Source organism: Numenius arquata, chromosome 12 (genome assembly GCF_964106895.1).
Source record: "Numenius arquata chromosome 12, bNumArq3.hap1.1, whole genome shotgun sequence".
Classification (NCBI taxonomy): Eukaryota; Metazoa; Chordata; class Aves; order Charadriiformes; family Scolopacidae; genus Numenius; species Numenius arquata.
The window spans coordinates 1,009,993-1,117,441 of NC_133587.1; the positions used below are offsets into that span (position 1 = coordinate 1,009,993).

At 43.7% G+C, this 107,449-nt stretch overlaps 1 protein-coding gene across 1 annotated transcript; it reads left to right on the top strand.

The window, feature by feature from the left end:
• The first annotated feature begins 2,921 nt into the window (after nucleotides 1-2,921).
• On the top strand, nucleotides 2,922-104,976 carry PHACTR3 (phosphatase and actin regulator 3). The gene is made up of 13 exons (XM_074157144.1): nucleotides 2,922-3,030; nucleotides 56,567-56,728; nucleotides 57,609-57,686; nucleotides 61,476-61,658; nucleotides 66,029-66,232; nucleotides 70,094-70,358; nucleotides 71,343-71,590; nucleotides 77,190-77,343; nucleotides 97,230-97,285; nucleotides 101,469-101,530; nucleotides 102,375-102,515; nucleotides 102,751-102,827; nucleotides 104,388-104,976. Exons 1-13 carry the CDS (start codon nucleotides 2,922-2,924, stop codon nucleotides 104,401-104,403), a joined length of 1,755 nt encoding a protein of 584 aa, XP_074013245.1. The 3' UTR covers nucleotides 104,404-104,976.
• Nucleotides 104,977-107,449: the final 2,473 nt, after the last annotated feature.

A 107,449-nucleotide genomic window follows, 5' to 3' on the forward strand; every position in this document is an offset into this window, starting at 1 on the left:
TCGCTCTGAGAACGAGCAGTTTTCTCCACAACACGCCGTTAATTGCAGAGAGTTAGAAGAGGCCTGGCTAAGATGTAAAATTACAGAACGGAAAATTGGTTCTGTTTATACTTCATAGATTGGTCCAGGCTGGAAGGGACCTCCAAAAGTCATCTAGTCCGACCTTCCCACAGTCAGCAGGGACACCCCCAACTAGATGAGGTTGCCCAGGGCCTTGTCGAGCTTCACCTTGAATATCTCAAGGGAAGGGGCTTCAACCACCTCCCTGGGCAACCTGTTCCAGTGTTCCACCACCCTCAGAGTAAAGAACTTTTTCCTAATAGCCAATCTAAAACTCCCCTTCTCCAATTTCAAACCGGGACATCCTCTTACTCACCAGGTAACTCAAGAGACCAAACCTGAGGGCACACGTAGCCCAAAGGTGGTGACTCCCAACCGCGACGTGTGCACGGGGCTCAACTCTGAAACTCCTGCTTCAAGAACAAAGGCAAATGCACTTCTCCGCGTGACAGATGTGACGAAACTGTGGCTTCCCCATCCCTGGAGGGGTTCAAGGCCAGGCTGGATGGGGCTTGGAGCAACCTGGTCTGGTGGGAGGTGTCCCTGCCCAGGGAAGAGGGGTTGGAACTCCATGACCTTTAAGGTCCCTTCCAACTCTAACCCTTGTGATTCTATGAATTTTGGGTTAACTCCCCCCGACCACCACAATGACCCAAGAACTGCTCCACCTGGCCCCACTCTGGGACGCAGCCAGAGCACACTTTGCTTTGGCGAAGACGCGCAGAACGCTTTCCATCTATTTCTGACCAAACAAAGGGCCAAGAAGCCACGTCAAACGCCCTGCTCCCCAACTCCGCCGTCCCCAGCCTGTTCCCTGCCTGCACTGGCAGAGCCGGCACCGCGCGTCCCTGCCGAGCCTCTCCCCGCAGCCCCAGGCTCGCCTTTCACAGAATCACAGAATCTTCTTGGTTGGAAGGGACCTTTGAGATCATAGAGTCCAAACACACCAAAAAAAAAAAACCAAACCAAAAAACCAAAAAAATCCCCCACACCACCAAAACCAAAGCAAAACAAACACCCACAACCCCACCCCACACCCACCCACAAACAGATGCAAATCAACAATCTCGGGCACTAGAGCATGCCCTCAAGTGCCACGTCTACACGTTTCTTAAATGCCTCCAGGGATGGCGACTCCACCACCTCCCTGGGCAGGCTGTTCCAGGGCCTGACCACTCTCTCAGTAAAGTCATTCTTCCTAATATCTAATCTAAACCTCCCCTGCCCCAACTTCAGACCATTTCCTCTGGTCCTGTCATTATTCCCTTGGGAGAAGAGGCCAACACCCACCTCTCTACACCCTCCTTTCAGGGAGTTGTAGAGGGCAATGAGGTCTCCCCTCAGCCTCCTCTTCTCCAAACTAAACATGCCCAGTTCCCTCAGCCTCTCCTCGTATGACTTGTTCTCTAGACCCCTCACCAGCTTGGTGGCTCTCCTCTGGACACGCTCCAGCAGCTCAATGTCCTTCCTGTAGTGAGGGGCCCAGAACTGAACACAGCACTCGAGGTGAGGCCTCACCAGTGCCCAGTACAGAGACACCATCACTGCCCTGCTCCTGCTGGCCACGCTGTTCCTGATACAGGCCAGGATGCCGTTGGCCTTCTTGGCCACCTGGGCACACTGCTGGCTCATGTTCAGCCGGCTGTCCGCCAACACCCCCAGGTCCTTTTCTGCCGGGCAGCTTTCCAGCCACTCTGCCCCCAGCCTGTAGTGTTGCCTGGGGTTGTTGTGACCGAAATGCAGGACCCGGCACTTGGCCTTATTAAACCTCATCCCATTGGCCTTGGCCCATTGATCCAACCTGTCCAGGTCCCTCTGTAGAGCCTTCCGACCCTCAAGCGGATCAACACTCCCACCTAGCTTGGTGTCATCTGCGAACTTACTGAGGGTGCACTCAATCCCCTCCTCCAGATCATCAATAAAGATATTAAACAAGACTGGCCCCAAAACTGAGCCCTGAGGGACACCACTGGTGACCGGCCGCCAACTGGATTTCACCCCCTTTCCTTGCGGGAAAACCCCAGGAACCCAGGGATTCCCCTTAAACACGCTCCCACGTCGTTACTTGGGCACAGCCGAGGTGCCCGGTGTCCCCGGGGCCGCCTTCTCGGCCACCAGCCGAACCCAGCCCGGCCCCGACGGGGACCCGCCGCCTCCGCGGAAGCTCCCTCCGAGCTGCGGGCCGGCCAATTCCCTCTCCCTTTCCCCCCCCGGGACCCCTCCGCCAGCGCCGGCGGCGGACACGGATCCCCCCGCGGCGGGCGTCCTGCCGCTCCGGGAGGGGCGGTTGGCCACGCCCCACGGCGGGGGGGGCGGGGCGTCCCCAGTCACGTGCTTCCCCCCCGCCCGGGGCGGAGCCTCGACGCCGCGCGCACCTGCGGCGTCCCCCGCCTTTGTGCGGGGCAGGTGCAAGGGCCCGCCCCCGGCCGTGACGTCACGGGCCGCTCGCGGGGCAGGATGGGAGAATCCCGCCGCTCCCCGGCGGATGCGCTCGGCAGCGCGGCGGCTTGAGGCGGCTCCGGCGGCGACGTGCGGGGCGGGGGGGGGCGGCCCGGGAGGGGGCGGCGGGGGGCCGGGCCGGCGGCCCGCGCCCCGGCTCTTCCCCACCCCGCAGGCGGCATGGCCCACCCCGCTGAGGCGCCCGCAGCCGCCCCCTGAACGCCCGGCGCCGGCGGAGCGCCCCGCCGCAGCCTGCCCACGGCGCCGGGGAAGATGCTGCCGCGGCTGGTCCTGCCCGGCTGACGCCCCCCCGCCGCCGCCGCCGCCGCCACCCACCCCGTCCCCATTGTCCCCCTCGGCCGCCCCCGGCTCCATGAGCGCCTCCTCCGCCCCCCGCCTCTGAGCTTCCCGCCCTCCGCCTCATGGCTGCATCGGACGAAGGGACCGGCTGCTTTCTCCCGCGAGGCAGGTCGCAGAGTGACCCCAGCATCCTCACCGACCCCGCGGGCCCCGCCGCCGGCCAGCACCCAGGTAACGGCCCCGCTCGGCCGCGCCGGGACCGCCCGCCCGTCCCCGGCACCCCGTCCGCCGGGCGGGGGGGGCACCGGCACGGCATTGTCCGCGCTCGGCGCTCAGACGGCGCCGCGGCCGCGCTCCGACAGGCGGGGGGCGAACGGGGGGGCTGCCCCGGCCCCGGGTGGGCGCTCCGGCCCCGCGGCGGAGGCTCGCACCGAGCGCGGTGGTGACTTTGGCGGGGCGGGGGGGAATGAGGTCTAATAAAGCAGGCTGTTTGCACGGGATCACCATGGAGACGGGGGGAAGCAGAGGCATAATTAAACGCTTTCTCCCCGCGTGAAGGTAATTTTCACTTCCCAGGGAGAAGAGTAATCTTCTTACGAAGCGCAGGCACAGAGGGTGCTGCTGGGGGGACACGGCCGCAGGGCTAGGATAGAAATACAACATTGCCATTAGGGTTGGTTTTTTTCTCTTTAACAATGGTTAATGATGTTTTCAGCTTAACCTCGCTTTGAGGAATAATTCTAAGCGTCCGTTGGTGGTGACTCAGTAATTTCAAATTGTCACAATCTAAGCAATGATGACCCCTTTAGAGAAAAAAAATAACTAACTACATCACTGCTGCGATGTGATTGCAAGGAAAGGCACACCACCAGGCTGGACGCAAAGGCTGAGAGCCAGCTTCCTCTCGGTCCGTCTGAATAGATGGTCATGCAAGAGCTGGAAGGTTCCTTTATGAGAAAAGGAGTAATCGAAACAGTGCAAGACAATGAACGGGGTGTTGATCATCACTGAGTTCCAGCCCTAGAGATGGGCTTGGGTTTTGGGTCAGGCACCGTCAGCCTGGGAGAGACAGTCCCTGAATGCAATTTTGGATTGAACTTTCGTTCCAGCCTTTTTCAGATTACTGAGTAAATAAAATATTCCAGGCTCTTGTCATACACCTGCTATACTGCTTCCTCCCGAGCCAACAAGGATATTAATATTTGTAACTATTTTAAGTTCTTCTATTTATTTGTCTTATCGAGCAATTCTGAGCACCTTGCTCTGGAGTGAAATACAAATTAAATTAAGGCAAACAGTCGATGATTTATCTCTGATGCCCAAGTGCTCCGATACCCTAAGTGAAGGGAACAAAGGACTCTTCTGACATGAACTGCTCGACTCGCTCCCAAAGGGGCAATCTTGGCTGAAAGAGGAATGTATGTTTCTGCCATTTCATCTCTGGAAGCAGAAGTGACTAATGAAAGGAAGGCATATGCAACCCGAGGTTTAATTCCTCTATAGTATTTTCTGCTAATCAATTATTCTGACCCTTGTGAAATACACAACAAAGAAAGTACACAACATGTCTGACACACAGCCGGATACAAACGTGGCTATGCTTTTTGTAAGGAGAAACATCAATACCAAGTAGCATTTTCTCCTCCCTTTTCTCCCCCCTAAGTCAGACTTCATTAGATAAGACAGTGTCCCGTTGCGTGGCAGGAGCTATACCAATACGCAGCAGAGATGTCTCTTACGGTTTTGTGTTGTACATACAATACGGGGAGAGAAACAAAAGGTGATAAATACCTTATGGTTTTTGTCCAGGTAGCTATAAATAGTTAGTAGTAGTTAGCATGCCTGGTAAGCTCTTCAGGTTTAAAATTTGTTTATCAAATAGTACAGAACATCTGTATATTTCAAAACGATAATAAAATGAACATAAATGACTTAATTTAAGTAATATTTTACCCTACAGTGTTGTAAGTAATCACTTACTATGAGCAATTTCATACAACTGGCAACTCAAAAAACTGAAATATAGTTTATGCTATTGTAAGAATTATGTGTGCTAGATGACAATTTTAATTTATCTTATTATTCTGGAAAATAATTTTATCATTATAATACCAACGTAACCATCTATGGACTCATATCATACCAACATAACCATTATAATACCATCGTAATCATCTCTGACTCTAAGTCAAAAGAAAGTCTTAGGAGCACCATATGATACATATGGAGTTTGTGTTTACATCCCAACCCTGCTCGCAGACAAACCAGGTAGAGAAGTGAATTTGAAAGGTAGGATTCTTTGTTCATTTAAAAACTAAATTAATTTTCATTAACATTTAAGTCATGCATTTAAATTATACAGACAAATAAGCCAATAAAAAAATATGGATGTAACTGAAGGATCACTGCAGAAACACTCCTACTTTTATATGGCACTTGAAGACACCGTGTTCCTACTGGAGACACACTCCGGTTTTGCAACATTTTCTTGAATGCATGACACGGTCAAGGGTTATTCTGCACCAATTCATTTGGCTGTGTCTACTGTAGGAAAGTATCCCAAGGTAGAAAATGTGGTAATAGATGAAGACAGCCTACATTGTAAAGATTTTTCTGGTGTTCAAGTGGGTTTGATCAAAGACATAATTTATATTCCTCTTCTTGACCTATACAATTACAATATTTTTTTTGCAGCCCAGCTTTATGCAGGAAATTTTGGTGACATAGTTGAAAAAGCAGTGGTGGCAGCATGTAGCTTTTCATGTATTTACCTAAGAAAGTTCTCTGATGCAACGCTTCATTTCCCTTTCCCTCTTAAAACGCCAGCGTTTGGCTGTACACGGCGTGGTGACCACTCGCGGGCTGTCCCACGCAAGTCCAGAATCTGCTGTCACTGGACCATACCATCTCTTTTTAGCTGATACTGAGCAATGTAAACATCAGACTGAAGGGACCGGGGATGAACAGGCTGCAGACGCAAGCGTCAGTTCACCTCCCTGTTGCTTTCATTCGTAATTTTTTTGATGAACTAGGTCAAATCTCAGAGGAGCTTCTCATGTGAGAACAAAGCTGAAGTTTGGTTTGTGGGGTTTGGTTTGTTTGTTTGTGCGGTTTTTGTTTGGGTTTTGGTTTGTTTGTTGTTTTTTTTTTAAAGAGGACTCCCTCCTCTTCCAGCAAGAGCAGGGAATAACTAAGTGGCTGGTTCAAGTAGCCTTAGATGTTGATTTTTGAGGAGTTCTGGACACTGGCAATCCTGATTGATGCCAGCAGAAGCTGCAATTACTCCAAGCCTTGAACAATCAGGGCTTCACGATAAAGCTTCTTATCTCGTGTGCTTTTCTTCTCAAAGCATTCACTACAGAAATGAAAAGCTATTTTATAATCCTAATTTACTAGAACAGATGCAGTCTTTACAGGCTACCGTGAATTTTATCACATGTAAAAAAACTTTAAAACTTAACACATGCTACTATGGTCTTATTAAATGTTCCTGTAGTAAATAAGATAAATAAGGTATTCAGTAAACTAGACTAGAGGCAGTTAATAGCTACTTATTTTAAAACCGAGATATAAATTCACTGATTTAGATCCTTCACATGCAACTCTAATTAAACAGCAGCTCCTCACAGTGACAATTAACATGTCACAGCCATGGCCTGAGAAGGAAATATGGAGTTCAATTATCTGTGCAGGTCTATTGACAAATAGCGGATTTCCTCTGGCATTTAAATGGTGCATATAGTTCCTATTCCTGGTGTAGGGAATACTGGGAACAGTATGAGAAAGATAAGAAGGAATGAATGTTTCTTTGTTTTAATTGAAACAGTTATTTTCTCCTTTAAGAGAAAATAATGCATTTCAGCCTGTGATTTTGTGGCCACCGAGCAGTATTTTATGAGAATTGGTATACTACAGCGAACGCTGGACTTCGTATGTCACACTGAGTGAGCAAGCCTTGAAAAGGAGCATGTCCTGAATATGAGAAGCACACATCAGAATACTCACGCCTTGCTTAACTAGAGACTGGCTCTAGCCTGTGCTGTCATTGAAAAGTGAATTTCATTTTTCTTATTGTGCCATGACTTAACGCCAGATTCACAGGAGAAGAAACACAATTAACCCAACTTTCATTGGGAAATCCTCAGGGGTAAGAGTTCTAAAACCAGTAGCATCGTTCCCCGCTGCCGTTAAGGCGGCTCTTCAAAGTCCTGTTGTTTTCACTGAGTTTGGGAGAATGCCAGAATATCCAGTTGTATCAGATTTTGTGTATAAAGTCACAATCTCTTGATTGTAGACCTGGGGTTAGCTCTGAGCTGAAAAACTACTCCAAAAAATATCACATCCTGCCATAACATCAAGGGGAATTTTTCGAGGCAGTTAAGAAAGTTTAAAAATGATAAAATACTAGTTAAATTCTAATTAAAAAAATTAAAAGGTGGTGGAAGTTGACTTAGATGGCAAAAGATGACAATCACTCAAGAAAACATAATGCAAAGAGGGATTTCATTAGTTCCAGAGATCATAGTTTTTTCCTTTCCCCTTCCTCATTCCCCTCCTCCATCTTCCCAGGTATGGATCGAGAAAGGAGAGTCTAGAGGGGGCAGGGATATGAAATTCAGAACAGATTTCACTATCACTATCTGAGAGGCAGTTGCAGGAAACCGAAATACTGCTCTTGTGATTCCTTCCAGCAGTCACAGGACATAGAAAAGACTGACAATCTGGTTTGATTTGTAGCCATGAAAGACAGGGCTCCACAGAGTGGGGAAGCGCACACCATGTCAAAACTCTGTGCTGCTTGAGGAGATATAGACAACCATGACAATGTGTGAAAGTGTGACACCCCCCCCTCAATTATGGGATAATCCATTTTAATTTGTATAAGTACACATTGGTGCCATCCCGTTTTGCTCTCTCTGCTGCTGCTTTTCCTCCCTGGCACCAGGCAATTAGAGAATGCTTTTTGAGGACTGGCACTCCTGAGCTCTTCAGCGGAGCGTGCCAGTGGTCCACCACGTCCTCCGCCTCCTCCAGGGCAGCACCTGTACCAAGGCCAGGAGCTGGGGTAGTGCAAGCAGCAGTCAGATGTTGTTAGCAGCATTATCAGCATCACTTCTTAGCGTTCCCATTGGAGAAGACTGATGAAGGGATCTTCTCAGCCTCTGCACTCTTGGGTGCGCTTCAAGATCTGACAAGCCAGAGCTACTTCACAATAGCTGTTCCAGAGATGTCCAGCTACGTCGCTGCCAGACACTAATTCCCTTTTTGTTTCTATTGATACCGTGTGGAATCAGCAGCACTGTGCACTGAATCCACTCAGGGAGGGAACAACTGCTTAAAACTTAAAGCTCCATCATCACTGTTTCTATTTATCATAATTCAAAAGTTTTGTAGCAGGAAATGTTCTTGTTAACTATTCTTCTAGGATGCTAAGAAGGGAACTGACGTGCTGTGCTCCTTTTGCATCGGCTGTCTCCGGGCTGAAGGATGAGCTGTAACCCAGCAGGGCCTCACAGGCAAGGCAGGGACACTGGGCTCCCAAGTAATGACTGGGAAAAGTCATAACACAACAAAACATCAAGTGTAGAATGCTCTATACTAGGGTGTTTGGGGTTTTTTTTCTTCTTTTTTAAAGCTGTAACCAGCCTGAATACACTGTGCCACTCCCTTCATACCACGGATTTCTCAAAACTTTTTAGGGCTGATTTATGCTGCTGTGGATTTTAATTAACACTTGTTGCTGACATATTTGTTCCTTCAGCAAGTTTGCTGAGCGTGAGCCTTGTGCATAGTGTAAGGGCTTGTTAGCCCTTGGCGAGCAATGCTTTTCCCCGTAGCCATCAGGACACTGCGCTGGTAAACTGGGTGACGTTGGAAGCTACTGGCATGGGAGGTTTGAAAACTCAAAAGCATATTAGAAGTGAAGCGCAGTAGGTTTGTGCTGCAGATGTGTGTAAGGAACAAAGGGGAGGCAAAGAGGGGTACGGTTGGAGTGCGGATAGATTGGTGCCAGCTTTCTGAATCTGCTCTAGTCATTTTTGCTGCAAATTATTCATTCCAGGCCCATAATTCAGAAAATCTTGTAGCCGTGTGCTTAACTTAAAACACGTGCTGAAGACGCAAGGCAATCAATAGCAGCGTGAGCACCAGGACAGCAAGAGATGCTGTTGCTGCCCTGCCTGTTTGGCTGGTGCTCCCATCCTTCTCCAGGCACTTAGATCACTGCAACTTGAATCAGGGACTTAGAGGCTTATCTGTGATGTCTTTAGTTGTTGCATACGTTTTCAACTTTGATACTAACAGCTCGAGCCAGGCCACCTATTTTATGGGGGCTTTTCACCAGAAAGATTTTGGTTTCCATTTCATTTTCCTCTATCAAGTCTGTTCTGTTCACAGCGTTTGTTTGCCCTGCTTTGTATTTCCTCTGAAACAAGAAGTGTACCGGGTCTCCTATATCCTTTCCCAACACTATTACTTCATGACCAACATTAAATAAGCTAAGTCACTGCTTTTGCTCCGTTTTATGACTTAGCCTTATTTTTCATATATAGGAAGCTTTGTGATATTTTAAGTTCTCTCACTCAAAGTCAGAAGGTTTCTGTTCTCACCCAGCCAAAGGGCTCCCAGCAGAAACTTGCTGTTCCCTGCGTGGTGCCATGGGGAGTACATGCAGGAATATTCAGTAGAGACTAGAAACATGCAGGGTATTAATTCACATTCCAACTTAATATCCCATTTCCTTTTATAGTGAAATTCAGATCTCAGCCCTATAAGGCTCCCCAAAACAGTTATTATTTGTGGGAAGTTTTTTATCACATAGCACCAGAAAAATCAACGCCGTATTACCAAGTACTGCAACACTCGTTATCCTTTAACAAATGGCCCATTGTGCTTTTGGGAAGGTCGTCTTCTTTCTCATCAAATCCCCAGTCCCTTGCTGGTCTGATCTAACTGGGCTCCAAGCCCCTGTGATGCAGAGGGACTCCACACTTCACACAGGCTGCGTCCTGCTGCTTCCCTGGGTATCGGCCTTTCTGAAACGAACTACTTAGTTTATTTTTTGGGGTTCAGGAGAGAGCCTGGTGAAGGTATGCTTTAATGCTACTTCTGCAGCAGTTAATGAGATGAGTTAATAAGTATGCTATTCATGGTGAGGGTTGTTTTTAGGCTTTTCCAAGGTTTGACTGTTCCCAGTGTTTGGAGACTTGTGTTTAGCCAAATACTAGAGTTGTGTAAATGAAATAGAGACCTTTAAGGGGGGGCCGGGGAGGAAGTGTTTTACAGTTCTCTTTTCTCCTAAACCCCAAGTTGGCAGGTAGTTTGAATGTTGCTGAAAAGATACTTAAACCATTTAAACCTCTTTATCCAAGAAGTGGAAATACTGATTATACGCAATCAGAACCCAGCCTGGATTTAGGAGAGTGAAGTCATCGTATCGGAAATACCTGGTGCTGCTTTATGGGCTTTTTTTGCATCTATAGTTACTTCTGCATCCTTGAGCGATACCTGAGGGTCCCAGGTTCCTCCTGGGTTTACAATCATTGTCTTCTGAGCAGAAAGACTGATCCTAATCTCGGTTTGCGATGCAGGAGCCCGAGGGACCGTCCCACGCTGGGAACGTGCTCTCTGCTCCCACACCGGAGCCCCAGTGCGCTGCTGGGCTGGACTCCAGCCCTCGCTGGTTCTTGTTCTCAGCGCTACCAGCAAAACCCCTGGGACACGTAAAGGAGTGGGTCTGAACTGGAGTATCAGAGTTAGAGCAGGGAGTCTACCACGTCAGTGAAAAGCTTTTTCTCTAGTTACCTGATCTAACAGTTTCTATTATCCCTTGTTGAATCAGAATTAATTTATTAGTTCTAATATGTCTTAAATATTCTGTCTCCCCTAGTTCCTGGGGATGGTTTCTCATGCGCCAGAAGGAACCTACTTATGTGTTTGATATTACTAATAATGGAGAGAACAGTTCAGGCAAGTACATCTAGGAAAAAAAAAATTCTGAACCTCTGCTTTTTGCATAATGTCACACTGGGACAGTTTATTTAAAATCACAAGTGAGTCTGGTCTCTCACCTGGAGATTTAGGACAAGAATTTTAATTTGTTAAAAGTCTTCAGAGATTCAGTCATTGTGCTGAATATTGTTTCACCAATAGGAAAAAAAGGGAAACCATGGGCTTTTTGATGAAAGATGGACAGGGATTTCTAATTACTTTTTAGTACTTATATTAAATTACCTTCTAGTGATCTTTTTTGATATTTTGATATATTTTCGATAAGTAGAGGTAGTTGCGTACTTGACAGAGAAAAGTTAAATCAGAAAATATGTATTTATCCATGTTTTCCTGCCCAGCTTTGGGCAGGTGTATGTACACCAGTTTCAGTAAGGACAGAATTTAAAGAAAAAAAGAAAAAAAGAGATGAGTAAACAAGCATCCCTCTCCTGAGCCTGGCAGAGCAGGCACTTGAACAGAGTGGAAATGGTTCAGTCCATCAGCTGGTCTAGGGAGCACTGAATCTTATCTCTCCTTAATGTCACAGGCTTTATTTTAAAACAGAGGTAAACTCCAAATTTATTGTATACGTTAAGTACAAGTACTCAGGCTTGATTTGCACACCTAATAATTTGTGCGCACAATTACTTCCTTCTCTGTGCAAATAAAATAAACTCATGTCTGTCAAATAATAAAGAACCTTCACACTTCAGGTCTGAATGAAGATGGTTTAAGATCAGTCAATTAATGGTTGCACCGCACTGGAAATGGGCTGGGTTATGCAATGCTTGGAGTCGTGTTTATCTGGAAACGTAACTGTTTATTTTAGTGAGCACTTAAGGAACAGCATTAATCATGCACAGTTTTTAGTTTTGGAACTCTGTTTCCAGACTGCCCGATTCACGCTGTAATGAGTGGGCTCCACCATTTATTTATTTATAACATTATGGCATTTTTTAACCAAGTTTGTGGGTTTGTATTTTTAAAATTTAATACGTAGAATTAATTACGCTGGCTTCTCTAAGCACATCAGATCTATAAATACAAAAGAGTAAGTAAAGCTAAATATGATACCTTCATTTTGCTTCTGAATGTAGGTAGAGTTTGTGTACTAATACAAGGGATTCTGTGTGCCCATTAAATCCCATGCTTTTGTTTGAAATTCAAGTTCATTTATGGTCTAAGGTATACACAATTTATACATGGCCTAGAGAGCACATCATAGAACTACTTGATGCAGGTCGATGGCTCCATGCTCGAGTCTGCATAAATATTTCAGTGAGATGATCTTAATCAAAGGCCGTCGTACGGTGCTCTCGGTAGTACAGCGATATCCTGTAATCACACACGGCTCACGCCTGCGCCCTGTAATTGGAACTGGAGAAAGCCATGTCCTTATGCATAAGGCACTTTGCGATTGTCGCATATGGTGACGAGACAGTTCATGTGTTAACTTCCTTATTCTTTTATTTTTTTTTTTTTTAACATCCCCAAACCGTTCTGTTGCTGCATAACCAGCAACTGGACACAGACCACTGCGTTCCATCAAACCAGCAAAGCCTTCAACCTTTGTTGCGGGCGGCTGCATCCCTCGGGCCACGCAGCCTCCCCTCCCCTTGCCCGCATTGATCTGTGGTGAATGCCTGTCGCGTTGCATTCGCTCGCTCCCAGAGGTCCGCCCCGTACCTCTCCGCTGAGCAGCCCGCACCAAGGTTTGGGGCTTTATCCTTACGAGAACGTAAGAAGTGCTCTGCTGGGTCAGAGCTGGTCCCTCCGGTCTGGGAGAGTGCTCTTGGCAGGGGCAGCAGCAGGAGTTCAGGGAGAGCACGCCTGCCTGGCCTTGAGAAGGCTGGAGCAAAGCAAAGGCTGGTTGACTGAACACGCGTGAACACGTGGGACCGACCACACATCAACACCAACTGAACCACTCAGGGGCAGCTTTCTGTGTCTGGCTCCGAATTACATACCCGAGTGCGGATGCTTTGGGCAAGTTTGCTCTGCATCTAGAACATAACAGAGTTCCTGAAGAACATTCTGTAAACTCCTGGTACTAATCCAGAATTGAATGGCGCGATACAAAAAATTACACGCTCACTAGAACCATGACTCTGTGAGATCTGGAAAAGGAGCAAATATCAGCCGTTGCCTGAGGCTATTTTACTTGAACCCTCACAGTAGTGGTTAACTTAACAGATGACATGATCGGATGTGTATTTTCTTAAGGCAAACATAGGGTATGTGAACAACAGCTGTCAAGACAGATAGCAAATAGACTTCTTCGTGTTATGGTGTACATTTCCTGTAATTCAACCAGAAGAATAAACTGAAAGGAAGCCAGTAAAAGAGATCATTTTAACAAGTAAAACTACGAAGAAGCATCCTTCAAAAATCTGGAATATTGTGCGCGAATGAAAATGTGTTAAGAAGGGGCCCTAACTCGTAATAGAAATGTATCCTCTCTCTCTCTCTTCTTGAGGCCAAGAACGTCTCTTTGAAGACAAGACAGGCTGATCCAGAAATCTGCCATTCCTCCTCTCCCTGAGCTGGTGCTTCCCTACAGGCTCTTGTTCCCTTCAGAAGGAGTAGAGCTTGTTGCAACTTTTTTTTTTTACTTTTCAGTCTGTTTTCTCTACAGTTTTTCACTCCTCTGCCACCCAGTCTGAGCTCGTTCTGGTAACTAGCATTTTCTTCTGCCTTAGCAAATGCAGGGGCCCGTGCTCCGGCTGCCTTTCTCCCCAGTTTTTCTTCTGGGAACAGAATGGGCGTTACTGCTGTAACAACAGAGAAGCCAACAAAGCCTGCTTTCCTGTAGCTTCAGCATTTTCAGTCCTCAATTTGATCTTAAACTGTCAAAAATCTCCTCTATGAGCTATGACTTCAGATTGGATCCTCTGTTGTCCGGTGCAGTGTCGGTGGGAGTGAAAGCTCTGCCCTCAGCGCCCGGGAGCGTCCCTCCTGTGTGGATGCTTTGGTGCGTACCCAAAGCTGACCTCACGCCGAGGGCTCTCCTGCAGGTAATGCTCAACAGGGTCACTGCTGGCTTTTTTCATTGACTACATCCTTTGATGAAAGTTGCCAGTAAGCTCCAAAGTTATTGTGGGTGGCATGAGATAAAAAGTGATTAAATAACCCTTGTTTCTGAAAGAACAACCTGGGAGCAAAAAATAGAAGCAGCTGTTTTCAGTAGCTTGCTGTTCCATTTATATTTTTCTCGCTCTTGCTCTCATAACACTACTTCTAGGATGTGTTTAGGCTTTATTCCAACACATCAAAGGTCTCTAGATCTACCCACCATTCTACCAACCTCTTCAAAGGAACCTGCGCTGTGACCTGGGGCATTGCTCATCTCTCTTACTTGGGAGATGATGGTTTCTATCATCAGCTCTCGTGTCTTGCACCTGCAGAAGGCTCATTCCACTTCCCATCCTAGAATTTAATGTTTCTCCATTCCTCTGTTTCTTTGCCTGGTGAGCATTTTAGACATATTTTGCAGTAACTTATTAAAAAACCCAACAGCAACAAAAAGCCCAACACCACCCCCTCGCCCCCTCAACCCAAACAGAAACCACACTGCCAAGAGCCCATGCATTTTGAGATTGTGGTTTGTTTGGCTGCTCTAATGAAGTGATTTTAAAAGAGTGAAGTGATGGAATATGCTCTTAGCAGTTTAGACATCATGAAAATATCAGCAGAGAAATACACCCTAAATTTTTGGATAGGTACGTATGGGATGGTGTTTTCATTTCTATCCAAAAGGACTGATCTCCCAGGAGTATACACCTTTATACTTTTTTTTTTTTTCCTTTTCTGATCTCATCCTATTTAAAGAAATGGGAGGCTACTTCTGGTGGGCTTAATTAATTAGTTTTTCATTCAAATTCCCCTCTCACCCTCCCTCAAGAAATTCCCCTGCAATTTGCCATCTCGGCATTGCAGAAATCTTTTTTAGATCTTGATAGCTGATGTAAAGTTGTCTGAGAACAAAAACTACTTTTGAACAGATTAATTTATATATACCTATCCAGGTAGAAAAAAAGCGGAAGTAGATACCCTAGATCTTCAAAATTAACTTTCATTTTAAGTAGTTTCTCAAAGAAAGAGGAGAACCTCAGTATTACATCATGTCTTTTCAGAAATACTAATTTTTAAACACCAGAAAACTTTTTTTTTTCCCTGCTTTATGTTAATGGTCTGATTTTTAGCCTAATAGTGTCTGTTAAAATGAAATCATACAGACTTATAAATATCTTTTCTGACAGAAAGAGACAAGTCTGAGCATATCAGAGCCAACAGGAACGCATGCAGTTCCGGGATTTTGTTGTTGTTGTAGATCATAATATTCTCATAATACAAGAGCGATTACGGAAATATGGCATAGTCTTATTTTGTCTGACATTGTGAAGAAAGAAAGACTTAAAGGATTAGTCTTGGTAACTTAGCTGTTCCTTTGCAATGTATTGTGATATAACAGAAAATAATGCGGTGCATATCCTGAACATGAAAGAGAGCCTCTGGTCAGAATCTCGTTAATGCCAGAAATGATTTAAAGCCAGCTAACAGTCCCAGTTTTCTGTCCCAGAAATGACAACACAAGATGTGCCACCTCTTATTCTAATGCTACATAAGAGCTTATCATGCATATGATTAAGATATCATTCAACACGACTAATTCCTCAAGATTCACTTTTCTTCATTGTTAGAAACCTGAGGACAGCACAAGAAAGCAGGATTATGTTTTAGATGGAAGCTGCTACTTTGTCAGGGAATGGAACTATCGAGCCACTTTCTTTTCCACTCTCTGTTGGGAGGGATGGGTAAGGGGGCAAAGTGGACTGGTTTTCACCCAAGTAAGCTAAGCAATTAATTTACACATTCATCGGACATAAAGCTTCCCCCACTGTGCTAACAAATCACCGTAATGAAGCGTTTGCACACCCACACACAGCTATACACACGCTATTGCTCAGCTTGCACCTGCGATGATGGTGAATAGCTGTGTAATTGCATATATAAGTTGTTGAAAGAACAGCCACTAGGCAAGGTCTATATAGCTAGAGCAAGTGCTGGTTTTTTCTCCACATCGCTGTGGTTGGCAACTTTTCCAAAGCTGTTTTCCCACAGAAAATCCTGCCCTTCCATGATACAACTCTCAAAGGAGGAGCCTGTGTCAGCTCTGCGGGTGTTGGTGTTGAGTCAGGCACATGTTGGGTGACTGCTCCTTGGCTGTCTCTCCTGCGGTCGGAGCTGTGTCCCCCCGCTCCTGGCGCTGAGGAGCTCAGAGCAAGGGCAAGCGCTGGAGGGACGAAGTTCAAGTCTGTTCAGATCTTACAGCTAAGGAAGTTGTGTAAAAGACGTCAAAAACTGGTACTAGAAGATTCCCCCAAGATTAACAAATACTACATGCTGAATTCTGCAAAATTTGTCTGATATGTGCTGCTCACGGCAGTGCTGGATTTCCTGGCTTACGGCTTCCACGTCAGATCTGATGGTCATCTGGTACCAGAAATCAGTCATCCCAGCTTCAGAGGGGCCTCTGAAGCGCTGAAGTCATACCGCTTCATTAAACATCCACGTCACATCCCAAACTTTAACATCATGACTATGTTGGTGTGAAATTTTTACTTATACCGTCTCAAAATCGATTTTTTGTTCCCTCAGTTTTCATATAACATACATCTGTGCACAGAACCAAACCACTGGTAACTCGGATGATTTGTATCCTCCAGAACCAGCACGGAGGTTCCTTTGTAGGCATTTTAGCATTGCACCAAGTGTGACCCAGTGCTCCTGCTCTCATCTCGCCATTTGGGGACCTTTCAGAAGGTATGACTTCAAAGCGGCTGTTCCAAAATAGCATGTCTGGAGTGGGTTTAAGTATTATTTCTTTGTTACTCTGCCCGTAACACACTCTGCCTTCTGAGATGTGAAGAAGGCTTCGTCTATTCCACTGCCATCCAAGTCTACTTGAGGTGACAACCTTGTTATTTAGGATTTCTCATGACAGAAGGGTTTTTTACAGCAATTGTTTCCCAAAGATGTACACAGCATCATTTTCATAAATGGTCGGCAGCTCTGGGATCACAAGTACCACAGTGAATTTGTTTAGTCTTATCTATTTGTTTGCAGTTCAGCAAATTCAAAGCGGCTCCAACATCAGATTCCAATAACAGTGATGTTTGAATAGTAATTATATTCTTCTTCTTAGAGATCTGTCTGAAATTTAACAGTTCTAACTATACATTTTTAATGAGCATTTTGTGTCTGTTGATACCACTGTCCATCAGTGTGTTTGACGGCAGGTAGCGGGACTCATGGTTGCACACCTAACCCAGTGCGTCACTGCACAACTATTTGCACTATTTAAATGCACGGACACTAATCTGTGATTCTCTCTCAGGTCTTGTGCTATCACATAAACCATCTCCATTGAAAATTGATTTGATATGCATAATCACTGTTTAATTGTAGTATCTCCTAAGAAGGCTATTTTATATAAGTGAATATAATAGCATAGGACAAGTATATGGTTTTCTCTAATAAGCAAGCTATTCTGATTACCCAGTGCTAATAGCATAATTGCATTCTCTATGGCCTCTCCTCAGAAAGAACCCTGGAATTACAGGATCTGTGTGGTCCTTTCCTGATGGGAAAGGAAAGGAAGGGGCTTGGGCTTGGGGTTTTGTTGTTGTTGATGTTGTTGCTTGAATCTGAATTTTAAAAGCATGTAGGTAGATTTTTCTGCGCTGCAGCGATGGCCGAGCTCTCAGGTGAGCTCTAGGATCGCTATCAGGTTTTATTCATATTTCAGTTTTTACCATTGTTGCTGAAAAAAGGTGGGAAAAGGAGAGTTAAGAAGGGAATGGGAGCTGTCATCTGTTAACCTCTGTATCTCGGGGTGTATTCCTGTTGATGTATTAGGTGAAAAGCACAACCCAAAGAGCAGCCTGGATTTCCCCCAATTCCTTCCTTCATGGCTCATGTCACCATTCACCCATTGAGCCTGTGGCCACATCCCCAAACTAGCTCTGAGCGAGCTTGGGAGAGACCGACTGAGAGCACCACTTTGGCCTTAATATCCATCATTAAGAGGTGGCGCAAGCTTCGGCTGTATTTAGGTCTGAATTTCAGCTGATGAAGTACTGCTGTAAGAGCTGCTTCTCTGAAACAGTTCAGAATGCAGAGCCAGGGATGAAGCCATTTGGCCGTCATAAGAGAAGAGAACAAAGCTTGTAGGTTCAAGAGGATTTGACTGTGCAACAGCCTTGTAGAAGTGCTGTGCAAATCTAGTCTGATAGTCCTTAAGAAATATTTCATAACCACCCTCCTTCTTTCCACCAAAAATTACATTTACACTTGTAACACCCGTTCTATTTCCAGAAGAGTCTTATCTTCCCCTCCCTGAAAAACACTCCAGAAACCCCAACCCTAACCAAAGTTTGGCCCCTCAAAAAAGAGAAGAGCCAGGCAATTACGTCTACAAGTAACTATTATTGCTAATGGTTTTACACAGAAAGCACTCAAGACAGACAGCATTAAAAAAATATGTACCAGCCCTAACAGAATGCCCAGGGTTTGAAGGGGCCCAAGTAACCCATCCTGATGATGTGACTGAGACCCGACGGGAAGGACTGGAAGGACAATTGCACTGCTATTGCATGTGGGATACTCGTTCTGTAAGCAACAGAACCTCAGTTCTTCTGGGAATACCGCACTCGCTTCCGCAAAAATACAGTTTGCTATTTGTTAGTTCATGATATGCACATCGTTTACTGTACAATAAGAGATTTAATGAAATAGCTTGGGGACTGAAACGGAATTTTTCAGCTATCCATAATTTTGTAGCTGATTTAACCATTCACCTAGAACTGTGATGCAGAGCAAGTAATTGCACATGTTAGTGGCAATTACAGTAACTAACGGGCATAATTAAGTGGTTTGCATATGCACTCATGGGATTTTTGTGCATACAAATGATTTGTATATTTTGGCATCTGATTTGACAAATTTTTGTCATTGTATGTAAAAGAACTCTGCTTTATATGTTGTTGCCATGCCTATTTCATTTTATACAATATATTACTCTAAATGTTCAAAGCATTTAAGCACAATTACCACTGATACAGATTTCAACCGAACGATTTTAATTCACTGACCGCTTAACCAGATTGGATGAATAATGCTCTTTTTTTAATCAAAGACCGATTCTTGTGTGTTTGTCTAGTTCTCTGGTAGATCCAGGACTGTCTTATTTACTAGAAATACATTTTAGAAACATAGTTTTGTAACTGAACTTTGAAAAATCCCTTTGTGTGTATTTGGGGCCTTTCTCGAGAATATACCTGTGGAAGAACCTACTGACTGACGAGCTGATAGTTCAGGGGCCGGCATTTGCCAGGCTGCTTTTCCTTGGTTTTGTTTCATTACTTGAATGGTCCTTTTTTATTTTAAATTTTTTTAAGATTTAATAGGACATGCTACTAAATTATTACCCCATCCCTGCTCTTTAAGTTCTGCTTTCGGTTTCTCAACAGTTGCTCTATTTAATCTTGTCACAGTGGTTTTAAATGCGGCAAACACACTGGTTCTGGATTGGTAAAGAGAGGTTACTGTGTGCTGGCTGAGACAGGGAGTGCTGGTTCTGGAGCTGCGTATCTCGAGGGTGTGATCGTCTCAGGAGCAGAAGAAAACAAAGTCTTCTCATTCCCATTTAGAAAGGGCCAAATTTTAGTTTGAGTGGCACCCAGGTTGTCTGAATGCCAGCAGAAACACAGGAGCTGTCATTAAGCTTATCCGCTTTCACCTACTCCTGGTTTCTCCCACCAAAGACGTGCCAGTTCCTTTCCAGAGTAAGGTGGAGTCCTCCAGGAGCCCACAGCTGATATGACTGTTTGGCAGGGTAAGGATTTTTCTCTTTATATCTTCACTTTTGGAAAATTCTGCTGAGATCAGCCTTGAGGTATCTGCATAACCCATTTCACCGTGAAATGGAAAAAAAGAAAAGGGAAAGCACCCCCTCACCTCCGAGAAGCAGCATACGCGGGAGCACTCTCCAGGAAGCTGTAGCTGCACCACTTGTATGGTTTGGCAGTTTTATAATGCAGCTCGGCGTTTTTCAGGGAGCAGAATGACTCACTGCAGAAGAGACAGAGCTAATGATGGCTGAAGAGTTCTAATGATGCCTTTTGTGTACAAACAAAGTACAAATCCATTATATTCTGCTTTCATTTTATTAATTAGTCATTCATTACCCAATGCACTATCAATTAAGCCTCTCTGAGGAAATTCTTAGTATCCTCCTGTCTCTGATTAAATGCCTGAATCGTTGGAACAGGTTTAATCTCCCTCTACAGCACGGACAGACCCACCGTGTGCATCCTCAGTGGCCTCGTCCAAACCCGTAATGGTTAGGGCTCAACCTAAAACCAATCTGCAGGAGCATCTCAATATGCTCATGTCTGAGAACACTGAGTCAGCCTGTGCTGGAATGAAGCATGTAGAACCCAAGAACAATCCATGTTTATTAAAATCACAAATTCTTATTTCAGACTATTTGCAAATAGATAAAGTATTTAAATTCTGACAAGCACATACCAAGTGGCCATGTTACTCTGAGAAGAACGCATTGAAATGGTTTGATCTGTTCTAATTTGGCTAATTTCTCCTAGAAGTTCTAGTGGTCTCTCCCATTTAACAAAATTAGGCAACATCTGTACAAAGCAAGGTTTAGATAACCAAGCGTATGTTTTGCACACATGCAAATAAACTTAATTAAGACTTGCTCTCAGTCATAGAGTGAACTGACATAAGGTACTGGACTAGAACTGAGCAATGCTGCTCGTATGCGGGTGCTGAGCTCAGCCAACACGCGTTTGGAGCGCTGCAGAAATGACCTCGCAAGTGCAAGTCGGTGATAGCGTTGGGAAAACTGTAATGCAACCACAGGGAATATGCAGATAGAAAGTAAGAGGGTGCAAATATATTACTCATCAGGAATTATTTGCTTAGCTATAGTGGATATCACTGCATCTAACTAAAACAGTAAGGGCTGTAAAACCACATTTGGGTCACTTGATAACCTTAATTAGTAACAACTAATCTTCCTAAACTTATTGCTTCTCTACCAGTCAAAAACCCCCAGACTTTTGCCTCCAGTTCCCCAGATGACCTGTAATTGCATTTTATTTAACTGATGCTGACTTGAAACATGAACAAATTTTATCCTTCTCAAAAAGTACAGAAATAGGTAGAAATGAGTATTAGAGAGAAAGCCCTCCTTCTTTTTATAGTCACAGTTTGAATTTCATGCATGGCAGTAGCTCTAAGGCACTGAAGCTATTAGATCATTTTTAGTTCTACCTATTATGTGAGCTGTTTTAGAAGAGAGAAGAACCTACTCAAATATATTTAAAGATAAAAGCGAAACATGAAACACAGCATTTTGAATGTATGCCAGCGTCTGCATCAATGACATTCATGAGCCAACTGCACTCTGAAACAATCACACAGAGCCTGAATTCACAGCCTGACCCACCTCAGCAAAACCCGCCAGATTCAATGGCTGCAGTTGTTTAATCTCCACTCTAGTACCGAGAGACGGCAATCGTACACCCCGGCCACGGCGCTTCCTTCTGTCAGTGGCTGACACCAGTTTTTACCAGTCACAGCAGCAAAGGGTGGGTTTATATTCAAATGGGGGAAGGTCATGGTACGGGGAAGCCACTGGGTTACCTGCATTGTCACTGGTGCCAAACGTGCTTGGCCACCTCTGGGTCTCTAAGGGGCTGGGTTTTCAGCTGGTGGCAAATGGCTGTGTTGAGTGGAATCGGGATAGTTAACTCAAGCTGGAACTAGTGTGTTCTCTTATCTTTCACTTTCTCCCACATACACCCCCATTATCTTTCAAATGTTTTAATTGCTTCTGCTGGGCAGAGGAGGAGAAGAGACGCAAGGTAGCTTCTTGTCAGAGTAACTGCCTTAGTCTCTGTTCCAGCTGAGATGAGAAGCCTGTGTACCCACACGCTTAGGAAAGCAATCTTGAACTGCTGTTGAAGAACCAGCCTGGAAAAGTCACACAAATATGTATAATGAAACATGAACTGGATGGGGGGCATTAACCCCTCTAGTCTATTGCCTTTGCAGGGGGCCGTTAATGCTTAGAAGGCAGTCCTGAATGTTGTGTCCACCCGAGTGGGCAGCGTTGCAATGCCCGCGGCGTCTCCTCTGGAGTCAGTTCCTAGTTGTCAGTCACAGCTCCTGGGCAGGGGCAACACCCACAGCAAATGACAGAGTTGTCTCCCTGCTTACTCTCTTCCCATACGCTAGAGGCAAATGTTTACCTAATGAAGAGCTAAAGAGACGGCCTGGTTTGGGTCTGTTTTCTCCCCTGAAGTCTCTAACAGTATTTCAGCCAGTTGTTCACATTTTTCTATTGTGTTTGTGCTTCCATTTATTTCACAATCATTTGGGGGTGCTTAGTGCTTTGCAGTGTTTCAAAACCAGAGGAATGTGGAATTCAGGCTTTGGTACCCATTCCTGCACGGTCCTGTGAAACTCAATGGAAGATGGTCTTAAAAATAACCACTACATAGTAACATTCTACTAGAAGGACTGCTCGTGATCCAATATGCCATTTAATTTTTTCTTATGCTTTCATAACCTGTGGATATATGGGTTGTACATATTTTATATACACTGACTACTATTTTTAGCCAATGGTATTTTTGCTTCAAGAAGCTCCCATTGCATCTGATTGGCCTTTTCCTCTGATCTGTTTCAACCTCTGGGTTGACTGAGAGCACTAATGATGTCTTCCTGAGGTACTTCCTTTACTCAGTTCACCCATTTATGAAACAAGAGACTGAAATGTACAGGGGCTCTAGTGAAGATCAACAGAATCCGTATCTTAAATGTCATCTTTCATTACTGCTGTGCAGGTGACAATAGAAAAATATTTTTGCCTGTCCTCTATATCACAGGATTTTAGACACAAAGACCTTCATCCTGTAGATGTAGTAGAAAGACGCTAAAACAGGTTTCTTGTTAAAAACTACCATTCACTCTATTTGTCTAATGCAAGAACATCTGTGTTTTCATGAACAGAAGTCACATGTTGCTAAAGTAAAAGCTGAAAAGATCTTTTAGTTTCCATTGAAGAAAACAGTTGAACTTCCATCTACTTCAAAGAATCTCTATATGTACTCCTGGCCATTTTAGTGGTTTTCTCTAGTAAATCTGAAGGCAAGAAGATCGGTTGTCATGGGAACTGGCAACAGATGACTCAAGAAAACAAAATTAAATGTTGGCTTGATGTCAACAGCTAATCTAGTGCCCTGCCAGCTGAAATCACAGTTAACACGAACCATGCCTAACAAGCTGTGATTTGAACAGAGTTGCAGCCAAAGATAGAGTTTCTCACCCCATGAACAGGAGAACATTTTAAAATTTGAAACTAATGAGGGGAACTAAAAAGTTTGGGAACAGTGAAGCTTCAAAAAACAGTGTTTATAATTGATGAGTTAGACCCTTAACAGCTATAAATCAGGGTTCCTTCTTCGACATCAAAATCATGATATCAAATTAATTACCATTTCAAGATCTATCTTAGCGTTTTCAGAATCCATAAGATTGATTTGTGCTGGGACACAGTCCAAAAATTGTTTCAAATTGTGGTTGTGGCCCATCTGTTACCTAGAAAATCCAATTCTTATGCTATAAGCTATTTTGCAAAGGAACAGCTTTAACCACATCATTTTTAGACTTGGAATTTAAATAAATACTCTTTTTTGTAAAGAATCATATCTAGCTTCTTTTATTCATCATTGGTAGACTTTAGGGCCTAAAGGGCTACATTAAGGACTTTAATTCAGAGAATATATAATAAAATTGTCTTGTATATACAGTAATGGAAAATACAGTCTCAGTTAAGAACAGTCTGCTAATACTTGGCTCCTCCTAGTGACTGTTAAATTAGCCCATATGGAGCGTAATAGAACAGTCTTGAAATAACATAAGAGTGTGTTTACATATACACGGACTATGAAAATCCACGCAGTTTAATTTATGAAAGTACAGTGGATTAATTAACTATTAAAATCTATGTGGACACTCATGTAGAGAATTAAAGTGAGCTCAATTTAATTTAGCTTCATTCTTTTCCAAAGTAAATGAACCTAAATTGAATTAAGATTACTTTAATTCTAAGAGAGAGTATTCATGCAAATTTAGCGTGGTCTAATTAAGCCACTCCAAGCACACACAGATAATTTGGATTAGATTTTGTAAGCACTGCCATGTAAAAAAGCCCTTAGATGCCCTATATAGGCCTTCTGAGTTAGCATTTCACATGCATCTAGATAATTTTAAAGTCAGGAATAGATTCATCTCGATCTACCCAGTGCATCTCCAAGTTTGGAGATTCAGCTCAATCTCCAGTGCATGTTTCAAGTCCATACGCAAAGGAAATATAAGTCAGCTAAACCTACACAAGAAGAATCTCTAGGTTTGTGAAAGACTATATAAATCTGTTTAAGGGAGTGAAAATGTCCGTCTGTCTCAGTCTGCACAGAAGGGGCATACACGTTACCTATGACATCTTTCTTCCCTGAAGGATGAAGCCGAGGAGTAGACAAGGGGAAGTGGAAAGAGAAATAGACTTTTGCTGTAGCAATGCAGTGCCTGGTTATTGTGTGCATCTGAGACACTGCAGATGTGCTGTAGACAGCTTCTGCAGAAGTTAATTTGTGGCTGGCCTATCATGAAGCAAAGAGGGAGTTGTGCTACAATATCATGTCTTCTGAGATTGTGCAGTTTATGATCTTTGTTCAAGACTCTGTGCCTAAAGGCACGATTTAGCCCATATTTTGTACACAGGCAATTCAAAGAGAAATAGATGCAAGTGCAGTGCACAATTCATCTGGCTTTTCTTCCACCACACATACAGGTAGCTGCATTGTGCGTGACTAAGAGTAAATAATGTTACAAACCGTATCTCGCATCTAAGCATTTCATTGTATTCCGCATAGAATGTTCTATAAAGAATGTAGTTAATGAATAAAATTTAAGGTGTAGATGTTTTTTATAAAATCTTCTCTACCAAGATGGCTTATTTCCAACAAGTGTTTTACTAATTCAAGATCGCTCTGTATTTTTGATGGGCTTTTTGACTTTTTCATGGACGAGGGTCCCTGGGTTGAGGGTGTGTGAGTCCTGAGCTGACCGTGGTGCTGAACACGGAGCAGTCTCTGCAGCGCGCTGGTGTCACTGGGACCCCCAGTGCTAGAGACGGACGGGTGTTTAGGCAGGTATCTATCACGGTGGTGTATCTTACTCTTATTAGCTGATTGGTGTAGAGCCAGTCTCAAACTCTTACAGCAATTTTTGAGGGAGGCTGATGAAGAGAGGCTGAAACCAGCAGTCCACAAAAGCATTATTAGACAAAAATTCAGCTGATTTGGATCTATGTATAGATCATAGAATCATGATTCTCCTTTTTTTTTTTTTCCTAAATGAAAAGGCAAGAGAGACTGTGAAGTAAGGCTCATCTAATGTGAGAGGAGACAGGAGAAAATCTTAAAGGGAATACAGTTCAGTGTTACTGCTTTTTGACATTACTCTTTTCACTTTCTTTTCTGTTGGCTGGTGAAAAAATGGTCATCCCTGTTTCAAGTGATATGGTCTGTGGTGATGAGCATTAGACGTTACAAGGATCTTACTTCAACAGGTGAGAAGAGAAATAAGTATTGTGTGTGATACTAGGTAATATCTGTAAAGCTTCCCTCAAAATTGTATTTGGAGCTCAAAATAGCAAGTTCAATTCCAAATACAAAAATTGATCTCAAGAAGTTAAACGATACCAGCTGCTCGTTATCAACAATTGTTGCACTTCTGCTGGTTGTCTTTTTTGTATTCAGCCAAAATGAACCTGACTTACTATTCTTGCTTTACAAAAGTTACTCTAGTGGCCTAGAATAGTGGATAATTGATAGGTTTCTAAGCTTTTTTAACTTTGGTCAAGTGGAATTTTCTATTGTGCTTCAGAGTTTCTGCCTGAAAGTCAAAAACATACATTTGGGACATCTGTAAAAATACAGGTAAATAATTGATGGATGGGGACATGGTTTTTCTTTGTAAGGGTTACATAAACCAGTCATAGGATCATAGGGTGATTCAGGTTGGAAGGCATCGCAGAAGATCATCTAGTCCAGTACACAGGTTCTTTACAAGGAAGAATTTCTAGTTTCTCAGAGGATGCTATGTTTGGAAAATACACTGGATTATGAAGTTATATCTTGTGATTGCAGGAACAAGTGTATAGCATGATTACGTTTCTTTATTCTGTCAAATACTGTAAGATGAGCTCTTATTCCTGTGGAAATCAGTACCAGTGAAATAAAAAAATGCAGTGTTAGATCTTTCACTTCTTTTGGAGTAGCACTTATGTATAATCAGTTTAGAGTCAAATTATCCAGCTTTCATTCATCGAGAAATGCTTTGCTGTGCAGATAATCACAACAGTGGTCAACAGAAATATGTGTGATTTAGTGACGTGAGTGAGTCATACTGGCAGAATCTGCCCTTTGCAGCCCGATCCTCACACTCGGAATAGCTGTATATGCTGTCATGGTAGCTAACAAGCTGTGTCAATGACAGCTTTACCAACTGATAGTATTTCCCATCCACTGGATTCATTTACAGGATTATAATGAGTATTGATAGAAAGCCCTTGAGTTCTGACACTAGTGCGGTTGGAATACTGCATTTATCATTCTTCACCTACGCTGTTAAGACCAGGCTTAATGATTTTAATAATAGCTCAGTGTTACACTGAGTGGCTTCTGTTTGAAAAACTAACCATGAAACGGAGCTAGCACTGGTATACTCTTGAAATAATCATTTCAGACGTACATAAAACAGATGTGGTACTACATATCCCCATTGGCTAAATTATGACTCCAGAGCATTGACTGTGCTGGGAATAGGCGGCAGTATCTGCTCCTGACCTCTCAACATGAGGTACCTCATCTTCTCTTCCCTCTTACACTCACAGGGTAACAAAATCACATGTAAAAGATATAAATACAAAGAAAAAACATATTTACATTTTCAGCCCTTCATCATTTTTCTGTTTTCCCCTTACAGTAATTTCTGGGCTTGGACAGGATTTTATACAATTCAGTTGCGTAACAACCTTTCAGTGAACCATTAAATTGCTTACACATACAACAAATTTTTATGACAGATGGTAAAAATAAAAAATGACAAAAGGCCTTATTGAGAAAACAAAAGGAACTTCTTGCCACATTTAAAAAACAAAAATATCCTAATTAAGGCTGATCAAGAGACACAGGGATAGTGGTATATGAATTCTGTAGCTTTTGAAAAGACTTTTTAGGACATTTTAAAGATACTTCCAGGAACACACTGGAATATCTGGTCTCTCTTTTTCTACTAACTACAACATTAATTCCAAATCAGAAAAGGTTACAAGTGTTAATTATTGAAGTAGTAACAAAGTTCTGCAAGCATGTTAAGTGTATTCAAATGAAAAAGACTGTAAAACATGAGGAATTCCTTCAGGTTTGTGACAATAGGAGAACAAATGTTTCATTCTACAGGCCTTCTAAACCTACTCTCAAAGGTTCTGGTTTAAAGAATAGTTGTTTCCAGTTTTTATGAATATGCCTCTTCTATAGGTATTCATTAAATCTGATAGAAGAAGGTCTCAAAATTCAGTCCAAACACTATTTATGTGTATTTAGGAAATATTGAATAAGTTATAGTCCTAATTTCACCTAATTTAAAACCTGTTCAAGAGGGATTCCTCAAATGCCAGTTTTTCTTCAGTGTGAGTGTTTCAGAGTCTACCGATTCTATTTGAAGAGTTCTAAAATTAGCACTCAGCATTCTGATACACAGACAGATTTTCACATGATCATTTTTTTCTTGAAAAATGGGAATCGGAAGCAAAACACCTTGCATTTTCAAGGTCACCTAGCCAGTGTGCCCCCACCCACCCCTTCCTCAATGGGGAAACAAGCTTTTCCCAGTAACCATCTGGGGGTTTTTATGCCACGTCTGTGCTACGTCAATTACTCAAGTCATTACCTGGTAATTTTGACAACTTAATCTCTTCTCATGGACAGACTTTTAAACAAACTGCACAATAAAACACTATCAGATGGAATGTTGCCCAGCTTTAATGAAAGGGCTCACCATTTGGTACCAGCGAAGAATATCTTACATTTTAGCTGTAATCCAAAGATGATCTACGATCTTATAAATAAATGAATGTCTTCTAGTCAGTCTTTTGGGGCCAGTCTTTTTTCAGTGGTGCCCAGTGATAGGACAAGAGGAAATGGGCACAAACTTGTACGTAAGAAGTTCCATCTAAACATGAGGAGGAACTTCTTCACTTTGAGGGTGGCAGAGCCCTGGAACAGGCTGCCCAGAGAGGTGGTGGAGTCTCCTCCTCTGGAGACATTCAAAACCCGCCTGGACAAGTTCCTGTGGGACCTGCTCTGGGTGGACCTGCTCTGGCAGGGGGTTGGACTGGATGATCTCCAGAGGTCCCTTCCAACCCCATATCATTCTGTGATTCTACACAGAAATACACTGACAGCTGAAATGTAGAATATTATAGCCAAAACTATTACCACATGCATATGATTTTACATGAAACATTTTGGATGCTTTACAACATTCACATACTTAAAGTATGTTTGCTACGAAAAAGCTTAACAGAAAACTTAGTTCTCCAGTATATGGAGAACATGGAAGTGTATGAAGGGAGTTCAGATTCTTAAAGAGATATTTTAAAAAAAGCATGAATTCATTGTAGAGTTTATTTATCCCTGCAGTGGAAGTTGCCGGAGGTGCTTCATATATAGAAGTGTAAAAATGAGAGTTCTGAGTCTCATGCAAAAAGGCACGATCAAAGTCTGGGTTCTGTTAAGGATGAAAAGTTCTATTTTATTTATGGCAATGGAAAATCTGAATCTGAAATTAAGCCATTCCAAGCTTTTGGGGAATTTTGCCCATCAGCAAGAGTACAAAACATCAACTTTCTCAATATGTTCATTCATTTGTTAGCTCAGTCCTGTATCAAGTCTCGACTTGCCGTGGCGTCCTCCAGTGCAACCTGAGCGGCCGCCACACAACTCCCCCATGGGATAACAGCCTGTTCTGATGGCCTAAAGACTTCTGAACAAGAAAAGATCTTTTATATTTTTCAGCAAACTATTTAAGAAGCTTTTGCCAGTTTTTTAAACTTGTGTGCCTAAATTTCAAGTATTTAGGAGCTTAGCAAATGTGGTTTTAAAACTCAAAGAAGCATGTTTGCGCATAAGGCATCTCACTGACAGATGAATCCTATTAACCTTGTTAAGACTACGTACTTAAATTTAAGCACGTTTGGGAACTTTGCTGGGTCAGAGTCTTTAATTTTTAATAGAGATTTTGTTTAATATTTTTTATTTACATTTGAAAGTTAGGCCTTTGGTTGTCATAGCTTTTTCAGAACTTCAGTAAGAAGAGGGGATGACTTCTGTACACAGAATGGTGAGACAGTCATTGTCTTTTTTTAAAAATCAACTAAGGACTTCAGTACAAGCAGGGAAGCATGCTTTTAGATACAAGGATGTTTGTTCTTTTCCTTGTTCAACTTTATCTTACACTTTTCCCTGTTTTACCCAGCTGTCCATATTCTGATCAGAGTGTTATTTACCTGCCCAATCTTAGCATTCCTCCATTGAGGAGTGATTAAGAAAAGGCTAGTCCTGCCAGCAACCAGGGGAAGAGACTTACAAGATGACTCAACACCCTTGTCTCTCTTCCGATACAGCACAGGAAGATCATTAGACTTCGCAGCACACGCCTGAGAGATTATGAAAGGAAGAATTTACTGAGTACCAACTAGATTAATGGCCAGATACTGATGGGTCAGGATAATGCTCATTAGCAAACGAAATACTACAAGTAAAATTGGGAATTTTTTTTTCAACTTGCCATTGTATTTGATTCTCCAAGATATCCAATCTCTTGTCATATTACAGACATAATTACATAAAAACAATCAGGAAACACAGATTTATCAAAAGGCAAAGTTCCCAAACTTCTGGGCTGGCTCCCCCTCTTGAGAGAATAAGGTATTTCTGAAACACTAGAAAATTTCTCAGAAAATGTAAGGAAGTACTTAGCTATTTTTTATATATATATATACACATTATATATATGTAAAACAAAATATTTGACCTAAGTTATGCCATTGACATTAGTTAAAAGACTCCCAGTGATGTTAATAGTCATTGAAACAGTACTTCATTTGGCTTGTTCCTTAAAGCATCCCTCGGGCAATAAGTAGCAGGGTGTCCACTGAAGTCCTGGTTTTGACAGAAAGTCTCTGCCTCTCTTTTACGTATGTTCATTGAGTTAAAATAAATCAATCTTATATTATGCATATAGTCAGTGCACCTTTTTCAGAACAAGCATTTTACCTCAGATGCAACGGATCATTCAGTCACTGACTAAACTATTCTGGCAAATAAATGTGGGAGGGTGTAGAAGATGCATGAGAAGACTCAGTAAGAGAAAAAACTATTAATACATATTTCAGGGGGAAAAAAAAAAGACTGATGTAGTTTAAATTTGTAAGATTTTTTTTTAAATTATTTAGGTTTTCTCCCTGGATTTTGGAAGTTCACTAGCCATTTTAAGAGCAAGAGGTATGCTCAGTGCTCCGAAGCGGAACTGTTTGCCAGAACACTATTTCAAGAATTACATGACCTAAGATCTACAGAAGCAGACAGTGCCCAGTTTATTTTAAAAGTATGTTCCTTTAGAACTGAAAAATTGTAACTTTGGAACACAGGTTTAATGTCCAGCATTTCAATCTACTAACAGATGTAAAATGATACTGCTCGATTGTAGGGACAAGGCATTTCTGAGCAGTCAACAAGGAGCTGAAGCAGCTGCAGGATGAGATTTCCACAAAGAACTGGGAATAGTGATGATATTGGAAAGCGCAGAGGAATTCCCGTACCCGTGGGTTTGGCCAGTTCTGCGCAGACGCCTTGCAAGGAACTGTCTTCTCAGGCAAGAGCTGGTTTTCACTTTGATATTTTCTGCATCATCGGCACAGAGTGCTTGAACAGAACGGTCACTGCGGGTTTAAGTCTGCTTTTGCCTTCATGCAGGAAAGCCAGTGTTTTTAAATTTAGATTGTAATAATATGTTCCCAGTGACAAAATAATGTACAAAACTGTCCTGAGATACGGCTCGCTTGAAGTTGAGAGCAATGCAGCTGTTCCCTGAGAGTCCTCTCCTGTGTCTTTTAAATCTGGAGCATCTGCCTTTCCAAAACGCTTCAGTGTTAAGTCTCCCTAATGAAGGCATTTAGGATTGCAGGAAGGAAAGACTGTTTTCCTGCCTTCTGGGAAGTATGGTTAAGACTGGGTGGGGAATCATATGAAATTTAAATATTCTAGAAAAAAATAGTAAGGGAAAAGCCCAGAACGGGCGTTCAGTACTGTAATTTAAGCTGGACTCTTTTCAAACAGTGCTGAAGCGGTTTGCTGACAGTGCTGTAAGACAGAATTGCCTTGGGAGAAGGGAACGGCAGGTTTGATGTGGCTGACCCAAAGTTCCAGTGGGGCTGGAGACACTTTAACGACCAAAACATCTCCAATGTGTTTGTTTCTGGTGTTAAACCAAGTCCAGAGGTCTCCTCTAGCATTTCCAAGGAAAAATCCATACTGGCTAAACAGTGACTTCCAGCTTATACAGCAGAGAAAAAGAGAAACTTTTGCAACAAAGAGAAGTTGATTTGCAGATTTTCATCTGGTTCTTCATTTAGAAAACTGAGCCCAATTCTGAGCGTTACGTGGGTTTTCACAGTTGCATACAGTGTGCTATTAATGATCCGGGCGCCTGTCAGTGAAGACATGATTTTCATGGTTAAAATAGGAAATGCATTCAGCTGTTTTACATAATATCAACAGACCTGGAGAGAGCCCAGAGGGTCCAGCCCTGTATTCCTGTGCGACTCGGAAAAGAGAAAGTGGAGGAGTTTCAAGGGAGAACAGTAACAGAGGGTGAAAGGAAAGAACCGGTTTCTTCCTGGGCTTGAGCTGCTGCATTCCGTGTGCTCCGAGCAGCAGCAGCACCCCGAGGTAAGGAGCAAGGAACAGAAGAAATGAATAGAAAAATGGAAAAATACTTAATTCCTGCTACTCATGCCTTATTTTGTTAAACGGCTCTATCGCCTTTACTTGGAGTTTTAACTGAGGTGAGTGGGCATTATGTACCCTAAAGCTTTGGGCATCTTTAAAATATTTCTGAGCGTCTGTATTGAGGGCATGCAGGTAGCTTTTAATATTAAGGAATTAGGATATTTTGCTTGTGATACAATATGTAAGAATGTGTTGTCTCTGTGATCATGAGGAATATAGAAAAAATATTCCCTGGCTGTCTTTTAGCTGAAAAAGTAGGATTGTTCTTTCATACTTTGTGCTCCGAAAATCATACATTTCATAACCATGAATGTATTTCTCCAAAACGAGGAAGCAGTGACGGTGCTGGCAGATCAATTGCATAACTGTCTGTTACACGTGCTTCATTGCAATACTGCTATATGCTCCTTTTCCATAGGAAGAGGGATTTATGCCTACAGTTCTGTTGCAGAGAAGCTGGGAGGGCAGGGAATGGGGAATTTTTCCCACAGCAAGCGTCACGATGCTTTTTTGTTGAGTTGTGTATTGGATTGTGATCTCTTTCCTCCTAGCTCTGATGAGAAAAAGTCTCCCTAAAAAATCCAATGGTGTAAGAAAGTTTATTTCTGTGAAACCTTTAAATCTGGTCAGGGAATCTAACAGTTGTCCAGCATGATTATGATTGCATTTTGCTGCGTAGCTTGAAGATGCAGAATGTTTTTATGCTACCTAGTACTTAAGACATTGATGTATATTCATTTTCAACCTACAACTGAAAAAAATCAGTTGAAAAGAAATGTAGTATTTTGTAAAATCTGAACTTTTTCAAAATGTATAGAACAAACTATTGAGGCATTCAGAAGGAGATCCTTTTTTATATAAATTTGGATATGCATTATAATTAAAATAAAGTGCCTGGTGAAATTAAATTCATATAGTTAAAAAAAAAAGTCACCAATTCCCTTCCTCTCTCACTCTTCCTACACATTATTCATCTGGTATGTAAAAAGCTGTTCTGTGGCTTCCACACAAAAGCAAAGTGAAAAGAAAGCCAAAGATGTTTTAGTTAAATAACAATTATTCTTCAGGATCCTTTTAAAGCACAAAACAAAATGTTCTCCAGATACTGAGAAAACATCACATATGTAATTTCAGGTAATTACATGTTATATACCGGAAAGCCACTATATTAAGAGCACATTATTAAGATTTTAAAGGCAAGCACTACAAACTTAGGAAATGCAGAATTATGGTTGCCTATGCAACCTTCATTCTGTTCCCTCTGCATATGCATTATGATGCAGTCTTTAAGTGCGTGATCGCACGTGTTTTTCTCCAGTAATCTACGAAGGCAGAAGTATTCATATATTCAGCAGCTTTTTTTCAGTGCCTGTCCCTACAGTACCTGCTCCACAAAAGCCCTAAGTAGTGTGGGGCTGGCGTGTGCACCATACATCGTTGAGGAGTGTGCAGAGCATCGGAGAGAGCTTTAAAAATACTAATTTTGACTGCCTCACTTGAGACGTGTAGACTATGATTTTCCAGAACCACTAGATAAGGCAGCATTCTATATACTTGGAGAATAATGTCTACTAAATTCTCTTGTGGATTCTTACCTACCTGAAGATTTGCATGGCAGCTGTAGTTTCAGGATGAGCACCCTGTTTAAATGACTTACTCCTTCCCCCCCGAGCAGGCTGGCAGGGGTAGGAGAGAGAAGACAGTTCTCCAAGGCCTTCTCCATCTACCTCTTCCCACAGTTCCCCGACCCATTCACAACTTTTGCAGCAAAGCCATCACACAATTTCTCAGTGAGTGACTCTAGAATAGCGCATTAAGGTTATGTGGCCAACAGCATGCATGTATGAGTTCTAGTAAAGACTTCAGAATAGGTGTTAAACCAGCCCCAGACCTTCTGCCACGCAGACTGACATCCCTGTTTCATCAGCAGTATTTCAGCCAGCAGATGTGCTGCAGAGAAGAGCAGGGTAACGGAACTGAAGAGCAGACAGGAATGAAGATGAACCCTTTACCAGCACCTGTCAGGTATTTTCCAATAGAGAAACACTGGTCTGAAACCTTGGATTCCATTTGAGGCTCTGGTGACACTGTGCTTTGAGTTTAACTTTTTGCTTTCCCCTTAAATCTCTCCAGCTGAGTTTTGTCTGTATTGACATTTTGGCTCCAAGTCTTTCTCTCTTTCGTATTTCTAGTCCTACAATTCACCATTCCCAGGCATCATTTCTCTTCTCTTAAATCTAAGCCTGGGACAGAGTTTTAGGACGTGCTTTGAAGGCAAAGCCAATTAAGAAGTTGTTCTGCCTTTAGTTGTTTGTTTCCATTCCCAAATGGAGCTCATCATCCTGCACTCAGCTGCTTGTCCTTCATTTTTGCCCAGAGTGGTTTCTGAGGCAATGTTGTGAAGTGTAGCACTGAAACAACCCGGGTTAAGAGCATCCTTTAAAAGAGACATTAAATTATACACATTAAAGGGTTAAGGAGCCTTTCAGTGGCTCTTGGGTGTAACATCTTTTTTAAGTAAACCTAGATAAAAGTATTTTAATCTCCCTTTAAATGAACAATATGGCTTTTGCCATTGGATTTAGAGTGTTAGTCAATAGACTGAATCTCTAACAGGTGATTCCTAGTAGCACCAATCCTCATGCCTGTAATCATCTATGGTGGGTATGCTGTAAGCACTAAATGTTATTCACAAGAACATGCCATGAATGCTATATTATTATTGATATTATGAATTGATAAATTATACTTGATTAATTTATGGATCTCAAATATGTGGAAATACTTTGTCCATCACCAACCCCTTGTTTCTGCTGGAAATCTGGCACTATTTTGCAATTATAAAGCAACCCTAAGTGAACACAGTGTGATTTATGTAGTTTTGGGAGGGTTGAAAAGGGAGTTATTTGCAGTAGACCTCACATGTGCAGCATCATGGTATTTTCTTCAGCATGGTCTTGTCACAGTGTCATCTGCCCAATCAATACAACTTCAGACTTTTTTCCTCACTCTCCTTGTGGTCTTAGAGGTAAGCAAATCTAACTGAGAGGGGGTAAAAGCGTTCCAGTTTTGCGTTAGTATTTTGCTGCTCTGTGGTTTCGACCTGAACACTTAACAGGCTCTTGTGGTAAAGAGAGAGTGGAGTACAAAGCTGTTCCGAGGAAGAAATCTGCTAACCTGGGGAAATAGAAATGTTTTCCTTAATGAATGGACATCATCTGAAATCAGATTAAGCACATAAGGTATGAAATCCCAAAGGCCTGTGTGGTGAAGCGAATTAGATTGCTCTTTGATTTGTAGCAGTCACTTTACCTTATTATTGCTGTTTGCTTTTTCCATTTCTAATCTCTGAAAGCCGTGTCTGAGAGAGGTAACTTTGCAATGGTAGGACATTTTCCATCCTTTTTTGCATGTCAGAATAAAGACCCATTTTCCACTAAAGCAGCTGCTTTAGGAAGCTAGTAGTGAAATTGCTTTAACTGGATTAACTGAATGACTGATCTGATTTAGACAACAGTTCCTACTGTGACATGGGAAAACTTTCTCATTGTTTCCAAGAATTTTTAAAAAAAGGTTCTATTTTAACATAAAAACTTTTAAAATTGTGGAATTTTTCATGGCACAAGTAATTCTGTTACTATCCTTTTCTTTCATTTGAGGTACATTTTTTTACTTCCTTAATCTGCCCTTGAAAAATTGTTTTTGAAAGTGTTTAGTTCTCTGTGGTAGGAAAAAATGTTGTGGTTAGAATACTGGACTAAGGAAAGGATCTGTTCTATATCCAGTTCTTCCAAACTTTGGAAAAATCATTAAAATCTGTGCCTCAATCTGTCTTGTAAAGTTTGACTAACCCTTTTTTTTTTTTAATATTTAAATTGCAATCTCAGAAAGACATTCTTGTTTATCAATTATTTTCTTGGTTGGTTTTACAGCTTATGTCTTGGAGTTATTGTATGGCTCCAAAAAAACCGCCTACCCTGCAAGTTTTACAACACTAATTTTTGAATTCTAGGAGGCAAGTTGCAACCCCCCCCTTATTTGCGGTGACTGTAGAGCCCATCGCTGTGGATAAGCCTGAGCCGTACACAAACAGGGGCTGCTTTGCTGCGAGAAGCGATCACACAATAATCCTGTTATGACAGAGATCTAAAACAAGAATGAAGATGTCAGAGCTACCTAGCAGCAAATGTAAATTTAAGATAAAAGCATATCAAATATACCCAAGTGGCTTATTGCCAGAGATGCTAATTAGAAAAAACTGCATTATGCACACAGCCATTTGTTCCAAATGGCTCTTCAGGGACCAGGTTAAGGAGGCGTTTCTGCTGTGTGGTTTGTTCTTGTTTACAGAGGTTGTTAATATTTGCATAACCATCTCAGGGAAAAAATATGTCGAGTGAATAAAATAGACTTAAATGTGACTCTCGAAATTTCAGTTTTCAATAAAAAAAAACTTCAGGAGCTGAAATTTTAAGGAAAAGCTGTAAATTACAGACAAGCATCAATAGCAGAAGATTTCAACTCCCCTGATATCGCCTGGGTCACTGCCTCTTCAGGAGAAGCCATGGGGATAGATAATTTTGGACACAGTAAATGACTGCTTCATCAAACAGCCCGCATCACAGATTTGTCTCCCCCAAGGTCTCTGGCTTGCACCACCGCCGGGGGCTAGCCACGCTGCCGGGGGAAGGGAAGGTTCACCACAGCCATTCCCCTGCCTGACTAGCCATTGCCCCACGCCGACAGGGGAGCTGAGCTGCCGGCACTTCCAAGGATGAGGAATCGCTGAAAGGTCAGAGACAGTTTTAGCACATCCTTCCCGCCTCTTCTACCCACGATCTCTGAGACAGGGAATCCAGTACCTCCTGCCACAGCAGATCCTGAAACACCCCTTTGCTTTTTTCCTGGGCTCTTGCCTTCTGCTCGCTGTCACCCAGCTCCTATTGGGGCCAGAGCAGAGGAATTCTTGGTGGCCATTCTGCAATGTAGGTGCACGGGATTCTTTATTACACCTCTCCAGGCTCTCTGTAACGTACTTGCTCCTCTATATCCAGCACCAGCTTTACAGAGGAGCTGTGCGAGCGGGTGCCTCAGTCCAGTTTCTACATTCAGCTGTGAACCTGCCCCACGGGCACAGTTAGGACAATTATGCATGCAAGCTGGATAATGAAAAAACAAAACCATCTATTTAAACATGAATTTGCTATTATGCAGCAAGTAGAGGTGTATAAGTTTATAAATCGTGTACATAGATCTCCCTTGCTGGATGACACAGGATTGCTGTGTGGAATTTTTGCAAACCTTTGAAATCCTTGCAAAAGGAGGCGGCATCACCAGGGGAGTCTGGAAGGAGCTGACGAGGAGGGGCCTGAGCAGAGACGGTTGTGACAGAAAGGCTGGCCTTAGCCACAGAAAGCGGAATTGGAACCTGCAGGTACAGAGGAGCTGCAGAGGTGATCGTCCATTATTTAAATAAATTGTACCACAGTCCCTTCTCCAGGCACACTGCCTTCAAAGATCTTTCAGTTTTAATAGATTATCTGACATTTTAAAATACAAGTGTGGAGAGAGTTGCTAATATATTTAGACTGAGGAGCTCCAGTTTGGTCATCTCTGCCTCTGCTTCCTCTTAAAACATTTAATAGCAGCTTCATTCCTCTTGGCTTCTATGAAGTGGGGATTTTAATTTATTTATGCTGATGAGGAACTTTTCAATATCCTCTTCCCCTCTTGTCGCCGTTTCAGAGAAGAGGGCAATGATTTTTCAAGGAAACTGTTTTTTATCTAGAACATGCAAAATTAAAAAGATACTGGAAAATGCGGCATAATTCAGGCTCACGGAACTCTAGAGACCTAGTTAAAGAATACCTGTTAATGGAATTAATTTTTCACGCTCCACATATGCAGAGGAATGTATTTCAGGGAATATATAGGCCTACAATATAAAATCAGACTCAATTTCGAAAGTAATGTAATGAAATGGTAGGAACGTGCCCTGGTGAAAGTACCCATTTGTTTCAATATCCAGTGACTCGTTAACTGTACAGCAAACGCTGCGCTTCACCCGCGGCACCGTGGCTGAAGAGGAAAATGCCACGTGTGACTAATCTGACAGTGACTTGTAATATTGAATGCAGCCAGCCCCCTCTCAACCCTCTGCTTCTGGTTAATCTATTTATTTATTTATAACTTTGCTGCCAAGCACTACTTTAAAACTAAACCAAAGGAGAGGGTCCGAAGGGGAAGCACGGGTCACTGCCATCCCATCTGCTCCTCAGGCTGCTCGTGCCAGGTTTCTCCACATTTTGTGCACCAAAGTCCTCAGATTTACTGCCCCAGCCCCTCCCCGAACTTTAGTTCTTTCTACAGAAAGATCACTTCCCTCGGCAGAGTATCTTGAGATTTTCTTACAAGTCATGTAACTTAAATTAAACCATGGGTTATTGAGCCTTTATGACTCACTCTACTGAGCTCTTCTGAATAACCAAGTGGGCCAGAAAATTAATTAATTTCTATTGTCTATTTGCAAAATCTATTAATGTTCTTAGAGAAGAAATGAGCTCTGTCACTCACAGAAAACTGAACTATCAGACCCTAATGTTATTTTTGCAGCACTCTTTTTCTCTAAAAGTAGATCTCAGTCTATTGCAGATTAGCCAGGCGTGATCACCACGCACCATACTACCGAGGCGGCGCTTTGCGAGATGAACAAATACATTAAAGTATCAGAAACTTCAAGAATCCAAATTTCTGATTTTCACTTTTGGAGAATAAGCTTTGAAACTTTGATCCACATGCAACCTGATGGTTCTAAACCAGACAGCCAAGGACATCCCTGAATTTTCCCTTTCCCTTGCCCCTCTCCCACTGGAAAAAAAAGGGAGGGGAGGAGGGGGAATGCAATTTTCAAGACCATTTTAAAATTTTGACACCAAGCAATAACAATAATAATATTCTCCCTATGTCAGCCAGCCAAAAGTCTTCTCCCTCATTTTTTAGTGCCAGAGAAATAGAACTTCTTCCACTTGAAGGAAATGTTCAGCATTTCATACTTTGATGAACTGAAGGAAGTTGAAACAAATAGTTTCATAACACAAATATTAATCTGAGGTTTTTTGGCAGTAGAGGGTAAGGATACCCTTCAATTCAAACGTGTCACTGAAAAATTTTAGCCAGAGTATTTTCTCTAGCTCTAGCTTTTGCTGTCTCCAGTGGACCGATGGCATAGGTAAAAAGCCTTTGGATCTGCAGAGCTGTCAACTAGTTTGATTTTATAGTGAGATCACATTTGGAACTTGGGATTATAAAATTCTGGAATCAGGAAGTTGCAAAGAATCTTCAGTTTTCATGTAAAATGCTGAACCTGGCTGCAGACAAGAAATGAGGAGGCAGCCAGAAGAGAGTCCTTGAAGACAAAATAAAATCCACAGTCAATCCATTGGTCAAGCAATCTTGTGATTCCGAATCTCTGACTGGTGATTTTAAATAGTTTGAGGCGAAGAAACTGGCTTTGGCCTTCCTTAGTACAGATGTTTATTTGGATATGCACCTCTGTGATTATTTAGCAATTTATAGAATCACAGAATGGTTTAGGTTGGAAGGGACCTTAAAGCCCATCCACTCCCCCCCTGCCCTGGGCAGGGACACCTCCCACCAGAGCAGGTTGCTCCAAGCCCCGTCCAACCTGGCCTTGAACCCCTCCAGGGATGGGGCAGCCACAGCTTCTCTGGGCAACCTGGGCCAGGCTCTCACCACCCTCACAGTTATGCCAGAAGACACACCTTGTTATTCTGAGCACACAACAGCACGGAATTTATCAAATGCCATCCCAAATGCCAGTTACTGTTACTTGCACATTTATCAATATGCAAACATATATCTGTCATTCCATAACTACTAAAACACAGTTTGATACTTTTCCCACTGGGCTACTTTTTTGGTAGTAGTTCATTATTCAGAATTCATAATAGAAGGCAACACATCCCTGAATAACATTTAGATTTTAGGGCCCATCTGTAAATGAGGGGCTAATACGTAAATTACCCACAGAGCGACTGTATTCTGGAGTGCAGAGCTCCCACTTGTCTCTCAGCCAGGGATGGAGCTGGAGCCATAACCAAACCCAGAAACAACCCTTCCCCCTGCCCTGAAAGAGCCCTGCTTGAGAGGGGGGCAAATCCCAGGAAATTTGCATTGCTCGTCAGTACACGAACATTGCTGAAGCTTCCAAATAGTGTTTGGGAGATGCTTGTGAAGTTCTTTGAATGAAATATTGAACAGGGGTCTAAAGATGAACTCTGGTTATTCAAAGAAAACAGCGTAGAAAGAAAATGAGTATTATTGTAGAGGAGAAAGGAACTGTTCACTTTCCATGTTTCTGCTCATTAAAAGTGTGATGAAATTGGAGAAGGCGAGATGAGATAGACCATGTGTCATGTATTTCCACTGAAGACAGCCAGGCAGCATCATATTTGACTTGAAAATAAATTCCCCTGTAACCGTGCATCCTAGCAGGGCTTGATTTTATTAAATGTCGTGCTAGAAACTATTACTTTGCTGTGTTTGCATGAAGTAGCTACTGGTGCCGTCCCATCTGTGCCTCAACCCTCATTAGCCTCTGCTCTCATTTTCTACAAAGATTAATCTATTTTGAGAAAAATCATGGCAAGAAATTATGCTCGTATAGCAAGGTCTCATTCTGCAAATTGTGAGAACTGTGAAGTTGTCCTTCTGTTTGCACTGAATCTGAGGCCACAATGTCAAAGAGAGATGATTAAATGAGTCTGCAAAAAGGCATATAATTGGCAACCCTTGGTTTTGCTTGTGTAACCGCGTGGTTACGTGTACGCAGTCAGAACCGGGCAAGAATACAGCCATTACATGATTCATACCTACAGCTGTGGCAACTATATATCAAATTAGGTCTAAATGCGCACATACTTCATGTACAGCTGCACACTACAGTCATTGACAATATCCTGTGACTGTCAGTGCACACATTCTACAAACCAGTCAGCTCTGTTTTAAAAAAACCCCACACCAGGTACATGATCCATTTGTGCAGGTTCAGGCTGCACCCACCCCGGACAGCACGGGCTCACGCCCTGGGAAAGCACTCCCTGCGGCTCGTGGAGCTGCTGTTGGGAGCGGAGGTCACTGAGCAGAAGCGATCTGTACAGAGCTAGTGCCACCATGGGATGTCTCCTTTTGCTTCTTGCCCCCCAGGTCTCTGTGCTGGGGCAGAGACGTGCCATTAGTTTGACATGGCTTTCTGGCCCCACAGGCCCAGCCGTTACAGGAGAGGCTGATGTTAACACCAGATCTGCAGACGGTTGTCTTTAACAGCTGTACCGGTTTCATCCACATCAGGGATGGGCAAACGATCACATTTCTGTCCAATCAGCCAGAGCTGTGATACAGAGTTTATGCCAGCTCCGTGCTTTTATGCCAGATCGGTGCCAACTGTGGGAAGACAGACAATGCTTGATAGGGCATAAAGTGCAAGTGGCGCAGACAAATGATACCTGGCTCCGCAAAAAACTTGCAGGTTGACTGATCAGCACGTTTCAACATTTGAGATGGCAGAAGGAATTCCTACCACATCTGCACTTTGTATCATTGGGACCGTGGTAGTTTTGATCTGATACTAAATGCCCTAAAACTCCATTTATTGGGTACCGGCCCAAGACTTCGTAAACCAAGGCCTACTTGTTCGCGTCTGTATCTTCTAAGGGTTTCTGTACCTCGCAGAAGACAGTTGTGTTAGGGAATGTGAGCCGCTCTATCTAATTCAACACCATGCATAGATCCTGGAAACACAGAACTCCCCCCGTCTCGCACCCTGCTACTGCCAGTGCCCCTTGGCTCCCCGTCTCAGAGCTCATACCGTACAAACGCCGCAGCGGTATTTAAGCACCTTGGCTTGTTTGGGTAACTCAGAGCATAATGCTTCACTGTGCTTTTTACAAATAGCTCTTGTTTCCATTCCCCTACTAAACAAAAGAAAGAACAAAATCATAAGATGCGTTTTATTTTCAGCTTTAAGCATTCTGTTCTGCTCTTGGTGGTTTTACCGGGACTCACATGTTTTGGGTAACATACCCCTCTGGTTTTGGAAATACGATCTCTGAGTGATCCCACCAGGAATGCGCAAGCCATGTAACTCTCCTAACTCTGGAGTAAGTTGCCAGAACGGCACCTGGGCCGTGGTCAGCACGTGAACCAAATCACCGGGCGCCAGCGCATGGCGAAGAAATAAAGCCTGATGGATCAGGTGCCTGGAAGCAGGATATGAGCTATTCCGTATAAAATGTCCTCTTGAAGCTCCTGGGGAGGTATTTTGTTTGCTGATTTATTGTGACAGGAGTTCTTAGTCCTGCGCCCACACAAAATGTCATCCCAGCGAGTATCAGTTTCCTGCCTCGGCAGGGAGATCTCGGGGACAGAGCGAGCCCCGCTCCACTGAGCCGGGGCCAGGGCTGCGGGAGAGGGAGGTGACGCTGCTGCGGGAGCTCTGCCTTTCCGGGCAGGGAGGAAAATCTGTGTTTTCCAGTGCTGTCAATCTCAAACTCACTTCCCTTGGCACTAAGGGACAGGCTGGGTGGGCTTCTAACAAGTGTGCGGGCACTGCATGCAGCTGTGTGGAGCAAGGGTGTCTTGTCATTCTGCCTTATAGCCAAATAAAGGTATTTATTTCAGAGCCGCTATTTGAACTCCTCATCCAAAGGCTGCACTGAGAGCCAGATGTCGAATCATAATTTTTTGTTCTTTCAAGCTTGTCCCCAGTAGCCTTAAATAGAAGAATAAATTTTCCACAGAGAAAGAATCTTCTATTAATAGCATTAGATCATTTTAGCACTTGAAAGGAAGAAATTAGTTGAGTTTTTAATGGGGCTTTTTTTTAAATACTTTTTAAAATATTGTAGGTTTTTTTACTGTGCAGGCAAGAGCATCCGCCTTCAGAGTTTTAATTACTGGAGAAGAAAAAATTCTCTCTCTGACTTCAAAAAACAAAAATAGTGAATGAGACTATGTGAAATGGCTTAAAATAAACATCTTCAAACAATCTGGTCCTATGTGTCAGTTCTTCCTCATGCTTTGATAATCTCATCTCAGTTGCTGAAACAGACTTACACAGATTGCATCGGAGGCTTGGAGATGATTGAAAGGACTCCTGCAGGGAGTTGCCAATAAGAGGTGATATTCTGAAGGGCAGTCTCAACATATTTCCTCACTATATTTTCTCGTAACGGAGAATATTTGGCCGGTTACACTTCCGTGATCTCACATTCTAAAATCTCTCCTCATTCATTTAAGAAAATGAGAGAAAAACAAGCTGTAGGCTTCTCCGCCTTTTCCAAATAAGCTTTGTTATCCTCTGATGTAAAACACTAAGAGGATATTCCAAGTGGCAAAGAGCTTTATACACAGCTTCACTTAAAAGCAAAAACATAAAACATGTTTTGTTCTGCAGTCACAGAAATTCAGTCATTTATTGTAATGAATGGCCAATGTCAAAGGAACATATGGTATTTTTAGCTCCGCTTCATTACCCAATGTGGTAAACGAATTCTGAGTGCTTGTAACGTCTAAAAGCTTTCTCTGAGAAGAAAGGCTTTTCCTGCATAGTCTTGATTAAAGTCAGACCGTTATTGTCCAGAGGATCAGTAACCAGCACCGAGCGGGAAGGAAGGCTGCCTGCGGGATGGCAGTCAGATCTGTGCAAACGGTGACATGACAGCAAACCCCAGAGCTGGGGTACAAGCAGAATGTGTACAGAGAAGAGGAAGGGTAGCCCAGTAAGAAAGGGAATAGTCTGATGGGGAGATGTCACTTCAGTGTGACAAACTCCTTGTCTGACCTTCTGTGCAGGAATTTAGGACTGAAGCTCTAAGTTAGAGGCGGATAGGCTCAGGCTAACAGGGCTGAAAGAGGGCACTGTAAGGCTTAATCATACACACCTATAAATGCAATAGAGCTGACAGGCACGTTTGATACCAACATCCTCTGCTGATATGTTTCACAACGTTTTGTTACCGTTTGCTGTATTAATCCATTTGACCTGCCAATGAATTTGGCTTAAGCTCGAGTAAGTTGACCTTTCTTTTTCCTCTCTTATTTCAGAAGATCCTTGACCTGGTGTGATATGATCTGCTCAGTCTAGACATGAGCCAAACTGTGAGGGATCTGGCTTATTCTAAAGAAAGTTGTGGCATTTCAGAATGAAGAATGGTTTTCTGCCATGAGCTTCCCCTGTAGTTTTCTAAATATAATGTTATAGGTAGCTCCAAACAGAGATGTAGTCTGGATATATCTTACACTATATAGGAAGGACCAGACAACGATGATGTTTGCACAGAACACCCTTCCAGTTCTCATAAAAGCCTGTGGATTTCAGAGTTTCTCGGAACACCGCAGGATCAAATCCAAATTATGCTTAGACCAGTGAAATTCAATACCATCATTACACAAAACAATCCGTAAAGTCAACAGCAGTCTGAAACCGCTGCAAACGCCAAAGAACAAGGGCATAAATTTCAAGACGGAGCGACATGGAAATCTTTAAATATCTTACTTTTCATTACACTCATAAGTAATCAGTTTTTGCAGCTCAGATATTTTCATTTCCTCTATGAGTTCCCACATAGGTTTCTGGCACAAAGAAGCCTTCAGGAGATTTTTGTGGCTTTTTAGTGGTACACCCCAGAACACACATAGGCTTCTTCCTGAGGAAGCAGTTATTACAATATTGTGGGGGGGTTCCTGTTTCCAGCTCTCCGTGACTCACGCAGGCAGCTGAGAACACAGTTAAAATATGAAAGCTGAAAAGAAACTGAGAAGAGAGAGTAGTTATTCCACTTCTCTTTCTCTTGGAAGAACTAAAAAATACATAAATTTAGGTCAGACAGGGTAAAAATATTCCATGCTGTTTTTTTCTTCCATGCTATTTGGGCTTTGTGAGACTTAAAAAAAAACAGGCCCAGGATACGGTTGAAGTGAACAAGACTATTATTTACTTGTTTAATAAAAACCTCATGCATTGAAATAGAAATTCAGTTCATAGTCTACGGCGGTTGTAAAATGAAAGTTTTGTCATAGAGTTGGTTATCCCTTTTGCATAAATAAATAATAAAATAAAATTATTAAAAAAAAAAAAAACAGAAACAAGAAAAAAGTCCAAATATTCTTACTGATGAAAGGCAGATGTTAGAAAAACATTCATTAGATGATTCCTTCTCAAAAACATGACCCAAGTGAAAATCAAGAGCTGGAGACCAAAGAACTGCCTGGCATTGTTAGTCTTAAAAAAATGTGAATTTAAAATCTGTTTCCAGTAAAATTAACAAAACCTGTCTGTAGAAAGACACAGCCTCCTGACATGCTTTTAATTTTGAAAACAGTAGTTATTTTGTTCTTTGCATAAGCTCTGACCAGCAGAAGCGTCATCACGTGCTCCCGAGACACTTCTCAGTATTGTAGAATCTCAGCAGTTATATATTTTTTTTTTACACCATTACATTATAAATTGAGTCTGTAAATGTAGAAGTGGGTCACTCTTACCTGTTCAGGCAAACGTGCAGAACAGGACTTTGATCAGCAATTTCTAAATGTGTGTGAAGCACGGCCCAGAGAGGGTTTGCCGTCCCAAGGCAGATGTAAGCAGCTCCACAGCCGCTGTAGCCGCTGGCCCCAACCACTAAGTTGCCTTGACAGAGCCGTGGGGCAATTTATTAGTAGGAAAATCTTGTGCGGCTCAAGAGCTGCTCCAGCCTCTCCTGTTCCATCTGTGGGCTGAGCCGGGGCGAGCAGGACCACGCCTGACCATCAGCCACATGGTGACACTTAGGGAGACCTTCCAGGCACTTAAAGGCAGATGTGGGGAACCTTCACCAACGCTGCTATAGGCTTGTAAACACAAATGCTGCTGCAGACTTTCAAAATACCAAAAAAGCTGTTTGTCAGCAGTTATCATTTACGGGTTAGTTTAACTCTTGGCATTCTTTGTACCTACTTTGAGTATGTTTGTTTGCTACCTCCTTCCGCCTCTGTGTATTTCAGTTGAAGGTAGCTCTTTGCAAGGTGGTGTGAGCACTGTAGCCATTACACATCACGCTTCTACACGCTATTGCCTGATGCTCCTAGAGATCGTAACCATCTGCAAACGTATTATGGATGTTTATTATGGGATCTTTGCAGTTGTTGGAAGCCGTACAACCTAACTAGCCCACAAAGTTTCTCCTTTAAAAGAACATGAACAATAAAACGGTATGTAGGACATTTCCCTCCCCTTCTTTCAAATGTAACCATTTCAAGAAATTACGATGCATTTTCTGACTTGTTTTTAGCAACAATTGTCTAGTTTGTGTGGAAAGAACATTTTATGATGTCAAAAATTAATACAAGACCCAGTTCTTGCACTGAACTGCATAAAGACTCACTCCAATTAATGAAATCAGTAGAACTCTGGTTAAATCCAATGCCCTTTCTCCACTCAATTCAGTGCACTATAAACCTTAGAAAAGAACAAGCTAAAAGAAACTCCTCCATCTGTGCATTAGAGTAAATTTGCTTCTTCTGTCACAACCATAGCATCATTCGAGCAAGTCTGAAATTGTCATTATTTTGTTAATTTATGCACAGCAATTTCATTGATGCTAAAATGTCTTGCTGAAGGGCTCTGGGAAGATACAGGCCATTCTGGCTATAGGGATGTATAAGAGACAAGTACAGTATAGGGACATTTCAGAGAAGCTGTAACATGGGCTAAAACACAATGCAAGGGAATTTTTACTTTACCAAAAATTTAAGAGCCAAAGTCTTGGTGAAAGTTAGTGACTCTTGGTACTAAGAATGCATAGGAGTTTGCATGTGTGTTTAGGGGCTTTGGAATCTTGTAATTTAGTAAGAGAAAAATAATCTTTATCCTTTCTCTGGAAAGAAAATGCAGAAATTCTTAGTTCATTTTTGGAAAGATGATTGTTTGGTTTGGTTAGCATTTTTGTTTTAAAGAAGAATCTTGTTTCCTCTGCACTTGGTAAGGAAAGAGCTCGTTCTCTGTCAAGTTAGAGTCACAGGATCACACTCGTACCAAATGCACGCCAGGAGACTTTGAGTCCTCAGCACCGGCTCTTCACAGCCCCACTTCCACCAGCTGCGTTACTTGCTAACGTAGACATAGCCACACACTGCATTAGCAAAAGGCAAAGCAGTCACTCTCATAGACGTCCTCCCCGTGTGGCTGCTGGGCGACAGAGAGAGTTAATGGACAGAGACCGCTGGGCTCCTGCCACGGTCTCGTTCTGTTGCCATGTGGGACATTGTCTCTCCATTCTTCTCTCTCTTACACAGGGCAAGGATTACAACTCAGGAGTTTATTTTTCCTAGCTCCTATACAAGAAGAAAGCAATCTGGAATGGAGTCATTCCAAGAGCTGCATAGGAGAGCTTTATACATTTTGAGTAATTTCCACGTTCGTTCCTTGCCCAGAAGATCCTGCCATTCCCATTAGGAATAGATTGTGGTCTTGTTTCAGACAAACAGTGATGATCACTACAGTAAATCTGATAATCAATTACTTCTCTTGGCCCTCGACCAGTAAAGAATTTCATTTTAGAAGGCATGTTGCTCTATTAGCACTAAAGATTGTTAACCAGAGTCTATCAATTTGGAAGTGAAATCTTAATTTTTAAAGTATGGACCTCCCAGGAACTCATTAATTTTTAAAGATACTCAGATGTCTACAGTTAAGCATGTTGCAGTTTTGTTAGATCAGTGCTTTAAAGCCCTTATCTGAGCCTTGACGTAGTGCCATGGTAAGGAGCAGATAATGTTAACTTTAACACCAGATTTAACCATTGAGAAGTGCCATTGCCTGTGGGAACTTTGTACTGTCTGATTGCTCTTTGTGCATGCACTTATGCGGGTGTTTTCAAGGATGCTGAGGACAACAGAGGGTTTGTGGTACCTCACTGTCTTTTGAAGACTGCTGAGTATTTAGTATAATTGCCTTTTTGGAAAATACCAGTAGACAGTGGGAAAAATGGATCTTTACAAACAATGCTCCCCTCAAAGTATTTCCTACATGTGTCTCATATTTACAGGATGCTACGTGAAGGAGACCAACCCATCTCTAGAAAGTATTTAACCATTCATTCAGGTGATGCAACCTCCTAAGAAGGGTTTAATTACAGTTTACATACAAACCAAATGTAGAAATCACTAGCAACTTTATAACAGTTTTACAAAGAACCAAATCGTATGCATAACCTTCAGACAAAAGTTGAATTCAGTCACTGTGACCATTTTCTGTCTACCTTTCTCTGTAGCTGTTCTGGTTTATGTCATATTTTTGTTGCCTAAGTATTTCTCCTTCCAAATCTCTGTCCTGTTCTGCGTAGCAGGCCTGGAGTACGCACCCGGGACTGGTGACTAATGTGTATGTGTTGGCAATGGCTCTAAGGAAAGCGAAAGTGCAAAGCAGCAGGAGTGATAAAGGAAAAAAGAAAAAAAAGGCAGATGCTCTTGCATTTCCCAAAGCAGAATGTTTTCCATCTGCAGCAGTGGCACTGAACAGTGACAGAGCACCAACAGAGAGCTGTGGTGTGTTCGAGGGGAGAAGGAGATTATGCATTAAATTGCAAGGGTGTAAGAGTTCACAGGACATGAGGATTTGATTATTTCTCTAATACACAAGTTTGGGATGGATATAAAGTGAGAGCTGATTGTATTGACAGACAGACTCCCATAAGCAGAAGAAACTCTAAGCAGGTCAATTCTGGGGCACAAATCCCAGAAAAAAGCAATGCATGGTTCCTGTTGGCAAGCATGGTGCTCTTACACCCATGACTTCCCTGGGCATCACACATCCCTCTAAATGTAGTTGCTGTCAGGGTCCAGCTGCAGTGAAATGGATTTGAAGGTGCCTCTTGGAGACAGCACAGGGTGTGTTCAGTCTGCAGACTCCCTGAGGAAGCTATAAAAAACATCCTTTCAACAGGTTTGCAGCATGGCTACAGCTAATTAAACAACTGCAGGTGATGAAACACTGGTCCTGCAGTGCAGATAAGAGCTTTACTACTACGAGTGCATGAAAGCCTAATTCAAGCCATTCCTGTGCTTCCTGGGTTTGGCCTCCCTTCTCCTGCAGAACAGCATCTCTCCAAGAGGTGTGGGGAAACTGCCCAGTCCGGGGAATTCGTAATGGGGGTGGTAGAAATCCCTTTGCAGATGCAGGATGGAGAGGGCTTGGTGCAGGCTGGCTCCTTGCCCTCTGCAAAGGCAGCGCTCATTTGACTTTATTTGAATAGATTTTTTGTGAATCTCAGGAGATGCTGCTCTGTCGGCAGCCTGAGCGAGCTCCCACGGGGTGAGACATGCAAATGTCAAGCTTCCCCTCTCAAAAGAAGATATTGCACAGGCTCGAGTAACTGAATTAACCGTGATATTACAGCAATCCTTCATTAGTCTCATTTTCTTACTGTTATTTAGTTCTTCCCTACCCAGGTAAAGCACGTTGTGGGTTCCTTTACGCAAACAGTGAAAAACTTATTTTGTTAATGAATTGCTAATGTCACACTGTGCACTGTAAATCACGGGAAGTGCTATTGGGACTTGACACAACGATCCAAAAGCACGAAAAGTTCCTGATTAATTTCTTTGCACCTTGGCTCATACGGTTGTAATGCTGTTAGGTGATATGTCAACTTCCCGAAGGAACATTTTCTGGAAGGAATCACAAATCTCAAGCATATAAGGCATATTTTTATCTAAGAGATTTAGCTGGAGTTCCCACTTCCCTGCTCTCTTTCCTTTGATAACTATAATCTGTTCCCCTGTTCATTTCAGTTAAAGCTGGTTTTAAAATCCAAATACTTTGAAGGGAGGCTCAGCAGGACAGAATGGAAATAAACTCCCCTGCAAGCACAGCCCCCTCTTACCACCCACAAAGTATGTTTTGGGGTTTTTTTTCCTCCTTCAATTAAAGAAAAATGTTAAATCATAATTTAACATTCTAAAGAGCAGTGGAAATTATAGAACAGGGATACATGACAAACATTTGAGCATGAAGTGAAAATGGAAGCTCAGACTCTGGAGTCCACACGGAAGGTAGAAAGGAAAGCACAGGAACTTGCATTTTCATGCAGGGAAGTATAAAAACCTCATGAGGATTCATTGCACCCTGCGAAAAGAAAGGTGATACAGCCCAAGAACAGCCCGTACTCAGCGGAAGCTGAACCCAGAGCTGGTTTGGATATGGTGCTCATGAAGGACTCCATTCCCCTTTCTCATTCTGCCATTTATCGCAGTATTTTCACCCCGCCTTCATGTATCTCTGCGAGTCTGAAGTCTGCACAAATTCCCTGTGCCCGCTTTTCCCCCCAAGGTACCTCAATGAATGACGCAGGTATCATCTGGATGAACCTGGCCCACTGTCCATCTGCTTCCTCCTGAGATTAAACTATGGGCTGAGATAAAATCCAAGGCGGGAAATCATGCACATAAAGGATTACAATTTTGCAGAGAGATAAGAATTCAAGCCATTTTTACCATTTTTACTGTTGACCATACAAAACCTAAAAATTTGGATAGGTAAATGCCTAAATTTGCACCTCAATCCTGTAATTTTCCCTACTTCATTTCAGTATTTTTCAGGTGTAACAAATACAATGTGTCAGAGCAATAATCTATGTCACATCAGCAGCTCTGCATCCAAAATTAGTTTATGATTACATTCAATAATGTACTACAGGCACCTTGCCTTTTCTAAGTAACTAAACTGTTAGGAACCAGGCTTTCTGTTTTACAAAAGATTCTGTGTAAATTTTTCCAAGCCAACCCAAAACAATAATGAAACATTCAGAACTTGAAATGAAAAGTCCTTCAAAAATTAAATAAATTTCATGTTCATCAAAAGCTTTTTTCTCATTTCTAATTTTAATTTCTAATTTCTAACAGTGACTCAAAATTGGAAAAATCAAAATACTGTATGTTCAAAAAACTGAAGTGGAAACTTCAAACTGGAACATTCCACTGCAGTTCTCTTTCAAGGAAAGCCAAGCAAGAGAGCATGTCTGCAGAAATGCAGGTGACAGAAAACATTTTTAGAACAAGGAAGAGCTCCATCACAGGAAACATCTAAGTAGTGCAGTAAAAAAGCACTTCAGTCTGAATTCTGCCACTCTGAAACATAACAGAAGTGTTCAAAGGCTCCCAGACACAAACAATTTACTCCTGTTCTGCAGATTCAATCGTTGTGATCAGTTCTTCCTCCTTTAGGATGCTAAACCACAGAAAAAGGGGATTGTTCCTGCTGCTAATTCTCTTTACTAAAGCCAGGATAGTCCTTCCTCTAAAACCAAGATAACCCTTCTGCCTGCTCCCCCCGCAGGTGTCTCTCACTAGATCAGAAGTCCCCTCTGTATGGAGCACCCTTTGCAGGAAAGCGCCGTGTCTTGGTAACCCCACAAATGCCGAGCTTGCATGATACGGGACTGGCCAGTAGTAGCCATGAACCCTTTAAATGCTCAGCTCTCCCTGCGACATCCTCCTTAACATCCCGTTAGAGGTAGACACTAATTCTCAGCAGCACTGAACGTCAGCAGCGGTAAAGGCACCTCTATCCTAAAAGGCAAATAGGTAATTCTGAGTCCACTCACTGTCTCTACCCCCTGGAGTGGACCAAAGGGAACCTTTTTCCCTTTTTTAACTCTGTATCTGAGTTGCAAAGACAAATGCAATGACAGTAACGGGAAGAACATGCAGAGCTGCATTACAAACCAATTAATCAGAAATCAGAGCACGCCTGCCTTACAAATTTGCCTGCAGCTCTTGTCTGCTGTGTTATTTTTAAACTGCCTGCAGGTTGCAGATTTTCCAGTGGTTCTTCTCCTAGCAGCATACATGGAGGATTTAGCAAGGCACAACTTCCATTACCATGAGTTTAAGTTACCAAAACTCCCAGCACATTAAAATTCAGCATCCTTCATCTTCCCATAAACTTTCTGCTGCAATTTGTGTATTCACGGAAGGGCATCCCATGTTTCTCACAGCCTCTCTCCATGGCCAGGCCAGAATTCCTCGGCTCTGCATTCCCAGTGTTCCCCACCACCACCCAGCAGCCTGCAGTTGCTGTAACCAGCAACCCAGCATCAACCTACAGACTCTTTGGCTCATCATGAAAACCCCAAGAAGACAGACCCGACTGACTGCACCCAATGCTCGATTTCACAACACCGTTATCACCCAGACACGGTTGTCTTGGCACCAAAACCATCTGCTGTATAGGCGAAGGCTCTGTGCGGGCATAAGGCACTCTTCCATCACACAGCCAGGACACAAAGCTCACCGTGCTCCCACCAAACCTGCCCCACTTCTGTGGGGGGCTGGACGGGACAGAGTCAGGACTTGACATCTGTAAACAGGAAAGCTTCAGTGTGCAGAAAAACTGCACCATCCGTGCACGACTCCTGTAGAGAAGGGACTAACAGGAAAAGAAATCAGCACACTGTTTTAAAGATGAAAGCAGTGGGGCATTTTTCAGAAATGCTGATCAGCCACAACTGCTGCTGATGTAGACAGAAGCTGCAGATGCTCAGAGTTTCTGAGGGGTCAGACCCTGCAGCCAAATGTAATGACCATTATGGTTTGTTTCCTCCTTCTCTGTTGCCTGGTTTATTCTTCAGCCCAGAGCAGTACTGCAGAGCAACACCCGTGAGGGCAGAACCTCTCCCCTCAGCCGACTTGGGATGTCTCAGACATCACACTCCTGACCAGCGTCGGGGGCTCTAGGAATCACCCCAGCTGGCCCTGTCCGAGGCACTCACCCAGCACCAGAGGCACAGCCACATTCATTTCCACCCCTTTGACACACACAGAGCAGATTACAACTATGTGATATATGAGGAGTTTGGTTTGGATCTGCAGCTCCAGCACAGAAGCCTTCGCCCTCAACAGGGTACAGCAGGGACTTGAAAGTAATTTCAGTACAAGCAGCCAACAAGCCTCAGTCAGAGCAAAACCCTCTGGCCCCGCAGGGCTGAGAACTGTCTCCTTGTGGGACAGTGTGGGACCAACTGGTCTGTCTCGGCAGCGATGGCCAAGCAGAGCCTGGCCTCTCTGCGTCGGGCAGGGTTAGGCTGCTGTGCTGTGGGTTAACCTTCTGCTTGCTTTACCCTCTATAACGACTGCCCCTCATACTTCTACATTACACAGCTTGTTAAGCTGCTGCTCATTTCTCCCTGCTGATTCGGAGAGTCTTGATTTGGCTCTTGGCTGTTTATATTTTGCAGACATCCTCTACATAATTGCATGGCCTGGCCCCAGGCTATCAGGCTCTGGGAGGAATAACTGCACTATTCCACAGAACAGTTAGCATAATTAAAATATTGACTACAGATTAAAAAAATGTGCTGAATATTTCACGGAGTGGTTGGAGGGTTGGCGAGTCTTGGCAGTTTGTTGGCTGCAGGAACTGGCTGATATTTAGGCATGCCTTCTCCTTCAGTATTCATTGCTGTACGTGGGAACTGCTTTTTGTGCTGTCAACTGCTTATCTCCCAAGCAGCCAACCCACAACCAAGGAAAAAATGAACTGACTGGAAACGAGGAGCTCCAAGGGCTTTCTTGTGATTCTTATTGCCAGTGAGACCACTTCCCTGTTACTTACGACTTCAGGACATCTGTCTTAACTGTGTCTCTATCTATTTTTATTTGTGTCCATCCCTCCAAATGCACAGTGTAGGAACTGCATGTGGTGAGAATGTACCAGGTGATAAAACCATTTGCTTAGGAACTCTCTGTACCACATGAGAAGCATTAATAAAGTTTAAAAGCCCACAAAAACCTCCACTGGAACATTTGTTTTAGCTACTATTCCTTCTTTGACATTTGATTTCTATCTGTAACCAAAGTCTAAGGCATAAAATCCAAGCCATTTGGATTTCCACATGGCCAAGAGGGCAGCAGGGGACGGAAGAAACCCAGGTGACAGGGCTGGTAGAACCTACAGGTGCACTGATCACCACAGAGCACTTAGGGAATTCTTAGTGCCTGTGCAATATCTCCCCACTCTCGTTCTTAGGGGAATATCTGGGACAATAGACATTGCTAGACACTTAGCCTTGGGTTTGAGTGACTTCCTGGTTCTATCCACATCCCGCGCTATCCGGCAAAAAAGGTAAAAAGATCTCATGCTACCAGTACTAAACAAAACGTGGACGATGCCTAAACCACTTTGCTGACACCTACATCCTGAATTAAACGCAGTAGGATCAGTAACTTGCCAAGGCACTGCTTTAAATCAGCTCCTTATTTAATCTCCACTTACATGCTTGAGAAATTCCTGGAATGGCAGGAAGTGCTTGAGCCGCAGCGCAGTCTCACAAGAAGGCCCAGGGACGGCTGAGCCGAGGCTGTCCTACTCCTTGGAGCTTCCAGGGACAAGGGTCTGATTTACAGTCTGATCTACAGCTCTTCTGAGATGAGCTAATTTTGTGAATGTTTCCATTCCCACTCGAGGGATGTCACAAGAAATGGCCAAACGCTATTTTCTGAGGCTTCTATTACAGCTTTAAAGTAATCATAACAGCAAATTAATAGCAGATCTGCTCTGCCATTTTCCATTCTCATTGCCATCTCTGTAATCAAGAGCAGCTCTACTTCTTCAAAGCTTATTTCTGCGATACTTCTCATTTTTGAATGCGCAATTAGGAAAGGGGCATGATATCTTGGCACTCCAGCTGTGGTCTGTAGGTGACTGCCCTCCTTCTGTGCTAGGCTCATTGCTGGCTTCTGCTCGCAACTCAATCTTGACCTCCTAACTGTAAATCTTAAATATCACCTTGGGTAGACACCGTTCTTTCAAAGGCAAAAAAATATTTTTACATACATTTAAAATCTCTTCTAAATTAAACCCCAAAATAAACTCTTTGGAATGAGACAAAAGATGCTCTACATACAGTACACAGAAAGAGAAATTCGCTGGGCACGCACGGTGCGGGGAGGGGGGAATCGTTACAGCTTTTCTCTGCTCTGGCAGTTCACGTGGCCAAGTTTTTAGTTTTGTCTTCACTGAATGATTCATCCCTATTACCAGTATTTTCAAAATTAAACGGAAGAGGAGGAATGCGTTCATTCTCCTGCTGTGTTTAATAATCTTCCAAAAATTGTTTCCTGTTTACTTGGAAATCCCCACCTCCATGCTGTGATTTAAGCATTTTCACCCTGTTAACTTAAAAACAAAGCCTAGAAGATGCTGTCTAGTTTTTATCTTGCAGTCATAAAGCAATTTTATCATAAATGTTGTTGTTCCAGAAAGAAATTACTTGGAAACGTACATATGTTCATAGCTCTATGTTGCTCATTTAAATCATAGCTGATTGTTGAAAAAAACCCCAACAAATTGTCTTTCAGTTTTTATTCATGTAACATGCCTGATGACCGATGGCAGCTTCTCTTTTAACAATCACTGTATTGGTGCTCAAACACAAATCTCAGTAAAGGCATCAATAACCCCATTGATGGCACTGTGCTGCTTTCTTCCATGGTACTGGCCAGCACACAACCATCAATAGTCACTATGTATTGTTTCGAGCAAGACTTGTCTATAAGCAAAACTTACAGCATATTTTCAAGGCAAAATATTAAAAATACTTAAATTGCTTTTCCAGCTGAAGCATTATCTCTGAATTCCTGTGGCTTGGCTGGACAAAAGGGAAAGAATTTTCCCCTTAGCTTCCTCAAGGAATAAATTTGCACGATAGTTCTAAGATTTTACTTATGTAGCACATATCAAACACACTATTCTTATATAGAAGATATGCATTAGCTCACACAAGGCAGTGTGCTCTGGGTTAGCTTATGTGAAAAGAGTTCATTTAAAAGGCAGCAATATCCTGTGGCCTGAGAACAGAACTGGAAGCTGGGAATTCAGAAGGGACCTGAGCTTTCTCACACTTCCTCTCAGCTTTTCATAAAGGTCTAAATTTTTCTAAATGAACATTACATTTACGTGATTAACTGGAGGCCGCATGGGCCTGATTTACAATTTACAGCTGTGTTAAATTTCTCCTGCTCCTATTAAAGCTATTGGGAGCTCTCAGCTCTCGGTGTTTCAGAAGGCTGTAATGCAGTTACACGCAGCCCTTGGGAGGCAGAGTTACACCATTACTCTGGTGAGCACCAGGCATGGACCAAGATAGGAAACCCATGGAATAAAGCATAGGGTGTACAAATTCAGCACATGCCCCTCTCTATGGGCCCAATAGCCCTGATTAATCCATGAGGGATGGCAGCAGCGGAGATACTGAAATACTTGGCACCCAGACAGGTACTGTGCAAGACCAGAGTCAGAAGAGCCGCTGGTAGGAAGCATGGGGCTGGCACAGGGAGGTTGATCTCCACTGACGCCACTGGCTCCAGCGATGCAGAGTCTTCCTTTCACACAGAAAGCTCGCTTTCCTCGGTGACTAGACTGAATGCTTGTTAGCTGGTGAGCCTCCATTTGCCTCCCCAACGTCCTGTCTAACAGCTGGCTTTCCTCTCTCTTCCCCTCCCAGATGAGATGGAGCAGTCCCCTGCAATGCGTTCTGACTACTTGGTCTCAGGGATTCGAACTCCGCCAGTGAGGAGGAACAGCAAACTGGCAACACTGGGCAGGATCTTCAAACCATGGAAGTGGCGGAAAAAGAAAAATGAGAAGCTAAAGCAGACATCTGCAGGTAGGATGAGAACAAGAGTGATGCTGCACAGAGCAAAGCTTAGCTGAGGTGAAATTTTCTTACACTGGAAATGTTAATGGTGACCTGACCTAAACCTAATTCAGAGATTTCAGGATGTTACAGATTAATAATGTTTAAGGCTGGAGAGAGCCCATATAGGCTGACTTCCTATATAATACAACACAGTACATTTAAAAGAAGGCCAAATTACAAGAGTGAAGCACAAGCCTCGACAGAGACTGCTTTTCATGGGCTGTCCCTTCTCCAAAATACGCTACATTTATGGCCCCAAGTATCACCACCCCTTTTATTTGGGGTGCAGATTATGTAGGTCACAGTAACATTATGAAAAGTGACAGGAGGGAGCTACAGCCCGTGAAATGCCTTCCCCGAAGCAGCTGCCTCTGCGGGGCAGGAGCCCAGCACACAGCCAGCGCTGCACGCTCTCGCTGGTCTCCAGGGATGTTCCAGGAGACAAACCCGCTCTCCTTTTCCTAAGACAGGATGGAGCAATTCCCTGCTCTTGCCCTGATATCCCGTGGAGTGTCACAGCAAAGGGCACTGCTTCCTGAGGCAGCTCCAACGTGCTGTATTAAACAGCATGAAGGCTCTAATATCCCCGTTACGCTGCACTTGGTGTGATCAGACAGTTAGATCATAAATCTCAGCTCTACATGGGGCTGATTTTACAGCTCTTTTATCAAAGGGAAAAGCACAAACAGGCCGACCGGTCTGTGCTCCCCAAACCAAAATCCTCACAGTTCTTTCCAAGCGCGCAGTAGTTGAGACTAGAGGGAATTTTCCCCTTGCATCTTTCTCACTCCATTACACGGCTACTCTGTCGTTAACTGGTGCTGTGTTCTGCTACTGCTTCCTGCAGTGCTGGAGAAGAAGATGGCAGCACGACAAGGTCGGGACGAGCTCATCAAGAAAGGCCTTCTGGAGATGATGGAACAAGGTAAGTAAAAATTCTTCGTCCTTTTTATCAGAGTCTTTTTCAGGACAATAGGAAACATAATTGCAAAAGAAGAAACCTAACAATCAAATTGATAAAAAGGAAAACCTTCAATCCAAACAGAGAGGAAAATTCAGTATCTGCATTCGGCATGTCTTTCTTCAAATCCTTCCCTGCAGCAATCAATCCATGCAGTTTAATTTTTGATGTTTTACCATCTTGAATGCAACTCCATTTTCTCTTGATTTATATACATGGTGCCAATCTGAGCTGGTACGGATGTTTTATGAAACTGCTCTAAAACAAGCTAAATCCTGCTGCCAAGAAAGTCCGCTAAAGCTGCTATAAATATAAACTTAAACATTCAGATGCATTCAGCTAATATGTACAGCCAATATGTACAGCCCATGAATCCAAATCTCATAAAATGATACTAATCTGATGTTTTCAGCTATCTTTCCAGTAAACCAAGTTTGTGACAAAACATATTGCCCTTCTGCCTGTTGTTCATTCACGTGGAAAAGGGAACCATTTGTGGTGTCATTTTAGAGCTTTCCCCAGTACAAACCAGGTTCAGCAGAAGTCACTCAATGAAAGCTGATAGAGTGCCAGAAACACGCACAAAGGACTGTGGTTCTGTAGAAGCCCTGGCAGATGCTCAAGGAAGACAGGCATCGGGGTGACTATTCTGCAAGATCAAGTGAGCTCCCGAAGTTGTGGACAACATCCCAACTGACATTCCCACCTAAACAGAGATAAAACAAATAAATCCATCCATACTTTGAGAACTTTATAGCTGAAAGTACCGTCATGAAGAAAGATTGGCCTTTTGGGTTTGACCAATCTGATAAATAGAAATTATGTTCTTTGAAACTAATAATTGAGTTTCTTTGTATACAACAAATGCCATGCCTATAAACAGCCTGTGGGACAGTACTCAGTGATGCTATGCCAGAGTGTAATCGAGCAACTGAGGTCAGAAAAAGAGCATTTTAAACAGGATTTTTTTTTTTCATTGCAATAAAGATATTTTCATATTATTTTATTGGATATATTTTAATAGGAGTTTTATGTTCAAGTTTTAAAAAAAACCAATCTATCAAACCATGAGTTTATTCTAAACTGGAAACTTTTAGAAAGCTCGTTTTCAATTCTGTCCATTGAACTCCTTGTGTCTCTCCTAATTCTAGATAATTAGTTGCCCTATTAGACTATTAGCACTATGGGATAGAAAACCACACCCCATTTCTGTTAGGCCTATGGAAGTTCCCCATAAACTGAATTTGAAGACGTGGGTATCTAGAGCTTTGCCAAAACACTGTAAAATAAAACTTCTGTAGAGCACATGAAAAGGTAATAATAACGAATCAATAAACCTCTTGTATGCATAAAGAACTGGCTGGGAGGGAAACCGATGATGCTAAGCTGCAAGGTCATTTTAACAAAATTAAAATAAATACAGATAGTCCAGTGAGAAGTGATGCCAAGCTGTGCTTTCACAAAGGCAGCTGGAAGGAGACTGCTTACCTGGCTGGAACAGCTCCTACAGCTCCTGTAAACATCACACAAGTGCTCATTCAGTACCACCCTGCGGCCCAGGGAGGGGAGAACGGCTGACAGTCACTTGAAGGACACTGCAGCCACCTGCAAGTTATTTTTCTTCACAGAGTTGTGAATCTCCAGGGTTATTTTAGTATATTATTAGGAGAAGCGCCTTATTAACTGGAATCAAAAATTGACCCAAATAATTCTCAGTAAATGATTAGTGCCCTACTTGGACTGAGCTGAAGCGGCAGCAGTTTCAAGGCTAAGTCCTCGTTTACGCAGTAAGTTGCAATTGCCAAAGCAGCAATACTATGCTAAAAGACTACAGTAAATCCTCAAATCCCTCTATTTCATCAGGCTCTTCTCTGCTTCCAGGGACCTGATTCCTGCTCACTTTCATAAATAGTCCAAACTGGGATGAAGCTCTAGTCTGAGAAATCTCCCGATCCGCTCCCTGCATTTACAATCGCTGTGTCACACTCTGGGGTCTGTCACACAGCATTTGGAACTGGAGCGTTTGGCTCAGAGCGAGCCACGGCGCGAGCGCAGAATCTGCATCAATCTGTGAGCAGCCCAGGGTGAAACTGCAGCGTCCTTGCTGTGGTGGTGACTCATCCTACCAGGTTATGTCACCCCGTCTCCTCGCACAACCCAAACCACGCTGGCCAGGCGCACCGGGCAGTTCTCTGCCTTCTCTCCTCCTTCCCCCCCAGCTCTGCTCGCACGGGGCAAACGCCAGCCTGCCCCTTGACAACCCCTGAACCCGAAACACAGCTTCACTCAGGGAACCAGCGCGCACCCTGACAGGGGTTACAGGGAGCAGGGTCTGGCACACAGCCGGATTCGTTCCCAGCTATAACTACTTTGCAATTCCCAAGACCCTCTGCTGCTTTCCCTACCAGTGGATCCAAGGTCTGTGCTTACCCTCGTCCCCAAATTGTCTCTAAAATAAGGCATTGGGACCCACTACCAATCAAAGCAGCACATCCACTTTGATCTAAGCATGAGCTGATCATTTCTGACCAGGAACATGACTGTTGTGAGTCTCAGACACTCCTCAACAGAAATTCTTCAGCAGGGCTGTCTTCTGCTTGTTGTTACTTCACTGGTCATTACGCTTTCCACGGGCCGGGATCTGAAGGAGCTGATGTCCCTGACTGCAGTGTCACTGTGGCACTGCTGCTCTGCAGCTTGCCTTTCCCAAGGGTGGGAGGAACGTGCAAAGCAGGATCACCTTGAGAACATCTAGGGACCTTCCCCCGATATTTCTCCCCATTGTGAGCAAAACCTGCTCAGATACAGCACTGAGAGGTGAGGGCCGCCCGTCAAATAGCGCAGGCGGCTGGTAATACGCCCATGGTTATGTATAGGCTGCCTTCACAATGAGCTGAAATGTAGGCAATGAACTTTTCCCCCCTCCCCTTCCCTGTATCATAGCAACTGTGCTACTGCAGGGGCTATTTTAAGAACAGTAACTTTTCACCAAACGTGATTATGAGGCAGACTGAGTGAGCTCAGCGTACAAAATACTGCATCCCTTCCGCAGCATCCCTGGGCCAAAATCTGATACCCTTACCCAAAAGCACAATAAATGACTCTGCAGATTGGCCGAATAGCATTAAAAAGGAGTAGCTGTGAATGCTGGCTATTTTAAATCAACGTTCAAGAAACTTGTCATGATATCATCGCGAGGAAACATAGCCCTGTGAGGAGCTTCCAGAGAGGAGAGCCTGGGGCTGAGAAATACAATGGAGGGGCCAGGGGTGGGCAGCAGCCACGTCCCTCAGCGGGGAGCGCTGGCCAGAGCGGGAAGAAATTGCTTTCATTTGCAACAGTGATGTAGATCTTGTAAATTCTGAGAGAGTCCTGAAGTAAAAGGATAGTTTGTGTTCTGAGGACTCCTACCTGAATAGAATACCAGAAAAGCTTCAGTCATCAAGATGCGTACAGCTGCAGAGATCACTGGCACAAAAATCTTTCAGAGTAAGCAAAGGGAGCAGTTTCTAGGTCTGCAAGAAGAGGGTATTTGAATTCCCGATCAGCTCAATTATACAGGACACGCTTTTCAAAGCTGAGTAACTAAAACTATGCTCAAACCCTAGCGCGTGGTAGGGAATATCAGCAGCCTTGGCTCCGGTGAGGCTCTGGATGCTGGATGCAGCATGTGGTGCACGGAGCCTGGCACAGCTCAGACACCTCAGACCACTGCTCATAGTTTAGTTAAGATTAAATTATTTGGTTTTTTAGATACCGAAGGCAAAGCCTGCACCGGCGACGAAGCCACGAGAGCAACGCAGAGTGACCCTCCAGCTCCTGCGTGCCAGGCACTTGCCTCAGAAGAGGCGCAGCAGGAGAGTACAACTGCAGCCACAACGAATGTGACCTCGCTTGGTGAGGAGCTGCATTTGGATGAGCTGGAAGAAGATGCAGGTATGGGACAGAAAATGTTTTCCAAAAATTATAAAATGTAAAAAAAAAATTTCTGCTGAGCTGTTTTATGAGGAGTCAAATATGTCAGCGCATTAAAGGGTCAGAGCACCTTTTCCAGCTCAGCCCATACTAGGTTAGCAAGCAGTACTTGAAAACAGTGATTTTTGAGACTGCCACCAAATTGAGGGACTACACAAAGCTTGGCATAATGGGATTAGTTGGATTATGAGACGAGTCAGTCTTGGAATATTGCCCCTTTGGTATTAGCAGTGACTGCTGTGAAGATGAAACAAGCTTCTCTTAAAAACATTTCTTAAACTTCTGTGCCAAGCCTGAAAATTGCTCCTCCTGGCTCGGGAGAACAATGTCAATACGCAGCCCACGCTGTCCATAGCATCACCCTGCCCACAGCATGCTGCAAATACAAGTGAAGTTCAATACCACGGGCACAGATAAGCTAAACCAAGCTCCCTCCATCCAACTGTGCTCCAGCAGAGCTCGCCTGTGACAGCAGTTCCTTGGGACCAGAGCAGCCAGGCACGACCCAGCAGCCGGAGGGGTTCCATTCACTTTCAGCCAACCAAGAAACACAGAGCTACAGAGAGAATGCTTTATCCCAGTTTGTGGAGTGCCATGTAGTGACTATGGATCTTCCTGCCCATTTTCCCCGGTCAATCTTTACCCCTTCTCCATCCGCTCTCACTGCCTTCTGCTCTCCACCCCACACCTTCATGCTCTGCTTCCTCTGGGGTCTCAGCCCCCAGCCCAACCTGCTGGGGTCTGCTGAGCAGCGCTGCTGCTTGGGCCCTCACCCTGCTTCAGGAGCTCAGAATGGAAATCTTTCTCTGAAGGGGTTTCCGTTTCTTTGCTTTATCCTTTCCCACTTCCTTTTCCTCACATCCTTTCCATTCCCATGACTCATGCAATTTTGTTCCCTTTTGCTGTTTTCCTTTTATATAATATTGTTCTTCTGGCCCATTTCTAGCTCCACGCCACTCTTAATTGCTTTGACAACAGGAACTCTTCTGTCTCCCGAAAAGTTATCTCTTGTCATGTTTGCTCACCACAAGGATTTTTTTGTAAGCTTAGCAACACCTTTCCATCACCTTCTTCATTTCAACTACATGTGTTGTTTCATCACAAAATATCCCGAAGGACTGTATGTGGGCTTCTAAAGAGTTATTCTCTTTTTTATCTCTTAAAATAGAGACACAATAGACAATTGGACATAGACAGCTTCTATTAATACAGCCCTTAATGCTGTTTTCCTTTCTCTTCAAACTCTATGGCTGTGTTTGCATTTGTAGCACTAAAAGTTAATTGAGGCAAAACCCATTCCTCTCCCTCTTCTTAGAACTCTTCTGTATTTATTTTCTTCCATTTTTTGAGGTGTCATTTTTCCAGCTTCCAAAAAATAACTGGGATTACCTTCCCCTGTCTCCCTGGTCTGTGAGACTCCACTCCTATTTGTTGGAAATCTTCCTACCGCCTTCATCAGTGGCCTCTGGCTTTTAAAATAATTATTGTTGATCTTGTCTTTCTGTGCTAATTTATCCCCATCTGTGGATTTTACCATTCCTGTCTCTAGTGAGTCTGCCTTGAGGAATTCTTTGGGTGGGAAAGCTCTTCAAAATTGTCAGTGTGTACTGCTAAGTTTATTATAAAGTTGAGTTTATTATAACATTTGTCCTTGGGCTCAATCCAGGCCCGGTGCAGTAGGTGTCTTTCCACAAATTTGTATGAATATTTGACCAGCTAGAACCAAAGTAAATATAAAATAAAATTTGCTTTATACCCAGTGTGTCATATTCCATCTTGAGGATGTGGGGTGAAGGCCAGGGAGCGGAAGAGGAGAAAATGAAAGGAAATATTCGTAGACTTCATGTTTGGTTAATGCACAGCAAAAGAACAGCCTCGGCAGAAGGAGGGCAGTTTTTCCCACCTAACGGAGCCAACGGGCTCGGGGGCAGTCCCAAGGGGAGGATTTCTACCTAGTAGTGAGATGGCATTTTGACAAGTGGCACTCCATGAATAATTAGCTACTCTGGCAAGGAGTCTAGTGCTGAGCACTTGGAATATTTTCAGCAGGATAATATTCACTCTGCAGTATGAAATCTGTTAATAGGTTTATGTACTCCAGACTCAGGTCTGCCTTCAGACGCAGTCAAACATGTGCTGTTGTTACCAGAAACAACCACGAAACACCCTTTTTTGCAGGGAATGTAAAATGGACACTCTTTAGACAAGAGTGCACGATGCCAGTTTGTTTTTGTGATACCACTCTCTGAACAGGATGCAGTTCAGAAACAAAAAGATCTGTTTGACTCAGGATGAGTATGTTTTGGATCCACCTTCTTTTAAGAAAGGTCCTCCTACGACTGCTCCCCTGCATCCAGGCCAAGCAGTACTTTGTGTCACGGGGAGGTCTACTGATTTCAGTGAAGCTACAGACAGAAGAAAGTATTGCTCCACTCAGGGGAATGCACTGAAATCCGACTAATTTTCCTGCCAAGCTACTAACACCTACTGGAGCTCTTGATCTTTCTGTAATGTAACCCATTAGTGACTTAATTTTTCTCTTCCTCTATTCCACGTTTTGTCTTCTATGCAGTAGGCAGAAAAATACTAAGTGATGTCAGCCTGGAACAAAGCATTTCCCTAGAAGCATATTTAAAAGAAAATTATTTCCTTCTATAATTCAGGCAACTATCATATATGGCAGATTTCCTAGCAAGCCAAATTTCACAAGAATTCCTGTTAAGGGTACATATTTATTCTATTTTCCTGTCTTTTTTGAATGATAAATACTCATTCCTCCTCTTCTAGGCATACTCATTAATCTGTTTGTCAACAAATTAAATGCTATTATCTTGCCAATGCTATTGTTTCCAACTGCCTAAGTGCTCTGGTGCCTCCCCAAGCACTCTGAACAGGAGGATACTGAATGTTCATTAATACAAAGAATTTGTATTACAAACAAGACAAAATCGAGCCAAGAAAAGATTTGGGACATGGCAGCAGTGGGTGCCCACTGCTGTGAGTTTTCAGGAGATGCCCTAGAACGGTTTGGAAGGAAAGGTATTTTGTTTAGACAATCCAGAACACTAAAAGGAGCGGGATTTGCCATTTATCCAGCCCAAGCAGTTTGGCCCTTTCTTATGCTGAGGAGAGACTTAAACACTGATGTCCCCATTTGAATTACTGCTTCACCTGCTAGGGTCAGAAAAATAGCCCTCCTGAGCCCATAGTGGCTGGAAATGCAGTTTGGAGAGAGCCTGGCTGTGGCTGGGCTCCTGCAACAGTCAGGGTCAAGCCTCCCCATGGGTCTCCACGTATGGCCAAGGCAGAGATCAGGAGATGTAACAGAGTGTGAACGTCAGACAGCGAGGCTCTGTGCGAGTCTGAACGCTGCTGGAGTCAGCTGGTACCTGAGCAGTATTCAAGGATGTTAATTTTGGACTTTATCACTGAAATTCCCCCTATGTCCTGCTTCAGCTTCATGCCTTCCTGGATCTATTCCCCTGTGCCCTCACCACAGCCAGGTCAATTTGATGAGTTGCTCAGTGATTCAGCCTGCACTAACTTTAAGAGCTAAGTGCTTTTGCCAGGAGACAATCCTGAAATGAGCCCTGCTTCGCCATCTCAAATTAAGGCTTTGGGGATTGAAGTTTTTCTTAAGTACTTCACCCATTCTCTGTCTCACACTAGTTTCTGAGATCCTCTGGCAAATCTTTTTCATGGCAGGCTTTCCTTGGTTATCAACTTTAACCCCAGGAAAGACTCAACAGTTCTGGAGTCAGGTGCAGTAAGAGAAGACTTGGTACAAGCTGAAGTCATGTATTAAATAGGATAAAAATTAAATTGTGAAAATAAGCATGTGCAACAAACAATTGGAAAGTCAGCTTTCATGTAATATTACCGGTTTGATACTGTTTGCCCTCTGGCTGCGTGTTCCTAGCACAAACGAGCACTCACTCAGCGAGTGTGCCACTGCAGCTGCATGCTGTTAAGAAAATTCATTGCAGTTCTCAAGAGCTGCTTTGCCTTGCTGTCTTATTTAAAAAAAAACACAAACAAAAAAACCCAAAAAAACAAACCACAACACCAGAAAAAGGCTCTAGGGAAGTAAGGGAAGCTCAGCAGTTTTCTCCAGAACACCAAAACTAACATTTCTGCAATATCCTCACACATTTTATTCTTTACCTGCCTTGGCTGGTTGGCTGTTTCACACAGTAATTATTTTCACTGTGGAAAAGAAGTGCTTCTAGCTGTGTGCCGTGTGTTCTGTTTTTTTGAATGTTCCTGGCATTGTCCCCTGGCCTATCATTATTAAATTCATGTTCCATTAATTTTACTCATCTTCCTACTAGCCAAGAAACCTTCAGCACCCACGGAAGAATTAGAAGGCGCCAGCCTGCCAGCATCTGAAGACAGTCCACAAGCCTTACTTGTATCTGAATCTACAGATTCCCCCCAGAAACAGACAGAAAGAAACCCAGCACAGCTTCCCAGCCCTCCGCTGCTCCCAGCTCCACCACCTAAGGCACTCTCCAAAATCACAAAGAGCGTAACAGGTCAGTCGTGACTGGTCACTAAAGACTTTTCCATCCTTTGTGTGTTGTTCACCTCCACAGCACTGCATATAATTTTTTTTCTTACATCCTTTGTTAAGCCTATTGCTGCAAAGCGCTGTGAATCAGGGTAGTTACACTGAGTGAAGAGAATGCTAATGATTCCCATAAACTGAGTGCTCTGGTTGCCTGATAACAACCCACTGATCTTTGTACTTCACATATTTATCTCAGGGGATTATTTGTTGTGAGTCTATTGCACTAAACACATGTAAAACAAATCAAACCAACTGCAAACATCTGCTGAATCAGATGCTCTTATCGATATGTCATAAAACACAAGGAAGATTTAAATGTTTTCATTACCTAGACTCCCACCGGATAACAGTAAAACCAGGCTGAAGTCCATAGGTTCTGTCGAGGTTTCTGTCTGAAGGGTTTGCTCTCCAGGGAAGGTGTAACGGAGAGCTACGAAACGTGGTCTGGTTACACAGAACATGCATACGTGATCCACCTGGCTCCTACACAGCAACCCTCCCTGCCAGACTTCACTGAATGTTTCAAGAGCAATTCCCCTGGCCGGATTTTCTAATGTATTGCCAATGTTGTTACGTTTTCCAACATTCTGGCACCACATAAAGGGTGTTAAAGTGAATATGATTTTAGTTTGTTCTGATTTTAGGGCCCCTACATATGGTAAAAGCAGTTTAAAGGGCCTTATTGCAAATTAGAATCAAGTCCTGACATCCAAATGTCAGACCAGTTGGATATTTAGACTTTTAAATGACAGCCATTATCTCAGCCCTGATTTGCATCCACACTCATCTACTGGCACAAGAACAGGGTTTTCAAAGTCACCAGGAAGCAAAATATCAGAAGGCATTGTGATCTGACCACTGGGGTGCATAGAAAACATTGGCGGTTTCAGTCTTTTTGAGGAAAAGTACAAGTATTTGTTTCCCATGGAAAATACCCATATTTTGCCCATGCTTGAAAGCCATAAGAGTTTAAGTGGGAGCTGGATTCAAAATGATATCATAATGCTTCTTGGGCACTGCTGTTCAAATTGCTTCAACATTCTCTGCTGTGAGTCAGGCTCTACCCTGCCCCTTCCACCTTCCAACGCGAACAGGCACAACCAGGACACCCCTCGGACTGCTGAGAAGGCCATGCTCTGTGGGAGATGTAGGCTACTTGGAAAACCTGACCCACAGAGGGTAACGAGATTACAGCTCCACCAGGCACTTCACAGCTTTCTGAGTCTAGATATTTTGCTGCTTAACCAAGTTATTTCCTCTGACATCCAAGATACTTTGAGTTTTGTTATTTCATTCTCATCTAAATTTTCCACAAAGAACAACTCTTAGTTTTCTCAATGACCCCAGTAACTACAGACCCTTTACCAATAGTGATTATACATCTGTTTGTTTTTGTTTGGATGCAGAGGCAGTGGTAAGTTAAGACTAAACAAATACTGCCAATGAGAAAAAGGGAATACAAATGTATGGGGAGAGAGAAACAAAGAGCAATTATGAAAGAAAAGAGGTTGAAAAGCTCTTTTGTGTTTAGTTTTTTCCCCCTTAACAACGTGAGAGAGGCTGTTAGCAGAGGAGTGAGGAATAAGCCAAGCACCAATTAATCACAGAGAGAGGGGGAACAGGGCAAGGTGCCAAGACATCACTTTACAAGATTATTCACAGAACAGCTGTCATTAGGACAAATAAGGTGTGATCTAAGGAAACTCTCAACTCTCGATATTGGCCCAAGATGCAATGAGGACAGAACTGGCCCTTGACCTGTTCCAGGAACAAGAAGGTATAGAGATAAAGCAAAGTCTCCTCCCTTCCTGCTTTAGGGTTGAGCTGAACCCAGAGTTCTTCCTCTGAGAAAACACGGACACCCTCTCTCCGTGCAGCGGTATAAAGTGGCTCAAGAGGTGCTTTTTTTCATCGCCTCAGGCCATGATTCAATGGGCAATGATCAATCATAAATGCCCGCTGTGCATCTCCACAGTAACACATAATCAAAATTCCCTCAAGTGCTGAAAAGACATCTTTGCTCAGCAGAGGTTGGCTGTCTCCTGGGCACAGCACCCATCCTGATCAGCGCAGGAGAAGCTCGGGGTGGAAAGCGTCTCATTGCCAAGACATTGCTCACTGAGCACCTACACGCTTGAAGAAATGCCCTTGTGCTTTCAGACATTTTCAGATTTCAGATAGTGTAACTTTTGGACTAGCTTCACCCCTGTCGCCTGGATGCAGAGAGAGGTGAATGAAGCTCTGGCCATCGGTCAGGGTTCTGGGTTTCAAAGGAGAGAAATGTGCAAAAATGCCTTCCAAAAATTAAGAAAATAGTAAGTTAGATCTTTCCTGGAATAACAGAGAAGATTGTAATATCGATGTTACTCTCCTCATTGAAGGAGAAATGTGAAAAAGAGTCCAGGCTTTAGTGTTGCCACTCTCAAAAAAGTTTTCGATGATCAATTTTGGTTATGGCTACAGGACCTCCTCCCCTTCCCGCTCCTGCTTTTGCTCTTGCCCTCAAAAATTCTGCTCTCCAGACACCCAGCTCTGTTCCCAGCACTCAGAGTCCCCACCAGATTTCCAGCAGTGAACTCAAGAGCAAGGACCAGTGTAGCTGGTAACCATTATGCAGGATGCTGGGGCTGAGAGGAAATATTTGGTAACTGAAGTTAATAAGCAAACCTATTTTCATCCTCTCCGGTTTTCTAGTAAGTTACCCTGCTAATAGGAACGAAGCCCTTTTTATGGGGGTATTTCAGGATACTCCTGGCCTGAGCAGAAGCTATTCTCTGCTAGGAACTGAAGGATTTATCTCATAAGTGAAAAAAGGAAAATGATCTGTGAAAATAAGTTTGTACAAAAGCTGTACAAGCTGTGTCAGTTTAAATTCCTGTTTAAAACACTAGGTGGCAACAAGAGAAAAGAAATACCCTTCCGTATAAAGAACTTGCATTGCCTTTTTACACCAGACTGAGCTATTGCTGTAAACAACGCCATATGCCAGAGGCTTGGGATGGAGAGAAAACGAAAGGGGAAAGGAGAAGAGAACTGCAGAAGAGAAAAACTCATCAGCATCTTTTTCAGGGCAGATGTTCAGTTATCTTAAGAGTGTCAAACTATGAAATTTCCAGCCAGGGAAATGGCCACTGTGTTTTGGACTCAGGTGCTGGGGAAATGTATATATCAAAGTCTAACTTCCAATAAAATGCTTACATGGCATAAAAAATATCTGAATCTGTGGGTAAAAAAAGATTAGATTGCCCCGCCTTTCTTTTCTCTTCTTAGTGCTCAATACCATATCTTTCATTTGGATTTCATTTGGCAAGTTTTGTTATGCGAATGTTATCCTCATATTATAATGATTTTGGCATTTCCTCAACTGGCATATGAAAGACAGAGGTCTAAGCTGTGCAGCTCCACAGAGGAGCAGATAATGATACCAGTACATTCTGTCCTGACTGAGAACCACAGTGCATAAATTTTAATACAGTCTGCCAGAGTCCAGCAAAGAAAGTGCTAGATTGGGAAGCCACCGCAGTACAAGCCATCAGCGGTTAGGAGGAACAGTACTGGCAACCCAGAATATATTGGTGGGCTGGGAAGAAGGCGAATCTGATACTGTGGGGAAAAGGGGAAATGGGGCAGGCATCTATGTTTCTAGATCAAAGATCTGGATCTGTGTAGTATAAGCCTTTTGAATTCAGCTTAACCAGTCACCTCCTATCACGAACAAAACACCACCATTTTTCTCTCTTCAACACAACAAATTAATTGCAGTGCAGACTCTGTGTGCAAAAAACCAAAAGCATTGCACAACCTCTCACCCTCTGTGTTTTGACAGCAGGAAGCGAAATAGATGACCCAGCCATGAAATCTCCTCCGTCCACCATCCTGAAGAATTATGTCATTGTTGGTTCCTCCCAAATCTCAGGACAAGCTGCCCTCTTCCACCCCTCCGGCCAGAAAAGCTCTGATCCCCACGTCAGAGGACAGGTAACAACACCAACCGGTTCCCCTCACCTGGCTGCCGTCCACCTGCCTTTACCTCCCAGCAGAGTCATTGAAGAACTTCACAGGGCTCTGGCCACCAAACACCGGCAGGACAGGTACGTACAGCCTCCTGGCACTATGGGTGCATGAGGACACTCATTCCACTAAATCATTTCTCTTGGTAAATGTCCGTAATTTGTTATTGGAACTTTATCTACTTGTACAGCTTGGGGTTGCCCTCCTCTCGATGTCACTACTTTGAACATCCATCCCTGGTTAAAGTGCTTAATTTGGCAGTTACTTCAAAGTTCTCCCTTTATAAGGGGGCTAATGTGACATGGAAGTAGGTTTTCAAACAGGTAGAATCATTTGATAATCCTCGACCTATTGCAAAAGAAAATTTGCTGACAAAATCCCAAGTCAGAGTACCTAAAGCAAATCCTGCTCCAAATACCAGTACTCTACATATGAGAAATGCTACTATTTCAGTATATGTCTCTTGGCTTATACATGAGCATATACGGTATCCATTTTTAATACAAATGCCTGTGTGGAAGTACACTGGGTACTTTCTCTGGTTTTTATTATAAGCCCTCCTGGGTATTAGAGGAGGACAGAGATAACCTTTTCCATCAGAGAGCTTTGGAGTTAAGTTGGTAACATTTCTCAATTCCATAGCAGCTATTGTCATGGGGAATAGATTCATAGAATATTATTTCCAGGCCCTGTTAAACCTTTGTCATGATCATAAAGTATCAGAATGGTAATATTTCATGCCATGTATGTTTTATATTAGAAAGACGTGCTGTGTGGGGTTTTTTTAATCGGCACGGTATAGCATGTGGCTATATATCAAAGAAATACATTAGTCACTACCCTTCCATACCTTATTTTTATGCCAGAGATAGGAAAGTAGATCCGTGTTAGCCATTCTCAACGCAGTCTTGAGAATGCCATCCCGTGTCCTCCCATGTTGAACTCTCTGCCTTGGCCTTTATGAGCTACGGGGCGTTCTGCTCATTCTCATTTAATGATAAGTTCCTCCCATGGCAATAAAAGAGTCTTCTGTAAAAACCGTGCCGTGCACCTTCCACCCACAGCTTCCATGGAAGAGAAAGCAAAGGCTCTCCAAAAAAACGAGTGGATGTCCGTCCACCCAGAACATCCAGCATTGAGCGCAACAAGGAAAAGGAGAACTCGCTGAGTTACAGCAGTGATTCAGAAAATAAGCGGAACTCAGTTAAAGAGTCGGATGAGAACAAAGAAAACATGCTCATGAACTCAGAACTCAAGGAAGACTCTGTTTTTTATCAGGATGAGGAAGTTTTGAATGACTCCATTATTTCTGGTAAGGAAAGATGCTTACTATAATATAAAGATATATTATCGTAGCCGAACGGAATGCTCTAAACAAGGCAGCATGCAACAGAAAATACTGAGCAGTATAAATCCCTCTGTTGAAACATCAGCTTTTTCAAGGAATCTTGGTGAAAAGCTAAAGGTGAATTTGAGTCATAGTGACTTGTGATGGTGTTTGTGTTGGTAGATACTGCACACTAAGATGATGTTTAGACTTATGCTGCTAAGTCAATGTATTCGTATCAGCTTTACCCTTTCAGCTGCTTACGTACCCTTTGTACTCTGTGTCTGAATGGCAGCATGTGCACACACCTCTCACTGTCACTGAAAAGGGGAAGAGACCAATGAATCTAGGAAGGACTTACATCCAGAGAAAATATCTTAAAGAAGAAAGTTGCTTCTCCATTTTACCCTTTCTTGAGACATATGGGGAACGCATTGTAAAATCCTGAGCAATTATTTGAGAGGGCTTTGGCACAGTAATAATAATAATAGGAATAATTTTCCCTCATTTCTTTCTTTGTAGCTACACAGCCTTCTTCCTCATAATTAATTTATCTCACTCTTTGGCATTCAAGACTCTTCACACCTAAAATTCAGTCTTTGCACCAAGAAACCTGTTCCATAAACCCCTAAAACTTAGTCATCATAAGACTTGAACTTTATGCATAGGATCATTTTCTTTTAGATGGCTGGAGATCATTGTGGACTGCCTTGTCCTTGCAGGTTGTAAATGCACATTTGCAAAAGACCTAATTTCTTGTACAAGCCTGGTGCTTGCTCTGCTGGTGTTCAGGCACATCCTAGGGGCATAACAAAAACCCAGGCCATGCAAAGTTCCAGCTGTTTGGTGTCTAAGGAGGCTGCCATGGATGGGTGCACGGCCAGTGGGGCAACACGGTCACTTAAACCACAGAAGTCCTGGGGTGGGGTGGTATTACCGCAGCCCTGGAGATGTGACTACTGCCCATTTACTCAGTGCAAGCTGGGACATATGCAAGGCATTTCTGGTCTTGACACTGGGTGGCACTGCTTGTACCAGCATTCATTCAACTGCTTCCATTTGCATTTCAGAGAGGGATGAGAGGCACAGTAGTGACAGGGATAGCACCAGAGTAATTCCCTGAAAAGCTCCAGACTCTTTCTAGCTTAAAAAAACCTGGGCTTGTTTGCAAGTCAGGAGGTAAAACTACCCATTAATCCAAAGCTGCTTTACAATTAGTGTACTGCCTTAGCACACCACCAACCTTGCCATTGGCACTGCCACGCAGAACTGCACATCGGTGCAACAGCCCCATGGCTACAGGGAGATTGGGACAGGTCATAGGTAACTCTGGAAAAAGTGAAGAACTGTACCTTGACTTTCCATTAGCACTCTACTCAATAAATCATTCTTTGAAATCTCTAAAAACACAAGGCAAGAGAGAAGTCTTATGCGTGAGTTTAAAAAAATAACATAACTAGCATCTAGCCCGCAACTGATAACCTGTGCAAGCAAGGTCTCTCCATCAGCGTGCAGCACTGGGGTTTGCCTTCTGCTTGATAGAAAGAACAGTAAACACACAGGAAATTAAATGTCATGATTCAACTGAATTAAAACAGGAACTTTAGCCAGGAACCTGCAGACCAAGCATGAAAGGGGGGGGGGGGATTTTCAAAGCATTATTGTTGACCTAGCTGAGCTGCCATAACTCATGAAACAAGCCACAGCCAAGATCCTGCCTAAGATAGCTTGGTCATGGGACAGCCCGGCACTGAACATGCCTTATTGACCAGGAAAAATAACCCTTATGAAGAAAATACTTATATAAGGGTATTTGCAGGTTCACTTTCCACTGAGATAGTGATCAGGAAGGAATTTGCCGCAGGGTACTGAAAAGGGATGTGGGGAAAACTAGTTTGGGGGTTTATTTCCTCTTTGTTCTCAGATTTTATTCATTTGCTTATTAATCCTGAAACATCAAATATGCAGCAGGTGGAATAACAGAACTGGCCATCAGTGGGGCCTCTCAAGATGAAAACAGATGAACTAACCACAGAGCGTTTCCCAGCATGTCTCCCTGAAGGGGGTAACATCATCTTCCCCTTTTCACTTTGTTGGGCAGGTATTATTTTTCAGGAATTAACCCAACTGGTGAGGCATGGGGAACGGCTCCTTAGACTAGCAGATCAGCTTAATCCAGATCTCTTGCATTTTTATTTGGTGAAATACCCTAAAGATTAATCAGTGCACAGTGCATATGGACCATGGGAGTGGCTATAGCATAAGCCTTTTAGAAATCCAGACATCTGGATGAAGTGAGCACAGCTTATCCTGAGTGGGTTATATGCTCTCCACTCCCCTAATACAACAGCAGGATTTGGGTTAAAGTTGAGATTTTTCAGATGTGATTTGTGTTTTTAATTTCACAAAGTAGCAGACTCTTTCTAAGTATGCAGCAGAGCAAGCCTGGGAGTAGGCAAGGCCCTGAAAAGCTGCTGCACTTTACTTTGTTTCAAGCAAAATACTGCATTGTTCCATCTCACTTTGAAATACAAGCCTCCAGGGCATACACTGAGCTCGCTTAAGCCAATGTCTCCACATCAGCTTCAAAACCTGACTTCTTGCAAAAAAGTCCAGCCTTTACCCTGCAGAGCATCGATTTCAGCTGGTTTTCAATGAGATGAGGGACAGCAGAAAATAAGTCCTGACCTCATCTGAGCAAATAATCAATGTAATTCTAGCCCTTGTCCTCCCACAAGCCAAAGATCAGGTGTAGTATGGTATGACAAGTAGTTTTGTAACAGCCTGAAGGGAGTGGGGATAGTTCTGCACACTCATACCATAGCTGGCACTGATGAATGGGAGAATAACCATTTAGGGTGCATCTCCAAAAAAAGTGTTTAACAGGTAGAGCTCCCTTGTTTCCTTCTAAGCAGTTCTGGACAGAGGTATGCATGTGCTGTAGAGTGTATACATCCATTGCTTTCAGTGCAGCCAAGATACGCTGAGCTGCACCACGCAGATGGCCAGCACATGGGCAGGACAGTCTCTCCTGTTCCATGCTCAGTGTACACGTGCAGTCTCTCCGCAGCAATCTCCTGACACGACCAAATTCCTCTTACCACCTGTTTAAAATTTCCAGGTGAAAATGAGAACACGTTCAGGGATACCCGGGGATTTGCTAGCCCCAAACATGCTTCAGATTGTTTCCAGAAGGAATTCTGTTGGCTCCTGTGCTGTACGGATTGAGCGCTGCAAACGCCCACTTGGCACCCGCTCCCAGCGAGGTGGAGGCTTGAAAAACCTTGACAGAGTCCCAAGCGTGTGGCTTCGTGAGCCAAATGCTTCCGATGGAGCCATATATTCAGTTAGCAGAAGGCTCTGTGTGGCATCAGCCAAATCATTTAACTTCTTTACCCATCTGTTAAATGCATACCTACTACTTGAGAGGGCTGTGTACTTTAATTAATGTTTGCAACAGACTTTGAAAGCATTAGGAGGAAGGTGCTGAACAAGGGCACAGTTTTTAGACTCTATGCAGGGCTTTGAGCTGATTACAGTTTCTAACAAGTGTAATTTTACACCACTGCAACTATCAAAAGACTTGTCCCTGCTCACACCGGGAGACCGTAACTACTCTCTGCCCCAGTCTTCCCAACATGTATGTCTGGATGTGGTATAGACTCCTTCCCTCTGCATAAAGAAATTCAAGATCAATACTGATAATAATAATGTAAGTCCACAGAGCCCTAGCAAATAAAACTCCAATATTTGGGAATGAGAATCTGTTTAGGATTTAGTATCTTGCCAAGCTCCAGAGCATCCTTTAAAAAATAGACTTTAATCCTATCTCAAATGCCAAACAAAAATATCAATTAAATGTCATTTTCTTTAAAAGTAAGATGACCTTTTATAGAAAAGGTGAAGCATTAAATTAAAAATACAAACCTTTACAGTAAAAAGGAACCAAATCAAAATAACCTCCTATTACACACCACGGTCCCCAGATGAAGAAAATGCAAAGATTTAACTGTAGTTGCTGCATACCTGACGATACACTAAACCCCGGCTGGTGTAGCTGGTGCTACTCAGCAGGGATGATTTTCAGACTCAGCTGAAGTCCTGGACTGGACACCAGAAAAGCCAGCACAGCACAGCAGAGGCATGCGGGCATCTGGTGTACATTTACCTCCTTACAACCTACCTGTAACACGATTGCTGGAAGAGTGCAGTCCTACCAGTACAACTCAGCGCTCACTGGTTTTAATACCACTTCCCTCTTCTTTCCCCCCCTGCCATAAGCAAGCTACCCCTCATCAAAGGACACCACCTCAGACTTTCAGTTGGCATTTGAAAATAAAGATGGCTTTCTACTTTACAGCCATTTTATTGCGTGCCTTTCCAAACACATGGCAAAATAGTTTTATAAGCTCAGGAGTCCTATTTTAATTTGTTTTGCCTGCTGAAGTCTAAACAGTTACACCAGAGATACAGAAACACCTGAGCTCAAATACAGTTCCCTCTAGTAAGAGTACACGGATGTTTCTAATGTCACTAGAGGGGCAGCATCAAGGACTTGACATCCAGCACGCTAAAGAGCAGTAGACTCCTACTCAAAACAGTTGCTGCATGGTCTCCTGTGAATAGTTCTTTTGTAATGGCAATTTTTTAGGTTGTCTGGTTTGATGGAAAACATGTAGTATCATATTTTTACAATAAGCACAACAGGTCATGCAATCACAGTAGGTATTTGTGTCTCTTCTTGCCCGAATGCCCAATTAAGCTGCCAGCATTCTGCAAAGCATCAGAAAACCTGGCCTCTTCTTTCATTCCGTGGAATGTTTGCCCCTGCTGTCTTCAGAGGGAAAGGCCTAATGTCAACAGAATAGTATTGGTTGCTAAATGATATTCTGATATGACACACTGTCACACTGGACAGGATGTAGACATACATAATGGTTTATATTTGGTGTTACGAGGTACACACGGTGTCTGCTCACAATTCTGATTTTCTAACTTCTAATGCCAGAAAATCAGAATAACATTTTTTATAAATATATACTTATATATGTGTGTGTGTGCATATATACACACATGACAAGCAGCCAGTCGGATTGTTTCAGTTACCATTATCTATTCCTGGTTACGCCTGGTGGCCCCGAGAGGAAGACGTACATGTCCTGGTCACCCCTGTCACCGAGTGATCCACTCCTTCTACAAAGGAACCACTAAAAGGCTCAGGAAACAGGGATTGCTCTGGGCTCTAGGGATGCTCAGAGGACTGAGGCAAGATGCACAGCCTCTGGCTTCTGAACTAGCGATGCGAATCGTGTCTCAGCTGCAAATAATTTTCACCTGAGAGCACTGCTTGCTTATAATGGATAGCAAAGACAACAGAGGAATGTGATCCCTCCGCATTTGTAAGCAGTTTTGTGTGAGCCCCGCACAACTGTAGTGCTACTTACTCATATGAATACATAGAGCTGCTCCTTGCACAGTAACGTACAGATCACTGTCACTCTGTAGGTTTCCCCCTCTGCATATGTTCATGTTTCATCTCCAGGAGCTGTCTTTCTAATAATTTTCTTTTCAATGCGTGTCCCAGGTACCTTGCCAAGAAAATGCAAGAAAGAACTGCTGGCAGTAAAACTACGGAACAGACCAAGTAAGCAGGAGCTGGAAGACAGGAATATTTTCCCAAGGAGGACAGATGAGGAAAGGCAGGAAATCCGGCAGCAAATTGAGATGAAGCTCTCAAAGTAAGTCTATCTAAGAACAGGGAGGAACCTCCCTTTACAACAGAGTGTCCTCTGAGTACTGTCAGATGAGACACTGTCACCCACCCCCGAGGCCATTTCCTGCAGTGAATCATACACAAACTAATATAGCATGTTTTCAGCTGTCAGTCAGTCACGTGAAAAAAAATCTTAACTTCCTCTTCTGTCAGGATTCCCTTGTTTTCAATAGAAAACAAGACAGAAGTCAGTGTGGGAGACAAAATTCTGCCAAATCTACCTGCAGCTCCACTGATGTAATCAAGATTTTGAGGTTCTCCAGAAAGGCTAGTGCTTTCACAAAAATAATAAGACTATTTGTTAACCTGATTTAGCTTTGTCAGCAGTAGCTGAATTTGAGGCTAAAGGCAATTGTTACAGCTGTATATTGACTTGAACAAAGGCAAGCTGCTGTCTGCATTGGCGGCTGTATTTCTGCGTAAAGGCAGCAGCAGCCTCAGCGGCGTTGCCTTCCCACGGGTACGGTGTTTGTGCAGGGCCAGCCGCAGGGATGGCGGGGATGGTCTGCTGTGCATCAGTAACCAGGGCAACGGGGCAGAGCTGGGAGAGAAACAGCGGTACTGCGGCGTGTAGCCTAAAGCAAAGACTTAAGGTAACTGCGAGGCTCAGGCTGCACCATTTGGCTTTTGTGTGTGTTTTTTTAAGAGCTACATTTGGATATCTGCAAACATGAATATTTTAGATGAGACAAAGTGGATTGTTAAATAATCTGTGCTGTGCGTGCCCACAGTGGGACAGTGAGCACTGCTCACCGCCAAAATGCTTGGAATCAAATTGAGAAACATGAACAGAAGTTCATTTTCAAGGCTTATTAAATATTAAATATCTCAAGCCTCTCCCGAAAGAAACATTTATTGATATTTAGGCTAGCTCATTCATGTGTGTGCATTTGATTAAGCTGTACCTCAGGGGACAGGGAATGAGAAGCACGTATATGGATCAGAGCACAGGTCCTAATGGACCAGAATTTAGGGAGGAAAACATCGCTGCCGTCACCACACTTGGCCTCAGCTAAGAAACGAGCTGCTGAATGAACAGATCAGAGTTTGGGTGCACTTCACCATGCCCCTGAATGTTGGAGATGGAATAATCACCTTCCTCCAGCCTTGGTGATTGCTGCTCGTTCTTTGTAGCATGGTAGCACGTTACATCCACAGGAGAACAGTGCATTGTGCCAGTGACTGCACAGGACAGAGCAGATGACAGTACCCGTCACAAAAACATGTACATCACATACAAGTAGAAAATACCATGCTACAATTTACATTAAGTTCCAAGAGTTACAGGAGGAGCAAGTCATAGATGTGCCACATTAATACCCCTCATCTTAAAGCGTCATGGACCTTGACCATGGCCTTGATCATCTTGACCTTGCAAGCCTTGTGTATTCACATCAGAGAAATATTTCAAGCTGCACTTTGATATTGTTAGTCCATTCTTTTGGATGGTCAATTGCTCGTTAAATGTCTTCATAGGTCAGTAGCCTAATTTTATAGTTCTAAAATAAACAAAACTAGTTTCCACCCCACTGCATCGCTATAACCAAGTTGGACCATCACAGAGATTCACCGAGTGAGAAGATTATCTCATATCCAGTCACACCTCATATTGCTGAAATGCCTAGGTGGTCACATCTCTTTTCAATACAGCCTGACTTCTCTTAGTGTGAAAGGTCTAATGGAATTGCCGCTTCGGGTGGTATAACTACAGGATTTATCCCTTTCTTTTCATTTAACATTTAGCTTGCTTAATAACGAGCCTAAAGAATTACTTTAAAGGAAGCATACCCAAAGTCAAGTGTCAGTACAAGGACTTAAAAAGGTAACTGCTCTGCTGGTGAAGAAAAGGGCAGGTCATTACTAGAAGCCAGGAAATGTAGCGTCTATGGGCAAGTGCAGTGAAGGAAGCCTCCATACTGCCTGTGGTGGTCTCATGGAGCAATCTTGGGGGCAGGCTATTAGTCTCATTGGTAATGTCTAGAGGATGGCTAAAAGCCATCTTTGTTCCAAGTACTGGAAGACAGGCTTTCATTTAGTTCCTTCCTCCTGGAATGCGGAAGATTCAGCGCATCTCGGGGAACAGACGGTGCAGAGATTGCTGGAATAGCCAAGAATGGCAAAACAGATTGCTTCCAATCTCCCACACAACTTCCAGCGCGTATGTGCCCTGGCAGAGCTCAGCTCAGCTCTTAACTCACCCACCAGAATAGAACATGACCATGCAAACAAGCTCAGGTGGTGGACGCATTCAGGAAAATATTTACACCAGGAAAAGAAAGTACATGTCAAAAAAAAAAAAAAAAAGTAAGTAAAAATGGGTATTGTTAAAGGCCAAAAAGTCAAACCCCTAGAGATATCCTTCTGGAGTTTCTAACTAGGTCTCAGGTCACAAACCCAGAGCACCCCAGCACAACCTGGCAGTCATAACCACACTGGGCAGAGCTAACACCTCGCACCTTTAAACCCATTCATTTCACTGGTATTTGTGCAGCGTAGTCTCTTTGTGTCCTTGTGACAACTTGGAAGTTTATAGCTAAGGAAGGTACTGCTAAGCGTTCAGGTGTGAAGCACTGACTGGGAAATGGGAACCAATAGAAATGTCTGGTCTCTGCATGATTTCGGCACTACCTGTGCCGATAAGAGCACACTGCTGCTGCTGCTCTGGTAACAGCGATGGGACTCGCCAGCTCAGCTACGAATCCACATGTACTACCATGTACAGACCTGTACTTTAGCACAAAATAATGTACGGGCAGATTAGTCAGTAGGTACATGGCTGGCTGCATACAAATGGCAAGTAAACAGGTAGTTGTTGTCAAGATCAATATGTTTCAGCACATTTGTAGGGATTTGAAAGTCTACAGCTGTCTAGCAAATTGCCTCGGTCCCACAGCTAACACAGCCTAGCTCCGTACTCTGGAGGGAAAGCTATGCTGACGTATATAATGTGCAAAATATAATGAATAATAGTGTCTATGGAACTTCAAAAGGGGAAGACAAAAGAATAACATTTTCTCAAAACCTCTGTATTTTTTAAATGGTTCTGGTTGTAATACATTTCAACAGTAGCTGTGAGCCTGCAGAGAAAACCAACTCTCTGCCATCACGCTGATGGGTGTTTATGCAGCCAAAGCTACAATCCCTATTCTTCTCCCCCTTCCCACTCATTGCATCTCAAAAGAGAGATTGAGGAATTCTGTTATATCTTTTGGGCCAGATTCTACTTTTACAGCTGTGCAAGACCACTGACTTCAGATTTATTATTGACTGACAGCAGCAGGAGTACAGATTCAAGTATTCATTTGTGTGCACTGCTGGTTTTTAAGAGTGTATTTCCCGTATTTTGTGCTTCCAGCCAATTTAGTCTACCACTTGTTGCCATGGAAACACGCACTTCTCCCTCCTGCTCCATCCAAAATGGCAGTATTCTGTTTTCCCCAGATTTCCCTTTCCTGTAGTGTTTTCTCTTACTAATTCATGCATCCCCGGTGCCCTGGGCCACGGTGTGCACTTGCAATATTCTACTGTGCATTAGGCAGGAGGGCTCCCAACAGGTCCTGGTTCCCGTTATTATGTGTTCAGAGGGCAGATAATAAGCCCTCAATGGAATTCAGAGAATTGAGAGCTCTCTGTGTCAAGAGGCAGCAAAGACATTTGCAAGTACGATTATTTGCAATAACTGCTTTCTGCCTTACCGTCTCACTTTGTTCTAGAAGGGGTTTATGCTGAAACCGGAGGAGTAAAATAGTTGCTAGACTGAAGAGTGACGCAGGAAAGGGTTGTTTAATTAAATTTGATATCTGACTGTTTAGAAGGTTCATGTTTGAACTGCCTGGGTGGCTGGTACTCCTCAACTATGTCTTGTATAACCACAGTTAAAGACTCTCCATTATTACTTAATGTTTCAATGAAAACATGAATTCCTGGAAAAGATTATACTTGTAATTTTCACTTCATGTTCTGTTGTACCTCCTTGGATATTTGCATAAGTAGACACGATGCATTAAGCGGCACTTAAAAGATTATGGAGACAGGAATTCAGATACTGAAACGTGGGCATCAAAGGAGTCAGACAGGAAGAATGATGGTTTTACCGACACAGAGCGGAACCAAAACCCGAGCACCTAAAATTGATTTTTACCACATTGAAAAACTTGGCTTGGGTAAGCGGATCATGCTGGGGCAAGATTTCTCGGCAACGTAAAGTGAAAAAGGAGGTATCTTCATTGCGTACTTTACCACATCTGGAAATCTGTAGTTCTGCTACTGCCCTGAGGTTCTTGGAAAGGCATTTTCGATTTGAGTTGCCCAGAAACTGCAGCCGTAGCTAATGCACGCCCAGATGAGCCCCTGGTTTGTACCGCAGCCTCACGAAACAGCATGAAGTGCGGTGCTGCTGGAGACAGAACAATACCAAGCAAACAGCACTTCAGATCTGCAGCCTAAATGCATAAAGCGTGACAGTCCAGCACAGAGCAATCATAAAGGAAAATTTTACCTATTGATGAAACAAAAGCTGTGCCCATTTCCCAAGAACGGCGTGTCCCACGCCACTTCCTCACTCAAACCTCTCAGTGCAGCTTTGCTCACTGAAAAGGCATCGGCCCTCCAGACGGAGAGATTCAGTGAGAAACTGGGCTGAACCCACAGAACTTTGGGGAGTATTTTATTTGATTTTGACCAAAGAGGGGGGAAGGTACAAACTACTAGTGGCCCTAATACAGAAATTAAGTAGATACTGAACTGAGCCCACTTTAGAGATTAGCCTAAATCCACCTGGAGATTATCAAGGTTTTTTGATGAAGGTCCCACTGTGCTCAAACTCCCACTCGCTGAACTAGAAATCAGGGAACTGCCCTGATTTCAGAAGGCTGGGAAGACTTGACGCAGATTTATCCCAGAGACAGAAAGGCAGCGGCAGGCACAAAGACAAGATAGGCTGTCACCGCTAATTAGGTGCATACAATTTAATGTGTTTCGTTCTTATTTGGCAGGAATCATCCAGGTAACCTTGTCACTGATGCTAAAAATAACCCCAGCGAGCGCAGCGTGGGTGTCTGTGAAAGCCTCAGCTCCTCGCATGAGACAGGAGCTATATATAGAGCTACAATTTAATTCTGTGGGCGTGCGTGTAAGCCGAGGGAGTCTCCTGCTCTCCTTGCTCTGCACTCCACAGCAGGATGAGATGCTGGCAGCGGGACCGGCTGGGGGTTGCTGCTGGAGATTTGCATCTGGCTGCAGTATTTTATTAACAGCTTGCACGGTGCCTGAATGCTTTTTAAGCTTGGTGCTGTGTGAGGATTTTGGATTTTTTTCATGTTTTGTCCCTTCTCTATGACAGGCTCTAAAGAAAAGAAAAATATTGTGGGGGGTGGGGGGAAGGATTGGAAACATGGGGGAGATGTGAGTGATAGCTGAGAGTTTTTGGAGCTGCCTCCAGGATCCCACAGGCATCAATATTCCCCATGCCCACCCTTGGTGTGACACATAGCTGGAAACCCTGTTATGTACCCAGTGACAGACAGCACTGGCTTTACAGTCGAAGGGGCTGAGGTTTAGAGTCTGCTGCCAGAGTTACTCTGAGACAGTCTTCAAGGGTAAAAAACAGGAGGAAAGGGAGAAAGCCCAAGTTTTGTTAATGTCTCCAAGCAATGAGTCAGTTTAGCCTTCTGTTTGCAGGGCTTTTCGCGTCCAAGGGAGCTGCAGTGCAGCTCGAATACGTATATTAGAAGAGGTTCAAATACATCTGTATGTGCCATACCTTGACTACCCTGCCCCTGTCTCTTAAGGACTGAAGAACTCAAGAAAGGTAGCATTTGTTCCCGTTCATGTATTACACTTGCAAAAATAGAATGAACTTCACTAATGTGAATCCCTGGTCAGCAAGTAACAAACCTAACTGCCATGAGTGTGTGATCATAACGGACCCTCTGGACAGAAGCTCTTTAACCAGAGGTGCTCACTTGCTTCAGTAATGAAGCACAGAGCATGCACAATTAATTATGGAGCACCCTATCAGCTCTGGACAAGAGCCATGCTCTGCAGATGAACCAGAAAGAGCAATTCACTGTCTCAGACCAGCCCACAGCACGTTTGGCAAGAATTTTTGAACACACTAATTCATTTATAAAGGGCTGCAATAGAGAGAACTTAGTCCTGTGTGTTGGGTTTTGATTTGAAGAACACACACACAACTCAAAGCTGTTCTCAGCGCAGGTTTGCATTGCTAAGGACTCAGCATGCACCTCCCGTTGAAAACGCTGGGTATTTAGTTTGAGCTAACACAGGGAAGTGTCATTGCAGAGGGCAGGTACTTCTGCCCTGGGACAAGAAAAAGTTTCAGATGTTCGGGGCACAGCTGACGAGAGATTGTCTTCTGGGAAGACACTTAACTCCTTGCACTGCTCTGTTCTACTTCCCTGGCTCCAGTGCTGGGAATTCATAATCAAACATGCTTTCCATGGCACACTGAAGGCAAGGGCAGCAGGTCAGTGCACAGCAGGGAAGGGAAGAGCAGAGCAGGAGGTGTAAACACAGAGAGGAAATATCCAGGGCCTTTTCTGGGACACAGAGTCAATTCCTCGAATAGGTCTTCTAGCATAACTGGTACGTGTGAAACTAGAAATAAAAAAACTCAGGGTTCAGAAAGCTGTAATGTATCACAAGGGAGCATAATTATGTAAATAACTTGCAGGAAAACTGCTAAAGCAAGTGTAATTAAATAAGGAAAAAACATTTTAGGGAAGAAAATAGTGCACTTGTTTTGCCCTGCCAAAATGCCTACAAATAGCAGCATCTGTTCAGGCTCAGATCCTCTCTCAGAAAACAGGCAGCTACACATGCCTGGAGATCTGGGCCCTGGCCCTGTGAAGCGACAAGCAGTCATAAACCAGAACGAAAACCTGCAGAAAGCCAGTAACACTCTGTAATGCTTCACCCTACGCTGCGTTGTGACTCAGGTCGTGAAGCTCGTTTGGATCTGCAGCACGAGTAATTACAGAAAGAGATTACTTTGAATTAATTTGCAGAGCTTAATCAATAGGGACCAAAGTAAGTTGCTCTGGTTGTCACAGCCATTAGTGTGGTTTTATGACAAAAACCTGACCAGGACAAGGCACTGCAGCAGTTGTGAGGGTCGAGCAGGGATTCAGGCATTCACGGGGGCAGCCCTCACCATTTGTGGGGATGGTCGCTGTGTTGCTGAGATTAGTTAGGATTAGTTTTTTTTGTTTTAAACCTGTTCATGAAATTCAGGAAAACCTGTTTTTTGCACTTAATGCCAAGCACTGACTCCACAGTAGTTCAAGCAGAAGCAAGAAGGGATGGACAGTGCGTGTCTGAAAAGGCTATGAACCAGTATAAGCAAAATCTCAGCCAGAAGGGCGTTTGGCAGCATGTTTTCCAGTTTGAACATACTCAATTTCAGACTTCCCGCTTGGAAGCGTATGGGAACAAAAGAGAGGGAGGGAAGGGCTAGTTTTGGCTTGGTGTTGGTTCTCCTACCCCGCCACCCCTTTTAAACGTAGCTAACTTTATGTGCAGACTGGATAGAAATGAGTTTCACCATAGCCCCTGCTGCGAATCGCCTGCAGGGTACCAGAACAGATAGAACTCACTTCCACAGAATTTGTTGTGTGGCTTTTAGACTGGGGAAGGGAAGAGACAAAGCTTTCTGACGGAGCGGTGTGACATTAGCACACACCATACCTGGAGGGCATACAGCAGTACCACAGCAGCACCTTAGCACTGATTTACGGGCCAGTGCTGTCAGATGAGTCATCTGCACCTTTGCGAGCAGAACCCCAGCATGTTTTTGGACTGTCTTCCAAGAATTGGCTCACCACATCATCCTGGGAAAAGCAATTAATACAGTGCAGTTGCTGGCCCTCCAAATACTGTTAGAGTTACTACAGATTCCTCCTCCGGCAGCTCTGAGCACAACTTCTGTAGCCTGGTTCATTCAAGATCTTAATTCCTCCCAGGAATCAGAGGCTGGCGCTTGCTGCTTTCCTATAGAAAAACTGGGTCAGTATAGCACAGTTTCTACCTTTTTGAAGCAACCTTAGACAAGGCGAGGGATGTGAAAAAATGAAGGAAATAAATATTTAGAAAATAGGGAGGGGGGAAAGGAGAGAAAATAGGTCAGAAGAGAAGGTCATTGTTTCTTATCAAACACTACTTAATAAATATTGTACAGTCATATCAATTATTAAAATGTAGCTCTAGCTAAATCTTTCTGATTCCATTGCCTATGCCCACCCGGCCAGCTGCAGCTCTATAATCAGGTCTTGTGGGGCTTTTCCTGTTTGTTTACGTAGCTTGGGAGCTACTTGGGTCAGACAGAGCACACAAATTTCCTTCAGTATTTGTTTTTCAGAATAATTAACTCATCCAAGTGGCCAACACACTTCCTTAACCTCTCCAGACTCTGGAGACTTTTTTTTTCTCCTGGGAAAGTACTCTCATTTTCTACCTTTTTCTTTAGCTGTTGCATGTAACACACCAAAAGACAAAAAAGGACTCCCAGATATATCAGTCCATGCTCCAGTATTTATCCAGTGAAATGATAAAGAAACAGACCCCACCTTTGGAGGCTGAGAATCTCCTTCTGTTCAACGTCCACTGATGCAGAGGACTCTATCAAAGCAACTAGGAAACACACTGGCTTGAAGAACCAGCATGTTGGTAAAATCCAAGTCTTAAATCACATTAGAAACAGGTTACTTCAAACCCATTAGTCCACTGTCGTGCAAAGATGTGACAGTTGGTTTGGGGTTTTTTTGTTAAAACTATACAAAATACTACTCAGCCAAGAGCCAAACACCAAACGAAAACATGAGTGCCTCACTGTTGAGATAAAGCCCTCAGAATTAAGACTACATGGCTCACAGATGAACAGCCATTGTCATTTGCTTGAGATGATCATATTCATTAAGCAAATTAAATTCTGAATGAATTAATACTTCATTAGTTTATCAGAAATCATGTTAAAAAAAAATAAAAGGCCAGGATGTCACAACAGTCTCCCTAGATAGCAGCTGGTCTGTTGCAGAGCCATCAGGCTAATTTGAGGGTGTCTGCAAAAGCCATGTTCTGGCCAGGCTACGCTGCAGCCTTATTACTGTAATTATCACAAGGAGTGGCTGCACTGCTTCCAAATACCACCCAGCAGGGGAGAAATCCTCCTTCTCAAGAAAAGGTTAAACAAACCAGTACTAATGTGGTAAGGAAAGTTATATTTATAGACATCGTGCAATTAAGTTTAAAAAAAAAAAAAATATTTTTGCAGCCTGTTTACAACATAAAGGCAAAAGCTAACAGAGAATGGTAGGGGTGTGGAGATAGCAAGCTTAGGTCTCCAAGGGTGATGGGAGCAGGAAGCTCAGGGTCAGCAGGGACTTTCTAGCAGACCAGAGGCCCAGCACTCAAATGCAGCATTACCCGGGACTTGCTCTGCAATGAAAAAACACATGCTACAAAAGCCTAGAAAACCAGCGTACGATGGAGGTCCTTTGCAGAGAGATAAGGCCTTTTCTATCTTTGAAGAAGTCCCTGCCATCACTGCAGGTAGCTCCCCCATCCCGGCAGGCAGACAGCAAGCAACTCTAAGGAGACACGAGGTGGTAAAATCGAATCCTTTCCCAAGAACCCGGAGACTTCGCAAAGGTTTTCTGTGGCAGCCTCGCACTTTGACAGTAACAGACAGCGTACGTTGTATCACAGCAAGTCATAGCAGTAATGTCAACCCTAAATGCTCGGGTCAATAGGAAATGTTACATAACTAAGTTTTTACATTTTATTCAATTGAGGAACCCAGATTTCAAAAGCACAGAATTTTCTTTCCTGCCTGAAATTTGCCAGCAACCTCTATTTGGATTTACACCACCATAACTGAATGCAGGATCCTAAATAGAACTAAGGAGGGTCCCAAAAAGCTTGGGGAAGAGCACACAATACAAAGATGCAATTTTTAAATTCAAATCCTGTCTGCATTTTCACGTAGTATGTAGCATGTAACTTGTATGTAGTGCTCAGTGTCACGCTCTGTGGTATCAAGTGACAAGTCACACTCCTCACACAGCCCAGTTTAAAACTAGAGGAATTTCGAAAAAAAGAAAAATATTAAAATAAAATAAATGGGGATGCAGTAAAGAAGCAGGACCAGAGCATGCTGCGGGCAAAGGCTGTGTGGCCCTGGCCAGCTTTGGCTAATGACAGCATGAGGGCAAGCTGTCAGTCTAGCTCTGTGCTGAAGAATGCTGGGCTAACAATAGCGTGCATGAGAGAAACGGAAAATAGTACAACAGATGGTGCTATGCTATCTGAAGGCAGGGATATCCCATCCTTTTGGGGATGCTGTGTGGGTGAGCGACAGGAGAGAACTAGAAAGTACTGGCGTTGCCAGGGAGAGCGTTCCCAGAGAGATCCCTGCAGTTGGAGCAGTCATACATATGGTCCCGGCAGGGACTGTCTCTCCCAGAAGCATTTGCAACTTTAGGAATCACTACCATTTAGGTTTTTTTCTGTAGGGATTACACAAAGCCAAGAGAGCGCTGCATTTTCCTTGATTTGCTTCAGTGATTAAGTAAGCTGTCCCTGGGCGTAAAGCCTGGCATTACAGCGGGTTGGAAGGAGCAGTGGCATGTCCTCTCCTGTCAGGGTCTGAAGCTGCTGGGTTAGTAGGCTCACACAGCTCCATACCACCAGCTCTGGGTAAATCCTTGCTGTTGCTTTATGCAACACCTTGCAATGGAAAATATGCCTGCAGGTGTTTATTTGTCACTTGACAGACTTTGCAGATTGCCAAAGGGTCCTATATATACAAATACAGGTTACAGGGAACAGAGAAGGATATTCTCCAGAGCTCACATTGCATGGGGAAAGCCTCAGCAGCTTGTATCCATGGCAAGAGTGCCCATTCTCAAATAATTTTGCATTGAATGCGGGGGTGGAGGAGAATTTACATATAGTCAGCAGAGGCGGGCTGACAGGCTATGCATACCAATGTTTCTTTGTCTGCTCTCTGCAAATCCAGCTGCAGTTTCTTCCAGTGACCCAAATCCCACAGTTGTACAGTGCAGTGGCATCTGTTAACAGTAGGGTAAGTGCACAGTTTTGCAGGATCTTACCGCTAGCTGTGCAACAGTGAGCACCCTGGCTGAATGCAGGACATTCTGGGACACTTCCATCCATGTACAGTATCTCTATTTCATGGACTGTGAAATGTAGCTGATGCTACAGGCCAAACTGACATGACTTTCTGTCCTGCTGTCCCTGCTCCCTCTGACTGCGGTGGCTGAACTTGGGTTCCTGGCTGCCCAGGAACTGGAGCCACGAGCCTACAGACACTCCACTTCTTACGGGGCTCAAGGGTGGCCAGCAACCCAGCCTCAGTCTCCCTGAAGGAGATCAAGCACAAGTGTCGTATTAGGCATCATTTATATAGAGAAGTTAAAACCTAATTTGTTTTTCTTTTTGTGTATGTCATTCCCCCCTAAGCATGCAACTGTTTCATTAGGAGTATTGGAGAGTCTCAGTAAAGGGGTAGTCCCCACCACTGGGCGAAGACTTGCTTCTGGGCTACTAGCGCTTGACTTGTAGACACCTTCCTGTCGCTCAAGCAGTCACTATCAGAGTTCATTTTTAGCATTGCTTCAGCAGTGACAGATGTCTTTATTTAAAATGATATAATGGTAATACATACATAATGGGATAGAACTAAACCCCTGGGATTTATGTGATTCCTTTTGTTTGCTTGTCCTGAAGCATCAAACCCACAATGTTCTCAATTTGCCCAAATCTAAGCTATGTAACACTGCTTCTATTCCCCCGCCGTGGGAACACAGGGCTCCAGAGTTTTACTCTTGCTTCATAGACAAAAAAAAAAAAAAAAAAAAAAAAGAGAGAGAAAAACCTCTACTGCTTTGCAATGAAATATTATTCACCGTTTTCAGTGACCTGCACAGTGTGACCCAGATCATAACCCGCGTGTGCTTTCAGCTGGAAGACCCTTCAACACACATTGTAATCCATAGCCTTGAGCCCTCACCAGCCTCCAGCAGAGGAGTTGCACGGGGAGTCTGCACCGCTTCTCTGCTATTTGAAGAGCATGTCCTTTCAGCAGTTTTTCTTGCTGAGCTATTTTTAGCTTGGATGTGTTCCCCCAACCAGTCCTTTGCCCCGCTGCAAGGCACAGCAGAAGAACAAGCAGCAGCGCTGCTCACGCTGACATTGCCACCAAAAGAAACACTCATCAAACTACAGACCCAGAGCATGTCTTTGGCTGAAAAATCAGTTGTATTTTTGTCACCCTAATGACTAAGTATTGTAATTCTATTACAAACAGGACAGATCCACTGTCTAGCAGCTCTTTGAAAGCAGAGTTGGGGAGCAGATGGAAGGGAGAGGAGAAAGCTCCTGTTCTGCAATAAGGAGCTATTACATTTACACCCTAATGTAGGCACATTTGTTCTTGTATAGTAACTAATAGCTCAACTGAAAATAAAAACCTTTATATTATCTCAGTCCTAGAATGTTCCACAACGTTGTCCAAGAGTCCTTAACTATGTGTTGAGAGAGGTATGAAAGCAAAAGCCTCCTGAAGGTGGTGGAAGGATGCTCAGCACCGCCGCTGAGCTTTGCAGCAGGCCTTTGAACCCAGAGGCAGGCTCTGCTCTCCAGCTGGGTCCGGCCTTTCTTCCTCACACACTGAGAAAACTAAGAAACCAAAGGTCAAATGCAGCAGGGCTTTCATAGGTGGTGAAAACAGTGATTACCGTAAAGCCTTCTCCATCTGAATCCTCTCACATAATTAGACACCGGCTCCACTGGTGTATTTCAGCCCACACTGCTTATCACTAAGTAACACTATGCAACAGCAAACCTGTCACAGGGATGTAGGTCGTTCAGGGACACTGGGTTATGATACAAGGGTCACGCTGGGCAATATGCAGTTTTTATTCCAACTGAAATCTGAACTCTTCATTGCAGGGTTTATATCACAGAAATTATAATGACGGACAACTGTAATTACCTGGGAGATGAATAACATAATTAACTGAACTCTTGCTGATTTGCAGCCTTGAAAATCCCGACAGAACTAAAGGCCAAACAAATGAATAAGATATGTAATTAAAGCAACATATCCGGCCACTGCATTTATCTACTATGTTCTACTGGACACACAAAAGCAGTTTTCTTATTTGAATGCAAAAAAATAGTTTAAAAGGAAGATAGATACATAGATACAAATACTGAACAATTTTAAAGCAGTAAAGTTTTTGCACATAGCTCGCAGAATCTACCATACCAGCTCAGCCCTTTCATACTGCTCTTCAGCCTCCTACTATCAGAGAATGGCAGCAACTCCTCTTACCCTGTTATGGGAAATGCTGGCACATCACTCAGCTACCACTTTATACATGCTCCAGAATTACCTTGGGGTAAAACCAAGATTGTGTCTCAGTGTCTGCCTTCTAATTTTGTACAGACTGTAAAAGGCAAGTCCCTCCTACCGAGGATTTACTACTACCCATAATTGTACATTGCAGGCAGTGCCGCACTGCCACAGTGCAGCGCGTGGGTGACTCAAAGCCCTGGCACACATCCTCTTCACGGCTACTTATAGGAAGGATGAAAATAAACTTCTTGTTGAATTGAACATGATGTTCTGGTAATAGAGATGCCAATTTAAGAGGCAGAGCCTTTGTCTCCTGATGGGCAGCAGACACAAGCTGCTTTATGAGGAGGGAACGCAGGGCACTCTCATTTCTCCTCCCTTTGCTGGAGCTCTCCTGTGGGACGGATTCTCCTGCCACCCCCCTTCCCCATTCTGTCTGCAAAACCACCCGTGACAGGAGACAATCAATGCGATTGCTGCTGGCTACAGCTCACTTACTGAAGGCTGGATTGATTGCTCACTTGTTAGTCCAGAGCCCACAGGCACACGCACGTGTCCACATCTACCCAGTCTACCCCTCCCTTTGTAGATTATTATCAGAATCACATGGATCTAACTAACAGCAGAAACAGGATTCCAAAGTATGTCTTTTGGCTTCAATTACAAATCCGACAGAAATTCAGTTTCATGACAATCATACATACAGATACTGTGCAACAGACTCTATGCAAAAATATATTTGGGAAATGAATACATTTTGGGGACAGGTAAGAAACGCCACAAACCAAGAACATGAGCTGTTTTGCAGTGGATTCTGCTGAATGGTCACCAGGGTCTGCCAGGCAGGTGAGACTGCAGGCTAGAAAGGAAGGACTGTCTGAGGTGTGGGAAGCTACCATAGTCCCATACACATACATGCGGGCTGTATCTCTTCCAAATTTGTCTCTCATCAGCTATTCTGTGCCCACACCTGCAAGCCCACAGCTTGCTGTGGCTCTGCCGAGATGCAGTTCCCACAACGGACAAAGCAGACACTGCTGAGGTTAACCACGAGGACAGAGAACTTGGCAGCATCTCCTGCTTTTAGGACATATTGATGCATTGTCCACCTGACAGCAGACCCCAGGATCCTAGTGACAAGCAAATCCTCAGACTGCTGAGGATTCAGTCACCTGTAACAGTCCAATACCATCAGCCTTGGTGTAATACTGGTCCCAAGACATTGATTCCCATGAATGCGAAGGAGACAGTCTGACCGTGTGAAGTAAACATTGATCTTTTGATCAGTCACAGGCACATGTGAGAGTCGTCGGGCTCACAAACATGTGACCTTGCTCCAGAGGGGACGAGCAATTAGTGGTTTTCCCCTTGAAGCTGACTCCAGCGTCTGCACTCGTGCACGTGTCAAACATGTTAGTTAGCCGGCCCCCAAACCGGACTCTGGTGGCAGAGGGCTGCAGCCCACTCCACCCAACCAGCCAACAGGGACTTGCCCACCCACGGGGCTTGTAGGGGCTGTACCAGTTATCTCCCCAAACAGCCCCTTTTGCTACAATTACACACCGCACATGGATGTCAAGGGAAACAGCCAGACACGCATAGATTTATTGCCCCTCTCGGAGCCAGCATGGAGCACTCGGGAAGGTCCCGGCATTCCCATGTGCACATTGCATGGAGAAAACAAATACCGTGAGGCCACGTGTAGGCTCTCAGCACCCAGGTACTCCGAGCCCATGAGTGCATGTGGCTGGGCCGGCAGGGTGTTCTCAGGCGAACCCCGGGCAGCTGAGCTCAGCTGCCATGACCCGCTCCTCTCACCCGCAGGAGGAACACGAGAGGACACCGGAGCAGGCAAAGTCTTTGGCTTCTGAGAGATGGCAACATATATAAATTTATCCAGTTATCTTTCTGAGCCCAAATTACTAGAGAAAACATTCCAAAGGTAATCTGAAAATACACCACCAAACACTCCCCCAATGTCAAACAGCTGAAGAACGCCCGGTGCTCGAAGGTTTATGCTCACTTTGCACAGAACAACAATAACACAAAAACTTTGTTACTTGTCTGAACTTAAGAACTAGCTGTCCGTTGTGCTGTGTGTCCCTCCCTCCTGCTCCCCCAGCTTTTGGTGACCGCTTTGGCATTATGAGAAAATATTCAGTCTATCCAGACTGGGAGCATCGCTGACACATGTACAACAAACTCTGAACTGTATCCAGACATTTACAAGGAAGTGACATCGGTGGTTCCAGTTCTGCTCGGTTTCCCCGAGGCAGCCGCAGTCGCCTCGACTGAGGCACTGTGGGTTCAGCTCCGCTTTCTTCTGCTCTTGGCATCCCTTGGTTTAAGCTAATGGGAAGCAAATTCCTGGAGTGGATACTCTTAACACGAGACCATGGCAATGTCAGTGACAGTCTGTGCATTTACACCATGGGGGATCTGGACAGCTAGGATTTGCCTGCATGTTACTTGAGAGCTTTCAAGAAAGTTTCCCTTCCAAAAATGTCTGGTCCCACAGAGGTGCTCAGAGGGAGCACTCCTGCCTCAGCAGGCAGCGCAAAAATACACAAACCTAGATTTTAATATCACTCAAGAACACAACAGCATTAATTGGATGCTTTTCCCAAAAGCAAGACATAGACATCTAAATTGAAATTGACTGAAACCATTATGCAATACAACAGAAGTGGTGCACTGTGTTAGTGCTCCCAGTGCAGCTTATAATTACCTCACTAAGTCCCACGTGGGGCTGAGTCCCCAGCTGAAAAAACAACAGAAATAAGAAGCACAGGACTCACATGTCCATGTCCATGTCCACGTCCATGTCCATGTCCACGTCCACGTCGCAGCAGTACCGGAGTCTCATGCCCACCTCAGACCTTCAAACGGCTCCTGCAAGCAGAGCTGCCGAGCAGCACGGCTCCCGGCTGGGTGCAGGCTGGGCCCAGGGTGGAGCCCTGTCACCACCCACACCCAGGTGAAGGAACTTTGCTGAACCCACAGGAAACGAGCCAGGGCTCTGCTTTGCTTCAGAACGGCCTGTGGCTCCAAAATGCAAAATTCTCGGGGTGTAAAGCTTGCGATCATCCACAGTCCACTGAGGGCTCAGTTTTTAGCCCTCACAAGGGTTCCTTCATGAGGTGCCTGCTTCATCCTCCGGGATCACACACCCTGCTGCGATGTAGTCTGCTGACAGTTGTTATTCTGCTAGAGTTCGTATCTTTTAAACAGGGGATTTCAGCATTGTCTCTCTAGAGCCCTAGTGTCCCAGCACCCGCTTCCTGGGCTGTGCTCCCCAGCAGCGCTGTGAGGAGAGGCGGCCGCCATTTCCCCAGCCCGGCCTCCCTGAGGCATGGCGGCCTTTCCGAGGCCACGGCGCTGCGGCTCCACAGGCCCAGACGGCCGCCCGCTGAGGGAACGCACCGAGCTAAGCACACTGGGGACCTTTTCTGGTTCTGTCAGCAGCAGGATTTCATATTTTAACAGCTTCGGAGAAAAATATGAAACAAATACCTGAAGTAGAGCACTTGTTGCTCAGGTGAGCATGTGGAGCCCCATTTCACTGAATTTCACTGAATTTTTTTAGAGTTGGAAGGGACCGTATAGATCATCTAGTCCAACTCCCCTGCTGAAGCAGGACTGCTTAGAGAATGCTACTCAGGACTGCATCCAGGTGGGTCATCCATGGCGCCCAGAGAACAGCTCACCCAAGCAGAGGCACAAACTCGTCTGAAACAGTTCCTTACTTAAAAGCTGCCTTCCGGAGGGACGTGCGTTTCTGACAGAGGTACCCCGCAGCTTGCCCTGGGCTGTGCTGAGCCGCCGGCCCGGCAGGAGCCCTCAGGAACGCCTCTGTCCTGGTCTCACCCCGAGCCCAGCTGCAGGTCGGTTCTGAGGGAGGTCGGCAGCATCGAGGGGGGCTGCGTGTCCCTTTCTGAGGAAACGACCTGTGGCCGTGGCCGTTTAGACCCCGTAGGGATGAAGCACCCTCCTTCCTCCTCCCAAAGCCGCTGAGTGGCTCGGGCAGGACGGGCTTTGCTTGCACAGCAGCTCGTTCCTTGCTATGGCGGAGGGTGCCCTCCACCAGCCGGCTCCCTCCTCTCTGGGCCTGGGAAAGCCCCTCCTGCAGAAAACGCCTCTCGTGTCCTGATTCACTTGGGGCAGCCTCGTGTCACTGCTGCGTCCCCTCCTTACGGCCAACAGCTCTCGGTGGAGACATGGGAGTCCTTCCGTCACCTCCACCAGCCCCCCCGCAGCCCAGCCGCCATGCGGCACAGCTCTCGCAGCGGGGAAAGCAAACTGTTAGAATGTTATTGTGGAGAAAAGCCCACTCCTAGTTTCATGGCTATGGCAAAACACTTGGAAGTGTGGTCCATATCTCCGAAAAACCCGGGGGGGTCGGGGTGGGGAGAAACACAATGCCCCCTTGTGCGTGTGTGTGCAGCACCTTTTCCTTCTCTGGGGGGTACAGCCGGCGGTGGGCACAGAAGTACGGTGTTGTCGCTGGTACCTACCATCTCGTTAGCAAAACCGAAAGGGAAACCGGGTTTTAAATAATTTACTATCATAGATATTGCAACTATATATGTATTAAAAAATACACACAGCATTCATATACATACGCACTCTCATACTGCTTTAATCATTTCTGTTAGGCTTTTAATCCCCCAGTTTAAAAGGGACCTCTGAAATCTAACGTACAGATTCTGGGAGAATGTATAAATCTCGCATGGAAGGGCTGTAATTAAGAATGGCTTGAGAGAGGCATGTGAGCAGCAGGTCGGGTGGACCTTTCGTTTGCAGATAAGCTCTCTGAGTAAGTCATTCTTCCCTGATTCATGTTATAAAATGCACATTCATTTCTTTCAAGCAAAACCTAGCCAAAGTTGTATAATTTCTGAGACATACAGGGAAATGAGTGAGGAGGGAGGAGCCTAAAGATAACACGAATTAAAAAGAACATGTTTAAAGCCTTTAGTAGGGCATTTCAGCATCATTCCTATTTCAGTATTCAACCTACTACTCCAAAGCGAAATCCAGAGACTGGGAGAAAAACCTTATGCTCTGAAGTGTGAGGTAGGAAGAACGAGAGTTAGGCTAATCATAATGTTTCTAATCATAAGTGCTCATCATCTAAGGTTTCTCTTGGTGTGATCTGGTAGAGTAGTTGTCATGCCTTCCTGTTGCTAAAGATGAGAGTTTTCCCAGTGATCTCAGGGAAATTCATTAAAAAAGTATAAGGAGTTGCATTCACATTTTGTGCTGTTGGTCTCATAACATCTGAATACAGAGCTGATTTTGAAGGTATATGTGGTAAGCTTAAAAAGCAAGGAGAAATTAGAATCAGGTACTTTTACTGGTTCTTTTACAGTCTGCTAAAGGTTACTTCATTTTTTCATCTCTTGTGTATTTGATAAAATGTACGTCTACTTACAGCATCACTTTATAGTCATTCCTTTATTTCCTACATACAGTAGAGGGATAAATGCTGCAGCAGCGGTTGCAGTGTGGTCCCTGCTCTGAGTATTCCTTTGTCTCTGTAACTTCATCTCTGGCTTGGCAACATCTGCTGGAGAGGAGATGATGAGAATCCTTAACGCTGCCAGAACGCAGGCCAGAAAGCATCGTAAACTCTTTCCGATCTGCTTGCTGGATTATTACTTGAAAGCCAGCAAATGCAGTGTGTGTGTGTGTGTGTCTGCCGAGGGGAGGGCTCCAATTACCTGAGATTCTCTGCAGATATTAGCAGTGTCTCGTGGGGAAGTCTCATTTAGTATGCAGAATCAAATCGCTATGGCACTGATCATATGATTTCAAGACTCAATCCTGGAGCAGCACCACTGAAAAGGGGAGGTGAAACTGCATGAGACACTCTGTTCAGACAGCATGAGGCTGTGAGCAGCACACGGATTTTATTCGGCAGGCAGGAGGAGAGCTGCGGGATCAGATGTGTAGTCGGGAAACCACAGGAAAGCTTGATTTCTGGCAAGTCTGCATTTTTTCAGGATGCACCACTGGTGTTATTAGGAAAAAGGAAGCCCACTGCTACGTGAGGTTAAAAGGTAGAGGCAGTGATAGCTACAGAAGATCACTGTGAAACTCCTTTGATAACCACCCTAAATACCCCTCAGGAGTGAATTTAACTGTCGGAAGCACTGGTTCCAAGTGACTGTCTGGCAACCATGGTGAAAAGGATGCACGTTCTGAGGAAGCGTTTCACTGACAGCAGAGCAAACTAGAGGAGAACTTCCACCTGCATTGCTGACATTTGGGAACAATAATATAAGAAAGCATTTTGATGCCAGGATTCTTGTATTTTTTTTTTCTTCCTGAGTCCTGGAGAGGGATTTTGTAGCCCCTCCCTGAGGAGAACACCAACCAGAACTCAGAATACTGCAGACTTTCCAAAGAACAGGCATGGTACAAAATGTGATTTTGGTGTTTTTCCGCAGGCGACTCAGCCAAAGACCTGCTGTTGAGGAGCTAGAAAGAAGAAATATACTTAAACGTGAGTATTTTTCTCCTAAAGCATTTTATGTGTGTTTGTCGAAACAAGTTACTGCATTTCTAGAACATGTTATATTTAAATAGACAAATTAATCCACTGGGATTATTTTCTTTACCTAAAACTTAATTTTTCACGTCCTGGGTTTCAAATACTGCAGGAATCAGAATTTAAACTTTGATAAAGGCGTGCAATTTAGTACAGAAAAAAAATTACTTGTTCAAATTTAGGCTTTCAAATAATTTTCATTCTGATTCCACTGTTACAGATGTCTAAGTAGGGAATACAATCTTAGTGTCACACAGTGCAGAGAGAACTGGGCTGGCATTTTCCGAGATGGTCTCTCATGGCAAACTGTACACTGAATGCCACCAAGGCTGAAGTGGGGTGGAGAAAGCAGAGCCTGATTTTCCCAGCAAGTACATTTGTTCATCTCGTTAGAGACCTGCCCAAAGACAAGTCAAAGAAAGATCATTGTGAGATATTAGAGTCATCAGAGGGACAGTTCAGGCCTGTTACAGATGCTGCCACAGGAGAATGTTCTCAACATCTCTCAAAGAAACACAAGGCATAAACTTGTGACTCTTTTCCTGAAGAGTGGTGTTCTGAGCTGGGGCTCAAACAAGTGCTGAACACAATCCCCTTCCTTACAAGTGCTGGGAATCCTCTAAGTTCAGGCAAGGTGAGAGAGAGCTTTGAAATGGTCTCCATTAGGAGTCTCTCACAGCAGAGAAGGGGAGGCCAGCTGCTTGGAGGAAAAGTATCTTGCTTCTGTTATTTACACGGTTGAAAGACAAAAACCAGAATGATGTAAACAATAGTTTGTTTCTCATTAAACAAGCATAAAACATAAAGCCGCATAAGTTCATGTCACACGAGCAATGCTGCCTATGCTACTTAATTCATATTTAATTATTAATGTGATTGTAATTCACTAGGGAAAAAATTATCTACATTTTGTTACCTAAAACTTAATGTGACAGAACTTTCGTAGTAGTTCATGGAAAAAAACTTACGCTGTTGCCATTGAAGTTATTGGGGATTTCATTTCAGTTTTAACACAAAGGGATTCCATAGTCTGCTTACACTTAGTGGTATTTTCGTGCTGTTCCAATGCATACATCACACCTGGTAAAATTAGATGTATCTCACACGTGCATAGCTAAATGAGAAACAGGATAGATTCTTTGCAAATGTGAAAGGGTGAATGTGGCCCGACTTCACCCGTCGTCTGCCACGGGACAAAAAAAGCATTAACCTGAGATGCTGAAATACGTGGGGCCAGATTTTCAAGAGCCAGTACCTAAAGATCTCTGAAAATCTGTTTCTTTGGGTTTTTTTCCTGGCTAAGGAAGAGCTGATCTCTACTGAAAAAATCTGTTCCTTTATGTTTACTTTTTGAAGTGTGCTGGTTACATCCTTAATCTGGGTTAAACTGACCAGCTTTAATAATAAAAAAGTTTGAATACATTCATATAATGAGCTTAGGGGGAGATAATGCAGAAAGAAGCTAAAGCAGAATTAAAGATATTTCCTGAATGCCAGCTGAACATACTGGTCTAGATTTGTATCTCATTTAAAGAGCTCCCAGCACAGAGCAAATGTATTGACTGCAGTTCAGTTGCTCAGGCTTTATATGGGTGCAGCTGAGCTCAGAACCACTTCTGTTTTATTTACCTTTTCCATTATAGAAAAAGCTGGGTATTTTGTAAAGAGCTACGGCCACCACTGAGCTGTCCCAGCTGTGATTTTAAAAGGCTGGACAGATGCAACAACTCCAGTCTCAGTTTTGAGTGATTTTGGAAATTAGTAAAGTCTCCTTGTATTAATAGGGATATTGACATTCTTCTTAGGGACACCGGGATTGGGTCTGACACGCAGAGCTGCATAAATGCCCTTCAGTGAAACCTCTACAGCCTCCTCCAGGGTGTAAGGGTTTGTACAGTTGTGTCCTAAGCTTCCTAGCGTCTTTGATATTCATAATACCTGGTGCTGATCGAAGCAGTGCTACCCCCAAAGCCGTTCTAAGGACGAATAATTCACATTCGTACAATGCCATCAAAATGAGCAGCATATTGCAAGTGCATAAGTCCAACTGCTATCTTTTAAGACAAATCTCAGTAAGATTAAAATAAGTGACTTCTTACCTCCCTTAGGGAGATGTCTCTGAGATAAAAGTAATACTTAAAAAACAAACTTGAAGCCAACTCTTTCTTACAATTTTGTTGATCTTCTACGTCCTTTAACTCCAGAAACACCGCTAGTTCACCACGAAGCCTGAAAAGCGTGTGAACTAAAATCCCGCCCCAGGTGTTCCCGTGTTCAACACAAAGCTGACACTCCCCTTCTAGGAGGCAGCATCTCTTCAATCCCACTGTACAATCCCCGGTTCACCCTTACCACCAGGAGCTGTTCCCGTGTCAGGCACAGCTCAGAGTTCCCTGAATTACTCCCGGAGCAGCAGAGTGAATTACAGACCTGCACGTGCCGCCGCGGGACCGGGAGCGTCTTCTCGGAGATTCACAAACCAGCCCCCACTAATGAATGGATCTCAGTGTGGGCAGAGCGATGCCATGGGAAAACCTCTCTGCTTTCTCTCTGGAATACCCCCTAGTTGTGTAATGCCCTTGCTGGCATTTCCAAGCAAATCTTGCTTTATTTTTTTCTAAAATAACTATTTCTTGTATTTCTTGAAGCTAGGAATAAGCACTGAACCTGAGCCAATGTCTCATAGCAGCGGGTCACTGTCCATGTCTAGTGTATTTGGAAAAGCATTTGCTGATCAGAAATGCGTATTTGTGGTTTTTCTTTAGGAGTTCCCTCGGTGCATATCAGAGTCATATCTTAAAAGGCATTATGCCACAGAAAATTCTCTTTTAATAAAAATGTATAAATAGAAATATCTACTCGAAACGGGGTGAATTAAAACTGAACGAAACAGTAACTTCTTGCTGGTATCTCTGCATCTTAGAATACACTTCACTTTTTGAAGTCTGTTCTCTTTTTAAGTATTGCTGCTCATCCCTGACAGAACACTAATTTTAGCTCTCCTATTCTCTTTGAAATTTGCGTGCCTGCCACCGAATTGTAATATAGCACATTATAGCATTTCAGATTCACTTGATTTGCATTTTTACTATAGCCAGTTGTGGCTATGCCCTACTATGTTATTTTAAATAGATACTTATGACTGCATTTCAGTGTAATCTAATGAGCGTAAAAATAAGGGAGAAGAATACTTCATTACTAAAAATATCATTTTGGAAACTCATCTGCAGTGCTCGAGTTTTTTCGAGGCACATTAAAAATCATGTGTGTGCTTTAACACTGGAAATACCTAATGCAAGCGGTATAATACACTTCACAGTAGTATCTAGAGAATCCTGGAACGGTTAAACATTTTTGTCTAGGTCTTCAGCTTTGCTCAGGTCACAAGCTCACGCCTTAGTTTAGTAACAGACAGCACTAGAAATAGAACCGCCATTAACTTGTTTCCCAAGGCAAAGGCTATATTTCACACAGCGTTACAGCACTCAGGCTATTTTTAGAGCCAGCGTGTAGGAGTTATCACGGCTTGAATGCTAATAGGCACAACACACAAAAGCGAGCTGGCTTCGGCCAGAACAGGACTCTACGAGAGAGACAAACCCGTGAGGATAAAGAGGTTCTAATGTCAGTGGCGTATCCTGAATAGCAGAGGAGAAAAGCTTGCAAATCAGAGATAACTCCCGTGGCAGCGTCACCATCTCGAGGAGTACCCTGAGAATAAGGTCAAAGAGGGGAGAACAGAGTTTCCCTGGAGCCGCTGCAATAAATCTTTTCAGCATCTGCAACGATGAATGGCTCCAGCAACACGGAGAATAAAAAATTATGATTAACTATGGAATATTTTGATTTTCCTTCTAAAGTTTACACAATTGCAGAGTTGGTGTGGCTGCTGCTGTTTTATTAAATCTCCCTGGAACTGGTGTTTAGAGCCCAGGGAAAGCTGACATTGGCACCAGTTGGTTGTCCTCACAGAGAGGTAACGATCTGTTGTAATGGAGAGAGCTGGACCCGACTGACAGAACACGCAGCTGGGAACCCGCTCCCCGTTTCCTGTGCTCTCATCTTTATTGTCTGCAACTTTGGAAACTCCTCATCCTCCTCATGAGGAAAGTCATCTTTTTTTTTATATTCTCCACAGAACGAAATGATCAAACAGAACAGGAAGAAAGAAGGGAAATCAAACAGAGACTGACAAGAAAGGTAAAATCTTGCAATACCTTCCATTAGGTTGTAGAAATTTAGCAAAGCTGATGTAACATCAGCAGCCATGGAGGTCATTGTTACACAAACCTTCCCCTAATACACATCCTCCTCGGCAGCGTCCGACATAGTGGCATCCAGTAATAGGAATTATAAAAATACCTACCTCATCTCAGCTACGTGAGACTCAGTGGCATATTGACATATAAACCTTACATCAGGAAATAGTATTTGCTCGCACACTGTATTTTGCAACGACATTGCTAGAAAAGGATGAGTTCGTGCCTTGGAGGATTCAGCAGCAGCAGGGAGTCCCTCTGAGCTCCCACAACCAAGTTCTCTTTGCATTTAAGGCAGAGTCACAACTAGATCTCGTTACTGTTCTGTTCTGAGGAATCCCTACTGGAATTATGAGCCAAACACGCCCATAACTAGCTAGAGCCAAATTGAGATTCTTACCCTGGGTCTGGTCCTGCAAACCTTACACAGACAACCTGCTGCTGACTGCAGCAGAACCCCCCGACAGCGTATGATATTATACGTGGCTCATAGTAAATTAATTCTGATTCTGTTACCTGTTGTAAATGCATTTATCAATATCCAGGTTAAAGTGTTTTCTTCTTTTTCCCATTATAAGACACTGAACTGTAGCCCACAACTCCACGTAAGCCACTATTACTCTCCTAACAATCCTCTGAAGGATTGAATATTTTCCTGGAATTTCCAAGGGTTTGGGGTTTTTTTCCATATACATAAAAGCACACTAAGCCAAGATGGGAAGCAGAAAATGCTTGAATATGTTTGCTATTAATACGGTTTTATTTTACAAAACTATTTAATACAGCTTAACCAGAGACCGACAGTTGATGAACTAAGAGACAGAAAAATCCTGATTCGATTCAGCGATTACGTGGAAGTGGCCAAAGCGCAGGACTACGACAGGCGAGCAGACAAGCCCTGGACAAGGCTATCGGCAGCAGATAAGGTACCGCCGCAATTAAAGTGAGGGGTTACTGCTGGCTACTTGCTTTGTCTATAACGATACATCAGATCCTGCAGAGACGTTTAACCTCCGGGACTTCAATCTCTGTAAATGTTACTGTTATTTTTTATGCTGAAACCACACTGACCAGTGCCTGCTCCGCTCTGCAGGGCCGGTATGTAACAATGCTTATAAATACAAAAGTATTTGTTAACCACCCTCTCTTTTCACTTCCCAGGCAGCAATTCGGAAAGAGCTAAATGAGTACAAGAGTAATGAAATGGAGGTACACGCATCCAGCAAACATTTGACAAGGTCAGTTTTCCAGCTTTTTATTTCCATTGCCCGCTAAAACCAGTCTGCTTCAGTCCTGACCCTGTGAACTTTGCTCGTGTGTGCTCAATGTGGGAGAACGTACAAAGGAAGCTTTATTTTAAAAAAAAAATGGAAGTATTTATCTTCCTGTTCAGAACCTGGGGTGATTTTGGGGGGTGGCTGATTTTTTTTTTTGCTTTGATTAGCATGTAGTGAGAAGCCCCCAAACCTTCTCCAGAACATCCCTCACTTCCTTGCACCAAAAATTCAAAAGCTATCACAAAAAATTAAAAGTAGTGGCTGGGCCAGTGCGAACCCAGTGAGGCCAGTGCTCGCTCCGTGGGCCAGCGCTGATGACAGGTACCATCTTTAAACACGCATGAGAACACTGATTTCCCTTTCCGAAGTGGGGAAAAAAGTGAGAGAGGCCACTTCCACAGCCATTGTTACTCACAAAAAGGCCTTGTTAATTAGAGAGAAACGGCAAGAGGGATCAGTTGTTTCCAACAGCCTCACTGGGTCTCTGGAGCGAGTCCAGTTGCTCTTCAGACACCGTTCTGGGAGCACTCTCAGGTGCGCTTGTGGCTACACTTGGTTCCCTGCCGCTGCCCCGAGGAACCCGGTGTGCAGCCCCACGTTCTGCAACGCTCGCTGCAGCGGCGCCTCCTTTCCCTGCTTCTTTCTGAGCCCGGAGTGAACTCCGGCCTAACTGAGCTTCGGCTGCTCAGTGTGTTCCTGACAAACACACTTGAGCTGTAAACGCAGTGTACACTGGTCTAAATGCTGTATTTATGTAGTTGTAGACTATAGACTCCTGCGATCGTTGGGGCCCCTTCTAACATTCCAAGACTTGGACTCAATGTTTATGATGAGACATCACTGTGTTGATAGAACAAAATACAGGAAAAAAATGGGATGGCTGCAGTTTAAGTCTGAAAGTGAGATCTCCCTTCTCTAACTGAAGCTACCTGGGGAGTTTAAGCAGATTATAATGATGTATTCCAAAATTTGTTCAGGATATTAGAGGTAAATAGGCTTACAATTTACAATTAGTGCTAAGGCATTACAAATGACTGGGACTTTAATTACGTATCTCAGCCCAAAGACCCCGCTGCAGAGCAGAAGTGTATTTGTTGCAGACTTGGAGGCTCGCGTGCATCACACCAACAGCGCGGCCTCAGATTTCCCGCAGCATCAGCTCTGCTGAACTCACACAAATAACGGGATCACTGCCCAATGAAGGGTAATTCCTCCAGTGACAAGCCGTGGCCTCAGGAAAAAGAGTCAGCCCACACCCAGTATCTGCATTTGCATTCCCAGTAACTGAACTGCTGAGACTGGGCCCTGAGGACTGTAACTGCACTGCATACGTGTGGAAAGGTGCTGGTGAAAATTAAGACTCACAGTTGCTGATATTCTTCAATACCATTACTGTGCCTTTCAACAGAATTACTAGGTTTTTTAAAAAATAAATTTTTTGTGTTATATAGAATTTTTAAAAATTATATGTATTTTTTTAAATTTCAAAGTGGTTTGAGAAACGTCTCTTATTCCTCCTAGATTTCACAGGCCATAGAAATTTTCTTCTGAGAAGAATCTGTCTTTACTTTTTGATATTGCTGCTGGACACACATCGGGGAAGAGGAGCCTTCCCCTCAGCTCAGCGCGGGACACCCCGACCTTCACGTGAGAGGACCCCGCAGAGGAGTCCCCGGCACTTACCTACAGGAGCCACCAGAGACCTTCCTCGCTCTGAAGGCAGAAGAGCGATGGCCTGGGGAGTGGGAGGAGCTGCTGAGAGAGACTGAAGTAAAAGCGACTTAAAGCACCTACCGCTCTGCTGGGACATGGGCCTGGAACTGTTCCGCACTCCCGGGGACGAGGAGACGCTGTGCATGTACAGGCTTTACCATTCCAAGGCCTCTGACATACGGACAGGACGCACTGTCATTCAGTATTCTGTTGACGAGACATTTTGAACTTACCACAATTAGTTTGTAAAACACTTAAGTTCATGTTCTAAAAACTAATTTAATGTATTATAATTTCATTCTTTTTTATATAATGTCTAACAGAATCACAGCTGCGAGCATTTTTGATTCCTGTTACTTTTGTTCTTTAATTAAATGACTACTTATTGCAGGAAATGAACACGTTTCCTGAAGCTCTCTTTTTCCCAGGGACGGTAGGGAAGAGATTACAATCATTAAGCACCAGATCGTATTCCTTTTTTACCAACAGGGTGCTCAAAGTTTGATCTTTAGTAAGATTTCCATCTTGTGGAATAGCGGTGCTTTGGCCCAGATCCTCCCCACCGCAAGGGGACGGAGGTTCTGGTGCTCTAAAGAATGACAAGTTCCCTGTTACTCTCATTCAAAAATGACTGAACCGGGCAAACCAGAGGTAAAAACGCAGCGTGTACCGGATGGTTGGCAAACAAGGGGTTCTAAAGCTTTCCTGACAGTAAGAAGAAAAAGGTTACTGAATGCTAATAACAAAACAAATAGATAAAAATGTAAACCCAGAAGCTCTAATAACGCTCAACATCTAGAAGCATCTGAGAGTTCTACTTGAATTTACTACCGAAAGGAAAAGATTCAGGAAAAAAAAATATAAAAACCCAATAGGGTGAGAGCTGGAAAGCATTCCTGACAAGCCAGCAACAAACCGGCACAGACACTCACAAGACAGGAATTTCTCTGCAAGAGTCTAAACCACTGTCCTTTTAGGAAGTCATTCAGTGCTACAAGTTTGAAGAAGGTTCTCTTGATCTCGTAGCTTCATTGAGATGATCTCCATGAAGCGTGACAATAAGAAACAAAATAAGGTACGTAGAGTTGTTTGTACAGACCGCACTGAACGGCTGCGGGACGGGGAGCGGAATCAATGCAAACAGAGGACAGACAGCTTTCCGCTCTCTCCTGCTGCCGAGTGCGGGGATGAAACAACACACACAGAGCTGTTCTTTGATAAACTAACACTACGGAGTGGGAGGTAAGAGCACCCAGCGCACGCTCCAGTCCTCCTCAGTGAAGGGCAACGTGAGAAGAAAGCGATGAGCCCTGGGAGCGGCGGTGCCCAGCCCAGGGGAGCTGCGGTGGAGCTCCCATTGTGTACAACAACTCCCTAATGTTTGACCTAAGTGACTGCCAGTTGAAGACTTGAATTACCCAAGTACTTGATCCAAAGATTATTTTCTATTTATTTGCAATTTTCTATCTTGCTGGCTTTTCACAGAAATATGTAACATTGTAACTTGCCTTCTAACATACTGTTAATTATTATATTTATCAATCATTTTATTATTAATGAAATACTGTTAATTCTAAACAACAATATGATGATAGTCCAGGTGTAATACACCAAAAGGGTGAAAAGAAAGGAGAGAAGTTCCTCCAGCAGAAGAACCGCTTTTAGTTTCAGACCAGTAGATGACCCCTGTTAACTGCAAACCTGGCTAATAACCCATGACAGTAACACTCGGGTTTAGCAGCCACACATACTTTCACCGGTAATAAAATATTGTACAAAACACATTAAAATGATGTTGAAAAATATAACAAAACAGAAAAACATTTTAAGGCTTAGAGCAGCTTTTTAAATGTCAAACGATGCCCCTGAGCTGTGTTACTGACACGACTTCACCATCTTGTAGTTACCCAGCAACACGCTTTGCTTCTTCCCGTTTCTCTGCTGTCCTCCCCGCCCCGGCACGCCAGCCTTCTCCCCGCTTCTGTCTGGCCAGAGACAGAACCCTGTGACTAGCTGGGGGCCACAGGTGGTCACGGTCAGCTGGCCACCGCACCGCTGGGCACCTCTGTCGGCCCCTTTGGAGGCTGGATGCACTGGGCAGGAGTGGGCTCCGTTACTGGTGGAACTGGGCATGTTCAGCGCAGGGAGGCTAAACAAGGGAAAAACCAACCCAAACCCCCCCCAAGCCCCCCGCAGTGTCCCTGCACCAGCACTGCCTCTGATCCGCCCCGCACGGTACGGCTCCTAAACGGGACTGTACCCGCTGACAGGGCTGAGCCCTCACTGGGGTGGGGTAAGGACGGACGGGTGAACAGGAAAATCTCGTATTTCATCCCGAGTCCTCACTAAAACCACCAGTTGTGTTATTTTTCCAATACACCACCACTGTAAGAACAGAGTTTGGACCTTGCAGCGCACTTTTTACAACCTTGTTCAGTTAAGAGAACAGTGCCGGTTCACGTAGAGACAATATTCAATTAACCAGTGAAAAGTTTAGCATCTCATGAGGTCCATCTAGCGGGGAGGACAGCAAACACAGGCTCAAAAAAAGAAAAACAACAAACAAAAATCAGAGGCTCAGAAAAATTAGAAAAGCATGAAGTATTGATGGAGACAGGATGAGTGGATCAAAGTATTTACTGGCAGTTTCAATATAATAATTGCCAGAGACGACATAACCTTCTGCTTTTAAAATTAATTAATAAGAACTATATTTACCAGTATTTCTGTTTACAGTAACCCATTTCCCATCAATGACGTTTAAGTGCAATTACTCTGCATTGTTACTCCCAGTGCACGTGGGACAAATCTCACGGGTCCTTTCCCAGGATCGCTGGCTCCCACCCCCTGCTCCCAGGGAGCCAAACGTG

Bases quoted from the DNA above. Each gene is read 5' to 3' on its own strand.
- PHACTR3 (XM_074157144.1), top strand. From the start codon at position 2,922: ATGGCTGCATCGGACGAAGGGACCGGCTGCTTTCTCCCGCGAGGCAGG. The intron at 3,031-56,566 runs GTAACGGCCCCG...TTCCCCTCCCAG, and splicing joins CGCCGCCGGCCAGCACCCAG to ATGAGATGGAGCAGTCCCCT. The intron at 57,687-61,475 runs GTAAGTAAAAAT...TTGGTTTTTTAG, and splicing joins TCTGGAGATGATGGAACAAG to ATACCGAAGGCAAAGCCTGC.